General features: G+C 39.3%; 1 protein-coding gene and 1 pseudogene across 1 annotated transcript; one reads left to right on the top strand and one right to left on the bottom strand.

Moving 5' to 3' along the window:
* Positions 1-32,088: 32,088 nt before the first annotated feature.
* RAB38 (RAB38, member RAS oncogene family) lies at positions 32,089-90,241 on the bottom strand. The gene is made up of 3 exons (XM_058687534.1): positions 89,248-90,241; positions 66,485-66,765; positions 32,089-32,977 (listed from the first exon to the last, which is right to left on the bottom strand). Exons 1-3 carry the CDS (start codon positions 89,447-89,449, stop codon positions 32,825-32,827), a joined length of 636 nt encoding a protein of 211 aa, XP_058543517.1. The 5' UTR covers positions 89,450-90,241; the 3' UTR covers positions 32,089-32,824.
* A 13,736-nt stretch (positions 90,242-103,977) lies between these two features.
* On the top strand, positions 103,978-104,699 carry LOC131487168 (transcription factor BTF3-like; annotated as a pseudogene).
* The last annotated feature ends 39,480 nt before the right edge of the window (positions 104,700-144,179 follow it).

Genomic DNA, 144,179 nt, shown 5'->3' with positions numbered 1-144,179 from the left:
GCTGGCACCCAGCTGCAGCCTCTGGGCATCAACAGCAGTAAGGTCCCACAAACATTCCTGGGTACAGCCAGCATGCAGGCATTGTTCAGTGAGACTCTCCTGCAGAAGAGCAGAACAGGTCAAACCTGCAGTCCCTCAGAAATAAGGGGTCGGGAAAAACAGCCGCATCTGAGATAAAACCCAGGAGGGAGGTGGTTCCTGGGGCTTGGCAACAGTGTAAAAGCAGGGAGTAGATGGAAGCTGAAGACAAAGGATGGATGTGCCATTGCTGATAGGAGAGAATAGAGTTCCCATACTAGAGACTGGGTAGCTGGGTGATGCCATTTTCACGGCTCCCACACATGCACATACACACCTACAAGCACCACAACAATCCACGCCAGTAAGCTAAGCAGCGCCATCTAGTGGAGAATGGAGCTGTTACATTAAGCCCCACCCAACTGGGCCAACCTTTGCTCTTCAGGAACACAAATCTTTCTGCCTGCTTAGTTTATGGACTATAAAGTGCTTCATAGTTTGAGTTGTAGGGGAAAACGAAATAATTTCAATTGTATTTCAGTTTGTTCACTGGTCCATCTATTCAATTTTCTTTTTTTTTTTCTTGAATACAGAAAGAGAAAAAATTTATCTTTATTTTCAATTTTTATTAAAAATATTTTTAATTTTTTCCCTACTATATTTTTACTTTTGTGTAAATTTTTTCAAACTCTATTTTACTTCCATAATTTCATTTTCTTCTATTTTAGTGTATTCAGTTTTTCAAACTTTCAAGCGATTTCCTCTTTTTTTGTTTCCCCTTATTTCTCTCTCAAGCCTCTTTCAACACCCAGACCAAAACACACCTAGGATCTAGCATCATTTATTTGATTTGTGTGTGTGTGTGTGTGTGTGTGTGTGTGTGTGTGTCGTTTTTAATTTTTAATTTTTCTTTGATTTGAATTTTTTTTAATTTTATTTTTTTTACATCATTAATTCCTTTTCTCCCTTCAAAATGACAAAACGAAGGAATTCACCCCAAAAGAAAGAGTAGGAAGAAAAGACAGCCAGGGACTTAACCAACACAGATACAAGCAAGATGTCTGAACCAGAATTTAGAATCATGATAATAAGAATACTAGAGGGGGTGAAAAGATTAGAATCCCTTTCTGTGGAGATAAAAGAAGTAAATCTAGCCAGGATGAAATAAAAATTGTTGTAATTGAGCTGCAATCTCAAATGGATGCCAAGGCGGCAAGGATGAGTGAGGCAGAGCAGAGGATCAGCGATATAGAGGACAAACTTATGGAGAATAATGAAGCAGAAAAAAGAGGGAGACTAAGGCAAAAGAGCATGCTTTAAGAATTAGAGAAATCAGTGACTCATTAAAAAGGAACAACAGCAGAATCATAGGGGTCCCAGAAGATGAAGAGAGAGAGAAAAGGGTAGAAGGGTTATGTGAGCAAATCATAGTGGAAATTTTTCCTAACCTGGGGAAAGACACAGACATAAAAATCCAGGAAGCACAGAGGACTCCCATTAGATTCAACAAAAAATGACCATCACCAATGCATATCATAGTCAAATTCACAAAATACTCAGACAAGGAACGAATCATGAAAGCACAAAGGGGGAAAAATCCTTAACCTACAAGGGAAGACAGATCCACAAACCTATCCATAGAAACTTGGCAGGCCAGAATTCTAAGAGTGACAGGATATATTCAATGTGCTGAATTGGGAAAATATGCAGCCAAGAATTCTTTACCCAGCAAGGCTGTCATTCAAAATAGGAGAGAAAAAAAGTTTCCCAGAAAAACAAAAAGCAAAGGAGTTCATGACCACTAAACCAGGCCTGCAAAAAAATTTTAAGGGGGACTGTCTGACGGGAGAAAAGATTTAAAAAAAAAAAACCAAAAGCAACAAAGACTAGAATGGACCAAAGAACATCACCAGAAACTCCAACTCTCCAAGAAACATAATGGCAATAAACTCATATCTTTCAGTACTCACTCTAAAATGTCAATGGACTAAATGCTCCAAACAAAAGACACAGGGTAACAGAATGGATAAGAAAACAAGAGCCATCTATCTGTTCTTTACAACAGACCCATGTTGGACCTAAAGACACCTTCAGATTGAAAGAAAGGGGATGGAGAACCATCTATCATGCTAATAGTCAACAAAACAAAGCTGGAGTAGCCATACTTTTACCAGACAATCTAGACTTTAAAATAAAGACTGTAACAAGAGATGAAGAAGGGTTTATATCATAATGAAGTGGTCTATCCACCAAGAAGACCTAACAATTATATACATTTATGCTCCAAATGTGAGAGCACCCAAATATATAAATCAATTAATCACAAACATAAAGAAACTCATTGGTAATAATACCATAATAGTAGGGGACTTCAACACACTACTTAAAACAATGGAAAGATCATCTAAACAGAAAATCAACAAGGAAACAATGGCTTTGAATGACACACTGGACCAGATGGACTTAACAGATATATTCAGAACATTTCATCCTAAAGCAGTGGAATATACATTCTTCTCCAGTGCACATGGAACATTCTCCAGAATAGAACACATACTGGGACACCAATCAGCCCTCAACAAGTACAAAAAGATTGAGATCATACCGTGCATATTTTCAGACCACAACGCTATGAAACTTGAAATCAACCACAAGAAAAAAATTTGGAAAGGTAACTAATACTTGGAGATTAAAGAACATCCTACTAAAGAATGAATGGACTAACCAAGAAGTTAAAGAGGAAATTAAAAGGTACATGGAAGCCAATGGAAATAATACCACAGCCTAAAACCTCTGTTTTAGGGATGCAGCAAAGGCGGTCATAAGAGGAAAGTATATAGCAATCCAGGCCTACCTAAAGAAGAAAGAAAAGTCTCAGATACACAACCTAACCTTACACCTTAAAGAAGTGGAAAAAGAGCAGCAAACAAAACACAAAATGACCAGATAGCACTCATGTCTCAGGGAGGAGAGGCCTCAGATACCAACATGGAATGCAATGAGACCTAGACATAGTTATGTAGTATTTGAAGAGATTTTCACAGTTATGTCTAGGAGGAAAGAGTATCACCTACAAAAACTTCCTAGGGGCACCTGGCTGGCTCAGCTGGTTTCATGTCCAACTCTTGATTTTGTCTCAGGTCATAATCTCACAGTTCATGGGATCAAGCCCTGTTTTGGTCTCCACACGGAGCCTGATTGGGATTCTTTTCTCCTTCTGTCTCTTCCCCTCCCTCACTCATTCTCTCTACCTGACCCGTCTCAAAATAAATAAACTTCTAAAAAAAAAAGCCTTATAGAAAAAGAACATCTAATAACAATCTTATAAAATAAGACATTTAGTAATGTCCTTTTCCACAAATGCAGCTTAGTGAGGTATACCCACTTGCATTAATGGCTAGAAAAGCAGTAGGTTATAGTAGAAAGGCAACATCTTGCAATTTATATATACTCTTAACTGATTATAGGTTCAAACACTTACTAGTTCTGAGACCTTAGACAAATTGCCTAATTTATTTGGGACTCTGGTGTCTTACAAAATGGAGCTATATTTATCTCATGGATTTTCATAGGATTAAATGCCTACTTCTTCCCTGGAATATCCTGCTTATTCTTATTCAGAGAACTGTCTCTTCTCTCTTTCATAACCTTGGTTAAGCTGTCCATTAGAGAAGTTTTTCTTGCATCCTAAAAGAACCCTATGCTTAAGTCTATCTGGCTAGTAGTTTAGCAGTAGGATTTTCATAGGCTGCAAATTCAGATCTTAAAAAAAGTGACTTTTTCTATATTGAACATACTTTCTCTACCAAATCTTAATTCATCTTTTAACAGAATCCTAATCTGTTAATCCTAATCCTAACACTGAGAGTGTTCAGAGTCTTTTCCATAAAATCAGCATTTGTCACCCACCATCTCCCTGGCTTTATCTAATGGCACCATTGTCTGTGCAGGTGGGGGTGCAGAGATTTTTCTGAAACCCTGGTATAAGCATGTATCCATGAGGTGATTCAAAATATGTTTTATTACCACATGTGATGGTCAGTCTGTGCAAGACACACCATTCCTGGCCACAGTGGTAAAACTGTTGGCCCCTCTCAGCTCTGAGGCTGTCTATGGACCTCTGCCTGGCCTATACCATGGCTGTTTCTACTCTCCTGATCTCATAACACAAGAGGTTCAGAAAAGCCTAAGAATTCACCTACACTGCTTTCTAATGGAAACATAGGGCCCTGTGAACTAGAAACTTCCATTGGGCAATCTACATGCAGAACCTTCTTCCTGGAACTGCCCATCTTTGATGAATGAATTCCAGGAAAATGTGATCAACAGCTCCTCACTACAGCCATGTGTATTGAATTTCATAATGGAGCTTTAATCAATGTTACCAATTAATGCAAAGGCCCTGAGGACTGTAACTTCTGAAATTCTTTCCTGTCTTCCAATTCAAGAGATTATTTTATATTACAACTGTGAATGAGTCTTAGGAAGTTTACTCAGTCATTGGTAGAGTAATTGTGACTCACACAACAGGCAGTTAATTGTAAAACTGGTTTTCATGTGAGTAGTGATCTAGTGGTAGAGAAAGAAAATTCATTCTCAAATCTCTGCTTTCCCTCTAAGTGTGTGACCTCCCTGTGTCTCAATAACCTCATTTGTAAATGGGAATAGTTGACCTACATCATGCATGGTATTGATGCAAGGATTTAACGAGATTATGTATATAAAGTTCTAGGAACAGTACTTGGTGTATAATAAATGTCAACAAAAGTGGTAATATTCTTGTTAAAATAGATGAAAACAAATTGTTGATTTTTGAAAAAATGGAAAGTCACAGATTTATTTTCTAAATCCTGCACCCCAGTCTTTGTTTTCTCCAAGTTTATTTAAAGTACTTAAATTGTAGACATTTTACCTACTGACATTTACTTCATTGGGTTAGATTTGCATTTCAGGTACGATAGACTAGCTAATGATGCGTCAATGCTCCCGACAAGAGAAATTAGAAAAAAAAATTACACAATTTAGAAAATATGTTAGAAAGTAGCAGAAAGATGCAGCCAGAACTAAAGGGACTGAACTTTCAGAAAGGAGGAGCCTTATCATGTGGCCTGACCTTCTCCACTTCCTTTACCCTGGGGGCATTTGTTGGTTCTTGTTTGGACAGGAGTCTGACAGTTAAGACTTTGAATGTGTAGAGGACACAAAAAACCTGGCAGAGTATTTGGAAGAAACTTGATGGGCTTCAAAGCCCTGCCAGCTTTCCCCTTGGGACTTGTGCTCAATACTAGGCTACATGAGGCAGGAGGCTAAACCCAAGTGAAAAGCCTCTAAAGAGCTCAGCAGGTTTGGGAATCTTGGGAATCGAAGATGACATTTCTGTACTCACAAGGAGGAGGAGTTAGGAATACATTAGGCTCTCTGTTGAAAAGGGGATAAGGAGAACCGAGGTAAACTAACCTTTGATAGGGCTGTACCTCAGCCTTGACTCAGAACTGCCTGTGATTGGATTCAGGCCCCTACTCTACCTAGAAAGAAAAGGGTGAAAGATACCATCTCGAGTCTATTTTTAATAGATAATCAAACATTTAAAAAAATTAATAAGGCCAACAAAGTACAGACTGAATAACTAAAAACAAAAATAGAATATTAAATCAGATAGCAAAAACAGACTCACAAGTAATTCAGCTGCTGGAGTTAGGTAATTGAGACTTCATGACTATTGTGACTAAGGCAGGGGTAGGGGCTGACAAAAAGATTAAAAAGTTAGCTAAAAATTTATCTTATAAAAGACCATCAAATTCAAATTGTAGAATTAAAATATGTAACACCTGAAACATCTGAAATTAAATTGATGGCATTAAACTGAAATTTTAAAAATAAGATACCTTCCTTTTCATCTGTATGCAGTGAAATTGAGGTAATAGGTACATAATGAATGATGCTCTATCCTTTTCCCCTTTTTGTGTCCCTTCTCCTTGCCTCTCTCTCAGATTCTGATATTAAATCAACAATATACACAGCACTGAGTGACATCTACAAAAGGCCCCAGCTGGATGACTGTAGGTAGAAAGGGCAGCTGAGAATTAAAGAGAAAAAATTGATACAACATGGTCAGTATCCTCAGAGGAGACTACTGTATAATGAAGAACCTCAGAATACACACTAGAAATTCAGGACAGTGGCTTCTAGTCCAAGTTTCTTATTAACTAACTGTGGCCTTGGGAAAGACTTTCTCTCTAAACCTCAATTTCATCCTGTTGAAAACAAGAGGGTGACCCAGATATCTATGTCTAAGATTCCTTCCAATTCTGAGATTTAAAGCAAATGGAGACAATAAGACACAGCTCAGAAATCCCCAATTTAATTATAGAAGAATTTATTCATGGTTTTCCTGAGTTTTAAAATCAGTTTAATTTACATAACATTTACATAAAATACATTTCACTCATTTTAGGTGTGTAGTCCAATACTTTTTGACAAATACACATATGGTTATGTAACCACTACTATAATCAAGGTACAGAACATCTTCAATGACCCCAAAGTTGCTATGTGTCTTTGCAGTCAATCCTAGCCTCAGTAACCACTAATTTTTTTCCCTGTTTCAATAAGCATCTCCTTTGCCTGATATTTTATTTTTCAACTTAAAATCATATTCATTTTTATACCTCTCAGATAGGTAGCCATCCAACATTCTTTTATACACAAACACACGCACGCACACACACACACATAATCCAGTAAAGCAGCAAATCATTTAAACAAGTTCATCTCACCAGGATTTTATCTTTTCTCGACTGCCTTCTGAGCCCTTATTGATAAGATAATGTTAAAATATATCATTATTTTATTCAAATGGTGCATTATAAAATTTTTTTTTCTTGGAATTAGCATTTTTTGTTTCAAATTTTTATCTAAATTCTAGTTAGTTAACATATAGTGTAATATTATTTTCAGGAGTAGAATTTAGTGAATCATCACTTACATATAACACCCAGGGCTCATCACAAATGCCCTCCTTAATACCCATCACCCATTTAGCCCATCCCCACCCACCTCTTTCTGTCAACCTTCAGTTTGTTCTCTACAGTTAAGAGTCTCATGGTTTGCCTCCCTCTTTTTTTCCCCTGTCCCCTATGTTCATCTGTTTTGTGTCTTAAATTCTACATACGAGTGAAATCATACGATATTTGTCTTTTTCTTATTTCACTTAGCATTATACACTCTAGCTGCACCCATGTCATTGCAAATGGCAAGATTTCATTCTTTTTGATGTGTGAGTAATATTCTTGTGTGTATGTGTGTGTGTGTGTGTGTGTGTGTGTGTGTGTATTCCCCAATATTATTATCCATTCATGATGGATGTTTGGGCTCCTTCCATAATTTTGGTAACCACTAATCTGATTTAAGTCAATACTATTTTCTATTTTTTTTAATGTCCCATAAATAAAATCATTAGTCTTTTGTGTCTGGCTTTTTCCATTTAACATAATGATTTTTCAGTCCATGTTAATGCATTTATCATCACTTCATTCATTTTGAATACTGATGAATAGTATTCCATCCTACATATATAACATGCTTTATTTATCAATTCATCAGTAGATAGATAATTGGATTATTTCCAATGTGGGGCTACTATACTTAAAGAAGCTATGAACATTTTCTGTACTAGTTTTTGTCTAGGCATGTTTTCATTCATTTTGGATAAATACATAGCAGTAAGATACCTGGTTCATATGACAGCTCTATGTTTGACTTTTATTTTAAAAATCTACCTTACTGTTTTCCAAGTATCTGTACCATTTTTCATTTCAAATAGCAATAAATGAGAGTTCCAGTTGTGCCATATCCTCTCCAAAACATTCATGGGTTTTAATTAGTATTTTCCTAATAACTAATGATGTTAATTATCTTTGCATGTATTTTCATATGACCTAGGTGTATTTTTGGTTAAATAAAAGCATGTCAAAATCCTTGGCTAAATTTTCTTACTTTTTAAATGACATTTTTACTGAGATAATTATAGATTTATATACAGTTGTTAGAAATAATATGTAGGGATCCCTTGTAAAATCTGCTCATTTTCCAACAATGTTAACAGCTTGCAAAACTGTAGTATAATATCACTATCAGCAAAATGACACAGATATGGTTCATTAGTCTTATTCAGATTTCCTATTTTATTTGTGTATGTGTGTGTGTTAAATTTTATACAATTTCATCATCTGTATAGGTTTGTGTATCCATCACTTGAGTTAAGAGACTGAACAGTTTCTTTTTTTTTTTTAATTTTTTTTTCAACATTTTTTATTTATTTTTGGGACAGAGAGAGACAGAGCATGAACGGGGGAGGGGCAGAGAGAGAGGGAGACACAGAATCGGAAACAGGCTCCAGGCTCCGAGCCATCAGCCCAGAGCCTGACGCGGGGCTCGAACTCACGGACCGCGAGATCGTGACCTGGCTGAAGTCGGACGCTTAACCGACTGCGCCACCCAGGCGCCCCGAGACTGAACAGTTTCAATACCACAAGGATCACACCTGTTGCCCTCTTAAAATCACTCCTACCTCCCTTACCTCCATCTCCCCCTAACCCCTAGCAATCACTAATCTGTCCCCCATTTCTAAAATTTTGTCATTTAAAAAAGTTATATAATTGAAATCATACAGTATGTCACCTGTTGCGATTTACTTTTTTTACTCACCATATTCCATTGTTGTGTGTCCCAAAAGTTTGTTTTCATTGCTAAATAGCATGCCATAGTATGGCTATACCACAGATTGGTTAAACACTCATTCAGAGGACATCCAGATTGATTCTAGGTTCCAGCTATTACAAATAAGGCTGCTATGGGGACGCAAGGGTGGCTTGGTAGGTTAAACATGTGACTTTAACTCAGGTCAGGATCTCATGGTTTGTGAGGTCAAGCCCCACATTGGGCTCTGTGCTGACAGCTCAGACCTGGCATGCTTTGGATTCTGTGTCTCCCTCTCTCTCTCTCTGCCCTTCCCCCACTCACACTCTGTCTGTCTCTCTCTCTCTCTCAAAAATAAATAAATGTTGAAAAACAAAATTTTTAATTCAAATAAGACTTCTATGAATATTCATGGATTTAAAGTGCACTGGGAGAGGCATTCCACTGCAATCCTTCCCCACAAACAGACACCACATGTCCCAGCCTGGTGAAAATCCTTCCACTTCCTCAGATAGCATCAGCAGGGTTTCTGTCACCTATGTACATCACTACAAGTCCTAGAGTGTTTTAATTGCCTATTGTAGCAAAGATTTCTTTTGTCATGGATTCCTTTTGCTTCTTCTCTACTCTTACCTCATACTTTTTGCTAAATTATCCTGAAATAGACCATATTCTAAAAATAAAAGCTAAGACTAAATAGACCTAGAAGAAAATCTTTATGAACTTGGGTTATGTAAATATTTCTCACAACACAAAATATATGAAACTAAAGAAAAAAGTAATAAATTGCTCTTCAACTAAGCTTAAAACTTTAGCTTTTCCAGAACACTAAAAAAAATGTGAAAATGCAAGCCATGTATTAGGAGAAAATACTTGCCACCTATAAAAATGATAAAGGACTATGTTCAGAATATTTAAGCATCCTTTAATATTTATAACTCCAGAGTCAAAATGCAAACAACACAATTAAAAATTGGGCCAAATCAGGCAGGCAAGTGGAACAGGAAAAAGGAAACCAGTTACAGCAAGTACCTAATCCAGGAAGTCTCTTTTACCCCCTCTACCAAAGACTAACCCCTCCTACTTAGAGGAAACTTCTCCTTCTTTATGAAGGGATGGGTGATTGCTAGAGCTTAGGTTTTCTCCATTAGCTCCACTGATGTATCCAAGTGGTAGATGGTCATTGTGGTATCCATTTTCTCCCATACTCGTCTATCTTCTAGGCTAGTGCTCTCTACACCCATCCCCAATCTAGAAGGAGGAGGAGGGAGGTATAGATAGGGTTACCCTGAATGTGCTCCCTTTTCTATTTTACCACCTCCTGTTTTCTATTCTTCCAATATTTCCCTGTAGGAGCAGCATCCTCTTGGGCCACAAGAGGGAGTGAAATTTTAGAATATGGAGGCTGGCTACTTAATGGGTCCCAGCTCTGGGAGTCAGGCCTAGGTCAAAACTTAGTCTCTCAGGAAAAATCAGGTACAGGCATCCTCTTTTCAATTGCTTGGACAAAAGGATATTCACATACAAAAGAATGAAGTTGGACCCCTTCCTCACATCATACACAAAAATTAAGTAAAAATGGATCATAGAGTTAACCTAAATAAAAGAGTTAAAAGTATTTTAAAACACTCTTAGGAAAAAAAATAGGAATAAATCTTTACAACTGAGTTACATAAAACCTTCTTAGATAGGACAACAACTGTATTAGAGACAAAAAATGTAATTGATAAATCAAATGTCATCAAAATAAAAACCTTTTATGGTTCAAAATATGCCATTAAGAAAGTGAACAGATAATGCATAGAAATTAAGAGAACATTTACAAATCATCTATCTGACAAAACATTTCTATATAGAATTGTATAAAGAACTCTTTACAGTTCAAAAACAAAAAGACCAGAGACCCAATTAAAATGGGCAAATGATCTGAATAGATTTTTTTCAAGGAAGTTATACAAATGACTAATAAACACATGCAAAGATACTCAACATTCTTAGAAAGGAGTTAAATGTAAATCAGAAAAACAATGATTTACCACTTTACATCCACTAGGATAGTTATAATTGAAAAGAGAGACAATAACAAGTGTTGGTGAAGATATGGAGAAATTGGAAGGCACACGCATTGCTGATGGGAATGCAAAATGATACAGCAATGTTGCAAAGAACTTGACAGTACTTCAAAAAGGTGAACATAAAGTTACCGTATGAGCCAGAAATTCCACTTCTAGGTATATATCCAAGAGAATTGAAAACATGAGTCCACAAAAAATGTTTATATATGAATGCTAAGTGAAAGAAGCCAGTCACAAAAGATCACACCTTATATCATCCAATTGACATAAAGTGTCCAGAATAGGCAAATCCATAGAGACAGAGCATAGATTAGTGATTGCCAGGGGCTGGGGTGGGGTGGCAATTGGGAGTAACTGCTAATGGTTATGGGGTTTCTTCCAGGAGTAATGGCAATATTCTAAAACAGATTGTAGTCATCATCAGGCAACTTTGTGGACATACTGAAAAAACATTTTTATTACACACTTTAAAAAAAATATCTGCTGCAATTTTATGCCTCTTAATTATTCCTTTTGTTAATTGAGGACCTTGATAATTCTTATTTTTACTATGCTAACGTCTTCTACCTCCATTGCTGCTTTCAATCCATCTGCCATACTAGAGCCAGAAAAAGTTTTCTGAAATCTAGATCTGACAGTCACTCCCATTTAAACCCAATGGTGACTCCAACTGCTTACAATAGAAGACATTCTAATCATGTTTTCAACTTGTGTTTCAGCCCCAGTTTGGCAGCTTCTCTGCTACCTACAGAGGAATTGCCCTACCATATCTGCCTATTTGCTCTCTCCTCACCTTCCACTTCATTGTCATACTCTGTCTCTGCCAGATGTCCTGCCCTCTTTATGGATCTTGAAATATGTACTTATCCATCCAAGCATTCCTTTCTACCTTACCTGAGAAAGTTTCTCCATCCCCTAAATACAATAAGCCATTCCCACATTATAGGGGCTTCCATAACTAGTGGATTGCACAGGATGTGGCTTTAATGATCTGTTTTCTGCCTCTTGCACTGGCCAGAAACCCGGGGGAAGCAGAATTTTTATTTTATGCATGTTGACATTTCCACTCCCTGACGTGCTGAAGGACTCAATAAGAGAGTAAATGAATGAAGCCAGGTTTAGTGCTTTTTCCAACAAACTACCATTTCCCCCACTTCCTGGATAGACCAGAACTTCCAAATTTACTCTCTTCCTCTTTATTTGAAGATTTTTATGTTACTCACCATCACTGTCCAATTCCACCTGTTGTGATTTCAACGTGCACATGGATAAATTTTCTAGTATCATGGACCTGTTCTTAATATCCTTATTCCTCTACCTACCTCAGCAACTCACCTCTGAAGTCTGCCCTGGATCCACCATTATCAATGAGGAGTCTCACTTTCCTTCAACTCCATCTGTACTCCCAATGGAGTGATCCTACCACCTTCTCACTGTCTCTCAACTCCTCATGTCTTTACTTTTCTCTTATCCACTTCAATTCCATTGTCAATTATTATATCAACTCTCTTACATGCATTTACATATCCATTGCTCTTCTTTTTCTCTATTGCACTTTCTTATTAAATTACCAACTGAGGCAGAATCTAAATCTCTTCCTACTTTAACCTAAGCCTACCTAGTAGAATGTGACTGGGAAAAAAAGGCACAACATACTTGCTAATCTCATTTTAAATTCATAACAATCAACCTTAAGTGAGTTCTTCGTGCTGGCAGGAAATTATATACTTTTTTAGTCAAATCATTTTCCTTCTTTCCTAGATTATCTCATGCCTTTTAATTTCCCCCTCAAAACTTTTCCATTGCCCTCTGATTCAGCAGCAGCATCATCACCTCCTTGGATTATCACAGTAATCTCCTATCCAGACTCTCTGCTTCCCTCTGACCCCTATAAACTCTTCTCCATAAAGTACCCAGAGGGGTTTTCTTAAAATGCCAATTAGATCATGCCACTCTCCTCCTCAATGTCCTATAACCATTCCCCATTTTATTCCTATGGAAAGTCAAGATAAAAACTATCACATCATCTTCTCCCTACCCAACACATTTCTTACTTATTCCCTACTATTCTTCTTGCTCAGTGTCTTCAAGCCACACTGGTCTTAGAAAACTCCACATATGTTCCCACACTGAGGCCTTTGAATTTCCTATTCTTTCTGTCTGGAATTTTATTCTCTCAGACATTTCATGGCTTAGTTCCTCATTTTCCTAAGATCTCTGCTCAATTGTTGCACCATAGAAGACTTATTTGACTAATGTAATATAAACAGTAACCCCAACAAACATTCTCTCTTCCTCTTACGTGTCCTTATTTTTCTCCATGAAACTCATTAGCACCTAACATAACATATATTAATGTGCGCACTGCTCACTGCAGTTGAATGCAACTCCCCATGAAAGCAGGGACTTTGATCTACTCACTGCTTTATTCACAGCACCCTCAACAATGTTGACAGCCTGTTGAATAAATGCATTTCACTTGAAGAAAGGATTCCATTACAACAAAAATAATAAATTAAAGAAATGAATGAAGAGAAGTAGGAAATAAGTATTTTGTGTTTTTAAAAAGGTTCTGTACATAGAAAAGATTCTCCTTTTATTTGAAGTAACAGGATATACATAATTTGATGCAATATTTTTAAAAATTAAAAAAATAAAAACACATATATATACATAGAAAATTGTCTGTCTGTCTCTCTCTCTCTCTCTCACACACACACACATACACACACACCCCAAAATGTCAACAGAGTATATTTTTCGATACTGTGATTATGATGAAAGGATTTTGGGGGTGGGGGATCTATTTGGTCTATCTTCTATTTTTGTGTGTTTTAAATAAGGAACAGAATTTATAAGTGGAAATTTTTAGAGAAAAATTGAGAAGACGACATGAGAAGGAAAATAGATTTGGGTCTTCATATTTTAAAAATGCATTTCCTACACAGAAATCTCAAATACTGGACTAACTAAAAACAGACTTGGTCTTACACACAAAGAGGAACTTTCCTTTCTGTTCCCATTCTCAGATTTCCAGGCTGTCCCTCAATACCTCCATGAAGTACCAGTCACTCTGTAGGGAACAGAGTGTTTCAGGTCCAATTTCATATGCATGGGTCGAACAAACTCAATAAGACAATCAGCATGCACTTAGCACTTATCTGATTGTGAACTAAGTACAGAAGCAACACAGCCCTCCATCTGTGCCCCAAAGAGCTTATAAACTGTTGGGAATAAAACACTGAGTTTGTGTTTAGAAAGTAAAGCAATATTTGATTGTGAGTAATACGTGTGCCTGTTCTACAGGAACACAGAGAAGAGGTTCACAAAGACTAAAGAATGAAACCCTCCTTAGGGCACAGTCAGGATGCCTCAGGGCTGCTCCGTGGGGCCTCAGCCTTGTGACTCACAAACATGTGTGGGGATATGATTAGTACACCAGGATCTAATCCATTATCTGCTTCACAGAGGGCTTGAGTTCCTTCATCCTATAACACTGTTGCCTCTGCATATTCATATCCAATCTGTACCACCTTCAAATTTAAAAGAACTCCTATAAAAATCAAAGCCCTGGAAAATTAGAAAAGGACAAGATGGGGCTTCTGAGGGAGAAGGATAAGCTCTGACTATGTTTCTGAATAACTGAAGTTGTAAGTATATTGAAATCACAGAGACTCAGTTTTCTTATCAGTGAAGTAAGTTGTCATATGATCCAGAAGTTTCATTTCTGGGAACACATCAAAGGAAACAAAAATCATAAACTCAAAAGGGTATCTGTACCCCCATGTTCATTTAACATTATATACAATAGTCAAGATATAGAAACAACCTAGGTGTCCATCAATGGGCAAAGAAGATGTGGTATCTATATACAATGGGATATTATTCAGCCATAAGAAGAGGAAATCCTACCATTTGCAACACATGGATGGACTTTGAATGCATTCTGGTCAGCAAAATAAGTCAGACAGGGAAAGACAAATACTGTATGACCTCACTCATATGTGGAATCTAAACAACAAACCAACCCACCAAACTTGTAGAAAAGAGATCAGATTTGTGGTTGCCAGAGATGGGATTGAGGGGAAATTGAAGGAAGGTGGTTAATGGTATAAACTTCCAGTTCCAAGATAAGTAAGTACTAGGGACGTAATGCACAGCATTCTGACTATAGTTAATATTGCTGTATGATAGACAGGAATGTTGGTAAGAAAGTAGGTCCTAAGAGTTCTCATCACAAGAAGAAAGTTTTCTTTTCTTTTTATTGTATCTATATGAGATGATGAATATTAACTAAACCTATTATGGCCATCACTTCACAATGTATGTAAATCAAAATGTCATGCTGTACACCTCAAAACTTACACAGTGTGGTGTGTCAATTACTTCCCATTAAGACTGGGGAAAAAAAGATATGAGTAAAAATACCCTTAATATGTTAGAGCATTTTAAGACTTCTAAACTATAATACATAGGATTGTTAACTTTAAGATGTTGAGATTTAGGCACTTGGAATACTGTTATGCTGAAATTTGGTTATACTATTATTATAGATGAATAAATGTATTATTTATATTAAAAGAAATAAGTGGCTGGAGAGGGCTGAATATAATAGAGACATAAAAACATTTTAAAAAATAGTATCACTCTACCATATGGTTTCACTCTTATGTGGATCCTGAGAAACGTAACAGAAACCCATGGGGGAGGGGAAGGGAAAAAAAAAAAAAAAGAGGTTAGAGTGGGAGAGAGCCAAAGCATAAGAGACTGTTAAAAACTGAGAACAAACTGAGGGTTGATGGGGGGTGGGAGGGAGGGCAGGGTGGGTGATGGGTATTGAGGAGGGCACCTTTTGGGATGAGCACTGGGTGTTGTATGGAAACCAATTTGACAGTAAATTTCATATATTAAAAAATAAATTAATTAATTAATTAAAAAATAAATAAATAAATAAATAAAAATAAATAAATAAATAAAAAATAAAAAATAGTATCACTCTATCAACACTCTACTGGGCAGGCTTCTCTTTTGTGAAGTCAAACCCTCCAGGCATCCATTAACTTGCATTTTGATTTGATTTATCAAGAACAATTAGGTGCCTTTGGAATTTGTCCTAGAGCGCCTTCTGAACCAGTGCAGACCAGCTATGTTAGAGCGCTAGATATAGATACAGCACATAGTGTGTGTGTGTGTGTGTGTGTGTGTGTGTGTGTATGGTCTTATTTGATGGTGCCCACCTGTTTCTTACCAGAAACTTGGTGTACAGGGCACAGGACAGAACACACTGAGAGCTTTCAGTACTAGAGAGTAGGATGAAATAGCCTGATATGAAGGAGACAGAGTGGTGTACCAGAACGATCCTGTGCTAAGAGTCATAACTGGATTTGAACCCATCTTTACTTTTGTATGACCTTGTGCAAGTTATTTAATCCCTCTAAGCCTCTGTTTCTTTATTTGCCAAGTGTAAATTTAAATCCATGTTGCAAATTTGTTATGCCAGTTAAATAAATTAATGTAAGTAGAGTCCCTGGTACCCAATAGACTCTCAGTGACAGGAAATACTGGAGGAAGTGTAGAGATGTGGCTTTTAGCCACTATTCTAAATCTTAGCTAGTTGCATGACTTCATATAGGACCCTGAACCTCCTTGGACTTTAGTGTCATCTGTAAAACAAGGGGCTGGGGAAAAAAATCTGAAAATAATATGTTTTTAAAGTAACCTTGGTTTGGGGGAGGATGTGTAAAGGAGGTTTATTTTCTTTTTACTAATATCTCACAAAAGCGCCTCTGGGACTTAGCAAGAGAATCAATCCTGAGGCCAGTGTTGTTAAGTATACTTTTCTGCTGACCTCAGTTTATTGCTATTAGAATTCTGACTCGGTTAATGGCTAAGGGCATCCTATATATTGTATTTACTTCTGGCATCTCCATCATTACCTAGACAACAGAACAAACCCCCACATTATTTAAAAATAGTCCGTCTTCATTTTGGGTCTTAACAGGAATACTAAAAATTTTTTTAAGAAAACCAGCAAAAACAGATGTTGGCAAGAATGTGGAGAAAGGGGAACCCCCTGCACTGTTGATAGGAAAGCAAACTGGTATTTCCACTGTGGAAAACACTATGGAGCTGCCTCAAAAAATTAAAAATAGAACTACTCTACAATCCAGCAATCACGCTACTAGGTATTTGCCCAAGGAATACAAAAATACTAACTCAAAGACATACATCTGCCCCAATGTCTGTAGCAACATTATTTACAAGAAGCAAATTATGGAAACAGCCCAAGTGTACATCGATTGATGAATGAATCAAAATGTGGTATATATATGTACAATGGAATGTTACTCAGCCATAAAAAAGAATGAAATCTTGCTATTGGCAACAACATGGATGGCAGTAGAGAGTTTTATGCTAAGAGAAATAAGTCAGTCAAAGAAAGCCAAATGCCATATGATTTCCCTCCTATGTGGAATTTAAGAAACTATTGAGCAAAGGGATAAAAAAATAAAAGAGAAAGGCAAACCAAGAAACAGACCCTTAACTATAGAGAACTGATTGTTACCGGGGTGGGGGGAGTGGGAATGAGTTAAATAGGTGATAGGGATCAAGGAGGGCACTTGCTGTGATGAGCACCAGGTGATGTATGGAATTGTTGAATCACTATATTGTATACCTGAAACTAATATAACACTGCTAACTGGAATTTAAATAAAAATTTTAAGAAAATAATTATTTTCAAACTAATTCCACTCTAAATCATTTTTTATTTTGAATTGAGCATAGACTGGACCAATGGAAATGAAAATGCTTTCCTATGTATTTTGTTTCAAATAAAGCTTTTAAATCATTTCTATGTTTTAGTAATTATTAAAACACAAATAGAATTATAACTGATATAAAAATCAAACACAATTTCGGTAGAATAAGAAATTTGTCTATGCAATTTTTTCTCATGCAAACTGATTATATGTAATATATTTTAAATACAATAAAATTATGAAAAATAGACTCTGGGATTAAAATCAAGCCTGGTATGTTATTAAATATTCAGTGATGTTTATGCTCTAGAGCTCAAGAAAATCTCTCTCCTTGTTATATTATTTTATTTTTCAATTTTCACAAAATCCATTACCTCTTCTTGAATCTCTCAGGCTTTCTTTGTGTGACATTCCAAAAATCAAAAGGAGGCAGGGAGGAAGAGAACTTAAAATGGACACAGGTGGAAATTCTACTTAACTCATATTAACATTTCATTGCTAGCAATTAGAATCCCCTGAGGAGAGTAAAGTAACCCAAAGTGTGAGCATAGTCGAATTGAAACACATTACGGGGTGCATGTATGCATACGCATACATACATACACATATACTGGGAGCTTAATAAATGGGAACATATGTTAAAATATGCCAGATGAGCATCCTCCAACAGTTACAGTGCTTGACATTCTCTCAGGACCAGAGTGTAGGTTCTAATATCTCTAAATTGAAATCTATGGTTGCTACAAAACAGACCTTTGGCACATAGGATAATTGTCTTCCCTTGTGATAATTTGAGTTTTAATTCATATCAGAATAATAATACTTAGTATTTACTCGGTTCAAGATTCTAGGGACATTCCTAAATGCTTCAAATAGATTATAGTATTTCCTCCTTATCTGCCAGAATAGGTTCCAAAACCCACAGTGGATACCTGCAATGGCGGATAATACCAAAATCCATATGCACAATGTTTTTTCCTATGCATACATTCCAATGATAAACTTTAATTTATAAGTTAGGCACAGGGAGAAATTAAAAACCATAACTAACCTGAGAAACTTAACAGAAGACCATGGGGGAGGGGGAAGGGGGAAAAAAAGTTACAGAGAGGGAAGGAGGCAAACCATAAGAGACTCTTAAAAACTGAATAAACTGAGGGTTGATGGGAGGTGGGAGGGAGGGGAAAGTGGGTGATGGGCATTGAGGAGGGCACCTGTTGGGATGAGCACTGGGTGTTGTATGGAAACCAATCTGACAATAAATTTCATATTAAAAAAATAATAACTAACAATAAAATAGAAATATTACAACAATACTATAATAAAGTTATGTGAATGCAGTTTCTCTCTCTCAAAATACCTGATTGTACGGTACTCACCCTTCTTGTGATGATGTGAGATGATAAAATTCCCGAGTGATGAAGTGAAGGGAAGTGAGGGGTGTAAGCACTGTGAAGCTAGGTGAGACTAGTCTTGACCCCACCATCGGTCACAAGGAGGATCATCTGCTTCCAAACCAGGGAGTACTGGGAGTAACTGAAACCGTGGATAAGGCAGGGACTACTCTATATCCCTAACAAGGATTTATAGCAGTGGTTCTCAACCTCCCCTAACCCATACCCTTTGTAATCAATACTAAATCATCACTCTCTTCTCGTCCCACCCTCTTTTACTCTCACAAACACACACCAGATTCTGATATGTCATTTCACCTGACTTTCTACCTTCTACATTTTATTACCATCTGCCATTCCCTTCCATTGCAAATCCATCTTGTGAAGTTAACTTCTCCATATCTCACCCACGGAAGATGTTTAAATCTTCTGAGATTTGTATCACAAAAACAGTAGATTTTTTTTTTTACTTTTCCACATATAAAACTATAAGATCGACTATTTTTCCTATTATTACTGCCTCTGTGAGATTTTAATACATATCACATGCCCTCTTTAACTCTTGATAATTATTGATTTAAGGAATCTCATATCACTGAATGTCTAAGTATGTATTGTCTAGTGCTTTATATAATATTTCTTTAAGTCCCACAGCATTATTTTGAGCTAAATGTTACTATTTTTAAAGATGAGCTATTTAAGACTCAGAGGTACAACTTGCTTAAACTCACTGCTAATAACAGACCATGCACTTGAAATCTAGTGTGACAGAAGCAAGACTGCATGTCCACTGTCCATTTTATTTTCCTGTAGCACATTTCCCAGCCACTCTTACAGCTGGGTGGGAGGTTCTAAGTTCTGGCAAATGTTACATATACCACTTAGAGGATTGGCTTTAAAGTCTGTTCCTCAACCATCTATGTTCTCCCTCTCCTCCATTGCACATCCCAGAAACAAAGGACTCCTCAGTGATGGAGCAACACAAAGGAAGAAGCTAAAATAGCTGAATTTCTGCTTGTAGAAGGGTAGCTTTGTCGAGTTACCTGACTGGGACCAGATCATGAGTAGAAGTAGACCATTTAAGTAGAAGCGAACCTTCGTTATGTTATTATTGACAGTTTGTAGTTATTTGTTTTCACAGTTATCATGACTTAGCCTAGTTAACACACTGCCTGTTATCAACTTACTGCCTCTGTGTTCCAAATCCACCGTCTTTTCCTTGCATTATGATTCTAGAACTGGACACTACAAATATTTCTCCTTTGCCAGCAGGCGCAGTGTAAAGGCTTTGCCAGTGCATGGTGCTGTGGAGAAGTACTGTAGGAAGGAGGGGATTGTTTTCTCGGAACCAATGCTGCCAGCAGACAGGTTTTTTGCCAGACGGTCCTGGCAATGATGGAGACCTACAGGTGCACACCTCCCAGTGAGTGTCAGTGGCACACCAGCAAGCAACCTCCCAGCAAGTGGTTTTCTACTCATCAGCCTAAGTGAACTCCTCCACCATCCAATGGACCTCAGCCATACCATCTCCAACAAGGTCTGATGTCAGCCTCAGGCAAGAGGTGGGAAGCAGCCAGGCTCTGCCAAGTCTTTTCCTTCTTTGGATGCTCTCCTTCAGCCACAAAAGTGGTGGCTTTTCCCTATACCCGACATTCCTGTAGAGTTCTTTTTAACTGTCCATAATTAACCTCCTTTTATTGGCTAATAATTCCTTATGTTAAATGTTCCCTTTCAACTGACTGTATCATGTCTGTTTCTTTACTGAACCTTAACTGATACATCTACGAAATAAATATATGTTTTAAAAATCAGTGCCATCTAAACATATGGTCATATAAAATATAGTCATATGGAGGCATATTGAAAATAAAGTCTTTGAGTCAGCCAGTCTTGAGTCTGAAGAGTGGCTCTGTCACTTGCTAGCTGTGTGACCTTCAGTGAGTCTCTAAATATCTCTGATTAGGAATTTCTAAATATCTCTGTTGCTATGGAGATTAAGTAGCATATGTATTTCGTTGGCACAAAGTAGGTGTCAAACAAATGTTATTTTTTTAAATTTTTTTGATGTTTATTTATTTCTGAGACAGAGAGAGACAGAGCATAAGAGGGGGAGGAAAAGAGAGAGAGGGAGACACAGAATCTGAAGCAGGCTCCAGGCTCTGAGCTGTCAGCCCAACGCGGGGCTCAAACTCACAAACTGTGAGATCATGACCTGAGGGGAAGTCGGACACTCAATGGACTGAGCCACCCAGGCGCCCCCAAAAAATGGCATTTTAAATAATAATTTACTACGAGTATTTTTCAGCACCTGTGATTGAGCATTATTGCCTTTCTTTGTCCTATTCAAGCGATCGTGTCTCCCACCTCCTCACTGTAGTTCTTTGTGTACTTATGTCTAAACAAAGCATTTCTGAATGCAGCTTAAATTTTGTCCTCTCATTTTCTTTTGCCAAAGATTATAGTTGAATGTCACTTTTGTTAAAAGTAATCAGTATTTCAGGCATTTATCAAATTCCTTCTCATGCTTCTTTTGGGAAACTCTATGACCCCACATTACTTTACACTTTCACAAGTTTTTTTTCCATCCTTCTTTGATCCCTCTCCATATTCTCTCTCTCTTTAAAAGAGAGATTCCCAGATCATACTTTATAGACTTTTAAGAATAACTACCTCCTGATTTATGTAGGCAAACACCATCTGCTTAAAACATTTTTATATTAATTTTTAAATGTTAATTTAAATACAACATGTGGTATGATATGTCTATTAGAACTTCCTCTACAGTAATTTCATGATATCATCTAGTCCAAAAAAGTATTTATGTGCTTTATTTTTATTCTGTAAGCCACTTGTCACTATTTATATATTTATTTTGGGGATACTGACTGTTTAGTTATTATTAGCATGAAGCACCTGTTCTTCCATTGACTATGTCTTCATATATTTCCCTTCTAGAAGAATATTTGAAGTTAAACTTCCAATGCCTATAAAAGTCTTCCATTTAAGTGGGAGCTGTTATTTTAAATAAACATTATGGTCAAGAACATGGACCGTGAGGACCATGTACATAGACACACTGGGTACAAGACTTAACTCCCCTTTTTCTGACTCAAATATAATTAACATATAGTGTTACATTGGTTTCAGGTCTACAGTTTGATTTAACGATTCTGTACTTTTCTCAGGGCTTATCATCAGGAATGTACTCTTAATCTCTTCTATTTCACCTATCCCACCCACCCACCTCCACTCTAACAACCTCTACTTTGTTCTCTGGATTTAAGATTATGGTTTTTGTGTTTGTTTGTTTGTTTGTTTGTCTCTTCCTTTGTTTGTTCAGTTGTTTTGTTTCTTAAATTCCACATCTAAGTGAGATCATATGGCATTTATCTTTCTCTGACTTATTTTATTTAGCATTATATTCTCTAGTTCCATCTATGTTGTTGCACATGGAGAGATTTCATTAATTTTTATGGATGAATAATATTCCATTATATATATTATATATATAATATAAAATATATATAATATCACATCTTCTTTGTTCTTCTTTGTTCACTCATCTACCAGTGGACAGTTAGACTACTTCCATAACTTGGTTATTGTACATAATATTGCAATAAACAGAGAAGCGTAAAATTTTCAAATTAGTGTTTCCATATTCTTTGAAGAAACATCCAGTAGTGGAATTACTGAATTACATGGTAATTCTTTTTTAATTTTTGGAGGAACATCATACTGTTTTCCCCCGTGGCTGCACCAGTTTGCATTCCTACCAGTAGTGTACAAGGATTCCTTTTTCCCTACAACCATGCCAACACTTGTGTTTCTTGTGAGTGTGTGGTTTTTTAACGTTTATTTATTTTTGAGAGAGAAAGAGTGTGAGCAGGGGAGGGGCAGATAGAGAGAGAGAGAGGATCCAAAGCAGGTTCTGTGCTGACACTACAGAGCCTCACGTGAGGCTTGAACTCACGAACTGTGAGATCATGACCTTAGCCGAAGTTGGAAGCTTAACCAACTGAGCTACCCAGGCATCCCTGTTTCTTGTGCTTTTTATTTTAGCCATTCTGACAGGTATAAAGTTATATCTCATTGTGGTTTTAACTTGCATTTCCTTGGTAAGTAGTGATGAACAGCCAAACCAACCTTAAGAAAGAAAAACAAAGCTGAGGGTATCACAATTCTAGATTTCAAGATATACTACAAATCTGTGGTAATTGAAACAATATAGTATTGGCACAAAGACAGACACATGTACCAGTGGAACAGAATAGAGAGTCCAGAATTAAACCATGATTATATGGTCAATTAATCTACAACAAAGGAGGCAAAAATATACAATGGAAAAAAGTCTCTTCAACAAATGATGTTGGAACCACAAGGGATCTTAATGATAGAGAACAAACTATGGGTTGAAAGAGGGAGGTGTGTGGAAGATGGGCTAGATGAGGAATAGATACTAAGGAGGGTAGTTGTGATGAGCACTATTACATGTAAGTGATTAATCACTGAATTCTACTCCTGAAACCAATATTGCACTGTATGTTAACTAAGTAAAATTTAAATTTTAAAAAAAGGAAAAAAAGAAAAAAAATGATCCTGGGAAAACTAGACAGCTTCATGCAAATAACGAAACTGTACCACTTTCTTACATCATACACAGAAATAAACTCAAAATAAGTTAAAGACCTAAATGTGAGATCTGAAACCATAAAATTCCTGGAAGACACAGGCAATATCTTTGTCATCAGCCACAGAAACATTTTTCTACATTTTTTTTCCTCTGGGAAACAAAAGCAAAATTAAGCTATTGGAACTACATCAAAATAAAAAGCTTTTGTACAGTAAGGGAAGCCATCAATGAAACAAAATGGCAACCTATTGATTGGGAGAAGACGTTTGCAAATGATATATTCAATAAGGGGTTAATATCCAAAATATAAGAAGAATTTATACAACTCAACACAGAGAAAAATCCACAAATAATCCAATCTAAAAATGAGCAGAGGACCTGAATGGACATTGTTCTAAAGAAGACATGCAGATGGCCAACAGACACATGAAAAGATGCTCAACATCACTAGCTCCACTTTTAATGGCCATGTGGCCATGTTAGTTAGGGGCATCTGAGTTACAAGTGGCAGAAAATCAAATCAATCTGCCCTGAAAAAATGAACAAAGAACCAAAGAGGAATTTATTGCATTGTACAACTGCAAAGTTAAAGGTTAAATTAGGATTCAAGTACAGCTGGACTAAGGGACTCAGATGGGGTTTTCATTTCTCCCCGCCCTCCTTTCTCTCATTCTTGATTCTTCATCTATGTATTGGCATGTGCTCACCTAATTGTCACATGTCCCATGGGGTGAGAAAATGATGGCCATTTCCTGTGGTCCTCTTTCGTAAAGCTTTGTGGGGGCGCCTGGGTGGCTCAGTCGGTTGAGCATCAGACTTCAGCTCAGGTCATGATCTCACAGTCTGTGAGTTTGAGCCCCGCATCGGGCTCTGTGCTGACAGCTCAGCCTGGAGCCAACTTCGGATTCTGTGTCTGCCTCTCTCTTTGCCCCTCCCCTGCTCACACTCTGTCTCTCTCTGTCTCTCAAAAATAAGTAAACATTAAAAAAAAAAAAAAGTTTTGTGGGGTGGGGGGGTACATTAGGCACAAAAAAGACCTTTGAATGGTTCAGCTGAATCACTAACATACCCCTAGATCTGTCACTTCAGCCAGGAAGAATGAAGTACTCTGATTAGCCCACTATGCCAAAAGGGTAGATACACTGACTAGAAATCCTGCCAGAATGATATGATATACATGAACATTGGTCTCTATCATCCGGTTTTTTTATCTACAAATTGTGAAATCACCCCCGCCCCCATAGGGTGGTCATGATGATAAAACGACATTATGTTTAGAAAAGATATAAGACCTGAGCAATAACTATTAACATTTATTATAATGATCAAATAAAAATGAAGAATGTCATGTAGTAGAAACAGAAATAACTTTTTTTTTTGATCCATAAATGTATCTTTTGTCTGTCTTGTTAACCCATCCCTATCTCCCCAAGGAAATAGCAAACTTAAAGATCAGGGACCCATGACTTTTAGTCCTCAGGTTTCCATGACAACAACTATCACAGAGAAAGGAAAGAAACTAACATATATTAAGCAGAGACCTTGACACGCGATCTTCTTGAACACACTAAATACAGCAACTTGTTCAGAGCAGTCACTTCATAGCTGTTTGATTAAGGACTTCAATGAATACAAAGTGACTGATGTTATACATCTGGCATAAGGTATTCTTAAAAGCAGTTCAAGAAAAAACAGAAAACATTGTATTGTATTATAAGTAATAGAATGCTTTGATATTTCACATTTGGGGAAAAAAACACTTTAATAAGGTTTTTTAAGTCCTTTTTTAAAGAAAATTCTGTCCTAATAGAAAGCATAATTAGGGCCATTTGGAATTTTGAATTCCAGAGTCTTATGTCTACCATTAATTACGAGTACATTGCACTTAGGAATATACCAAGGCCTGGATCTGGAGATTAATAGTCTGAAAATCAATACAATTGAACAAAATAAGTTGGTTTGTTGAAATGGAAATTTTTAATCATCAAGGCAGTGAGATAGTGTATATACACTTCCCAGATTCATTTTGCCCTCATCTTTGAGAATTAAGCTAAGTCCATCAGCACCTCTGACCTTTCTGTTGAGATTTCTCCTACTCTTTTTTAATGTTGGAGAATTGTATGTGCCTGGGGCCCAGAAAACAAAAGGATATTTTCAGATGGAAACAGCTCAGATGCAGCTGATCTAAATCCACGTATAACACTGGTTCCAACATCTGAGAGCAAGTCATGAATTCAGAAGTGATGACTAACCAGGCAGATGTCAGCAGTGGTAAAGGGCAGCTCATGAGATTCTGCCCTGTGGAATAAAAGCAGGACTATTCTCCGTGGTGAGGTAAGGTTATGTACTAGGGGAGTCAATAACTGTGTACTGCTTTCTCCTATGGCCCCACTTTTTTTTCTTATCACAACTTTATTATTTATTTGCATATCATACATTCCATCCAATTAAAGTGTACCATTCACTGCATTTCCGTAAATTCACAATGTTGTGCAAGCATCACCACAATCAATTTTAGAACATTACCATTACCCCCAAAAAGAAAACGTATACCTTTCAGCAGTCATGCCTAATCCTTTAAGCCTAGGGGACAAGTAATCTTTCTATCTCTATAGATTTGTTGTGGTCCTAATTTTGATACCTCCAAAAATATCTGCCATTTTTATCTGACAGCTTTGTTCTTACTACTTCTATTTAATAAATAAATAGCAGACAGGCTAGTATCATAATAACCAAATGTATCAATTACTTACTATGGTTTAGGCACCATGCTAAGTGTTTTTCATGTATTAGCACAGGACAAGATGACACGATCTCTCCAGTGCCAGCATATGGTAAACTCTGCTAGCATTTCCTGGGCTGACTATTGTGCTCTGCATTCAGAACATTGCCCCCTCCAGAAATGTCAGACTGTCTACGATTTACTAGCCTAACAGTTAAGAGTGGGGACATTGTAATTAGGCTGCCTGGGTTGGAATCCTTGCCTTGCCAGTCTGCAGTGGTGTGAGTTTTGGCAAGTTGCTCAGTGTCTCTGTGTTTCAATGTCTTCATATATAAAATAGGAAAATGAGTAGTTCTATGAAGGGTTGTTGTGGGGATTAAATGACATAATAGGGATGCCTGGGTAGCTGAGTCGGTTAAGCATCTGACTTCGGCTCAGGTCATGATCTCACAGTTTGTGGGTTCTAGTCCTGCATCGGGCTCTGTGCTGACAGCTCAGAGCCTGGAGCCTGTTTCAGATTCTGTGTCTCCCTCTCTCTCTCTGCCCCTGTTTCAGATTCTGTGTCTCCCTCTCTCTCTCTGCCCCTCTCCCATTCACGCTCTGTCTCTGTCTCAAGAATAAATAAACATTAAAAACAAATTTTTTTAATGACATAATAACAGTGAGCTTACATATCAATGACTGTCCCATAGTACATGTTCTATAAATAACAGATAATATATCACTATAATGTGGCATGTGAGTGACAAAAGAGTCGAGTTGAGCAAGTATAGGAAGAAATTTGAATTACAGAGACCTACAAGTCTACAAAGTCTGTGTCATTATGCCGATCCTTGAAGAATGGGTAGGATTTCCAGGCCAAAAAAAAAAAAAAAAAAAAAAAAGCAAAGAATATTGTAAACATTAGGAAGCCCTAGCTGAACAAAATAGTCTAGTGTGGCTAGATCCTGGTGTTTTAGCAAGAGAATGGTAGGAACATATATTCTATTTCCTTAAACACAATTGGAGCTGAAGTCCCTGCATTTAAAAACAACTTATGTTTTCAGAAGAAATATCTCAGTTTGGACATTTGACTTCTCTCTTGATACATTGCAGATTACTTACATATTTGAGTTTCCTACCTGATCATAACACCTTAAGATCTGAGACCATGACTTAGTCATTTGTGTCTTCGGAAAAGTGCCTAGCCAAGTGCTGGGAATATACTAATTGTTCAATAAATATTTGTTGAGGGAGTAAAGGAATCAATATATCAATGAATACTCATTTTGATGGCTGTAAATAACAATTTTCTATGCTGGGTGAGGGTTAGAAGACATCTAACCATGCTTATTTTAAACACCACATTTCAGAGGATATTTAGAAAGAAAAACAGTGAATTAGAGATTCCATGGTAATGAAAATTATTGCCTGGATGCTCTGATGTTTTAAGAACTATTAGCAGTTGGGGGAGCCTAGGGGGCACAATCGGTTAAGCCTCTGACTCTTGATTTCGGCTCAGGTCATGATCTGACAGTGAGTTTGAAGCCCATGTCAGGATCTGGGCTGACAGTGAGGAGCCTGCATGGGATTCTCTCTCCCTCCCAATCTACCCCTCCTCCCCTCAAAATAAGTAAATAAACATTAAAAAAGGAATTATTAGCATTTGAAGGTCAATCAAAAATGGAAATCTCCTCACTGGGAGATGATCCTTGGAAGCACTGGCAGAGGAGTAGAGAACCAGGACAGGCAAGGAAGGGAAACCAAAACAGTTGTGGTAATGAGCAGGTCACCACTGTGTGAAATTCTGCCTCAATCCCATCTGGGACCTCTGAGGGTTCATAGAGTTAGCCTCAGATTTATCCCACCTGAGCCGGGGACAATACTGAAGTACTTATCTGCCTGTTTGTCAGTCTCAGATGAGACTGCTCCGAGAGGTGATAACTAACTCTGTAGCACTCTGGCCTGTCCAGCATGCAAAACAAATACACTCCATGCACCTGGGGAATGCTTTTAGGCAGAGTTTCAGAGGACTGCAATTGGAAGCCATGTGCTGGGTGGACACAGGTATTTCCTCCGCTGTTGACTACTGTAGCCCATACCTTGCATTTCTCAGATTCACTTAGGCTAAGTTCAGTCTGTCCTTTCACTGATGTTTTTAAGGAAGTCATTGGTCATAATTCCCAAAGACAGAGGGAGAGCACTAGAGAACTCACAATAAAGGGTTGGTGGGATACGCTCCCATCTCCACTGCTGTAGTTAATTTTGAGACCATCATTGACATGCAGCATTTCCCTCCTCTACCACTTCTGTCCCTTGACCAACCTGCTCCTAGCTGAGGGTCATGATGTGGTGCATGCAGAGCTTTGCTCCTGAGGGTGTGAGTCCCTGGTTATTTGTACTCTTCCAGATGTTATCACTGCAATTGCCCTTTTAGTTCTCACTAGGCATGGAAGCATCAAGAGGCACTCCAATGAGCCCCAGGATTTCCAGACATACTCTTCCCTGTTTCATTATTTAGCAGCAACCCTCTCCTCTTGGTAATAAGGATGACCTTCCCCTGCCTGTATAGTAACAACCTTCTCTAACAACAGGCCCGTAGGCATGAGGAGCCAAAAACATCAGGCAGCAGCTGAAGAAGCTATAGATTTGGCGGAATCTTTACTATGTCCCCTGGTAGAATGATCAAGACCTCTAACTTTGCAGAGCCTGAAGTACAAAGGAGAAGCTCACTTTCTTAAGTTGATTTTTTAAAGAGATAGTAGGAGGCTTTACTTCCACTTCCACCTTGTGATGCTCAAGATCCAGGACCCAGCACTAAATATGCTAATACCACATATTGAACCTTAACCATGTTGGTGTCATTCCCAGTGAACACAGCAACATACTTACAGTCTCAAATCTGGCACAGAGAACAACCACCAGTGAGCTTCTCATTGATGCTGGTATCCCTGTTTGGGGGACACTCCTTATTGTTTTAGTGAAGGGAGTGTCTTCTGGGCTCTCCTGAGGAACATAATCAGCTGGTAGTTTCTCTGATATTACAAAATAAATACATTATAATATGCCCACCTCTTTGAGACCTTAGAGCTCTTCTCTAATACTTTGCCAAGGTAGTTCTGGCATCTCCACATCATTTATTTTAGGCCAACATTGTTTCCAAGCTTCAAAGAGCTATTCTAGTAGCACATTGGGATCAGCTCCAGGTTTCCTTGCCAGAATGTTAAAAATTAACTCATTAAAGAGTGCTCTCATAGAAATAGATTATCCATCATCTGGTGCTACATTCTGTCCTCCCTGATGCAGCATCTTAAGACCAATTCAAGAACGTTCTCCAGCTTCCTACCCATACTTATTAGTCAGGCTTTATAGTTCATTTGATTAATAATCCTTTTCACCCTGCAACATAGAGCATAGTTTTCTTCTCTGAGACTGTTCACACTGAGACTTGATTCTAGTTATTTGTCTGGAAGCAATGAGGGAAGATGGGAGCAGAACTTGAGAAGGAAAAGCATCACCTTCTAAAACATCCTACTCAGGTGGAGCTTTTATGTTACAAGTGGCTATTCTCCCCCCAGGAAAGGGTAAAGGTCTTTTTTCTGGCCCACAGTTTCAGAACAATCTTTGGGTTCAAGATTCTTAAGAGCATCCATCCAAATTATCTCCTTCTATATTTCAGTGTATGATTTCTTTCCTATAAAAATTCTGATTTTAGTGGAGGAAATTTGCTAGCTCTGTGGGGTCAGCCTCTTTTAAAAGTCTGCTTCTCAGGGAGCCTGGGTGTCTTAGCTGGTTACGCGTCTGACTTGATTTCGGCTCTGGTCATGATCTCACAGTTTGTGAGTTTGAGCCCCATATCAGGCTCTGTGCTGTCAGCTCAGAGCCTGCTTGGGATTCTCTATCTCTCAACCCCACTCTTTTTGTGGGTGTGCTCTCTCTCTCTCAAAATAAATAAATAAGCATTAAAAAAAAATAAAAATAAAAGTCTGCTTCTCCTAAAATCTTAGGCCTGATTTTCAGCATCCATCCTGTCTATCCTGTAGCTAAGGGAAATGAGGATTATTTTGATTGCTGTTTGGAGGTCTTCAAGATTATACACCAAATCCTGAGTTGAGCGTTAGCTGAATCAACTCTATAATGTGTTCTCCTACAGAGTTTCTGGAAGTTAACTCCATAATCTCATGTCTTTGAAACCCAAGAGCAATAGACTTTCCTTCCATCTAGATTCTATCCCTACAGAGTTTCTGGAAGTTAACTCCATAATCTCATGTCTTTGAAACCCAAGAGCAATAGACTTTCCTTCCATCTAGATTCTATCCCAATCCACGTGATGACAATTTTAGTAATTATGGTGCTACAGCTTGCTAGGGATTAGCTCCACCACATTGTCTACCAGCAAGGGGGTCCTTGCTACCACCTGGGTGATGAATCAGTTCAAGAAGCTGGTGTTGAGAATCTGCTTCTTAGGCCACCTATGTCCCAACTAATGTAGACTGGGTTTGGGTTTCCCCATAAGACCCTGAAACAAGGATTTCAGTGAAAGTTTATTTAGGAAGTGAACCCAGGAATGACCAGTAAAGGAGGGAGGAAGTGAGGAAAAAAGGAAAGGAAGCCCATACAGGATGAGTCAGATGGCAGGTTTCCCCTGTGAGAGCCAGGGCTTAATCCCACTTGGACCCCTGTGAGACTGTATAAAGTATGCCTCAGGATGAATCAGTTGAGTGTCCAGCTTTGGCTCAGGTCATGGTCTCACAGTTCATGGGTGTGAGCCCACATGGGGCTCTATGTTGACAGCTCGGAGCCTAGAGCCTGCATTGGATTCTGTGTCTCCCTCTCTCTCTCTGCCCCTCCCCTGCTCATGCTCTGTCTCTCAAAAATAAATAAATATTTTAAAAAAATAAAACAACAATAACAAAAAGAATGTGGTTCCCAGGAACCCAGGATACTCATCTCCCACTTCTTGCTATCCTTGGTTGAGATCTACTCCTGTAGACATTAACTCCTGGAACTTCTCATCTGTCTGCCTCACATGTCAAGTGCTCCAAAGGTCAGAGAATGGCCTCGGGGAATAGGTCACAAACAACAATAAGAAGCTGAGTGGTTGGTACTTACAGAAACAGTGAATGCCAAGATAATATGGGTAGGACACACAAAAATATCTGCTACAAAAGACAAAGCTCCCGTGAGTATAATATGAATACCAACGCCATTAAATGCTATTAAAAAGCAGTACCTGGGGCGCCTGGGTGGCTCAGTCGCTTAGGCCTCTGACTTCTGCTCAGGTCATGATCTCGCAGTGCGTGAGTTCGAGCCCCGCATTGGGCTCTGTGCTGACAGCTCAGAGTCTGGGGCCTGCTTTGGATTCTGTGTCCCCGCCTCTCTCTGCCCTTCCCCGCTTATGCTTTGTCTTGCTCTGTCTCTCAAAAGTAAATAAATGGAAAAAAAAAAAAAAAGCAGTACCTATCTTCAGCATATCAGCACCATAGCCATTGGGTAAACCAAAATATTATCATGCATATTTTAGTTGTTTCTTTGCATGTTGATTGGTCTGCTTTTAGACCATATTCTTGATTAGAACATATGAAAATATATTCCTCTGCTTAACCAAGAAAATGTAGATACACTGCTTGGCCTAAATGCTGAAATGAAAAATAGATAGACTCATCTAAGTATAATAGTGCCCAGAAGTTCCTTTAAGTGTATTTTTCTCATCGCGTTTTGAAAAAAATTTTAGAAATGGGTCTTGAGAACCATGGCTACACAGTCAAAAAAAGTCACAATACTAAGACACTTAAAGCATTTTCAGAAATAGGGAAACAGCATCTTGTAATGTTTTATTTTCCACTTGTGAAAATATATATAATATATATTACATGAACAGAAGAGCCCCACGGCTTAAGTCAGAGAAAGTGAACAGAAAGGCACATATGGAGGCAGGTCTTTTCATACAGTTTTCACTTAAACCAACATTCAGGGCATGGCAAGGGACAATAAAAGCAAGAAAAGCACAGGAAGCCTGTGTACTCGACTCTGAAGGGCTAAATCAGAGACAACTCTTAGGGCTGTTGGAAATGGAGGTCATCTCTGGAGAAAAAAAACATTTCTACTTAATAGGCCTGTCAGCCCAGCAGAGAGTGTATTGAAATCTGGACAAAGGCACCAGGGGCAAAGTGAAAGCCAGTGCTGAACTTGACAGCTAGTCTGCTCTTCTCCCCTTTCTAAGACTAGAGGCCGTGGCCGAATCCAAGAAGAAAATAACAGGGCAGACGCTGGCCCTCCAGAACTGTGGCCCTCCAGAACTGTGGTCGGCTACAAGACAGAATTTTGTAACAGACTAAATATTTAACAAGCTCGTAAACACTGTGCTGATGCTGGGAAAAACATGAAAAGAACATTTGCTATTTTTCTCTCTTATAGGAAATATACAGGCATAGATCTTTGGCTTGCTGCATGTGTATCCCTATCCTGACATTTACTCAAATTGATAAGAACTGAGACATGAGATAAATGGGATTATTTCCATCATATGCCAGCAAAGAAGCCTACTAGGATTTGGCACAGCTGGAGCAGCTGACAATCTTGGGTGATGTGAGATGGGGCTTCACGACGTCCGGCTCAATGGACTCCATCAGGTCACACTCATTTGCAAGTATATGTTTCACCAGGCATCTGGAGGCTTCATCAATGTTTATATTCTCCTACAGAGGGGGTAAAAATAAATAAATAAATAAATAAATAAAAAGATTTTCTTGGGGCGCCTGGGTGGCTCAGTCAGTTAAGTGGCCGACTTCAGCTCAGGTCATGATCTCACGGTCTGTGAGTTCGAGCCCCGCGTCGGGCTCTGTGCTGACGGCTCGGAGCCTGGAGCCTGTTTCAGATTCTGTGTCTCCCTCTCTCTGACCCTCCCCCATTCATGCTCTGTCTCTCTCTGTCTCAAAAATAAATAAACGTTAAAAAAAAAATTTTTAAAAACTTTTTCTTTTGTTTTTCTTTAACATTTATTCATTTTTTGAGAGACAGAGCATGAGCGGGGGAGGGGCATAGAGACAAGGAGACACAGAATCTGAAGCAGGCTCCAGGCTCCGAACCGACAGCACAGAGCCCGACGCAGGGCTCGAACCCACAAACTGTGAGATCATGACCTGGGCCAAAAAGTCAGATGTTTAATTGACTAAGCCACCCAGGCACCGCCCCCCCCAAAAAAGTTTTTCTTATCAATATTTTAAAATAATGCTGGAACAGAGACCTATATATGACAAAAGAGAAATATTTTTGGCAACTCATTTAAGTATCTCTTGGATGCCCTATCCACGCATCTTCTTTCTCCTCCCCTCCCTCACATTCCTGTGAGAAGCTTTACTTTTCATTCCTTCACAAAAGCAGATATATTTATTTTGTTACTTCAGAGAAATAGTGTTTGTTAGTCTCACTTACTTTTAGTAGGCTGAAATGAAGGTAGAGGGCAACTTTCTCATTTTTACGTACTCTTACAGTACAGCACAATATTATATAAGATACATAAGTCTTCAGTCTAACTTAGGTTCATAATTGCCCTCTTCCACATACTACTTTCGTGACATTGATATGAAATAGGAATAATAAGACACCTCTTACAGCGGTCATTAGTGATTTTATAAGTATTTTCTGGCTGTCTGCCTTTCGGTCAAATGGGAGAAGTGGACTGCTCTGACCTCTTTGAAGTTAATCACAGATATGTGACTTTCATTGGACAATGACATGTGAGAAGTGATGTGTCTCCCTTTTGTATAGAAGCAATAAAAGGCAATGCTTAATTTGCCATGTTTATTTCTCCCTGCTTCTGAAATCGTGGAAGCACAAAGATGGAAATTCTCTTGTCCTGGGTCTATGAATGGGAATCAAGAGGAGCCAAGTGGCCCGTGATGATGCATGTAGCACCAAGTGAGAATTATGACCCTATTGTTTGACGTCACTACATTTAAGGTTATTACTGTGATATTACCTAGACAATCCAGATGGATATAACTCTTCAAAGAAAAATATGACATCAGAAATTTGAATCTGTGTTCAAGAATAAAATAAGCTTTAATTTGGGGAAAATGTGGAGCAAACATTTAAATCTCAAATATGCTCTTTATTAGGTTAATCTAGATTAAATAGCTTTTTTTCCCCCTGCTAATAGAAAGCAGAGAAATACAGAATATTTACTACTGGCATCCTAAACAAAAAACCTTGATCTCTGGTAAAGTCAAATTTGTTAAACTTCTCTGACATGTTTCATCATAGTCGATATAAAGAGATAAGGACTTTCTTGTCAACTTGTTTCACTGCAAGACCTTGTCCAATCTGAAGTATAACTTCTGATCTCTGAGCTTTTTATGTATGTCAGTTGTTGATACATTTTGAGATCACTGCATGAAGTCATACTACGTGGAAAACGTAAGAAGTAGTGATGGTTTCCAAATGGCACCTGTGGCTAATGACATTGGATGCAAATATTCATTAGCATGTTCCCCATCCTTCAAGTCCACTTCCGAGCTCACCTCCTATGAAAGCTTAAAGTAACTTTTGGAGTTCCAGGACATTTCCTCTGATTATTTTCTTTCATGTCCAGACCCTTAACAAAAAAAAAAAAAAAATGCTTCCAAGGGTTCCCAAATCTAAAACAAGGTAAAATTATGTTTTGCTTGTTTGTGATGTTCTTGTTGTTGTTACTGGTTTTTATACCATACCAGAATTCATGTCTCTGAGCCTTCCATTCCTCTATGCATTCCATTCCATCTATGCAATGGTCTTGATGACACTACTTACCTGATGAACAACTGCTTCTCTTTAAAGGTTATAGTGGTCATTGGTGCTTGCCCAGTGTGTTCATGCTGGGCACTTTATACACATAATTTACTTAATCCCATTTAAAGCCCTATGAAGTAAGGGTTTGGTTTGTGTTCTCACTGATTTTGCTGTTATTGTTAGGCTGGGCCTGAGGATGGCCTTGCTACTTTTTGCTCCTATATGTGCCCATTCCCTGAAAGCCATTCCACAGAGAACAGCTTCCTCTGCCCTGTTCCCTGCTGGGTGGGTTACTGCGCCTTCACATCTTTACCCAGGCTTGGCATGCCTTCTGCCCCTCTTCCTCTGCCAGTTATTATGCTCAGGGGTCACAATTGAACTATCTGCTCTCGGGCAGCAATCTGACCTAGAAAGAGCCTGGCTCTTTGGGAGAGACTCAGCTCCATGTTTGCTCTTGAGCCCAGCCACTTATTTATGTGACCAATTAGAAGGTCCAGGTCCTCTACTGTCTCCAGTTCCAGGAAAGTGGAAATGAGTAGCTTCACTCAGCCTTCTGAGCCCTGGCCTCATGGGCCAGTACATCTCTCTGCAGAAGCCCTACATTTGGTTGGTTTTAACCAAGCAACTTTGGTTGCTTATCTAGCCATTAATAAACCAACACTTTTGTTACCATTTGGCGATTGTTTGTGTGTAGGGAAGAAAGCAATAAAATCTCACCTCAAATACCAAATGGATGTCATTATATCTATTTATAGATAAGAAAACTTAAGTTTAGGTAGATTCCTGAGACAGGGAAACTGAAGGACTCCATAAAAATCTGCTTTCTTCTCCCTTTCCTGCTTCTATTTCTGCCAACATCTGCACCCCCCTACTCTGCTTTACACACACCTCACAATGCATATAGCTCATGCCCTCCTTGTAAGGGACAAGGAGTTAATGATTTCTCTAGAAGAGATAACATCTAAGGAAGGACCAGATGAGACATCCTGGCTTTTACCAACTGGCTTTTACTAGGTGTGTTAAACTATATGCATATTCCAGACCACCAGCACTAGACATCTTTTTACCAAGGACCCTTGGTTCCCATGAATGACACCTGGGTCTTTGTCTTTGTCTCACCAGTTCCTGGATTCTTGAGAGAGTACATACACCACTGGACCACCTATCCTTAATCAAAACCCCCAGACCTGAAACAAAGACAAGACTCATGCTCCTTTCCTTTCTGAGTCTCCTGGACCCTCCATCTGTATCTGCTCTCTCTACATCATCAGTAAGTTCTGCTTTCACCTCCTGCTGGCCTGCATTTGATTTCCATCCTAAGCTCAGCCAGAGATCCTCTTGGCTCATCCTGTAGGACCTCTTCTGGGTCACTAGACCTGACCTGCCAAGATCATTAAGAGGTCACTAGACCTGACCATGCCAAGATCATGCAGTGGGTGGGTTGGGGGCCACACCTAGGTCTTTCTGACATCAAAGCCTGGTTCTTATCATGCTATATTCCTTTCCAGGATTGTTTTGAAGATCAAGTGCAATAACAAACAGAAGTTCTTACTGCAGTGTTAGGCCTCATAGGTGCTAAATAAATCTTAGCTCCTTTCTCTTTCATACATTAGAAGAAAAACATGTTTATGTAATAGGAAAAACACATCTTAAGCATTAAAAAGGCCCCCCTTCACCTACAATGTAAAGTTAGACTAGTCAGTAGTATTTTTTAAACTTCCACTCATATATTAACATGCCCTTTATTTTTTTTTTATTTTTTATTTAAAAAAAATTTTTTTTAACGTTTATTTATTTTTGAGACAGAGAGACACAGAGCACGAACAGGGGAGGGCCAGAGAAAGAGGGAGACACAGAATCCGAAACAGGCTCCAGGCTCCGAGCTGTCAGCACAGACCCCGACGCGGGGCTCGAACTCACGGACTGCGAGATCATGACCTGAGACGAAGTCGGACGCCTAACCGACCAAGCCACCCAGGCGCCCCTTAACATGCCCTTTAAATAGGGTTTACTTTCATTAATGTGCAAATTGGCAAAATCCAGTAATGAGGTGAGTGAAATGCAAGTGTGGACAAATCTATGAAAACTCATCATCATTATAAGAAAGACAAGAAAAACCTAAGCCCAATTAGTGGCAGCCTAGCAGGATCATTTTCACAAAAGATAGGATGATGTTGGTAAAACTGTTGGAAAGTTTAACACCTGGTAAAAGCTAGTTGGGGTCAGGACTAGGACATGGGATCATGGAGGATGGGGCTGGACAAAGGGATCCATCAGAGCCAAAAAGTGCTAGTACCTGCTTTTTTGCACATAGGAACAATGTGGCAGCTCATGATGGCTGAGACACATTCAGTCATTCATTCCGTCAATATTATTCAGATTCCCCCAAGTAGCAGACATACAAAGAAAAAGATGACCAAATAAGTCCCATCCTTAACTGAGCTTAAACCCCAGCAAGGTTTGTATAAATAGCAGAGGTATAATGAGGTTGGAAAGGGCAGATCACTCCAGATCACTGAAGAGCCTTGAATGCTAAGGGGCCACGTAGAGTCACCGAGGGTTTTCTGCAGGTCAAGTGTCAATAAACACAATATGATACAAATCCATTACTAGGCAAAACTGTACACAACCTGAGCACTGTTTTATCAATTAATCTATCAATAAGTATTTAGTAAATGGCTATCAGGCGAACCGTGGTGCTGTTGCCATGCCATACCTATTTCAGATCAGAAATTGTCAGAGGAAGCTCAGAAGAGGAGCAAACACTATTATTTACCACATGCCCTCTATGAAAAGGCCTGGTATGCAGTGTTTTGAGCACAGGCATGAAGCCAAACTCATCTCAGCTCCTCCACTTTCTGGCTGTGTGACCTTGAAAAAATTACTTTAACCACTCCATACCTCAGTGTCCTTATCTGTAAAAAAGGGAATTAAGGGATCTACTTTACAGGTGGTTATAAGTTAATATATATTTATAGTGAGAACACGTGAAATACTCAACTACTCAGAAATACACATTCAACAAATGTTATCACTATATTCTCATTTTATCATTGGCAGAACACAATAATATGTGTATTCGATTCCTTCATTTTGCAGCTGAGGAAACAGATTGAGAAGGGGTAATTGGCTGACCTCAAGACACACACTAGTAAGTGGTGGGGACAGGTACAAGTCCAAGGAGAAGAGTAAACACTAATACGTACCACAATATTTACCATATGCTTACAATAAAAAGTAAGGGATAAAATGCTGAAAGCACAGGCTTAGCGCCAGACCCTCATCTCAGCTCCGCCAAAATAGTCCCACAAACAAATAAAGGAACACTATGGCCAGGACACATGTTTCCAGCATAAAAAAGGTGGGAGCTGAGGTGCCTGGGTGGCTCAGTCAGTTAAGCGCCTGACTCTTGATTTTGGCTCAGGTCATGATCTCACAGTTTGTGGGATCAAGCCCTATGTCAGGCTCTGAGCTGACAGTTTGGAGCCTACATGGGAGTCTCTCTCTCCCTCTATCTCTGCCTCTCCCCCATGCTTGCTTGCTTTCTCTCTACAAAACAAATAAATACATTTAAAAAATAAAATAAAATAAAATAAACCCCTCTCTTAAAAAAAAAAAAAAAGGTAGGAACATGTATTCAGGGCCTCCAGCAAGGTTCATTTGTATTGCTGGTCCTACTGTCTGTCTATATACCACTGAGGTCACAGCCAAGGGCCTAGGCTCAGATAAGGAATGGCAAAACAGCAAACTTCCCTCTCTCCTTATGTCCATGGCTAGCGTGGATAATCAAAATGCACCTGATAGAACTACAGGTTCAGACCCTTTGGGCAATTATATTGCAATATAATTGATTGAGCTACTTGGCACCCAAGTTGTCACAGCTAAGTCCACATTTTCCAGATGATTGTAAAGAAACACAGCTGCTGGCTTAAGTGCAAAATGCTACCTGGGAATGTTTATTGGCATTCATTCTAGAGAGCAGTAACATCTCTAGGAGGAAATTTATACGCTCTATGACTTTGATGATATGTACACTCAGGCTGAATCTGACTATGATGTATTTACAAACTGCAGTGTGACAAGATGCTCTATTGTGCAGACTGTGTTAGGTTTATGTATGCTCATCTTTGTGTCTCTACTCAAAATCTTTTCATTCATATTAATAAGCATACCTAAGAAAAAGGCTTAAAATTCCCAGCAAAGCATTTTAGTAAAAATAAGTGGTAGTGATGGGGCACCTGGGTGGCTCAGTCAGTTAAGAGTCCAACTTCGGCTCAGGTCATGATCTCACGGTTTGTAAGTTCAAGCCCTGCATCTGGCTCTGTACTGACAGCTCAGAGCCTGGAGCCTGTTTCCGATTCTGTGTGTGTGTGTGTGTGTGTGTGTGTGTGTGTGTGTGTGTGTCTACCCACCGCCCCACCCCCACTCATGCTCTGTCTCTCTCTCTCTCTCAAAAATAAATAAATGTTAAAAAAAAAAAAAACCAAAAAAACAAAAACAAAAAAAAATAAATAAATGGTAGTGACCACCAGGGTGACTACTGAGTGTCTACTCCATGCTGGGCGTATAGCAGGTCCTTTACTTATGACATAATGTTCACATCCAATCCTCATAAAAATCTATTAAAAAGCTAATAGCCATATTTTAAAGGTAACAAAACTTTGACCTTTAACAAGGTTAAGTAATTTACCCAGGGGAGTATGTGATTGTGATCAACCTGTCTTTTTGGCTAAAACTGACTTCACTCCAATTCCTATTCTGTTCACATATATTACATTGTAGTGTCTCCCAGGATTAATACAGAGATTAAAATAGTTTTATTTCTAGATCAGTAGTTCTCAATCCTGGCTGCATATTCAAATCATTTAAAGAGTTCAAAAAAATCTGTTACTGAGACCCTCCTCCCAGACGTTGATATGATTGGTCTGGGATGGGGCCCAGCGTAAGTATTTTTAAAAAGGTTCTCCATTTCTTTAAAATATGCATCCAGATTTGAGACATACTTCTATAATTAAGAATGTCTTTAATGCCATTTTTTTTAAATTTCAAAATGAACTTTCTGGAAGTATCATTTAATATAGGGATTTTAAGCTGTAGTGATTGTGATCTTCCTGTAGAGGATGGAATATAAATCTAACTATATGAGGTCTTGGGTACTTGTCAGTTTTTTAATTAGCTCTTCAGAACATCTGTCTGGTGGCAAATTATTTAATCTCTGACCCCCCAGTGCCAGAGAGCAAAAATATTCTAGCAGAAAACCTTCACTTCTGCCTAGTTAAAAACTGGCAAAGAATTCTTCCTTCTCTAATCTTTCCAAATACATCAACCTCAAACAAAACACCAAGTGTACCAGAGGCCCTGAGGTTAGGGCACTAAATTCCTCAGCCCCGTGAAATTTTAATTAGAGCAGATGGTCCGCAGGGTAACACTACCACTGTAAGAAGTCTTGCGCAGAACAGGGCTTTTCAAATACTTTCTTTCTCTAAGATTCAGTACTTGTTTATTGAGCACATAAGTGCTAAGCAGTTTGCTGGTTTTCATTTGCCTTAGTTCATATCTAATATGGGGCAGGCACAATGGACACCTGTGTTTTTGTCTGCTTTGTACTTCTTTCCTCCCTCATCTGTAATATCACCCCCCATCCTTCCGGTAACGGCTTCCTCTCAATCTTGAGCTTCTACTGGGGCTCCTCTAAACTGAGCCCTCTATCTCCAACACTGTTCTCAGAAGTTGGCATTTCATTTAATTTTCACAAGAAAGCCGAGGTGGGAGGCTCTGACCTCATTTTACCAATGAGAAAAGTGAGGTACAGGGAGGCTAAATGGCATACACCAGGTCTCAGGGACAGGAAGGGGCAGAATCTGGTTTCCAGCTCCAACCCTTGGAGCTTCTGTATTTTCTTTTTCTTCTCCCTGTTGACTTCTCAAGGTCTATGGCCAAAAGGTTGTAAGTGCCCAAGCAAAGGTCTGCTTGCATCCAAACCCCATGATTTTACACTGAAGAGTGTGCTTCAGAAAAACCACGTCCTAATGATGCCCTGTTGTCTGAAAGTTACTTTGCATCTACCTAACAGGCACTGGGAAGGACAGATGGAGATATATTGTCATTGATTTCAACATAGGACAGAGTCACATTGTCAGCATGTAGATACTGGTGAAGAAGAGGAAAGTCTACAGATAAAATCAGCTCCAAAGACTGTGTCCCTCTGACAAGATCTCTCCACTCTACTGTAGCCCTGCCTCAGCCCCTGTCCTCCATGTTAGATGTCCAAGTTCATGTTATACCCCATTTCTCCCCTGTCTTCTGTAGCACTCGGTCTTCATACTTTAAAGCTCTCTTCTCTGATGCCCTTGCCATCAATCTAGCAGCCTCAGAAACCCCACCTCAGCCGTGAAACATCTCCAAACTTGCCACTTACCAGGGAAATCAGATACCACTAATTCAAATTGATCTCTTTGACACATGCAGAAATTAACGCAACAGAGAAGGAAAGTGACTTGCCTGGCATCACACAGGCTGCCTCTTAGCTCTTGCTGCTTGCATACTTCTTTGTTTCTGTAAATATCTCTGCTAAGTAGCCTTCTCTCAGCATTATGAAATGTATCGTCAGGACTGCTTGGCACTTTGTACACACCTGGCACTTACCAGTGACTCATAACCACTTATCGCCTGTGTTCTTAAAAATGGATTTTATCTTATTATGTTTGTGTTCCTGGCTCCCAGCACAGTGTTTGGTGCATAAGAAGCCTCTAAACAAAACTGCCAAAGTTAGTTGAAACCTGTTGAAACTTACTGTCTGCGAGGTACCATTTATCTACTTTACCTTTACGAACTAAGCTAATCCTCACAAAAACTCAGGCGAGGAAATGGAAGGATAGAGAAGTTAAAATTTTTCCCAGGGTCACGCAGCCAGCAAGTCAAACTTTCATCAGCTAGTTCCCCAGCCCATGCTCAGATCCTTCTCCTCTGACCCCTGAAAGTTCTGCGCTGTTAGATGGCAAAGCCAGACTGAAGCCCAGAGCCCTTGCTCTTAACCTACTGAGCCATACTCTTCTCTATAAATGTCCATGGAAAGAATGAAGACTCAAGTCTCCTACCTTGGTGGCCAGGGCTTTCTTTCCAAATTTCAAAAATTATGAATGAGCAATTGCAGTGTGGTATGTTTGGCCCACAGGCATTTATTTACTTATTCTTTTTTATTTTAAATGTCTTTATTATTTTTTTTTTATTTTTATTTTTTTAAATTTTTTTCAACGTTTTTTATTTATTTTTGGGACAGAGAGAGACAGAGCATGAACGGGGAAGGGGCAGAGAGAGAGGGAGACACAGAATCGGAAACAGGCTCCAGGCTCTGAGCCATCAGCCCAGAGCCTGACGCGGGGCTCGAACTCACGGACCGCGAGATCGTGACCTGGCTGAAGTCGGACGCTTAACCGACTGCGCCACCCAGGCGCCCCTATTTTAAATGTCTTTAAATGGCACATATTCACTCTCCAGTTTGCCACCTACCTCTCTCATACCCTTAACTTCATGGCTCCTGGAGGAATGTGAGTTCACCATCCCCGTCTCTTTTCCCACATCAGGCTAACTAGGGACACACAGTTCCCAAGATCTTTTTTAGAGTTTACCATTCCTGAGATACACTGCCAACTTCAATATGTAATGTATGACTTACCACTAATGGCTATGAAGAATCAAAACATTCATAGATTTTGTCTCTATTAACATTTGGCTTTCAATACAGTGTTTTTTTAATGTCCCTCACTATGAGTAGTATACTGAAACAGTGTTTGCCTACCCAATAATCAGTTTTGAAAAGACAATAAAGAATAAATATAAGCATAAAAACTACCATTAAGCCAGATTTTATAAACCTTATTAATGAAGACAGCAGCCTTCAGTAAAAATACTTGCTCATACATCAGTTTGACAAGATAAATGGCCCACCAGACCCAAAATATTAACAGTAATACTTGCTGGGTGGCTCAGTCAGTTAAACATCTGACTCTTGATTTTGGTTCAGGTCATGACCTCACGGTTCATGAGATTGAGCCCTGCATCAGGCTCTACACTGACAGCGTGGAGCCTGCTTGGAATTCTTTCTCTTCCTCTCTTTCTCTGTCCCTCCCTCCCTCATACATGTATGCTTTCTCTCTCTCTCTCTCTCTCTCTCAAAATAAATAAATATATATTTTTAATAGTAATACTTGCTAGTATTTACTGAACACTTACTATTGAACATTTACTCGGGTACTATGCTATATATGCTTCATGAAAAACCACATTTCACCCTTAGTACATGCCTCGAGAGGTGGATATATTGTTAATCTATTTTACAGGTTAGAAGACTGAGGAGTGATACACTTACAGAATAAACTGTGTGTCCACAGTATTTGCTGGACTTACTCAATTCAAAGTCATATTTTTTGAGTGTTAACTATGAGTAGAAATTATCTGTTTAATAATTCATTTCTATCATAATTAAATGCTTGCACTCTGGAACCTCTGTGTGCCAAGTCTGAGGATTAAGACTGGAACATTGTTGTCCCAGGAAGCAGCAGGATATAATGGAAAGAGAATGAGCTTTGGAATCAAGCTTTAAAACTTGCTACTGTCCCTGACTGTGGGACCAAGGGCAAATCCAAACCCTGAGCCTTCCTGCTTAAACTGTAAAATGAGGCTAATGATAACCACATGTCATAGGGTTCTTGTTAGAATATAAGAATTAAATGATACACACGGATGAAGCACCTACACATTACGTATCAGTCCTCGGATAAATACAATCCTCTTGTGAGAAGTTGCCTCTGACTCTGGACAAACATCCCTCTATTCTAGCACCTTCCACTGGTCAGTACATAATGGCTTGTTAGTCTGTGTCCTCCACTGCACTGGGAGCTCCTGGGGGGCTTCGTGGCTGCATCCCAGTGTCTAGCACAGTGCCTGCTGACAGTAGGCACCTGGAACACATTAAGTAAATGAATGAACGGATGAATGAATGCATGAACAAATGAATGAGCTTGTTAACAAGGGCCCTCGAGAGTAACAAGTCCAGGTTTCAACCCGAAAATAATTTTACATGGGGGTGATCTCTGCAGGGAGTGAAAAGGAAAACTTATTCACAACAGAATTTATTTCACAAGTCAAACTGCCTTTCCTTATCTTGTTTTTCAGTTATGATCTGACACCATTATTTTTGGGTGAAATGGAAGGAAGACTGAAACATTTTATAAAAATCAAGTTGAACTACTAAAGGCTTTGCAACTGAGCAGACCTGCATTAGATACTTCTTTTGCTCTTTTAAAAATAATTATTTATGCCCTGATATTTCAAAAGCTATTTCAGGTGACTTCCACTATTTAATAACTAGATGATAAACTTAGGCAAAATATTCACCTTTATTGGGCATCACCTAGAATATAAAGATAATAGCACCCTCCTGACAGAATTATGAGAATTAGAAATAATTATATTAGGGGCAAAAGTAGAAATTGGGTAACATCATATATATTTATGACTATATATTATATATGAATATTTTATTATCATCTTTTCTTAAGAATTTTTATGAAACTGAATGAATGGTCAATTCGAGCTTTACAACTACTTCTCAGGCCTGTAGTTTATATTTTCTTAATATACGGCCCTCTTGTCCAGCCCTCAACTAACTCTAGCAGAGAGTTTGAAACCTTTGCTTTTCCTGATAGCATAAGTGAAATGCTTTCTACCACCATTGTTAGAATAACGTCAGCGTGGGGGAAAACACAAGCAACAAAAAGTATGCATAAAAGATGTACTGACAAAATAAACAAATGCATCTTTTAGCACTCCCTTTATGTTTGGAATGCCATGGTACTAGCCAACTACCAGAGCCCTGGCTTCAATGGTAGAACCAAAGTCTACACTTCCGTGTCTCTGAGGTCTAACTCCTAAATTCCACACTCGGATAACAAGTCATTCTTGGACTGGGCAACCTCCTTAAGGCAGTGCTTAGCATGGGCTATATATTTTTTTTTCTTTTTTTTTTTAATTTTATTTTTTCTGTGGAATAACACTACCCTTTTCTTCATTCTACAAGCTTGTAGTAGCAAAGAAGAGATGCTTAATTTCATAGTTCCTACCATGTAATATTGATGTATCATGTAACTAAATGAAATAACTTATTATTCAGCAAATAATCATTGATCTCTTTCCATGGACCAGGCACTATTCATCAAACTCTCTACAATCTTCACTTTAATAAACCATGGTGCCAGTCATTATGTGATTATTTTATTAGCCCTGGCGTCTCCTGCCTCTGCTCAGACATAACGATAATGATGAGCTCCATCTCACAATTGTTGTGACATTTTGCCCTAAGCCAGGCCCTATGTAGTCTCGTCTATGGTCACATCCCTCTGTTTTCTTCCCATGGTCACTGTTTTCCATACTCCTTTCAAACTATCCCCTGACTACTTTAACTAAAGTGTAGTGACCATGATACCTCACCCTAATTCCCAGCTCGAAAAACGTTGCTGTCTCACCTTGCCTAATCAGAATTAGTCCAAACCACTACACTGAGCCAACCAACAGGGTTCCCCCTTAATTCTCTTGGCTCACCTGCTGGCTCCCCTCACTTAGCTGAACTCCAACTGAACTAAACCACAGGCCATTCTCTCAATGTGCCTTGCTTGGATTATCCTTACTCCATCTCTATCTGTAGGCCTACAGAGTGGATATATCTCACTTGGAAGTAATTAGCTACTGACATCTAATTGATTCACAAGGATTTCATTTTACTCTGCTTTGAACTTTTAGGTGAAATTTGGGTACATTTTCCAGTTTCATAATCGTTGGGTATCTTGAATTTTTATTGCTTACAAATTGGTTTATTTAAAAGGAAAGGTACAGTAAAAGGACTCAGAACTATCCTAGCCCTGCCAATTGCTAACTATGTAACCTCAGGGAAATCGCCAAAAGTCACCAAGCATGCAATCATGCATGACTGGTGCCTCAGTTTCTTTACCTATAATTGTGAGAAAAAATGTCAGCTTCACAAGTTTGTTTAAGATGTTATTAAAAAAAAATGAGCTACGTGAAAGAACTCAGCAATAAGGCCAGAATATAATAAGCCCTGAAAAAAAAGAAAACACTTGATTAAATACTAAGTTGTCTATGAGAAAGTTTGCAGGCACAAACATAATATACTTCTTTGTTAGAGCAAGGTATGTCAAAGTGGGTTCTGAAGTTTCATAACAAGGTAGGAAAAAAAAAAAGGCATCTTATGGCCAAATAATTTTATGAAAAGCTAAGTTAAAAAAAATTCCAAAATGTTTCTTTATAAAAAAAATAATGTTTATTTGTTTTTTAGAGAGAGACAGAGACAGAGCATGAGTGGCGGAGGGGCAGAGAGAGGGAGACACAGGATCTGAGGCAGACTCCAGGCTCTGAGCTGTCAGCACAAAGCCGGGCTGGAACCTATGAACCCTGAGATCATGACCTGAGTCGAAGTCGGACGGTTAATTGAGCCATTTAGGCGCCCCTCAAGATGATTCTTTACCACTGGATTGCTCGAGTCCTAGAAGCTTATGCAATGTAGCATGTGATTGAACTTCTTGCATTAGATGGAAAAGGGTTTTAGCATCTGGGGTGGGGGGACATGTGAGCAACCAAAGAAACACAGCAGAACTGGGAGCAGAGGGTAAGGATCCGCAACAACAACATGAATCGAGGAAAAGCAGATTTGGGTTGGGATGGGAGGGTCAGAGAGAATTAAGCAGCTCCACTTTCCTCTCCCATCTCCCAGTAGAGAACAAGTATACAGTATTCCATTACCTCATCTGATCACAGAACTCTTATCTCACAGAACGCTATCTCATATAACTAGTGTTCCTCTCTGCACAAGTTGGCAATTACTGCTGAGGAGTAGTGCAGCGCCTCTAGAAGTGGCTATGGATGGTGAAGGGATGGATGCAGAGAGACATCTGTTAACTGACTTTGTGTTATACTTGTGGTCTTCCACCCTTACCTAAGCAGCGCTAGATATTTTTGCCTTTCTCCATTTTTCTGATGCTAGCCCCAAAGGAAGTTTATGTATGTTTTTAATAGGAGAGTAGCGAGAGACAATGTTAATAATAAAGCTGGAAACAATGGGCCTGACTGGTGATGACAAGGTCCTGACATCATCCCCTTTGGGGAGCCTTCCCTGGCCAATGCCCCACGTCCCAACCTGAGCTGGGTCGGGTTGGGTATGTCTCTCAGGTGCTTCCATCACAGTCCCTAAAGTAGCTTTAATGGCTGCAATGTCTTTTAGAAATTTACCTTCGCACTAGGTAGTAAACTTCTTGAGAGCAGAAGTGGCACTTTTATGCACTTGGACTGTTACCAGCAGCTTATATAGGGCCTGTTGGCACATACATGCCTAACAAGTAATTTATGAATGAACTGAGCTGTGAAAGGGAGAGAAGAATGGACTAATACCAATTAAAATTACAACAAAATATTGTGAGCTCTTTTATATTGTAGTCTATTATACTGAACTTTCTTTAAACTCAGGATAGCTTTAGACAGTTCATTAATTAAGAGAGCTGGGTCCTAGCCCTGATGTTACTACAACTAGCTTAGTCACTATGAACAGGTCAAGTCTTCTCTCAGGCATTAGTTTTATCAGCTGTGAAAGGAGAGAATTTATATTCTGCCTTTTTTCCAATGCAGTTAAACTGGTGCAAGTCCTAAGAATAACGTTTCTTTAATGGGAAAGATTTCTCAAGTTGAGAATTTAAGAACAAGACGTTTATTTAAGCTATCATTTACTACAGCAAGTGCACTCTATCAACATGATTAGCCATAAGTTCTTGGTTGCAAAAATCAGAAATCCATTGAATTGCCTAGGTCATTTGAAGGGTAGCTCCCAGGGGTTACAGAATTGCTGAATGACCCAGGCCACTCCAAAAACCTTAGGAAATAAAATTAGGCTCTCAAACACCATCAGGTCAGCTTCATTCTTCCCTATCTGTTCAGCAGCTTTCTGCATGTAAAGAGGGAGAGAGCTGCCAGCAGTCTCTGGGCTTACATCCTCATAGCTTTACCACCCAAGAGAAAGGTCCCTTAGCCCCAAACTCAGCTGGAGAAGTGCTGGGGAAGAACTCAGATGAGTCTGGCTTCAGTCACATCTTCACACTGAAGATTAAAGCAACTAAGGGTCCAGGAGAGAATGGTCCCAGGAGAGGCCCCACTCAGGTCATATAGACACTATTGGCCAATTATGATGACTTCAGGGACAGAGTATGCAGGAAATGGTAACTTTCATTTGGAAAACCTGTGGGGGAAACTGAAAGGGAATGTTTGGGAGTAGAAGCACAAAAATGGCCACGAAAGAATCACCACAAAATCAGGAAACCCTCAGTTGTATCTACAATAAAGCTTTATGCACATTTGTAATTATCTACACTGATGTATTCATGTTTTATTTTATTTATTTTATTTTTATATGTTTATTTTTTATTTATTTTGAGAGCGAAAGAGCAAGCAGGGGAGGGGTAGAGAGAGGGAAAGAGAATCCCAAGCAGGCTCTGAGATGTCAGCACAGAGCCCAATGTGGAGCTCGATCTCATGAACCATGAGATCATGACTGAGCCTAAATCGAGTCAGATGCTTAACAAACTGAACCACCCAGGCAACCCAACACTAGTATATTCATATTTTAGACAGACATAGCAAGGTATGATTTTTTTAAAAAATAGGAAAATATTTTTCCATAAAGTTGTGCACTATTAAGCAGATACATATCTAGTGGTGTCTGATAACTTTAACATATGCAGAATAAGTGGACATTGAAGCTCTTATATTGGACATGCAAAAAGAGGTAAGTAGAGTGAGACAGAAATGACCTGAAAAGATGTACCTCATCAGAAAGGTATGAAGTAGTTGCTTAATAACTTTTTAAAGGAATAAATGAGGCTCCTGGAAGTTAAGACTTGACCTTAGTTCAGATTTCTGGTTATTTTTACAGATTTTCACTGAATTAAGTCTTTTCAAAAGGACAGTAACTTTGCCAGATAAAGAACATTTCTGCTTCAATTATAAACTTTAAAAATCTTAACTTTGGGGACTCCTGGGTGGTTCAGTTGGTTAAGTGACCAACCCTTGATTTCAGCTCAGGTCAGGATCTCACAATTCATGAGATCAAGACCACACTGGGCTCTGCACTGACGGCAAGGAGACTGCTTGGGATTCTCTCTCTCCCTCTCTCTATGCTCCTCCCCCACTCACTCTCTCTCCCTCAAAATAAATATATAAGCATATTTTTTTAATTTAAAAAAAATTTTAACTTTGTTCTGGAGAACTATTCAAGGTGTATTATATACTTTCTTGCATTGTAAAATATGATTCAGAGGACCTAGCTTTTCTTGCTGACCCTGGGTGCCTTTTGCTTTTCCTCTCTTCCTTCTTCTGATGATATTGTGTATATGCAGCTTTAGGTCTACAGCTACTAAGCCAACTTTATGCACTGACACCCTAAGTGTAAATATAGCCTAAAAGGGCTATAAAGGAGTTCTTTTTAATAGACACCTAGCCTTGATTAGAAGGAACAGACTAAAATGATAGCAGTGAAATCAATTGGTGGTTTGATTACAGATAATTTCAACACTCAATTTTATAAATCTGGTTATTTTATAAGTTATTTATAAGGTGCACATACTACGTTAACATTCACATTCAAAGGTGTGGAACAGAGGAGTAATTAATTTTGAAGCATGAATAGTGTAGGTCCCCATATCTTCATTTATCAAAGTCCAGACAATAGGAAGGAGACAGCACATCTAGAAATATTTCATACACTGGAAAATAAAATTATAGAGAATAAATGGAAACATATATGTAGGTTTTTTTCACAGATGGAAAACAACCCATAAGATTGAGTCTGGAGAAAAATAAAGACAATAAACTCAGGAACAGAAATTCTAACTATACAGTCATGAGTAGCCCAGTGAAGAAGAAAGAGGAAGGAGATCTAAAAGAAACGAGTTAGACTACAGGAACATCTCAGTTAAGATTAGTTTTAAAAATAACATGTACACAAGTAGAAGGGAAGTAAACTCAGAAAAGATTCAAGGGTGGTCTGAACTCATCCAAATAGGCTCAGGATGCTCAAACCAAGTCTAAAGACATGCCTGGAGAAAATGATAAGAGCAGAAGACAGTACTGGGATTTATTCAGAGCAAAAGTATTGTCATGAAGGGAAAGCCGAATGCTTAAATAATGTAGCACAAGGTTAACAGATGACACAGAAAAGGCAAACCTAACACAAGAAACTAACTTCCTTTTCTTTTATAATAAATATTTCAGTTTGAGCAATCAAGAGACTGCCTTTCAAACCTTTTCTTTAGTATAATGCCCCCCATCACATCCTGTGAACAAGGTGCATTTGGACAGGCTCCGTGGTAAAATGAGTAGATCGTAGCACAGAGCTCAAGATTCTGCTGGGAACTAACCTCATTTTATCAGAAGTTTGGATGAAGTCATAAAAGGCATGCTGAGCAAATTTTTGTTAGACATACAAGAGGCAGAAGTGACATGATGAAATTTGGATTTTTAGAGTGTTCTTATAGAGGTATAAACACTTCTGTTCATTGTTGGCAAGTATAAATTAGCTCATCATTTTTGAAAATCTATATGGAAATATATAATAAGAACTGTACAAATGTCTATTCCCTTTGATCTAGTAATTCTATTAAGAATAAAGTCCAATAAAAAAGAATAAAGCCCAATTAAGGAATCTTAAATATATAAAATAATTTACATATAAAGATACTTATCATGACATTATAATAGTGAAAAGTAAAAATTGCCTAAATGTATAATAAGAAAAGGAGGGCCAATTATAGAGGATATTATGGTACAGACTTATGATGCAGTATGATTCAGTTACTAAAAATTATATTTACAGAGTATGCCATGGAAAATGCCCATGATAAATGTTAAGGTTGCATATAATATGATGCAATTAGGAAATACAATGTTAACAGTGATTAATCCTGGGTAGGAGTTTATGTGTGAGTTTGTTTTTCATTATTTTTTTAAGTTTATTTATTTTGAGAGAGAGAGAGACAAAGAGAGAGAGAGAGCACGCAGTGCAGAGACAGAGGGAGAGAAAGAGAATCCCAAGCGGGCTTTGCACCATCAGCGCAGAGCCCGACGCAGGGCTTGAACACATGAACTGTGAGATTATGATCTGCACTGAAATCAAGAGTTGGATGCTTAACTGACTGAGCCACCCAGGCACCCCTTGTTTTTCATTATTAAGTCCTATTTTTCCTAAACTAGATAACATTTACTTTCTGCACTTTGGCATTTCCATTCATGCCCTGGCTATCTACACAATACATGATATCTCCTCTTCCTTTCCAACAGAATCCCAATATATGTAGGTAGCAAAAACTTGATTTCCCTGGCTTCCTTGTGCTAAGCGTAGCTATGACTAATGAAATATAAGCAGACGTCTATTGGGTAAGCTTCTAGTAAAGCTATTGTTTTCTAAACTTTAAAAAAGAGGAGTTGGCGTGGGCAAACCCAGCTGCTACATGTCTTTTACCCTTAACCTTTCCAGAATACTTATTCTTGTCTAAAAACAAGTATAGTGGGCAGAAGTCTATGCCATCCCCAAGATTTCTACCTCCTGGAATACATGACCATTGACTATAGCCAGGACCTATGCATATGATGGGATACTCACTCCCTTAATTAGGTTACCTTACATAAGACTTCATTGTAGATGACTGGGGACAGATTCTCCTTCTGACCTTGAAGAGGTAAATCACCAGGTTGTGAAAGGCCACGTGGCTAGAAAGTGACGTCAGCCTCTAGAACCTGAAAGCAACCCCTCATCAACAGCCATCTGTCGTTGTTTTTAGGGTCTCTTCCAAACTTGTATGCACATAACCCTAACTGAAACTGACACTCTACTTTTATAAGCAAATAGATTAAAAATGAAACTGGAACCATAGATTAAAGCTTTAGAAGAAAATTTAATGGACATTAGTGTAAAATCCTATACTTGGGCTCAAATTATCAGCAGCTCATATCAGTAGCATAAAGATCTTATTTGATAGCATACTATTTGCAAAAATAAGGAGGCTTTTAGATGACCATGAGTGTACACATGTCAACAGCCTGATACAGCTGTTAAGATAAATTAATGCAGTAAAATACTATATAAAATTTAAAATGTGATGTAACCAAGGTAAGTTAAAGCCTCATTATACCATGCTCTGTCCAGTCTGTTGGTATGTAATCAACAGACCTGGCTGCTACGAAAGAAAGAAAGAAAGAAAGAAAGAAAGAAAGAAAGAAAGAAAGAAGAAAGGAAGGAAGGAAGGAAGGAAGGAAGGAAGGAAGGAAGGAAGGAAGGAAGAAAGAAAGAAAGAAAGAAAGAAAGAAAGAAAGAAAGAAAGAAAGAAAGAAAGAAAGAAAGAAAGAAAGAAAGAAAGAAAGAAAGAAAGAAAGGGAAGGCGATCGACAAATTACCGAGTATCCAGGGGAAGGAATCAGAATGATTAGGGTTCTTAAAGCCATTTCACGTGAACAACAAGCAGGAGTTCTTAACAAAGAGTTTCACAAAAGAGTGAGAAAAATCAGAGGATTTGTGAAAGCCAAATAAGAAAGTAAATGTTAGAAACTTTCTACATTTGAAAGTACTATTCCAATGTTAATTATCATCATTTTGAACATTCTTGGCAAATAAAAGCTGACTTTCAATCTACATGATGAACTTAGTTTACAAATTTTTTCATAGACCTGAAACTTAAGTTTACATAATTGCTCTCAGAGTTAGATTTAAACATCTCCCACCTCCCCAAAACCTAGTGAAAGCCATCTCCAATCATATCAGGGACACTCTGGCCTAGGTTAGAACTCCCAGTGACTTGAAAGAAAGTGCACTGTTGATAGCATAGAGGGAGACAACCATTTAATCACTTTCCTACTTTGCAAAGTGACTCACCAACTAGCAGACATACAGTGAGTAAACCCAAGTTTTGATGCTTTCAAGAGAGAGCCTATAATGTGTACTCTTCTCTAGTTCATCATTTTCCCACCTCACTACTGAAAATAGCAGAAGAAAAGAAATTTCAGGCTAATTACATGTAATCTTATTAGGGTTATACACTGAGAAGAGATCACTGAGTTCCAATCTCAGCTTTTTTGGAAAATGCCTTTGCCCTCTACTACTTTTCCTCTGTGTAGCCTCATTTTCTCATCCAAATGTGGGAGTGCCCAGGGATCAGTACTAGGTCCTCTGACCTGCTGCCTGGACTTTCCTCCTGAACTCCAGAATCATGCACAGCTATCTACTTGGCATCTGCTCTTAGAGGTCTTCTAGATTTTAACATATACAAAACTAGGTCTTGACACCTCCTCCACATCTCAGGGCTCCTACCTCAGAAAATGGCAACTCCGTTCTTCTAGATGCTACAACCAAACACTGCGGAGCCATCCCAGAATCCTTTTTCTCTTATAACCTCCATTCAAATTGTCAGGAAATCCTATCTGCTGCCTGTTCAAAAAAGCATGTCGTCTTTGACTACTTCCCACAATTTCTCTCTCAGATGCTGCAAATAGAGTCCTCGCTAATCTCCTGCTTCCAGTTTTTCCCACTAAAATCCAGGCTCAACATAACCACCAGAATGATTGTTTACATCAAATCCTATCACATCTCTGATCAAACCCCGTGTCTTCCCATCTCACTCAAGGCAAAACTTAAAGTTATTACAGTGCTCTAACGACTCAGCATGACCCCTGTCATCTTCCTGACCTCATCTCTATTATTCCCACCAGAGTGCCTCTGCACATGCCACACCTTCTTCCTGGATCATTGCCCTCAGCAATCTCTACAGCTCAGTATTGTCCTCTTTCAAATCTTGAACTCAAAAGATAAAAAATAAAAAAATACAACACCACACTTTCTAGTGAAACCCATCTTAGGTAGGTAGCACCTACCCAAGAGTGCTTTCCTTCTTTGAACTCTTTCCTATATCCTGAGCTTACATGCCACACTAGCTGTACACTCCTTCCCCGCTTAAATTTTCTCAGCATTTAGCTCTACTGACAAACTACACATTGCACTTATTCATCTCTTTATTACCTGCCTCCATCATTACAATGCAAGCTTCAAGAAGGCAGGGATTTTATCTGTCGTGTCTGCTGGTATAGCTCTGGTGCTTACAACTGTGCCTGTCACATAGAGGAGAGGTGCTCAATGATTATTTGAAAAATGGCTGAATGAAACTACAAAATAAGTAGTTAGACCATAAGATGATTATGAAGTGCTCTCCAGATCTACTTGTCCTAGGTTTCCACAGAATGGTAGAGGAAGATATAATGACATGATGATTTGGGGGTTCAGCATGAGTTTCTGTTACTGTGGAACAGTTGAGCTCTTTAGACCTTGGTCATTTGAAATTACTGCTCATGTCTGTCCTTTATGAAATCTGAAACATAAGAACTAAACTTATAACCAGATGAACCAGAGGATGATAATTCTCCTTCCAAAGGAACTTTTCCTTGTCAAAGGGAGAGCTGTCATAATGAGCTTCTTGAGGTAGCACTAAAAAATGGGACTTATATACAATGTTTCAGAAACATATTGTATGGACAATTCTAGGCACCCCAACTCTGACCCTCTTTTTCATTTTGGGAATCCTGGGAAACATAAAAACTGGAGGACTTGCTTTATGGTACACAAAGATTATGCCTACACTAGAAAATTCAAAGGGACCAAGAATTAGAAAAGCTTTCTACAGAGAAATTCCTTCCCTGAAGCAACCTTTGACAGGCAAATGATTCTCAAAAGATGATTCAACCTCATTTAGTTCATGGAAACAGATTTACAACCCTTGATTTTACCATCACTGACTTTTCTACCTTATACCTAGGACAAATTTAATCACTTCGGAATACCCCTGGACACGTCTGGCTAACCTAGTCTTTGAACAGTGTCCTAGCATGTTAGGTCAATGAATAGGCTTCTGAGAAGCTGCTGCTGCTTCTCATTTCTATCTAATGGGATATTGGTTTTTCCTCCAATCCCAGCAGGCCCTCCCAAGAAATCAATACCTCACTAGTCAGTGAAGCAGACAGAGATGAAACAGAAGGCCTTGGGAGAGCAGGGCTGCTGCCCGCAAATCTAAGACCACTTGTGTCAAAGATGGCAAACAAGACACATCAAAGAAGGTAAATGACCACAAAACAGGAACAAACAAAATCAATACCGAAAAATAATGAAGTAACACAGGGAGGGAGAAGACAAACATGTCTTAGTAACAAAACCTCTACAGACACAAGGAAGCAACACTTCCCAGAACATTCTGACAGTGGTTCTGACAGAAGAGACACAGCTTTTGCCTGTTGGTTGTCTTTTTCAAAGTAGAAAGCTGGTATGGAAAGCACCAGGCATATCCAGAATCAATCAGACCTGAGTTTAAGTCCCAGCTCTGAGACTCACTAGTTGTGTGACTTTGGGTAAGTTACTTAAATCCCGTTGTGCTGTAGTTTCCACATAATAAAATGAGGATAAAATAACCCTAATTTTAAAAGAAACTATAATGAGTTAAATTATATAATGACTAAACTTGAGTCAGAAATGAAGTAGATAATCAGCAAAAAGGTCAAAGAGCACGGGTACCTTCCAGTTAAACATGGCAGACTGAGGGAATAGGTTTATTCCCTATCCTTGCCAAAACACTGAAAACAAATGATTTGAAAGAAATAAAACATTTCAATTAGCATCTCAAGAACTAAAAGAATGAGAAAATATGCAGCAGCATTCAAGAGATTTCAACACATGTTTAGAAATCAGAACACAATGGAGAATAGTAGTGGATTTATAAAAACTATTCAAAGATCCCTTTGAATAGAGGGATCTGGGTTCTAATTCTGACTCTGCCACTTGCTAACCATATGATCATGGGTAAATCATTTGACGTCTCTAAGCCTCAGCTCCTTAATTTGTAAAACATGCATAACACTATGTGGTTCATGAGGGTTTGTGAGAAGTAAATGAAACAAATAAAGCACTTAGGACAAGGCCTGGGAATAAGAGTATGAGTGTGTTTCATAAATATAAACTAACTATGATTCTTAATAATAAGATTCTTTGTGGTTTCGTATTGACAAGTTTCTGATTACTGTAAAGCTACTAACTGCAGTAGTGACATATTCTCACTTAAGATATCTTAAGAGTAAAGATGAAAAGCTTGTCTTTGCTTTTAAGAACACCCAGAATCTCCTAACAGTGGCTTCTAAAGACCCTCTGCGTGGCACCCCTTAAAAAGGAGTTCCTCTCACGAGTCCCCTTTCGATCTTCCTTTGGGGACTCTCTCATCCTTGGTGACACACAACAAACATCAAGGAAGCTGTCTCACTCTCAGGCACAGATAACAGCCTTTCCTTCAAGTGTTCCTACACCTCGCATAGAAGCCACCAATTTTTACAGAAATTCATACTGCATTATAATTATTTGTTTATATGAGTTTGCCTCTAGGAGACTGGGAAGTTCTTAATGGGAAGAATCTATGCCGTTTATGATCAGTGCCCCAGTGGTTGGCAAAGTGCCTACCTGAACACACACATAGTAGCTATTCAAGGAATACTTCAGGAATGAATGAATGAATGAATGAGTGAACGAACAAAGTATAACACAATGCATCTCAACCAAGGTGCATACCAACATCACCAAAGACCGTTTTCTAAAAACATACATCTATGCACCTCCAGACACCTCAGAGCAGGGCTGAGCCATGTGGAATCTTAGCAAGCTCTTCAGGAGTTCCTGATGTACAACTTTTCAAGAATCATTGTCACTGGATAGAGTTCTGGACTAGATCTGAAGTCTGGGCCTGGTTTCTCCCAAGCCTCTCTGGAACTCCATTTTATGAATAGTAAGAAAAGGCCAATATGCTAGCCATTGTGCATGGCTCAAATGACAGGAGCTGAACAAAAGGAGAGATGCATGTAAACAAGATGATGGGAATTTCAATGAGGAAAAGATACTAAATTCTGGTCCTGGAGTGTGAAGGAGGAATAAGCCAGATAATAAGATCCACAGGCTAATGGGAGATTCTTGCGGGATGCTGTGCGGTGTTACCAAGAAAAGAATTCTGCAGTTCCCAGTTTAGGGCCCAAGGCATTAGGGGGGATATTTCCCTCATCTTCATTTCTTTCTCTGCTCCCCCCTCCACACTGCAGGGCACTGAAACCTCCCTGCTGTGCAAAGGATCTATAAAGGTTTCTGGATGAAAGCAGTTATGTAATGTGGAGTCCTCCTGGGAAATATAGTAGTAAATTAATTTTTCTCCTTCTGCACAGTTCTCTAAGGACAGAAATACCCCCATAAAGGGTAGGAAAAAGAATAATAGGGTAAAAGAATCTTCTGAAAGAGTCCTTGAGAAGCAGTGTAGCAAACAATTCTGTTCCATCCAATAACCACTGACCAAATGACCACTATGGATGTGCAAGCCACTGAGCTGGTGGCTGCCCAGGAAGATTTCACAGTGCAGTACAGAGGGCAGGCTCACAAAGAAAGAATCTTGACACAATTGTGATAAGAAACAGGAGAGACTACCTGAGGGTTGGTAACCAATAGCACTTGAGTCAAGTTCTGAAGGAAGAATGGGAGGGAGGTGAATAACTGTAAGAAGCATGTCCCAGACAAAGGGAAAAGCAAGATGTGAACAGGGGATGTGAAGCAGTTCAGTAACATTAGGGATAAATGGAAGGACAAAAAAGGGGCAAGAAAGAATCTCACTGTGGGTTTTCTATGCTCAGGAACAAGGGATTTCTGAAGGGTGAGTAACCTAGTTATAAGGGTGCATGGCTTAGATGTCCAGGTGGATGTGAGGTCTCCACATCAGATGATCTGACTGGCAGAAAAGCCAATGAATTCAGTTTCAGATGTGTTGGGTTTGAAGAGTTGTCTGGGTGAAATCCAGGTAGAGACCCAGAAGGATATGGAAGTCTGAAGTTTGGGAAAGAAGTCATGGTTAGAGATCAAGATCCAGGAGGAAAGCTGACTCCAGAAACTTAAATCAATGAGCATGGCTGTGCTCCAATAAAACTTTATTTACAAAATAGGTAGGCTATATACTTGGGCTGCAGGCTATAGTTCGCTGATCCCTGTTCCAAGGTGTTTAAATTTGAATAAAAAAGTAGGGCCTACAGAAGATTCTTGAATTATCAAAGTGATCCCTTGGGTAGATTGAGTTTTTAGCACCATGCAGTACAGACTATCATAAGCAAAGTCTGGAAATAGACTATTAAAACTGTCCAAATGTCAGACAGGAAGGACCTAAGCTTTATGAAATGAAAATTTAAAACATGCAGGAGAGAAGGACATATGGAACACCTTGCCCCCTGCACACCAAGCTATGACTATATCCTCTGAGGATCCACATCTACTTTCCTACGACATTTTAGTCATAGTTGGATCTCAGATTCTCTAGAAAATTTTAAGCACAGACTAGAAAACCTCTAGAGAACCAATTTGGCTAAAGATAAAAATCAAAACATTATTATTAATTTACATTGATTCACAAGCAGGTGAGTAGCTTGAGTTTCAGGCTCTGGCACTTAAGCTCTTCTCAACTTCAAGAAACAAGTCGCTTTTTTTTGTTGTTGTTGTAGGGCATTAAGAATCTGTCAGAAGCAGTGATTCCAATGGTTGTGCTACAGACTATTAAACATTGCCACCATTTCCTTTAAATAACATCTTCTAACTTGGCTCTGATTATAGATTCCAGATTGGGCCCTTCCTTTTATGTCACTAACTACAAACAGCTCTAATCAGACCAGCTGAAAATACAGGGTTAAATGTGCTAGGACAAAGTAAGTGAGTGAACGCTCATCCTACAACCTCATCTAAATTCTTTGGAGACAGATGCTTAAAATCTGTAAGATCTATTTCCTATAGGAAATTCTAACATTTTAAGAATAAGAACTGGCCCCTCATAACATGCTCTGAACTCAGAAAGACCTTAATATACATCATTCACAGCACAGACCTGGACAGTCACTCAATACAAATTGTATTGAATCAGTGATTGCACCAGTGACTGTCAAGAATTTTTTCATGGTTTGACATTTGAAAAATGAGAATAATCAGAGATGGCCTACTACCCAATTTAAAAATAAAAGGTTTTTTTTTTAAATGGTGTTCTCTACTCAATCTGCTAAAAGTGAATTAGAATAGCCATCTACCCATACCCAGATGGCGTTATCTATGCATTTTCAGTTTGTATGAATGCATTATGTTTCTAAGTGTATATTTTCTAGAAGCCTATGAAATAAATCATATGTGATACTACTCTTCAGGCAGCTTCCAGAAAAACTAGCCACTTCTTAACTGCTGCATATTTTAGCTTGCAGAATAATAATAATAATAATAATAATAATAATAATAATAAGAGCTCAGTAAGCAACAAAACACAGAAAACTTTCCTTTTAAATGAAAATTCTAGGCCAGCATTTCCTAAGCTTGTTCCACTATTTTGTTAAGTGTTCCACATGACCAAACACATTTAGGTACTGCTGCATGGTGCAGACCCCTCTTTTTTTTTTTTTAATGCTTATTTATTTATTTTGAGAGAAAGAGAGAGAGAGTATGAGCGCACATACATGAGTGGGGGAGGGGCAGAGAGAGGGAGAGAGAGAATCCCAAGTAGGCTCTGCACTCTCAGGGCAGAGTTGGACGTGAGGCTCAATGTCACAAACCCACGAGATCACGAACTGAGTCGAAATCAAGAGTCAGACACTTATCGACTGGGCCACCCAGGTGCTCCTCTTCTTGAAGGAGACAGCAGAAAAAGCCATCATTTTTATTTTTAGAAATCACACTGGCTATGGGGCACACTTTGATTTTGAAATGTTAACATATGAAAGAACAAAAAGAGTATGTTAGAATTAAAAAAAAAAAAAAGGCAGTAGTGGGGCACCTGGGTGGCTCAGTTGGTTGAGCGTCCTACGTGGGCTTAGGTCATGATCTCACAGCTTGTGAGTTCAAGCCCCGCATCAGGCTCTGTGCTGACAGCTCAGAGCCTAGACCCTGCTTCAGATTCTGTGTCTCCCTCTCTCTCTCTGCCCTTCTCCACTTGTGCTCTGTCTCTCTCTCTCTCTCTAAAAAATAAACATTGAAAAAAATTTTTAAAGGCCGTAGTTATACAGTTTTAGGAAAGTCACTCAAGTCTCAACTTTTTTTTTTTCTTTAAAATGGTAATAATAATAATGCCTACTCTGTAGGCTCATGAGAAGGATTGAATGAGTGCATTTGCATGAAAATCTCCACATGAAGCTCACATATAGAAAACAGCAAGAGATAGGGCCACAGTTCTTCCTGGAGATTCAGAATGCACATTAGAATATCAAAGTCCTAAGAAGTCCTGCAGCAAGGGAAGCAGTTATTCAGGTTGGATTTCTCAAACATATTCAACCATGTATATTAATCCAGGTTCTCAGTTGTAAGACACAGAATCTGAAGTGCCAAATACGGAATAGTGTATTCAAGAGATATTGTGTAGCTTGTACATTTATTCAGCAGTCTTATGAAATAGGCTCAAGCCTAAGCTTCCAGAAACTCAAGCCCTACATAAAAAAGGCCTGATAAGGACACAATGCCAGCCACCAATGAGCACTGCGTCCCATAATCTGTAAAGCTTCGAGGAACTGAACTTGAATGCAACTGTCCCTCGGGCCAGCAGTGATTATCTTTCTGGGTCAAACATAGGACCCTGAAAATTCTGCTGTCTCCCAAGGATGGAGTCCTGCTCTGCCTCCACCCCCCTCTCCACCACCAAAAAATGGATTTTACATTGTACCTTCTTCCTCTAGTTGCCCACTTCTCCATCAGTATGATTGGTGGAGGGGCTCCTGGGTGGCTCAGTTGGTTAAGCGTCTGACTCTTGGTTTTGGCACAGGTCATGCTCTCATGGTTTGCCTCTGTGTTGACAGTGCAGAGCCTGCTTGGGATCCTCTCCCTCCTCTCTCTCTCTCTGCCCCAACCCTGCTCATGCTCTCTCTCTTTCTCTCTCAAAATAAGTATTATTGGTGGAATCTAGGTCACATGCCTGTGGTCTGGCTGCAAAGAAAGCAAAAGAAGAAAGTTCTATGGGTTCTTCCTGAGAAGGTAAGCCTGCTATGGCTGGGGGTTCCCCTAAAGATAGCAAACATGTGTAATAACTGCTAGAAATCCAAAATACATGAAAAACATCCATTACACTGAGGAAAACCTACTCCTCCCTGTAAGAAATTAATATGTTCTTATAGAGAACACTTCTGAGTATACTCCCTCTCCCAGAAGGACAAACATCAACATTTTTCTTTTTAACTGCAGGGAAGAGACCAAAATTGAGTGGAGTTTAATGTAAGAAAATTTCTTCCTGGGGAACCCAGTGATTTTAGAACATTCTAAGAAAGAGAGTGGGCCTAAAATGGAGCTATACATAGGATAGGAACAGCCATGGAAATCTGCCAGGAGTAGGGCATGAGGTGGAGGGGAGCATGAGTCAGGAGCACTGAAGTTCTTTCTGTGACTTTGGTTCCTGTCACCACCATTGGATAGATATTACTTGCTCCACTATTTCCCATCTACCCAAGCATTTTCCTGGTCTCCTGTTTCTAAACACAGCCATGTGTGAACCACTGCACCATAAAAGCAGGATGGGACAGCCTGTAAAGAGCTAAGATATAGAAGCATACCCTTCCACCAAGTGCAGCTGTTGTGTGCATCAGAGCTAAGTACAGATGGTGACATCCAGACCAGAGGATGGGTTGTGCAAACAGATAACAGAGATGTTATGTTTGAGGGGTAGGTGTGGTGTGTATATGTGATCAGACATAACATATACATTATGTCACTTAATGTTCTTGACAACCCTAGAAGGTAAGTGGGTGTGGCCAGAAAGTGAATCCAAAAGAAGCAACTGGTGGAGATTCAGGTAATGGGCACCAAGAATAGACGAGGTAAATGGCGCAACAGGTAGCAGGGCCCCATCAGCCAATGAGAAGGGCCCAGAAGTTAGGACTGCCAACTCTGGGGATGCTCCAACAAGAACAGACCAAGGCTCTCATCGTAAAGAGACAAATCTACCAAAACATATTATAGAGACTGGGCTTAGGCACAAGGGTGCATAAAATAGACATTAGTAGAGTTAAGATCTGATGTGGACAGTGAGATGTACTAGAGCTCCTGATCTATATGGTGACCATGTAAATTCAAATTACAAACCAAGAATGGGTTGTTCCAATAATCATGCCAGGACAGCAGTATAAACCAGGAACGCCCTTGGAAAATGGGACATGTAATCACCCCCAATTATATACTATCTGGTCCTAGTGAATCCACAGGTAGAATTCAAGTAAACATGGCTGAGAAAAAAAAAAAAGAATATAAAGGTTGAAAACTAAAGAAAACTCAACTTATTCACAACAGTTTTTCTTTTTATTCCTCTGGTTTTAATATTTGAAGAAATGGTGTAAAAAGATCATAGATGCTAGCATACACCTAATTTTTTCTCTCTTAAATCACAGCCAGAGGCTACCATGAGTGTTCCAGCAATAGCAGTGAGACATAAAAACTCTTATGGAAAATTATTCTACAAGACTGAAGAGCAAAAGGGCAAATTTCCCTCAGCAACAAGGTCAGCATCAAGATGGAGGCTAGTCCCAGTGACTTTTCAAACAACCTGTTAGTTTCAGCTTTAGAAATGGCCAAGCTGCAGGACTGCTACAAGATGTGGCCATGGCGACAAAGCCAAAGGTCATGGCCTTTGGTCCATCAGAAGTTTTAGAGTCATAAAAAAGGAAATCAGTTGTTTATCACCAGACAGATCATGACATCCCACAAAAGGATTCTAATTGTTAGTAGATTCACTTCCTAAGACAAAGATCTCTATAGGAAATGTTCCCTGCCCCCAAATGTTGTAATCAAAGAATAAATGGATCGCAGTTCCACATGCTGCCATCTTGTCTTTGGGTAGACAGTTTGATCTGGGCCTCTATTTTGTAAATGCTGTAATACTATCCTCAGAAATTAAGCAGAGCTTTATCAGAGATCATTTAAAAACGACTTTTTGAGCAGTTTGACACTCCAGCATCAATGCTGCAGTATTGTTCCTGAGATGCTAGATATTAACTTTGAATACTAACCTGGCACTGGGAAGACATTTTCATTATTAAGACATTTGGGACAATTTCAATAGCAGTATGTTTGGAAGGAAGAAGGCATTGAGTGCAATACAATGAGGCCTTGTACCCTCTCTAGCATTTCAGCACACTTTAGGCTTGTGAAATCCCTCCACCCTCTCTCTGTACAAAGCTTCTCTTCAAAGTTTACACTGGCAGGGATTTGGAGGATTAAAAATCCAGTATCTAAGTACAGTGGGTCAGTCAGGCCTTAAGTTAATGAACCTCATGCTCTTAAGCAGAGTTTGACTGCCATGGTGGAACAAGAAATGTCAAAGTGAGGTTAAAGAAAATGTCCAGAAGGTCCTTTGGTCTACAAGCAATTTCAGCCCTCCTCACAAACTCATAGGTCTTTTCCTTTCCTTTCTTTTCTTTTCTTCTTTTTCTATTTTATTTATTTATTTATTTATTTGTTTTGCTAACACTTTTCCCCATATACCATCTTATGTGTTTAATTTATATTTTATTGTTATCCATGAGGTCAGGATTCTGTCTTTTTTATGCATTTCTGTATTCCCAGTGTCTGGTACATAACAGGTGTTCAATAATATTTGTTAAATGAATGAATGAATGAATGAATGAATGATGGAAGACTCCCTCATCATATATATGAGTCATTCATTCTAGTTTGCCCTTCAAATGGAAAGCAACCTATTGGGAAAAGGAGTTCTCTAAAATCTTACTCTTCTACCCCTGTACCTGGAGTTTTGAGCAGGAAAGCAATTATTTTGAAAGAAAGGAATCTGAAGGAAAATGCAGAAGTTGTAGAGTGAAACTGAGGATAGGGCTAAGGAATAAAGAGAATAGGTGAATTCACACACATTTTGGAATTTAAAAAGAAAACAGCAATATCAACATCCAAAAATAAAACTATAAAAAATGTCATATTTCTTTAATTTGTGTAATTTAATCAGACCTGTGAGTTTTGCTCTGCATCTCTCTCTTTACAATAATTCATCAAACAAACCAACCAAAAAGGTTCACTGACAAGTAGAGTAGAAAGGCAGTAGAAAATGATGGATACTGTGGCCTGAATTAAAAGATAATCCCAAGAAATAAGGGAAACAAAAGGTTTTGGAAGAAAAGACAAAATAGCACACCGTGGCTCCAAGGAAGGCAAAAATGCCAGGCACTGAGAAGTAGCAACTTCCCAAAACAGGCCAGCTCAGAGACACCACTCTCATTGAGACTCTCCAGGACATGAGGGGAACAAAGGAACATCCCAACTAGGACAGAAAAAGTGGCACCACCACCCTCTTCTCCATCTCTACCATCCCCCAACCCACTCAGTTGCTTAACAACTGCTGGTATTCAGATTTCAGTGAGGGGCACCTGGGTGACTCAGTTGGTTAAACATGTGACTCTTGGTTTCAGCTCAGGTCATGATCTCTCGATTCATGGGATCAAGCCCAACATTGGGCTCTGTGCTGACAGCGTGGAGCCTTCTTGGGCTTTTCTCTCTCCCTCTCTCTCTGTCCTTCCCCCGCCCTCTCCCTCTCTCTCTCTCAAAATGAATAAATAAAGTTTTAAAAATAAATAAATGAATTTCAGTGATAGTCTCAACTCAGGTTTTTCTTTCCAATCCCTATAGCCTTCACCTTCGTTCAAAGCCTTGCCATTTTCCCACAGGAATTCAATCACTACTACGTTACTCTGTCTCCAGGTTGACCTGCCTCCAGTCTGTCTTGCCTTAGTCCCCGAGGAAAATCTGACCATTCTTATCTCCAGCATGAAACAGGTCTCAGACTCCTCCTCAGCCTATTTGAATGATGTCCACTAAAGTTATATTTTCAAACCATTCTCTAGTGATTGCACAAATGTTCACAATAAGGCCTTACTGTGATTTCCATAAGTACAGAGACAATGCCTATCTTATTCATAGTTGAATCCCAAACAACCAGCACAGTGCCTGTGCTCCACTCCCTAAGTATTTATTTTGTGTTTTTCACAAATAAATAAAATGGGAAAATTATGATATAAAACTAAGCAGAATGCAATCCTAATAATGTAAAATGTATGTATACATTTATATATAAAATATATAAATATTATACAAATATATATTATAAAATATAATTTATAAATATAAAATATATAAAATGTTTCATATATTTTATACTTACATTTTTAACATATATGTAAACTTACAATATGTTATGTTAATTTATGTATTTTTTCACTTTCAAAATTTACCATAAAAGCTTTTTTTTTTTCTCTCTCTGATACTGAGATACAAAAATATAAGCAAAAACAAACGGGAGTAAAGCAAAAACCATGCATCTGACAGATGAGATGGCAGCATGGGGCATTATGGGAACAATAATATCCTTATCACACCACATTGGGTTCTTCATCTTCCAGCCCTGACTCTGCCCCACTCCCTGCTACTCCTCCACCACCTGAAGAGTGAGCAGTGCCAAACCACACGATGTTCTTCACAGCGATACTTGCTAACTACTTTCTCACTCCACTCTTCCAGTATTCCCAATGTGGTAGTTCTGTGTTCCTGCCATCTTTTCATTTCTAGGGCAAAGCACCATGCCTGGCATACAGAAGAACATATTAAATATTGATGGAATAAATTAATTAATACATGGATAAGGCAGTGACACTGAATGCAAGGCCCATTTCTTTCATTCACTCTAAAATCATACTTACCTAACAGGGTTGTTATTGAGGACTAAATGAGAAAATGCACGTAAAACACGCCTGACATATAATAAGCACTCACTAAACAAACACAGTTATTAACTATTATTACTGTGACCATGTACAAGTTGCTTTTTGCTCTCTTAGCCAAAATCATCTTTTTAAAAAATTTTTTAAGGTTTATTTATTTTTGAGGGAGACAGAATGAGAGCGGGGAGTGAGGGAGGGGCAGAGAGAGAGGGAGACACAGAATCTGAAGCAGGCTCCAGGTTCTGAGCTGTCAGCACAGAGTCCGATGTGGGGCTTGAACTCAAGAACCACAAGATCATGACCTGAACTGAAGTCGGACACTTAACCGACTGAGCCACCCAGGTGCCCCTGCCAAAATCATCTTAAATTGTGGATAGTAATTTCTGCCCTGCCAACTCATCCTCTTGAGATGAGAAAGAGCTTAAAACAATCTGGGAAATACAAATCACTAAACAAACACATATTATCATCATAATGATGATGATAATGATTATATGATTATTGTCTTTGTGAATCTTGCCTAATAGGTTTCCCCTTTAAGGTCACATTACCTTGGCTGATGTTTCAAACCATCCTACGAAACCATGCTCCTTGCAGAACTGGTCCATCTTGAGGCCATTGTTCGTGAGCACATCCTTCCCCTGGTCACATTTGTTGGCCAACAAAACCACTGAAACTGGTTTGCCATTAGGAAGACTTAACTTTGAGTCCAAATCATTTTTCCACTTTGTCACTGCTTCAAATGTAGCTGGCCTGGTGACATCGAAGACAATAAATGCGCCCATAGCTTCTCTGTAATAGACCCTTGTCATATTTCCAAATCTTTCTTGACCTATCACCAAAAAGAAAGAGAAATCAAAAACTCATTACAATTGTAAACTGAATCATATACTGGAACCTCTCAAGGTGTCCAGTGTGAGCAGATCCCTCACTAAAGTGCTTCAGTACTTATCTTTAAAGAGTGAGCTAAGTACACAATCAGTATGATGTAGGTAGTGAAACCAGAGTACCAGAGCAGAATTTATGACCAAAATTGACTGGGATTTCAGCTAATTAACAAAATGGAATGAATCTTATTGGTTGTAACTCTATCCACTAGCAGTAGCTGAAGACAGGAGCTAATGAAGGGTGGGTTTATATTTTTTGAACCCAAAACTCCAGAAGTGTATGGCCAAAGGCCTTTTATTCTGATTTGGTCATTTATTCATGTGAAGAGTCTTATAAAGTTATAAAAATTAAAATAAAGCGAGGTGTGTATTTAATAAGCCAACTTCTCTCAAAAAGAATAAAACGCCGGAACTGGCCTATATCTAAGGACATATAGGTCAACAATTTTAAAAACACTTTACATTTAACTCTGAGTACAAGATGTTGTGATGGTGAGTTTTAATTCAAGTTAAAAACCTCTTTTGTAGGTTGTGATATTCACATGGGCATTAGCATTGCAGATTTGAAGAGGAAATGATCCATAGCACTAGTGAAAATGGATGCAGGTCAAGGGTTCCGCCCTAATGGTCCTATAGTGTGTGAGCCTGTGTGCTCACGCATGTATCACTGGAAAGAAGAGCATTCGGTAGGGGCCAGCACATGATGATCCTAAAACATTCCTTATATGGGTTTCACCACAGAAGCTTTGTTTTCTTCCCCATAGTTGTCTAGTCAATCAAAGAAAGAGGTATAATACTCTTCATATGACACACAACCCACAGATGAACTTTCATTTCTCCCAAATGAGTTTTAAATTTCTTTTATTTTCTTTCTTTTTTTAGTTCCTAATGCAAACAGTGATCTCCTTTGATACTGCTCAGGGTGGCCATGACATTTCAGGAAGAGAGGGGAAAAAAAGGCTTCTGTGATCATTTGGGACTCTGAAGGCCTCTAGGCTTTACACAGTTGTCTTATGATCCCTTTCAGGGAACTAATCAGATGAAAAGCAAAGTCATGGGTTATTCAATAATCTGCTTGTCCAGAGATTTTCATAATAGAGTAAGGAGGTCCTGAAGAAGAAAGATTTTTACATTTAAAATTTATGGCAAAGGGTCACTTTTAAGACTAATGCAAAAAAACAATGTATAGGCTTAACACCTTTATAGGAATTCAAAAAGGAAAATCTGTATGTATGTGTGTGTGTGTTTGAGTTCATGAGGGTATGTGTGCCAGATCAGAAACAAAGAGAAAAAAGTGATCTTTGTACACTGAGGTCACTGGGCTGGTGGACTTGAAAAGTTTATATTTCCGGTGATCTGATAAGAGGTCACATTCAGAAAAGGGCATTTCTAGCACTCACATTTTATCCTTCCTTTGTCAGCTGATAGCTCTCTCTCTGCTGTTTTTTATTAAAAGAATGAGAACCATGTGACTTTTCATGAATCCCTACGAATGGCCAATATTGAGACCTGAGGAGAGTATCATAGGTAACTTACTTAAAAAAAAAAAAAAAAAGACGATAGTTCAAAAACTCCCTGTGGGGTTAGATCACTCATTGAACATACATTTACTGAATAGCTAATACAGTCCAGGCTCTGTACTTTGTGCTGGAAATACATAATTTTTTGCCCTTGAACTGCTAAACTAAGAAGTGTCATACTGGATGCTTGCACTAAAAATGATCCAATTCAGCAGGTAGGTTCTCTTTTCTCTTAGATTCTACACACACATCCATAGCCCTGTCGATGTGACTCATGATTCAATGTTCAGCTTCCAGGAAAGTTAAATGACAAAGCAATCAACTGAACCACAAAAGTTAATACGATGGCTGCAGTAATAATTTGGAAAACCTTGCTGCAGAAGGCAGTAAATTAAATGGTCAGAAGACACCAGTCTTCATTTTAATCACTGGTTACCAGTGCAGCCTTAGACAAATGTATTCCTCTTCGTAAGACTACGTTTTCTCACCTGTGCTTATTATTGTATGTCAGGCATGTTTTACGTGCATGAATTTGTTTTGGCTGACCTCCTAGGTCCCTCGCTGCTTTCCTGCTTCTAGAGTTAAAATATTCCTAGTAAATTAATGCGTGGCCCTCTGTCCCAATGGCCTTAAGTGGTCCATTTGGTGTCACAGACTCATCTAAAAATATACACAAGCAATACAGTCATAATGTTTATTTAATGGATTTTCACTTGGTAATTAATACTCTATAGATGTTCTCAGTGCACATAATCAAGCTGTGAATCTTCTACACAGGCATAGAAACAAGAGGAGGAAGTGTGTTGGGTTTTCTGTTAAACTGGGCACATCCATTTACCACTCCACTACTAACCAACCAGCTCTGTGACCTCAGATTAGTCACCGTACCATTCTGAGCCTCAGCTTTCCTCATTGGTAAAATAGGGAAATGGGATTGGATACCGGAAACTAAATTCGTTATTGCCTCTGGCAACCCCTCTAATCAACCTCCTCAGATGTAAGCAACCAGCTCTCCACCTCCTACTCCCTCTGTGTTCCCTCCAGTTCTCAGCATCACTAGTAATATTGTGCCCCAGAGCGGTACCTTCAAGTCATCTGACTCTTTCTTCGCCTCTCTGTCCAAAGGGTCTCCAACATTCTACCAATGCTTCTGTTTCAGAAGCAGCCCCTGATCAGTCCTCTTCCCCATCAGCACTGCTACTGATCTTAAAATAAATATAAATATAAACATAGGTCTTCAGACATTCTGGCAGCATAAGGGATCACCAGACGGGCATACACAGGAAGGAAATGAAGTCATTATCTTAAAGAGCTATCTGCACCCCCCTGTTCATTGCAGCATTGTCCACAAGGAATGAGACATGGCAACCTCTTAAGTGTCTACCAGTGAATGAATGAATGAATGAATGAAGAAAACGTGGTATATGCATACAGTGAAATGTTATTCAGCCACAAAAAAGAAGGAAATTCTTCCTTTTGCAACAACATGGCAAATGCTATGAGAACATTATGGTAAGTGAAATAAGTCAGACAGAGGAAAAAAATACTATATCATCTCATTTATATGTGGAATCCAAAAAAGTCAAACTTGTAGAAACAGAGAGTAGAAAGGTGGTTGCTGAAGTCTGAGAGTGGGAGAAACGGGGAGATGTTGGCCAAAGGATATAGACCTCCAGTTATAAGATAAATAAGTGGTGGGATCTAATATATAGTATGATGATTATAATTAATAATACTGTATTATGTGTATAAAGTTGCTAAAAGAGTAGTTCTTACATGTTCCCACCACAGACAAAAAAAAAAGGGAATTATGTAAGGTGATGGAGGTGTTCATCTTATCGTAGTAATCATTTTGAAATATATAAATATATCAAGCCATCATGCTGTACAGCTTAAATTTACACGTTATATGCCAATTATATTTCAATAAAGCAGGAAAGAAAATGCATCTTAGGTATTTATAGAACACCCATTCCTGGGCCATGTTCTTCAGAGATTCTTACATGGTAGTTTTATATGGGGCCCAGGAATCTATCTTTTTAAGCAGTCCCTAGGTGAAATCTTAAAACCATTTCTGTATTAATCCACTTTCAAAATGTAAACATTACCATTATGCTCTATTGCTTTAGCCCTTCAGTGCCTCTTACATGCTTAAAAACAGACACCTTTATTAAAACTGCAGATAAGGAGACTTTGGCTCCAACCACCTTTCCAAACTCTCCTCCTGTCACTTTCTTCAAGTGCTCCATGGCGAAGCCACACTAGAGTACTTACTCTTTCTAAAACACATCCTCCATTACTCCCTGGATTTTTCTTTCCTTTTTATATCTCTATTCCCAAAACCTGAATTCCTTCCCCATCTTTCTTCCTCTCACTCTGTCCAATGAAATCCTGTACATCCTATAATTGTGCCCTGAAATGCCATTACAGTTCTGCAACCTTCCCTGGCCTCCCAACATTTTCACGACCCTGTAGCATTTTCTTTATCTGACATCATTTACATTTATTATGCTATATATTCATGCTTCAGTCTCTACTACAGCACTGTAAAATCTTGAAGAGCAAGTTGATCATATTTTGATCTTATAAATCTGAGGCCTATTTTCCACCTATTTGATATAGTAAAAACTCAAGATACTCTTGCAGAAATAAGCTAAAATTAAAGTTCTTTCTTCCTCTAAAATACAACATCATCGTATATTCATGAACGAGTGCTGTGTACTAACACACTTGCTCTATATTATACTTTCATTTCCAGTAAATAATCGAAAGATGTTCATTGATGGAGAAAATTAACATTATTCTAACAGGGCTAGGTGCATATCTGTTGCAACAAGTTTTAGACTGGAATGTTATGCTTTTGTAATCATTTTCATATTCTTAAGAAATTTGGAATCAATTTACTCTATTCAAAATAACATATGTTTTGGGTCATGGCACAATCCATAGAGCTAAAATTTCCTCCAAGATACAGATATGCTCTTTATTTCTAGGGAATAATAGAATGAAAAGCAGGAAGATAAAAATGAGAGTAAATATGGACCTTGCACAAGGATCTAGAGGAAAAAAAATCTATCTAATTACTGAATTTACAATAGCTTAAGCTGGTTTTGAAAAGTGAGTCAAGGAAATCTAGACTAGGATCAGAGTCTGGCTGACATCCTCGTGAGCAGGTTTTGTCCACTTTTTAAGGGCCCATCTTACCTTCTGTCCAACATTTTGAAACCGTCTCATCTTCTCTCTTCCCTACTTTGCCCCATCAAGCCAGTGACAGAAATGTATCAATCAATCACTTTTTTTCCAAGTCACCTAGGCTGATATACTGGCATTAACCATGTGTAATCTTCCCTCACAAAATTGTAAGTTCCCCCTAGCCAGAACCAGGTTTAAGCACCCCCATGACAAGTGTATTGAACATTCAGTATACAGTGAGTGCTCAGTAAGGTCTCCTCACCGAGTGAAGGAATAACCCTTAATTCTTTACCTCCCCTCACCCCAGCAGATACTTGCAGGCTTAACTGGACTTTAAGGCTCACCCTCTGCCATGTCTCTTGTATTCATCATTTTCTTTCCATTCCCATCGAAACCACTCTAGTTAGGATTGCCTCACCTCCTTCATTCACTGAACAACAAAGTTTTGAATGCTTATTAATTTTCAGGCACTGTTCTAGCAACTAGAAAAGATAATTAAAGGTCTGTGTCCTAATGAATCTTACATTCTAGTGGAAAGAGATAAACAGTGGTAAGGTACACATAAAACTGCATTAGCTGGTGAAGTGTTACAGAGAAAAATAAAGTAGGAAAGGAGAAAATGGTATGTGGGAGGGAAGGCAAAGTTAAGCAGGATGGATAGTGGAGGCCCACAAAGAAGGTGTTATTTAAGTAAAGGCCAAAAAGAGGTAAAGGAGAAAGCCATATGGATATTTAGAAGAGGGTTTTAGACAGAACAACACAAAGACTCTGAAGCAAGTATTCAGAGAAGAACAAGGAGTCTGCATTGGAGAGGACTGAGCAAGGGGAAGAGTAGTGTGCAGTGAGATGGGCAGATCTCAAGGTCCAAACTGGAAACAATTTCAGGCCATTATAAGAAGGTTGCCTTTTACCCTGCATGAGAGAGGGAAGCACTGAAGGATTGTGAGCAGTTGAGAAACATCAACGAGCAGGAGTAAATGGATAGTATGGCTGCTGCATTAAGGAACGACCTATGGGTGTCAAGGTTGGAAGTGAGGAGACAGGCAAGAGACAATAATTTGGACCAACATGGTGATGGTGAAGGGTGGTAAAGATTGCTGGCTTCCTGGGTATATCTGGAAATTGAAATGGTAGAGGAGATGTATAGTATGAGATGATGCGAGCAGGACTCCAGAACTTTTGGCTGAAAAAAATGGAAAGTATGGAGTTGCCATTAACTGGAATGGAGAAGACTTTTGGAAGTGTAGCTTTTGTGGAAACAGGTCAGGATCTGATATGTTAGGTTTGAGATGTCTGTTAGGCAGATACGTTGAGTCGGCAGTTGTATATATAAGGCTGAAGTTTCAGGCTGTGGTCAGGGCTAGATATTGAACTTGTACTTTAATTTCTATACACCTCTTCCAAATTCACCTTCCAAGGCTCTGTTTTCACCCTATCATTTTCCTAATTAAACACTTTCAGGGATCCCCTACTGCCTACAGCAGATGCCACAAACTGGATGTTGGGCTGCTAACATGTTCTGTGACCTACACAAGATTTAAGGCAATTTGGACGACTTGCCAACAGTTATAAATTGGAAGATCTCTAATAAGACAGATATTGGAATGTCTTGAAAACTCAGAATATTTAGAAATACAAGGTCTACATCATATGAGTAATGTTTAGGAGTTAGTTCATTTGAGCTGACTAGTACCAAACACCCAATTTTAAAGGGAAAATAACTTTCTGAGATGCTATGCATGTCATATTGTCATATACCACAAAACTCCACCTTACATTTAAGTGTGGGTAATTATATCAATTTTATAAAAACTAACTCTAACGAAATATTTAGAATTTAATGAAATTTATGTAATTTTATTTTAAAGAAATTGTTGCTACTGATCCTTTTTTCTTATTGCAAGCCTCTTATAAATGATTACTTAGGATCCCATGTTTGCTTATTTTTGCATCAAAATACTCTTTAATGCACTTGGGCTTGTTCCAGGATATCCACCTACTGTAAATGGAATTTTGTAGAGAAACAAAATGTGATCCAGGATTACAAGGAAACTGTGTTCCTATTTCCTACAGAAACAGGGAGCAGTAGCTTGAGTGATCCTGAACTGGCAACAAACACTTCAGATAGGCCCTCGAAAGATGAGTAAGAGTTTGCCAGGTAGAAAAAAGAGTTCATTTACTCTTATCCTCTGGGCTCCTGTGGGATTTTCAAAGTTGCACACCTTGATCAAGTTAAAGGCTGATCCTCAGACTGAGCTCAAGGTCCTGCTACATCTCTGACTTGCACAGCTCTCCTAAATTCTGCTTCTTGTTTTCATTCACATTCACTCCCTGGCACCCTCCACTCCCACTGGAACATATCCATTCCCTTACTCTCTATCTAAGTCCTAACTATTCTTCGAATCTGTACAAAACCCTACCTTCTTGGAGCATTCTACTTGGCCCATACTCAACTCTTTCCTCCATTATACTCACATGGCACTGACTCTATCACTTGCTTGCCCACTTATGCAGGCCCTGCCTTGTACTGCTTTTGATGGGCTGCAAATTTCTGCAGTTTACGTCCCTAACTACACTGAGCTTCTTGAGCTCATTGTTGAATTACTCAAGTACTGTTCTCTACGTCTCCATAGCACACACACACTCTGAGAGGCTCCTAGGCTATGCTCACAGCAGACTCATGTGATAGAACAGAACTGTAATACAAGTACTCTTTATGTAATGAAATAACAGCTAACATCAATTTCTTATTTGTGAGCAGGAACTGCAGCAGGGAGAGGAGTGAACTAAATAAAGCAAGATCTCTGATCCAACTAATTTATTTTCTATGCCTACCAAACTCCTGTTCATTCTTTTTTTTTTTAATTTTTTTAATGTTTATTTATTTTTGAGAGAGACAGAGACAGAGACAGAGACAGAGACAGAGCATGAGTGGGGGAGGAGCAGAGAGAGAGGAAGACACAGAATCGGAAGCAGGCTCCAGGCTCTGAGCTGTCAGCAGAGAGACCAACAAGGGTCTCAAACCCACGAACTGTGAGATCGTGACCTGAGCTGAAGTTGGACACTTAACCGACTGAGGCACCCAGGCACCCCTAAACTCCTGCTCATTCTTAAGATTCACTTTGAAAAAACTTGTCCCCAATTCAGAACCATTGAAGCTCCTTCTGCAATTTCTTTAGTTTCCCCATAAATGATGGCTCTCCTTTCATCCTATTACTGGTTGTCATCTCTTACAGGCAAATCCTACCTCTATTCAATAAGAAAGTAAAGTTAGATGCAGTGTACTGAATTAATAAGCTAAAGCGTGAAAGAGTAAGATGACATAAAAAATAACAATTGGTTTCTCAGGTGTCCATAAACAATAACATTATAGAAAAGAAAGATGAATGAATTAGAGTGATCTGTTTTTAAATTAAATTTCAAAATATTCTCATTCAATTCTATATTTATATTTAAATTTCAGGCTGTGTATGTGGGAGAGAGAGAGAGAAACAGAGAGAGAGTCAAAGAGAGAGAGACAATTAGTGCCTTGGTATCTCAAAAAAAAATTTTTTTTGTCAGAATTTATTTTGACTGAGGTCTTAAACTACTCAGTTTAGATAAAATAACTCACTTGGATGGAGAAATAAGATCATATAGTGATAGAATGGCCAATACTGGATAGAGGGAGGGAATGAAACCAAATCACAGAAGAGAAGTTGGCATGAATGGATATAAAACAATCAGCATGCCATGTTTTTAATTAAACTAATTACAACTGAAACAAATACCTAACAAACAACCTAAAAATATCTCCACTGAATATAAGCTCAAACACATTAAGTAAAAAGGTATGTTTTGGATTACTTAGCATTTGAGATATCGCCTCTAAGTAACATTTATAGATATTTTTATAAATAATTCACAAGACAGTAAAAAAACAAAAACAAAAACCTCACAAGTCTTAGCACTTTCACAAATAACTCACAAGTCTAGGACTCTAAGGGTTTTGTTTTTAAAGAATTTCCAGATTCCTCCAGAGCTGTAATTCCCAAGATGTATACCAGGGTGTTCTGGGGTGTCTCAGTGAACTCACAGGGGTACAATAGGATATTTTAAAATTTCAAGGCAAACACAATGGTACTCAAGATCAATCAAACACCTCAGGAACTACTAGCTTGAGGTAGATCACAATTTTAACCTTAGATAACACTACATTCCTGCTGATGTGATCCTATCTTTTTGAAACTGGATTTTTCAGTTTGTGTAATAAAAAGCAAGAGGGGCACCTAGATGCCTCCATCAGTTAAGTGTCAACTCTTGATTTTGGCTCAGGTCATGATTTCACAGTCCTGAGATCAGGAGATCAAGTCGCCCTTTGGGCTCCATGCTGGGCAAGCAGCCTGCTTGGGATTCTCCCTCTTCCTCTCCCTCTGCCCCTCCCCTGTTCATATGCACATGTGCGCGCTCTCTCTCTCTCTCTCTCTAAAACAAAAACAAATACAAGAGTCATGTGAAAATCAATGTGAAACAGGAAATGAGAGTGGTGATGTCTACTCTGACTCAAATTTTGAGGTGTTCCATGTCCCAAATATATAGAACTTGGCCTGTTATCCTACTGACCTAGAGGCACCATGAAAACATGACTTAACACTTAAGAATGCTGTGAACTAAAAGTTTGAGCACTTATGCTATAGCCTCTACATTCTCTAAATTACTGTTTTAAGTTTAAAAGGCACACATATGCACATGCACATGTATCCCTCTGTCCTACATAAGACTTATTTTTTATTCCAATACCATCAAGCATCACAATTCTTTCTATCTTTAGTCACTATGGTTATCCTGCCTAGAAGTAGTATATTAAGATGGTTGTTTTTAAGCCAAGCAAACTCCATGATCTCAGCAATAATGTGTGCATTTAATTTTTAGCTCTATTCAAAAGTATAAACGTTCAAAAAATAAAAAAAATTCTTCCTTTAAAATAAATAAGGTGTGTTTCCTTTTTTTAAAATTTTTTAAAATTTACATCCAAGTTAGTTAGCATATAGTGCAACAATGATTTCGGGAGTAGATTCCTTAGTGCCCCTTACCCATTTAGCCCATCTCCCCTCCCACAACCCCTCCAGCAAACCTCTGTTTGTTCTCTATATTTAAGAGTCTCTTATGTTTTGTCCCCCTTCCTGTTTTTATATTATTTTTGTTTCCCTTCCCTTATGTTCATCTGTTTTGTATCTTAAATTCCTCATATAGGTGAAATCATATGATATTTGTCTTTCTCTAATTTCAGTTAGCATAATACCCTCCAGTTCCATCCACATAGATGCAAATGGCAAGATTTCATTCTTTTTGATTGCCAACTAATACTCCATTGTACATATATGCCACACCTTCCTTATCCATTCATCATCCATCGATGGACATTTGGGCTCTTTCCATACTTTGGCTATTGTTGATAGTGCTGCTATAAACATTGGAGTGCATATATCCCTTCAAAACAGCACACCTGTATCCCTTGGATAAATGCCTAGTAGTGCAATTGCTGGGTTGTAGGGTAGTCCTATTTTTAATTTTTTGAAGAACCTCCATCCTGTTTTCCAGAGTGGCTGCACCAGTTTGCATTCCCACCAGCAGTGCAAAAGAGATCCTCTTTCTCCACACCCTTGCCAGCATCTGCTGTTGCCTGAGTTGTTAATGCTAGCCATTCTGATAGGTGTGAGGTGAATAAGGTGTGTTTTCTAACTGCAACTTAATCTACGGCACGTGAAAGTGATTGCACTGTTGTATGACACTTAGGAAACAGCAGAACAGAGTAGTTAGAAAACAGTAAACACATCTCAGTTCCTAGCCACCACCATCCCTTACGATTTGTATGGCTTTTGAAAAGTTTTATGTACTTTTTTTCCTTGCTGATCTGTTTTCTAGCTTGTCTAAGCACAGTTCTCTCAGTGCTGTGATGGGATTAGTAAATAGTACCTACCAGATACTCTCACTGAGAGCAATGAATAAAATGATACATAAAAATGCATAGCACTAGGGGCGCCTGGGTGGCGCAGTCGGTTAAGCGTCCGACTTCAGCCAGGTCACGATCTCGCCGTCCGTGAGTTTGAGCCCCGCGTCGGGCTCTGGGCTGATGGCTCGGAGCCTGGAGCCTGTTTCCGGTTCTGTGTCTCCCTCTCTCTCTGCCCCTCCCCCGTTCATGCTCTGTCTCTCTCTGTCCCAAAAATAAATAAAAAACGTTGAAAAAAAAATTTAAAAAAAAATTATAAAAAAAAATAAAAATAAAAAAAATGCATAGCACTATGCCTGACACCCAATAAATGGTAGCTGTTAATAATACATTATATCATAGAGAAAAATAGTCCTCCCAACAAAAAATTTGTCGATTAGCTTTAAATTTTTCCCTAGAAATTAGACTGAAAATTGTCTGAATCCTTCCCACTACAGATATTTTCCTTGTCTCCATTAGGCTGAGGAGCTCATACAAGAAGCCAAGTTTTTCATCACTTTTTTTGAGAGAACAGTTTAATGCAAGGCTGATGAGAAAGAAGGGTTAAATACTGTATCAGGATAAAAGAGACTACAAAAAGTAGAGACTCCAAGCAGAAAGAAATAATTCTGATCTCTCTCAGACATTTGAAACTATTGACTATCCTCTCCTAAAATCCTTTCTCCTTTGCTTCCAAAATCCTGTCCTTGCTTGTTTCTCCTCCTATATAGTGCTTTCTCCTTCTCTACCTGTTTGCTGACTCCACAGTCATTTCAGGAAATTATGCAACAATCTGTGGCAATGCCTGCTAAAACACATGAGGGCTATCTGGAGAGGTATGAATAACTCTAAAACAAGGTTAAAAGAAGAAGTGCTACACTGGCATAAAAACAATTGCATGAGGTTCAAGGGAAGAGGAAGTTACTGCTGGAAAGAGAGAATTAGGGAAGTCTTTGTAAAGGAGTTGCCCTTTTGGATGGGTCTTAAACATGATATAGGATTTGGATATGTGGGAATAAAGGGAAGGGCATGTGAACCAACAGGAAGAGCAGGAACAAGGGCATAGAGGCAATGACCATGGGGTGTGAACAAGGAAGCAAAGCTTCATCATGGAGAAGAGAGGAAAATAATACTAGGAATGCTATTTGAAGCCAGACTATGGATGTCTCTGGGTACCCCCGGGACCATCACCCTCTCTTCTTCACTGCATGAATTTCCATAGGGCTGGTGCCCACCAAATTCAATTATTTTGGTGTCTCAGTGCTTAAGACTATACCAAAAAATTTAAAAAAAAATAAGCTTCTTCAAATCTCATCATTAATAAACTAGAGATGCCTACATTCTGGTTCCAGTTCTACCATTAACTCGTTCTAAAATTCTGAGAAACTAATACAAACCCCCTTTCAGGGCACAGCTTTCTCTTCTGTAAAATGAAGGATTTGGTTTGATGAGCTGTCAAGGTCTTACCTCTGTGAAAATTACCCTTCAAAATAATGACTTCATTTAATGTATCCAAAAATCATAAGGATGCAGTTTTGCCATGTGACCTCCAAATAAATGACACTTCATTCCAAATTATAAAGACTCGGTTAAATGATGAAGTGCGGTTTTAAGAATGGTCTTTAGGGGCGCCTGGGTGGTTCACTCGGTTAAGCGTCCGACTTCAACTCAGGTCACGATCTCGTGGTCCATGAGTTCGAGCCCCACGTCGGGCTCTGGGCTGATGGCTCTGGGCTGATGGCTTGGAGCTTGGAGCCTGCTTCCAATTCTGTGTCTCCCTCTCTCTCTGCCCTCCCCCGTTCATGCTCTGTCTCTCTCTGTCTCAAAAATAAATAAACGTTAAAAAAAATTAAAAAAAAAAAAAAGAATGGTCTTTAAGCTCACTCTCCAATTTTTATGGTAAATAATAAAATAGAATGCCATCTTCAGGAAAGTGACTACCATATTTGTCATTTATAAAATGTATGCATTTTTAATTGTTAATATTCATAAAACTAGAAGTCTTTCAAGCATAAACAAATTCATTATTTTCTGTTTTATTGGAGAAATGTTTAGATCAACAGTATATCTTAGAATTAAAGCAATGCTGAAATAGTTGGCTGAAAAACTTTTTAATGAACAAACACTCATTGAGGACCTACTAAATACCAAGGACTATGCTGGGACCTAGGGTCATAAATTGGAAGAAAAAGACATTGTAATGCAGAAGTGAAGAGCTTCTAATCTAAAATGATAAGCATGGCTATTATGGGAGCAAAGAAACACTGCCTCCCAGGGACACATGGGCTCAAGCAGACACTTCATAAAGGGGGTGAGATGGGTTTTGTGACAAAGAATCCATAGACATCATCTAAGTAAAAAGGAGGAAAGTGTATTTAGCCAGTGGCAATCATATGAGCCACAGCACAGAGGGGAAGGTGGGTGAATTGAAGCCACTGTAAGATATCTGGAATGGTCAAGAGTCAGAGGTATAAGATATGAAACTGGAATGGGTGAGCTCAAATTTCATGGTAAAAAGTGTAGCCTCTAATTCTGAAAGTGATGGAGATCCACCGAAGAATGCCAAACTGGAGAATATCTGACTGGAGAATGAAGCCATGCTGCAAAGTCTCATGCCTATGGATGACAAACCGATGGGGCGTGGGAGCAGGGAGAGGAGCCTGATGAAGGTATGGGTATAAGGAAGCTGCTATAGTAGTCCAGATGAGTTGTGAAGAAGACATGGCTACTCATAAGGGGATAAGACAGTTATTTTTCAAGATAGAAGAGATGAGGGCAGTGAGCCTGGGTGGCTCAGTTGGTTGAGCATCCGACTCTTGATGTAGGCTCAGGTCATGATCTCAGGGTTCATGAGTTTGAGCCCCTTATCATCAGGCTGGGCATCATGCTGGCAGTGCAGAGGATGATTGGGATTCTCTCTCTATCCTTCTCTCTCTCTCTGCCCCTCCCCCACTTGTGCAGACACTCTCACTCTCTCTCCAAACAAATAAACTTAGAGAGAGAGAGAGAGAGAGAGAAGAGATAGGATTTAATTAATACCTGTGCATGAGAAACCAAAAGGAGTGGGGAATGGTGGAAGTTAAAACCTGAGGTTTTTTTTCAAAGAGTAAATTAAGATCATATACTTTTTAATTGAATTCTCAAACAGTTGGAAAAAAAATAGCAGAACTCAATAATTTGAAACCCAGGCTGCAGTCACAGTCTTGACCTTGCCAAGTTGGAGACTACTCTAGTACACCAGCCTAGAAGATGAGGATCTTCCTTTGAGGGAATAAACGTGATTTCCAGCCCAGGAGTAGTAGGGTCAGCATATCCGTCTGGAAATTTCCATCTCAGAATCTAAGAAAGTGAAAGAAAAAAAAAGGGCATGGGGGCTCTCAACGACTTGAAAGCTTTGCAGGATTCCCTAGAGTGAATCATCAGAAGAGGGAAAGGGCTCTAAGCCTTACTACAAAGGAGCTCTTCTCAAAAACTTTTCAGGTGAGCGAGGACTCCAGTATTAATGCCAGTGACTGCTTAACACCAAACCACTTTCACTGAACAACCACTACATACCGGACACCATGCTCCACTTTTGCTGGGCCCAGTTTCCTCACCTACAACATTGGAAATAATAAGACCTATTTGACAGAATCACTGTGGTGTTTAAACTGCAAAGACTGACTTGACAAATTGATAAATATAAGGAACCATCACTCTTAACCTTTAGCTTAGCATATGCATCCTTTCATGGGCCCACATGTTGTAACCTATAGCCATGCCAGATCACCACTGTCCACACCGTGTCCTCACCCCTACACTATAGCTAGGGTAGGTGGCCTGTTTTGACTTTCTTTTAGCACCCCTTCAGAGCACTTATCAGAGCAGTGATTAAATAATTATCCCACCAGACTATCAGATTCCATAAGCGTGAAAATTGATCCATTTTGTTTACCCCTAAATCCCTCTGCTTATCAAGTGAATGAATAAATTCTCCCAGGAAAAATCTTATACCTCTCAAATCCTCAAATTTTAAAATGACTTTTTAAATAAAATTCAGTAAAATAAAACAAAAAAAATTTAAGTACCATTTCAACCCTCAATGAGAATAACTGTATTCATGACAAGAAGCCACCATGAAATGGATCCTGGGTTTCCTCTAGACCTGGTCAGGCCTCAAGGACTCCAGTCACTTCTTACTTGCTAGGACCCCACCAATTCTGCCCCCAATGGCTCTATGGCCTGAAATCCATCCTCGTTCTAGCCATCAACCTTCCATCACCTCATCCCTACTGCTTTAATTCTTCTTTTCATGATATGCACAATCTATAGACAATGTGGAGCCACCAAGGTGATGTTCTGGGAAGATGAACTTGACCTTGGTACACATAACAACTGCAGGAAGAAGAGACTAGAGCTATACAGGTGGCTATTATATAGGTAAGTAATAATAGTGCTGCCCTTGATCTAAAGCAGTGACAGGAGAAGCATAATCACTATCTGACTTGGAGGGTCAAAGAAGAAAAGATGGCACAAGTTTCAAGTCCAAGTGAGTGGGGGAAAGGTGTATAGCAAGTCCAGTGAGTGGTGAAAGATATCTAGTATAGACAGACAAATAGCACCCTGTGCTACTTATCATTAAAAGGGGTGATTGTGGATATTCTTTGTAGTCCTTTGTTGTTGCTATTGTTGTTTTCTTTTGGGCTTTCCAATTTTTGCTACACTGAGCATACATTACTTTATTAAAAGAGAAAAAAACAACAATCTTTGTTTTTTATGCCACTTTGCTATGACATACTAATCTTGCAATATGCGTGAGATATCATAACGGAGATGCCCAGCATGAAGACAGAACTGTACGTCTGAAGGTCATGAGAAGTCAAGGTTATACGCACATTTTTGGAGTTGTCTGCATGGAATTTAAAGCCATGGGAATGCCTAAGATTCTCAAGAGAAGGAGACAGAATTGACGAGAGCCAGAAAATGAACTTCTGCTTCAAGCTGTACAGCCCTGAAATCACTCACAAGGAGTAGCTGGTGGTAGGTAAGGGTACAGGAAACATCCCACTAGTTAGAGGCTTTATCCAGCCTGCTTGAATTTAAGCTCAGAGAGTGGATGGATGTGGTGCAGGTAGGACCCCATCTGCACCCCCAAAATATTTTGGAGTAGCCTATATTGGTACAGTTCACTCGCTGTTACTGTGATTTGCCTTGGTGCCATCATGCCCACTGAACTGTGAACTTCTTAAGGTCAGGAATCGGGTCTTGTTCAATACTTTATCCCTCTTTGTTTTCCCCTCACCCAGAACAGTACCTAACACATACCAGGCATTTCATAAACATTTGTGCTGAAGCCACACACATTAGAACTGCTCCTCCCCATCCCTTCCTTCTTTCAGATGACTTGGCTTTCCTTGGTCAGACTGCTATGTGCTCTCCTGTCAGAACCAGTCCTCTAAAACCTAGATGAGTGGACATGTCCCACATGCCTAATGCTCATGTGTCTGTGACAGATGGAGATTCTAGTGAGTGCCCTGTAAAAAAACCCTGAGGTGCTTTCCCCACACATCATTCACCCTACTTAGAAAGTTCACCATCTTGCTCAGTGCACATACCGCTTACCTGTAAGCACACACCATGTTAGTCCACATGGTATTTAGAAAATTTATAATTAGCCAGGCTAGAAACAAAGCAATAAACTGCCCAGCAGAATGTGGCCCAGACTCGACATGCATTTTTATTTTTTGCTTTTTGCTTGACATGATGGTTGCCAAATTTAGCTCTTTCTACATTTCTAGATCTATTATGTTGATATTTAAGACCTTTCTTCTAAACTTCTTTGGAGAATTACAGGTTTTTTTTTAGAAAATTGACACTGAAGAGATAGTAAAGTCCAAAACCTTCCCCCAATTGACTGTCACAATGTGGAAGCATTTTATAAATTCTGAAACAACACAGCACTGTAATCCAGATGAATCTCATGGCCACTGGAGTGGGGATTCAGTGTCCTGGGGCTCCTGATTCTAGGCCCATGCTGCCTCCTTTCATCGCTCTGCCTGTTGGATAGTTAATGTCCTCCAGTGCTTCCTTGTCACACAGCATAGGCACGGAAAGTTAGCAGAGATGTGCCCTGATGGAAATGTTTTTCCTCGGCTACTTTTCCTCCTCTGCCCCTTGCTAACTCCTGTGACCCTGGACCAGTCCCTTAACTCTCTGATTCTTCATCTTGTCTGATATAAAATAGATTTAGTTTAGTACCACCTGATCTGTCTATACCCTCAGCAATGCTGGGAAGATCAAGCAGGAAAATGTTGTGAAGGTATTTTGTAATAACAATTAAAAGCAAGAGTAGGGGGGCGCCTGGGTGGCTCAGTCGGTTGAGCGTCCGACTTCAGCTCAGGTCACGATCTCACGGTTTGTGAGTTCGAGCCCCGCGTCAGGCTCTGGGCTGATGGCTCAGAGCCTGGAGCCTGCTTCCAATTCTGTGTCTCCCTCTCTCTCTGCCCCTCCCCCATTCATGCTCTGTCTCTCTCTGTCTCAAAAATAAATAAACATCAAAAAAAAAATTTAAAAAAAAAAACATTTAAAAAAGCAAGAGTAGGGGCACCTTGGGTGGCTCACTCTGTTGAGTGTCCGACTGGATTTCAGCTCAGGTCATGATCCCTGGGTCGTGGGATTGAGCCCCGCGCTGAGCTCCGCACTGAGTGTGAAAGCTGCTTAAGATTCTCTCTCTCTAAAATAAATACAATGAAAAAAAATAGAAAAAAGCAAGAGCAATAGCTAACATTTATTTAGCATTGATTTTGTGTCAGATAGGCACAACTTTACACAAATTAACGCATTTCATTCTTTTACCAACTCTAAGGTACGGGCTCTGTTATTGTCCCCAGTTACAGACAGGAAACCGAGGCACAGAAGCTAAGTGACCTGCCCAGGTCACAAACCTAGCAAGGAAAGAAGCTGGAATATGCTGCCACATACAACCTGGGAAGAGTGAAAACCTACTAGAGCTGACAGGAACTGCAGGATATAACATAATACAAATACGTGATGTCATAGGAAAATGGAACAATGGCCATTTACAGACAGGGCAACTGACGTCCAGCCAGGTTTCATTGCTTACTCAATGTCAGGTATATTTTTAAAATATATTTGTAGTATGTTGAAAGTGTTTTATGTTTAAATTGTGGGAAATTGAGCAAAACTGTTAGGAGACTGGGTACTAGATTCCACGACCAAATATTTTTTAATAATTTTTTTAAATTTATTTGTTTATTTTGAGAGAGAGAGAGAGAGACAGAGAGAGAGAGAGAGAGAGAGAGAGAGAGAGAGTGTGTGTGCATGAGCAGGGGAGGGGCAGAGAGAGAGAGGGAGAATCCCAAGCAGGCTCTGTGCTGTCAGTGCAGAGCTCAATGTGAGGTTCGATCCCACGAACCATTAGATGGTGAACTGAGCATGGCCACATTTTAAATTCTAGCACTTCCACTTAATCAGCTATTTTACTGGGGAATTAAAAATTAAAATGTGTGGACAACTGCAAGAATAAATGCATATGAAATGTGAGCTACTATTACTATGGCTATCTCAATTCCTGAAGCTGGGTCCCAAAGCACGTTAAGAGTTTTAGATAAAATTGTACAGTTCTCTTTGAAAATGCTAATGGAGTAATTATAGTATCAGATTTGAAGAGAAATAGAAGAGTCTCAAGTGTGAACCTTTTATTTACTTTTTTCTTGATAAATCTATTTTAAAAACCTTACAACCAAGAATTAAATTTTCGGAAATAGATTTTCATTGCATTTCCTCTTTCTATCTGCACAGTGGTTCTGATTAATATCCAAAAATATGTTAGAAATAGGAAGTAGAAGGGGCATCTGGGTGGCTCAGTCAGTTAAGTGTCTGACTTCAGCTCAGGTCATGGTCTCATGGTTCATGGGTTCGAGCCCCGCGTTGGGCTCTGTGCTGGCAGCTCAGAGCCTGGAACCTGCTTCAGATTCTGTGTCTCCCTCTCTCTCTGCCCCTCCCTCACTCCTACCCTATCTCTCTCTACCTCTCAAAAATGAATAAAAACGTTAATAAAAAAAAAGAAAAGAAAAGAAAAAGAAATAGGAAGGAGAAAGCAAGGATAACCTATTTACTAAGGAAGCAATACCTGTAAAGGAAAGGAAGGTATAACCCCAATGGGCCAGCAATGTCCCAGGGACTCATGGGCTTTAGTCATGAAGAACATGGCTTGATTCCAAGTCAAACAAAACTGTATCAAATCCAGCTCTCCCACTTATTAGGCAGGTGGCCTTGGGCAAAATGACTTAATTTCTCTTGATGCTATCAAGAGCTTTGGAACCCAGAGTTGACCCACTTGCTCCTCTATGTAGAATCTTTGGGATACGGGGTGATTGCTATTCCCTACAAGGTTTGTGGAATTTACCATGTTGGTGTCAAGACCTACTTCACAAGCCCTGAGAGACATTTTTTTTTTTAAATTAAGTAATCTCTAGGCCCAACATGGGGCTCCAACTCATGACCTCATGCCCCGGAGATCAAGAGTGGCATGCTCTACCAACTGAGCCAGCCAGGTGCCTCCTGAGAAGTATTTTTGGAGTCTTTCAGGAACAGACTGGCCAGCTGAAGTGGCTATAAGAGATATATGATGGAAATTAGTTGGACAAATAAATAGGGCCCAACTTGGCATTGAATCAAATGAATATCAAAGGTCTAATGAGCAAAGATCCCCTCTATAGCAGATGGATCTGATATTCTATCAAGACAGGGCCATCCCCTCTATCTCATCCACACTCCTAACTAGCTCAAAGTGAGGCTCACTGTTCACTTTTTAGTCTCACCTCTTCTTTCCACACACATAGCAGAGTTGAGAATAAAGAGGAAAGGGAATCATTCCTGTGTTTGGACAAACAGGCTGATCTGAAGGTGCCGTAAGGTACAGTTAGTTGACTGGAATCTGGGTGGGCAACTGAGGCTGGACTTCATATGAATTCAGTCCTCACAGGGCTATTGATGTAGCATGAAACATGTCACCACGATGCTCCTATTGTCCTTTCCCACAGGGCACAGGTTCCCCACAACCAGCTGTGCCTGATGCCCAGCTTCTAACTCAGCTCACAGGGTCTCTGGGCTGGAGGCTGACACAGACAGGTTCCCACTGAACATCAGAGCTCTGGGAAGAAGTTCCCCTACTGACCTGCTACACACCACTATACGTACACAGACCTCTTACGTTTCTTAAGTACACAGACCTCTGTCACTAGAGCCTCCACAGCCATGTTAGTCCAGAACCATGGCTCGGGGGCATTTCTAAACTTGGGATTTCAGCTGCTCATGTCAGCATGTTGTAATACTGATAAAGCTAAAAGATGGTGCTGGGCATTTTGGAACAGATTCTATGTTCCAAATTTATTAAGATTTACTTTTTTATAATTTTTTAAAGTTTACTTATTTATTTTTTTGAGAGACAGAGAAAAAAGAGACGACATGAGTCAGGGAGGGGCAGAGAGAGAGAGAGAGAGACAAAAATCTCAAGCAGGCTCCAGACTGTCAGCACAGAGCTGGACGCTGGGCTGAGACCCATGAACCCTGAGATCATGACCTGAGCCAAAATCAAGAGTCTGATGCTTAACGAACTGAGCATCTGGGGGGCCCCCTCATTTATTAAGATTTAGTCCACATATTTATATCATGTCCTTCTTCCTAGCATTTATACATGGTCAAAAAAATGGTAGTATAACAGTAATCCTTGTAGCTCTCCTAGATAGTGGGGACTTTAGTCACCTTTAGCTAGCATCTGTTTGCTCATTTGCCATTTATTGGGAGAAAGCATTCTGCCTAATTTCACAGATAAGTCGGCTGAAATCAGGAGGTTAGGAAACTTAACCTAAAATCGCCCAGGACATGGGGGGGTAAAACAGGGATTCAGTCAAAAGCGGTTCAACTCTGGAATTTAGGCTCTTAATCACTATACCTTTCTCTCCTCTTTGTTAGGTGGGGACACTGAGATTCATGGACATTATTTAACACACCTGAGGTCACATCCTTATTTGCATTTGACACAAAAGTCTAAATTATAGCTACATCCCCTTTGAAACAGTAAGCTAATTCTAAACTTGAGTCCTGGACACTCCAGTACAGCCAGGAGAGTTTTCAGACACCAAAAAATGCAGCAACCAAGTGCAGAGACACAGTGTGGCTTTTCTAGATGAAAAACCCAATCAGATAGTGGCTGGTAACATCTTCCGGTCTCTGATAACCCCTATGCTACTGGAGCTGCTGAAGATGACTTCAAATGCATGAATCTGTTCACATGCCAAAAGGTTTATCATAAGACTTGGCAGCTCATGATTAAAGAGGCACCGCAGTCCCCAGAACTTGAAGTGCCCTTTCAAAAATTTTCCACATTTGTTCTTGCTTCGAGTCATGATAAAGTGTTTCCAGTCAAATACACCAGCTAAAAATGAAGCTATTTTCTGAAGGACAAGTGCCGGGTTTGGGTCCAGCACTTACAAAGACTCCTGGTACCACAGACCATGGAACAGTCAGAGGTGAGGTGGGACTGTTCACAACGAATCCCAGAGGACCTTAAAACTGAGCAGGAAGATTCCTGAGCTGCCATGTCCAACCCCTTTGCACTTAACAAGGATGCAACTGAGCTGAAGGGACTTGTCTGAAGCCACTGAGCAGGTTAGTGAGTGGCAGAGCCAGGATCTATAATGAGGGGTTGGACATGCCCAGGTTGCAAACAGCTTCAGTCCGAGAACTCACGCTTGGGGCGGACATACATTTGCCTAATGCCCTGCCCAGCTCTGGGTACAAACCCTCAGAATCAAATTCTGGTTTCAAACATTGTAATGAAGCTTCACAGTTTGCAGATTTCTCACTGAAAACTTTAAGGCCAAATCAAGAAATCGTACGGCCAGGGTGCCTGGGCGGCCCCTGGATGGGCTCCGTACTGACAGACTGGAACCTGCTTGGGATTTTCTCTCTCCCTCTCTCTCTGCTCCTCACCTGTTTGCACTTTCTCTCTCAAAATAAATAAACTTAAAAAATGAAAGAAAGAAATGACTAATGTCATAGACTCTTTGACAAAAGTGACCTCAAGGTATGTGCACAGGCTCCTTTTCATAGACCACAGAGAGTCAGAGAAAGAGAGAAATAATACTTTGCCCCCAGTACATACACACAAAGATCCTTGGCTTCACCAAAGCGGAGAACCTCAAACTCTCTTGACTGAAGGGTAAAGAGGGAGGCAAGAGCAAGGAGCAATTAAAAACAGCAGTGAGTAAACCCCTCTAGCCTGGAACTCTCCTAGTTCCCGCTGTTAACAGGTCTGAAGACTCCCCCGTTGGTGGCTGGCATGACACTAAGGGCCTCGTCACCCGCAGCGTTGCCCACGCCCGGAAAAAGAGCTGGAGAGGGAGAACTGAATGCAACTCCAGATAGTCTCTCTGGGTCCCTTCGGGGGCCCGCGCTGGGTAGAGTGATCCCAGGGGAGGGTGTGAGAGGGTGTTCAAGCAACAATCCCAAAGCGCCAGGGAATGCACTTGAAGTTTCAGCCAGAGAGAAAGAGAGAGAAAGAAAAAAAAAACAAAAACAAAAACAAAAACTTTTTTGTTTTCTTTGGAAACAAGTTTTCAACCCACCAGAAAAAGTCTCTTGCGGCTCAGCGCCCCGAACTACACTAGACCTCAACCCGCTGCCTGGGGCCTGCAGACCCGCTTCGAGGCCCTCCGGCCCTCGCCTCCTCCCCGGGTGCTCACCTGCGATGTCCCAGAGCTGCAGGCGCACTACTGTCTCAGGGTCCCAGTGGAGCACCTTGAGCGCGAAGTCCACGCCGATGGTGGCCCGGTAGTGCGAGGAGAAGTTCTGGTGCACATAGCGCTTGATGATGCTGGTCTTGCCCACGCCCAGGTCGCCGATCACCAGCAGCTTGTACAGGTGCTCCTTGTGCGCGGCCTGCATCCTGGCGGGCCGCCCGCGTGCCGTGCCGGACCGAGGGAGCGCAGCCAGCAGGGGCCTGGGCGGGAGAGGGACTCCGAGAGCGCGAGTGCGGGCGCCAGGGAGCCCAGCGGCGGGGCGGGGGCGAGAGGCGGAACTCCTCCCCGGCCGCCTGGAGAAACGCCCAGACAGGCGCCCAGGGGTTAATCCTCCTTCCTACCCCGCGCCGCGCCGCCTAGGAGGTGGGCGGAGACGGGAGCGTTTCCCGGGACTGGGAAGTGGGGGAGCTCGAGTGTGAATGCCTGTTGCGGAGGTTATTCGTAGGGCGCTTTGCAGTTTCCGAAGAGCTTTCCTCGCCTGTGATCCTGAACGCAAAGCTGTGAGGTGTGGGCTTTATTTCCCACGTTCTGCGTGCGGGAAAACTGAGTTAGAAAAGTTCAGTGTATTGCGGGAGATGAAAGTGACAAGCCTGGTGAACACAGGGCTCCTGAGCTCACAGCCGTGTCTCCAACCCACACTGCAGAGAGAGCTTGGAAGAGAGGCAGCGGTTAATACAATTGTAGGAGACCCAACATGGGGGGTTGGGTTCAGCATGCCCTGGTTTTAGAGGTGAGTGATCTTGGGCAAGTCCTTTGATCTTGGGCAAGCCTCAGTTTGCTGTCTTCCTCAGTGAGTGGTAGGGGTAATCCAGACATGTGAGCAGCCTTGCAGTGAGAACACTGAGCATTTTGACTCTTTGTCAGTGGTCTACCAAGGGGGATCACTGGGCTGAAAACGCAGAGGGTATCCTTGGCTTTTAGCTTCCTCTTCTATCCTAAAAGCTCTGGGCGACATTGAAAGACGATTTAAATAACTGGTCAGAATACTTCAAGTGATAATAATAGCAAGCATTTACCCAGCACTTGCTATGTGCCAGTTTTTATATGCATGTCGCTTAATTATCCTAGCAGTCTTAAAAGTGATACCATCATTCTTCCCCCTTTACAGAAGAGGAAACTGAGGCCTAGACATTTTAAGTAATGTACCCAGGGTCAAATAGGAAAAAGTCAAATTAAAAGCCAATTTTCTAAGCCAAAGAGAGAGTTTTTGTTTGGTTTTTAATTTATTCTTTTAACCAATATATATTTGTGCTTGGGATGATACAGAAATAACACAAAGATTCCTGGTCTCAAAAACTTTACCTTCTTGTAGGTGGAGGCAGACGGAAAAAAAACAAAAATAAATAAGTACAATTTGTAACATATTAGTTGGTGATAAATAAGGTAGGGCTACAGGTATGAAGAGTTGGAATGGGGCTGGCCTTTTAGATAGGGTGGCCAGGGAAGGCCTCCCTGAGAAGGCAACAATTTAGTAAAAACATAAATTTCTGAGGAAGTGGCATGCAGATCCATGTGATGAGCATTTTGTACCAAAGTGAATCATTTTGTACCCGAAAGTGCCAGGAACTGAGCCATGTCCACATTATCTCATTTCATCTTTCCAACTATATTATGAAGTATTTTGTCCAGTTTATCGAGGAGGAAAGCAAGACAGAGAGCAGTTCTCCCAAACCCACGTAGAGTGTTACAGCTGGGACTTCAATACAGGCTTGTGTGAAACAGAGAATAGAAGGTGAGGCACGCCCATCATCTTTCTGCCTTCATCTGACATTACACATGCTCTCCTTCAGCCTCCATGAGCCCCTAACAAGAAGAGCGATGCCCCAGCTGCCTAACCTAGAGAAGTCACATAACCTCTCTGCACCTCAGTTTCCACATGCACAAAGTGAGAATAATGGTATCTACCTTCTAGAGTTGTCGGTCAAAGTAGAGACAATATGTATAATAAAACGTCCCGCTGAATAGCAGGTGCTGACTAAATGGCAGCTATAAATAGCAAACGAGGGGCAAACTTTTCACACCCTGTTCTCTGATATAAATACTGAGGACCAGCATCATATCTTGTCAGCTTTCTGTCCCTTCAGGGAGTAGCTTGGCTCACAATGGGCACTAAGTGAAGGTGTGCAGAATTGCACTGGTTTGTGTTTTATTGACTGCCTAGACAGGTGGACACATTCTTTGGTTTCCACCGATGCAGGGACACAGCAGGCAGATTATATCTAACAAGTGAACCAACTAGTCTTCCTGCTTAAAGTATTGGCCAACGCTGTGGCTTCACTTTGCAGGGAGGGGAGTTCACAAACCTCAAGGGGTCAGGCCCTTCTGAGAGCCTGCAGAATGAGGGATGATGACAAAGGCCTTCCCTAGGTCTAAAATCCTGGGTCTGTAGACCTGAAGACAAGTTTGGTCTGGGCAAGGAACTGGGGGTGGAAACAAGGAGCGGGTAGAGGGTTGAGACATTACATGAGCCAGCAGCCCTCAGTGTTATGCCTGCCCCAGCTGCTTTACAGGCCCCAGCCTGTTTCCCAGCCTAGTCCAAGCTGAGCCATCCCCAGCCTTACCTGGTCTCCTCTTCTGATTGTGAGCATGTTGGAGCACCAGATAGTTAGATTTACCATGTAGGACAGGCAGACCAAGATTCAGGTTTTCTGAGATCTAAAGCTTATAAAATTGGGTGGAGAGTTGTATTTAAGCAAAAGAATACAAAATTAAGGAACAGATCCTAAAGCTTCAGCCTCACTGCCTCTAACAGGGCCTCTCTGTTAGAGGCAGTGGGCAACTGTGGAGAGCAAGCTCCCTGGCCAGACAGGAAGTACTGCAATTTGTTTCCAGAGTCATTCATTTAGGTCTCATGACAGTTCTTCACAGTGGGGAGAAATAACTCCTGGTTTATGTTTTTTTAAATCTTTTAGACTAAAGCGGCTTGGTGATCCTGCCAGGCTAGCAGTTCAGTGACATCCTGAAAGATCCGACGTAAAATGAGGGAGTTGGGTTACAAGATCTGTGGAGTGTGCTTGTGACTGACCTGTCAGAGTTCTGGGTCTTTTAGCCACACCTTCCGGCAGGAGTGACACTCAGCTGATTCTAATCACTCCCACAATGGCACCATTACCAAAGCTGTGGCATTTTCTATCCTGTACTCCATTTGCTCCCTCCTCCTCCCACCCCCCAATTAGGACATTTGGGTGAAAGACTGTGGAAAAGCCATTTCAAAACAAGCATCATGACATGGTTCTCTTCCGGTTTCATGGCTCTGTTCTCTCCTTAGCTGCTGTGCATTTACCCCCAAGATAAGAGCTCTCCAAGCACATTTTTTGGATGGCAAGCCATTCCTGTGCTCCTTTGCTTTGCTTTGAACTTTTCTTCCCTCAGAACTAGGCTGCAAATAGCAAACCAGGTAGCTGAGGAAAGACCATAAGCTAGATTCAGGCTAGAGTACCTTCAGATGAAAAGAATATTAGCAAATAGGTAGATCATCCTTGCCTACTGTCCTTCCTATCCCCCCAAATTATGAGACTCCATAAGAACCCATCTGGCCCAACCTGATAACCCATCTGTCTCAGATACCTTGAGTCTATCCAGAAGGAAGCCTGGCTTTATCCTGACAAGCTGGCTCTCCTTCCCTCCAGAGAGAATGGCTGGGGTTGTGCTATGTGGCTCCTCCCAGCAGCCACACTGCACCATGGAAACCTGTTTTCCGCAGTAACCCTCAAAGCATCTCTGGTGATGCTTTGATAATCTTACTGCCCTCAAGTTGCTACACTACAGAACACCTTCTCCTGAAGAACAGGAAGGGAGGTGACTCAAGTCTGTAAAAGCTGTATGTGACCACAGAGTTCTCAGAATTCAGGAACGGAATGGCATTCCAGAAAGCATAGAGTTAGATTTCTCTAGTCTCCATTCCCTTGCTATTCAATGTAGGTGCATACTCTGCTCATATTAAGTGGCAAAACTAATTAAATTGATTGGGAAATGGGGCACCTGGGTGACTCAGTCGGTTAAGTGTCCAACTCTTGATTCCAGCTCAGGTCACGATCTCCCATTTGTGAGATCCAGCTCTGCAGTGGGCTCTGTGCTGACAGCCTGGAGCCAGCTTGGGATTCTCTCTCCCTCTCTCTCTACTCCTCCCCCTGCTCATGCTCTCTCTCTCAAACTAAATCAATAAACTTTAAAAAATAAATAAATAAAATAATTGGGAATTGCTTTTGCAAACATAAACACGAAGTCCACATATTTCCCTCCTAGGGCTGTTCTATTAGATGAGTCCTTATAAAGTTACCTTATTTGCTTTCACCAATAAGAGAGCAGTAGGGAGTTATTCATTAGTTTATATGGCTCTTAATTATTGCTCTGAAGAAATACTTCAATGACTTCAAGATAGGGTACCAAAGACTCTGCTGGAGGAAAGGTATGGTAATTTTTCTTAGATTAATGCAAATAATATATCTTCGAAAAAGCCCTGTAAGAGATAACAATAGAATTTATCATCCAAAAAGGGACCCTTGAGAGTGAAAGGGGGGGGAGGGCTATTAATAATTACACCAAGCCCCAGGAACAAGCCAGGGTTGTCCAAAAGAATGTTTATTCCTGAAGCAGAGGATGAGATCCACAAGAAAGAGGGACATTTGAAAATTCTCCTAAATCACCATTTTAATATATAGTTCTGCCAAGTGAAGGCTGTGCTAATTTCTTGTTGAATGCAAAGAGCCCCCCTTTTATCTACTAGGCTTGTCTGAAGCCTGTGCTAACTTGCTATGTGAGTTATATCCAGTATTGACTCAGGACAGAGCAGGTGTCTGGAAGCAGGCAACCATTTTCAAACTATGTGGAGAGAGGCCAGGATGGATTCTGTATGGAAAGTGCTTCAAATGAATACACTTCAGTCCATGAGAATTTTGATGTCGGACTTTTTACCCAGAAAGAAAAACTATGATAGGATATTTACTGATTATCATCAGAAATTGATTGCAGGTGAGTTTTTGAACCCACCACTTAGTTTGGACCAAAACAAGCAGATCATGACCTAAATCATTTTCAGCAGATTTATTACCATCTAAACTTCTATACTTTCGCTGAACACATTTGACTTGCATTAGACAGATAGGGAAGGCTGAGTTAGGATTTATTTTCCTCCTAACCCACCCAACATGGATGAGTATAAATGAGCTTTGGGATAGCCAAAAGGTAAGCATCGGAGAACACTGAGGGAAATAATTCAGTATGACTCAGAGTTTTAACTTCCTTGTACTGAGTGCCTACAATGCACCAAGCCCTTTATCTTAGTTAATTTATTTAACCTTCACGACCACCCTGTTAGTGGGTATCTCCATATTATCATGAGGGAAATGGGACTCAGAGAATCTTTTTAATGTTGATTTATGTTTGAGAGGGTGGAAGCAGGGTAGGGGCAGAGAGAGAGGGAGACAGAGGATCGGAAGCAGGCTGTGCACTGTCAGCACAGAGCCCAAAGCGGGGCTCAAACTCACAAACCATGAGATCATGACCAGAGCCCAAGTCAGATGCTCAAATGACTGAGCCACCCAGGCACCCCATGGGCTCAGAGAATTTAAATAATTTACCCAAAGTGACAGAATGAAAATTGTAACTCATTAATTCCTAAATCCCTGCTTTTCCTACTCTTCACACTCCTGTAGCATGTGGTAAAATCCAGATCCAGACTTCTTGGCCTTGTTTCTGCTATAAAACAAGGAGTCTGCTTCTGTTGCTCTCAGAGGAGGCAATAGTTTGATAATACTAAGGCTCTTCTGGGAGTGAGCCCCCAACCCACAACAAGTGGGGACACGGGGACTGGTATGGTCTAGCTCAGAGGATAACCCAAGAAAATTTCTGATGGAGTGTCAGTCAAGGAGTATTTATGTGCAAAGCACCGTGACAGAATTTGTTTTCAGGGGCAGGGGCAGGAGTGGGGTCTCAGATTTATCGACAAGAATGTCCCCACCATCAATATGTTTGGCCTCTGGTTAGAGCATCAGTCAGCAGGTATATATGTCAGCCTCTACCTTCCCCCAGATCCCTTCACTGGCTCCTTCCTTCTTTGCTGCCCACTACCCAAGTGTGCTAGTCCCTACCAATGGGACTATGCCTTTCCTTGCTTGAGCTCATCCACCTCTCTGGCAATGGAGCAAACAAGACTATTGCTTCAACTCTGGAATCAGGCCAACTTAACTTGGTTTCACACTCAAATTTCACCACCAACCAGTTATAGGACTTCAGTAAAGAAATGTAGCTTTTGTAAACCTGTCCCTTGGTGTTTATAACCTGATAAGGATAATAATTTCTACCTCCTGAAGTGTTTAGGAACCCTAAATGAAATGAGGCAGTGAAGTACCTTAGCCTAGTGTTTGGCCCAGGATGTTCACTGAAAAGCAAATGTTGGTTGAACTATCAAATGTCTGCTGATGGCTTCTAGATCTGTGTTTAAAACCCCAACCTCACTCGTGCATTCCATTCGCTGTTCCAACTGCCTTTTGGGCATTTCTACCAGGATCCCTGGCAGACATTTCAAGAGCAGCCTGTGCAAAACCGAACACATTATCTACCCTAACAGACTTGTTCCTTTTCCTGTATTCCTGGTTTTAGTCAGTGGTTCCACCCTCACCAAAGTCTACCAAGCCTGAAAACTCAGTCACACTTGACTCCTCCCTCTGAATTACCCACACATCGCATCATCTGAGTCCTCTGATTCTATCTCAGACAAATTCCTGCGTGCATTTCCTATACTCTGTGAAAGTACTATGAGGACATAGAGGTGAATATCTATTTCAGCATTACTGCGGGCAAAGGATTTTTATGCATTCTGCAAAGGGCAGAAATCATAAAAGGAAAAACATTTTAAATGTAGACATATTAAAAATTACCAGAGGCAAGACAAATGGTAAATGCAAACTGAGGAAAAAATTGCAACATTTACAACAGGCAAAAAGGGAATATATTTTATATATAAAAAGCTCTTATAAATTATTTTAATACATCCAAGTAGATAAAGGGACAGAGCTATAAATAAGCAACCACCACACAAGAAAAATAGAAAGGCCAGTAATAATGCAAAAAAAAAAAAAAAAATTTTTTTTCACTAGCAATAGAAGTAGGAAAATTAAACAATGAGATACCATTTTTCACTCTTCAGACAGACAAATATGTTTTAATACTAAAAATACCAGTCTTCATGAAGATGCAAAGAAATGGACACTATCATGTGATCGTGGTGGTACTATAAGAAAAAGCTGTTGGAGGGAAATTTGGTTACATGTATCAAAAACCTTAAAAACGTATGTGCCTTTTGCCCTAATGATTCCATTTGTATGAATTTATGATAACAAAATCACTAGAGATTTGTACATATTTAACTTCATGAATGCATATTATACTGTTGTTTGTCACAGAAAAAAATGAGAACTTCCTAAATATGCATCAGGTTAAATATCACAATGGTAGGGGTCCCTGGCTGGCTCAGTGGGGGAAGCATGTGATTCTCAATGTCAGGGTTATGAATTTGGGCGTAGAGATTACTTAAATAAGTAAAACTTTAAAACTTTATCATAAAGGTATAAATATATAATGGCACATTATACAATCTTTATAAATGAGGTGAAAGAAAAAATACTGAATGACTTAGAAAGATGTTCATAATATTTTTCACAAAATCTGAAATTGGAAAAAAATTATAAAATATTATAATACCCCATTTGGCATAATACACATACAAAAACTATGGAAAGGTATAGATCTCTGGATCATGAGGTTACTGCTTTGCTATATTATATTTTTCTACTTTTGTATATTTTCTATTTTATTTTTACTGGGAACATTATTGATTTCAAAGCGAGAAAACAAATTTTAAAAGAAATGACTATACACTGAACGGGTCTTGGCGAAAGACTCCCAGCTCCAGTTCCAGGTTTCAGCAGCAATCTTTGTGTAATAACTTTTTCTAGGCCTCTCCACCAGATGCTCTGAATCAGTGTTTTACGTTTCAGTATTTTTGCAGCCAACCTTTCTCATCCTGATGCCACTGATCTTATCAGTGCCAAGATGTTTGCCCTTCCAAAGTAACCTATGCACCGTTTCGCGGGTGGCTGACACTCGAGGTCCCCATGCTATCCTGGAGCAGCAGCCACACCCCACACACCACCACAGCAGCCCAGGCTCGGCTCACAAGGCCCTGATGGAAGGCAGCCCCACAAGCTCCAAGTGCCTGCAAGGAAACATCATCTTTCCCCTAAAGAGATGGCCTTGATGCCGTCTTCGTCTCCTTCCTGCTGGTGTCCTGCTTTTCCACTCAGACACCTTTGCTGATTCTTCCCTCCAAAATCCCTCCCATTCACCCTGTGCTTTTCATTTCAGTGTCTCATGACAGCTCATCAGCAGCTGCTTCCTAAGGAAATCTCCCTGGCTCTGTTTCCCCTACTTAGACCTATCTTACCACTCTGAGATGGATCGCCTTCAAAACTACATTTTTTCAGTAGGACACTCTATTCACAACCTCTGAAATTATTTTATGTTTGAGAGGAATAAATTCTGTCTTATTTAATCTTTCTTGAGTTGTTTTCTGTTTCATGCAACCAAACCACATCTTAAGTGATAAACCTCCTAGAGTCCAACAAGGTAATTTCCCTCTGTAGCACACCCACATAACAGCGGTTTATACGTAGGTCATTTCACTGCTCTGTGTCTAACTGAATTATTTTCGTAGATTTCCTCCCAATCTATTGTACCAATCAGCACCTGGCACAGTACTTGCCATGTCACACCTGAAGGCTCCAATGGATTTGTGTCCTCTTTCAGACCGGCTGCATTTTGTGTCCTGACTTAAGCAGACAGTAAATGTTTTAATGACAATGGAAAATATGAACCACGTGAGACCATGTCTTATGCCCGTGCCAACCACTCTGAGCCCTGGATGCAGTAAGCTGCTTGTTTTTCCTACAAGGAACTTGAGCATTGCGGCTGGCTTCCACAGAAAACAAAGGAAAGGGAGGCATCCCCGCACCATGAGACTATAAGTTTTAAGAGCTGTGTTCCATTTTTGACTCTCCCACGAACTCCCAGGTCAGCCTGGTTGTTTTACCCCACACCATCAGACCCCTCTTAAATACCTTCTCTAAATTGATAAGACCTTTTCAAAGATAATCTGGCCATATGCATTAAAAGTGAGTCCTGAAAATAGGCATAATTATCTAACAAATAGTAAATGCCCTTTTATCAATTGTTCCTTTTTTAGGAATCCATCCTAAAAAATAATCAGTGTTTCAAAGATTTATGCAAAAGATTTTTAGTAGCAACCCAAGTACCAATCAATAGAAAATTGGTTAAAAAGACAATGTCATATCCAAAAATTTTAATTGAATTTAGTATTTTATAGCCATTAAATACCACATTTGTAAAAATATTAAGTGCCATGTGATGTTTAGGATATAATCTGGAAAAAAGCAAACATGAAATTACACATGAAACACATCTATGCTGTCAGTATTATCATCTGTTTGCCTACAAACCTCTGGAGAACTTCGCAGGTATAATCTGAAACCAGCCCTATACGTGGAGGACAGGAAGAGAGGAACAGAGGTAGGCCACTCCAGGTTGACAGGTAGCATTTTTAATAAGCAAAGGGAACTTAAGTATGACGCTTGCCTTGGGTGGCAGCAAGACGAGTAGATTCCCACACCTGTCCTCCAAATCTTAGAAGTTTATGAAGAGGTCCTAACTGGGCTCAGTCAGATATACTGTGCAGTTCTCAACACAGTAAAACTATCTCAGGGTTATGTCCTTGGAGTACCCTCTGAGAGCAGGAAAGGCAAGTAGGACCCACATTCCCAGGCTGGGGTGGGGAAGATGGGGCTCCGAGTGCCCAGTGACGTTCCCATCATCCCAATTTTGCAAACATATGTGCATAATTATATGTATAGCTGGCAGGAACCTTGCCAAAATATAGACTTAATGGTGATTTTTCTTCTTTATACCTTCTCTAAATTCTCTACAATATACGTGTATTGACTTTAAAATCAGTGAAAATTAATGTATAATTATTTTGCAAATCTTTTAGGATTTACCACTTATTTTCGTTTACTCTTGGTATTTTGAAATTTTATAGTATTACCCGTTAAGTCACTAAGTAATCTCATGCCCTTCATTTTGCAGAAGCATTCTTGCATTATTTCTTTGATAACTTGATTTGCCTTTTTATTTGTGTTCAGTATCTTGAAGTTTTTTTAAAATCTAACCACCATTATGAATACTTTTTTTTTAGGGTTTCATCCTTTTTGTATCTTTACCTGACTTTCTAGAAAATTTGCTCAACTTGCTTCCCAAGTATTCCACTGAAAGTTTTTTATTAGCCATTCCTTTTTTTTTTAATGTGACATCTTTCAAAAACAAATATACATCTTGATCAATAAGCTCTTTTTTGTTGATTTTTGCCGACAATATCATAGCAGCTCACCTTGGGGACAAAACTGACAAGTTTTTGCTGTTTTCTCCCCAGTTACCCAAGGGCCCTCTTTATTTCAGAAATTTTGGTTAGGAAGCAGTCAAAGAAAAGAAAATATGGGCAAAAAAGAAGGATGGGAGTAATAAAACCTCTTAGCTCTGGTCCATTTAGTCTCTACTGTAACCCATTAAAGAGGTTTGGAAATATCTTTCTTTTGATCAGGGTTTAGATCCCAGATCTTTGTCAGTTGCTAGCGACCTGGGTTAGAAGCCAGCCTCCCTCAGCCAGTTCACTTTGGAAAAGAGATATTTGGCTAGACAGTTGGGATCACCTTCCCCAGGGAAGGCATTCTGTTACACAAACTGGCCCATGTTACAGGAATAGAGCCACAAGGATGACCAGAGGCCTCCCAGACGTGTCTGTTGGGCTTCTTAAGGCTGGTAATTCCATGATTTAAAAAAAAAAAAAAAAAAAAAAAGGGGGGAGGGGAGCATCCTTAGGTTGTTGGGTACCAGAAGGATCAGGAAGATCAGAGCTACAGAAATTCAAAATTCCAGGCTCCAGGCTCATGGAACAAGTGTTTACAGCTATAGGTAGAAGGGTCTTCTCCTCCACTGAAACAGTCTTGTTTAGTATTCCTGGTGACAGCCATTGCTGAGTGTTTTTTGCTACTGCTTCCTTCCTTCAATGAAATGATTATTTAATGAAGCCTTTGCTACTGACTCATTAAAGTTAAGGACTCCGAGGTAATCAAATGCAGGCATTTGACCTTGATGAACACATACTCCAACACTCTTAGCCGTTCTGGAATAAAGTCTGTGCATCTCCAGTGAGCACTTCTTGGCTGTGCTGACCCAAGATCCTTTGGAGTGCAATAGTTCAATCAGCTGAATCATTCCTGAGTCACTCCATAGTACTTCAGTTTACTCTATGTTATATATTGTTGTTTTGTTTTGTTTTAATAAAAGGTTTTACAGTTCATTCATTCTCTTCCACTTAGGAACACTTTACACTGCTAGGAAGTTTTCTTGAGCCACTTTTAGAGCAGTTTCCTTGGAGAATAACCATCCGAAAGCAAGCTCCTGATGCTCCCCCATCTTCACCCCCACCAGGGTCATGGCCTTTCCAATACATGGCCAGGTCTTCCAGCTCCTGGTATGCAAGGCTGGCATTCTTTCCTGCTAATACAGACTCCTGAGGCTCAGCCTGGGGGATTAGACAGCCCCTTGCCCTCCAGAGAAAAGGGCCAAATAAATAATAATTGAAGATGAAAGGGATTTTCACAGTTTCAACTAAGGCTAAGAAGATTACATGTATTCTAACCCTAATCACAGTGGTAGCTTTATTGCCACCAGGGTTCACAGTGAGGTCACAAGTCACTGGCAGTAAATAGGGGCCTTGGAAGAATAAGTTATGTATCAACACGCATTGTCTGCTGTTTGCTAATTAGTCAGTGCTGCCTGGCATTTATTATACAGAGAAGTTAGCAAAACTAGGAAAAACAAGATTTGGAACACTGGGCCCACAAGCATTACTGAAAAGCCTGTAATTATGGGTCCCAACAAGAGAAGTGACAGCCATCTTGGCTAAGAGAAGGAAATGTATATAGCAGACCCCTAGGACATACAAGCAGGGAAGCCAATGGGAACTCTTCACTTTGCATTCATGGCTCTTCAGACTCCACTGAAAAAGACAAATTATTTGGTCTAGTCTCAGCTCTACAACTCATTTGCAGTGTGATGTTGGGCAGTCCTTGGATCTCTCTGAGCCTCAGATATTTTAGCAGTAATAGTGATATTATCTGCCCTCTGTAGTTATAAAAATCAAACTGGATAAATGGGTGAGCAATTATTTAGGAAATTAAAGAGATTACTATACAAAAGTGAGTCATGATTTCTCAGTACTCCTGTTGCCCCCACTATAAGACCAAAGGAAATCTTCTATAAGACTAAATACCAATACTCTACTATAAGACCTTTATTTGGAGCTAAAAGAACTTTATTGCCCATTCAATAAAACTGAAAGACCAAAAGAATTCAACCTCCTCTAAGAAAGCATCACTGAACATTGCCAACTAGAGTGATTCTCTAGCCACTCTAAGAGTCTATAACACATGCTACTGTTGCATTAAGCAGGCCTGAGTTCAAATTGTGACTCTCCCACTCAGTATCCATATGATCTTTGGAAAGCTACTTAGCAATGTATCTTGGAGTTTTTGTGTCTGTATCCAGTATGTAATGCAACCCCATTTTTTCTTATAGCTGAATCGTACCATTATCCCCTTTTATTGAAGGAACTCAGGCTGAGAGGCTAAGTTCCTCCTCCAAAGACACACTACATGTAAATACTGGAATTGGGATTTAAACGCGGAACCATCCAGGTCTGAGGTATTCATGCTTACCGTAAAGCAATGATGCATCATCAAAAGTTCAGAACACATAGTAGATATTTGTTAAGTGCAGGCATAGGATACTGGTTAAGAGGTGGACCCTGGAGCCAAACTGCCTGGGTTCATTCTGGCAAGAAACAGTCTCTTTGTGCCTCGGTTTCTTCCCCTGTAAAATGGAGATATAGTGCAACTTTGTTAGGTTATTCTGTGTACTGAGTTAATGCATATAAATGTTTAGAGTAAGTGTTTAACAGCAATAATTTTCTGAACTTGTGCTCACCAATCTGTACTATACATATATTACTGTCTCCTTTATGAAGGAGAAAAATGTAGTCACTAAAAGGAAATAATTCTTTCTTTAACCACACTGAGACAAATAGAGATTCTTTTTAAGTTTTTAAAATTATACATTCATTCAAGTATATTTTCAAGAAGTGTGGCAAATACAGAAAGTAGAAAAAAGAAATCATTCATAATTTCATCAGCTAACAACAATCACTGCCAACATTTTACCGCATTGTATCTTATTACTTATTTCTATATTTGTTTCTCTGGAATGTATTTGTGTATGTGTAGATATGTAAATACAATTACAGTGATATCATATAGGTGCCTTGATTTCTTAATTTTAATCATTTACATAATTGGGATTTCCTTTGTTTCAAACATGAAACATATTTCTTCCAAATAGTCATCGTCCATTGTCCCTTAAGAGCGTACTTAAGATAAAGCCCAGAAAATTATCAGTTGTGAACTCAAATAGAGCTTTTTAGACATAACATCACTAGACTTAATGAGTTTTTTCCTATTTTTAACACATTATGTATGAAGTGATATATCCCAGGAAGTGGCATGTTAAGAAAATATCATTTCCTTTTTCAAAAGATAATAAAACATCTGTGTTTCTTTTTTTTTTCCATAGTGAAATAGAGGGTAATAAAAATAGTCTTCTTGAGCTATATAAATTATCTTTCATATATTTTGGGAGTTCATCCAAAATGCAAATTTCACAAAAAATCAATGTGGTCTTTGAACATAATTTCTAGCATGTGCAAATTTTCTATATCTAATTATACTTAGCACTTAACACTTCTTATCTTAAGAGCATCAAAGCATTTCACACATCTCAATAAAGACTCAAAGTTTTTTTTCAGTTTAATTAAAGATTTAATCTGGAGTGATATTCAACAAAGAAATTCTATAAAAATATCCTTTATATGATGCTACATGTAATACATGGTTAGACTCAATTTCTAGAGCACTAAAATGAATACTCTATTTCAAGATGAATATTATAGCAAATGGAACCAAACAAACCCATTTATTCTCATTTTTTTACCTGTGATAATTTCTATTAAAATGAAATAGATTCAAATAGCTTTATCAAGTATAGTCAATTAGATAAATAAATAGGTTTAAAAACTTTACTAAATCCTCATGCTTTTCTGTCTTCCATTTAAAATACATTCCTCTGAGGCATCTGGGTGGCTCAGTTGGTTAAGCTTCCAACTTCGACTCAGGTCATGATCTCATGGTTTGTGATCTCTGTGATCTCAGAGCCCTGTGTTGGGCTCTGTGCTGACAGCTCAGAGCCTGGAGCCTGCTTCAGAGTCTTTGTCTTCCCCTCTCTCTGCCCTCCCCCACTCATGCTGTGTCTCTCTCTGTCTCTCAAAGATGAATAAATGTTAAAAAAAATAATAATAAAATAAAAATACATTTCCCCTGTTGAGCTGCCATCTTGTGTCCTGGCTCATGTGCACCTAATCGTGGCTAGTCTGCCCTAGGCCCCCTAAGCGCCAACTCTAGTCCCCTGTGGTCCTATTTCTGCTCCAACCAGATGAACAAAACTATCATGAACCAAGAGAAATTCATCAAATTCAAGCACTAGTGTGCATCGGTGGAAAAGGAACCGCTCACCAAAAGAACAAAGTGGCTCATAGAACGGCTACAGAAGATGATAAAAAACTTCAGTTCTCCTTAAAGTTAGAGGTAAACAGTATCTCTCGTATTGAAGAAACAAATACATTCACAAACCAAGTAACAGTGATCCACTTCAGCAAGCCTAAAGTTCAGGCATCCCTGGCAGCGAACACTTTGACCATTCTAGGTCATGCTGAGAGGAAATGGCTGACAGAAATGCTACCCAGGATCTTAAATCAACTCGGCGCAGACAGTCTGACTAGTTTAAGAAGACTGGCTGAAGCTCTGCCCACACAATCCGTTGATGGAAAAGGACCACTTGCCACCTGAGAGAAGGAGGAGGAGGAAATTCCAGATCTTGTGAAGAATTTTGATGAAGCTTCCAAAATTGAAGCAAACTGAATGGAGTCAAATTCTGAAGAAGACAGAACTTGAAGAAGTTCTGGGGAGCTGCTATTTTATACTAAGACTGCTTTTTAAAATTTTGTTCATGGATCTCTAATACTTTTAAGCCAAGCCCCTGGGACACTGCAGCTCTTTTCAGTTTTTGCTTAGACACAATTCATTCTTTGTAGCTAATTAAGCTGAAGAGGCCTGGGAATAAAGTTTGAAACAAGATTAATAAAGTTCTTTGCCTAGTGAAAATAATAATAAATAAATAAATAAATAAATAAATAAATAAATAAATAAATTTTCCCCCTGTCATTTTTTAAAAATAGTTTTCAGCCCTCTGTGGTTACTATTTTGGATATCTAATTGCTCTTTCTCAGCCAACATCTCTAAGATATGCCTGGAAAGTGGCAGTGGACATCATCCCAATTGGACAGTGATATGTACTTCTAGAGTCAGAAAGAGAAACTACCTATGCAGCCATCTAGGAAGGGAAGAATGTACAGATCTCATAAAGAGTATTAGTATTTATATTCTTTCTTAGGTCATTCAAAGAGCATCTAATCTGGAGTGTTTATGCTAAGGAGTATCTGTTAGAATTTCAATATAATCTTGGAAAATGAAAATGTAGCCATTAGCATGTTTACCTGGAAAGGAAGTTAGGAACTTAGAAAGCTGGAACAGAAAGAAGGAAAATAGAAAATGAGGTAGGGAAGGAAAGAAGGTGAAAGAATAGAGGGCAGGTAAGAAAGAGGAAAGAAAGAAAAAAAGTGGAAAAGAGGAAGCATTCGCTATACTACTCTGTGCCAAGACTTTTGCTAGCCTTGTATCATTTAATTATTATTCTAACCTTGAATAATGGTATTACCCACATTTTTATAAAGGAGAAATTGAGGCTCACAGGATAGCTTCATTTCATAATTAACACAACCTGTAAGTAATTGAGTTGGAGATTAAACCCAATAGTATCTGACCTCAAAGCCTCTATTTTTTTCCAATATATCACATTACCATTCTAGAAATTGCCTGAATGCTATATGAGCTTATGTCCGATTTATGGAAGTAGCTCAATCTGGCTTTTTTCTAGCACACTGAAGAGTGTCTGATACACAGCAGACATTCAGAAAACATTTGTTGACTGAATCAGTGAATGAATAAATGATTCCTGAAAGCAGAAAAAAGAAATAGGAAAATGAGCTTCTGTTGTTATGAAGGAAATGAAAGGAGGCAGACACCAGAAGATGAGAACAATGCTTAGCTCTATTTTGACCTTGGAAAGAAAGTACGACTGTTTGAATTTAGCTGAAGACGTGAATTCAGAATGAGTATCGCCAAGAAGAATAGTTTGGGCTCAGATGATCTGTAAGATAGAAAAAGCAAACAAACAAAAAACAGGAGTCAAGTTTAAAACAGAGACTAATCTGTTGATTTTCTTTTGTTCTAGGGAAATTCAAAGGTGTGGTCATAGGTTCTGAGGCCTTAGGGGATCATCACAGACCACATTCCTACTACAAGATTAACCCTCAAAGAAACATGAATTGCAAGGGCTTCTTCAGACCTTAGCCTGCCTCCAAACTCCTATCTGACATATGTTGAGGCCTTACCACTTGGGCAGAGCTGAATCTCCCAGTATGCAGCCTGATACATCAAATGCTTTACTGGAAACTCAAGCATTCAACATTAAGACTTGCTTTACTCAAAGAGATAACAGGAAGGTAGCAGGAGGTGATGCTGTGTTAAAGACTGTTTGTTGATGTTAATGGAAAATCCATTTGGCAACTCTACTGATTACAATGTTTGACATAGCAAGTAGCAGAAAATCCAACTAAAACAACCTTTGACAATAAAAGGAATGTTAGCTAACATAGTTGAAAAGTCGAGTCATGTGGTGAAACTTGATCATGAAACTTGAAGAAGGATGTCAAGAATTCCATTTTGTTGGTTTTCCTACTCTGTCTTCCACAGTATTGGCTTCTATGCAGAAATTAGTTACCTATTCACCAAAGTTTTCAGCCCCTTCTCCTTTAGACACAACTACCCTGTATGTATTCCCTACCTTCCTTACAGTTAGGTCTGGCCATGTGACTGAGTTCTGGCTAAGAAGAGGTGGGCAAAACTGACATGTCTACTTCTATGCACAGCCCATGCATGATTCTCCATGCTTTCTCCTCCCACAAGCTAATGGAGAAAAGCTTCAAAATCTTAGGAGCCTTCTGTGGAAGATGGAAAGCCTGGGTTGGTGCAATCTGAAGGAAAGATACCTGCTAATGAAGAATACTCATTTTGGACTTCATGGGAAAGGGAAATAAATTCTAATGTTCAAGCCATTGTATTACTTTATTGATTTACTCTAAAATATTGATACCAGAAGCAGAAGGAGGCCCCAAGGATGACCTAAACTTTATAAAGTTGGTTTAGCTGTTTAGTTTTAGTTAAGTTAGTTGTTGATAGAACACACTTGAAAACTGGTGATCCATATTATGTGATAAAAAACATTTGATGAAACAAATGCTTCAGTAATTTGAAAGGTATGTTATGAGCCTATAGCACTCAGAGAAGTGGTTGAAAAGATCCTTAATCTTAGTATGTGTTGCAACTGTTTGTTGCTTTTCACAAGTTACTGCAAGAAAGAGATCAGCTTAAATACTTATTTCTCAATTAGAAATCAAAGGTAATTTATTGATTCCAGAATTTAGGGCCCCAAAAGACTGAAAAAGATACTTATTATAGACCTCAAATAGCAAAAAGTAAGATTGAAAGCAGCTTAACACAACAGTAGCCTAGTAATGGGTGACATTCCTACAGATTGCTTCAGATGGTTTCCAGGCTTTGTTAAGTTGAGAATAAGAGATACATAGATGAGAAAGCACAAAACTGAATCAGGTTTTAGACTGGTGTCTAGAAAAGAATGTTGGTATATCTACAGTCAGATGAAACTGACTGGATGCAAGTAGATCTACTTATTTTTGAGGAAATTGAATTGCTGAAGAGGCCATGAACCGATACTAAAAATGTCTTGAACACACTCATGTCTCAAACATATACAGGCCCCCAAGTCTCATGAACAGAAGTATGAAAGTTGTGCAACCTTGAAGAAAGGACTTTTCCCCCAAACGAACTTGCTGAAAGATAGTGGAGGATAATTAATAGGAAGGTAACCCCCAGGAGAGGAGTCAGGACATGCGAAAAACAAAAGATGAAATGTTTTCAGAAAGTAGAATAAACATCAAATCAAGGAATCTCCTCCATTTGTTAGCAAGGAGGGACTGCACAATGCCTGCCTGACAGAATGTACTTCATTGGCAAGGACCACACACACTACAGTAGAATCCCACTCTTTTCTTTGTCAGAATGGAAGTTTTAATTGCAATTATCCTATCCCTGCTCCAATTCCTTCTACTGGGTGGGCATGGGAGAGCAAAAATATTTTTTTTTACTTTATATGCTGCAAAATTATTAGAGGTGGAATTCAGATTTCATAGTGAGAAAAAAGCGTCACCTGAAGATCATAAATACCTGGATGGCTGTGTCTCTCGACATGGAATAAATGTCTTTTTTTAATGTGAGAGGAAGAGTAAATGGGTATTTGGTGCCCATAAATGTACAACGTGGTAGAAGTTGGTGAGCCATTCACCAAAATCATTTCCTGTTTTTCCCTGAGATTACAGCTTGACTATTATTTTCCACTGGGCTTTCAGTCAGATATAACCATGTGACCTACAAACATAGGGTAATGTTACAGATGTGAGCAACAACTTCCAGAGTTGACTCATAAAATTACCTACACATAATCCTTCATATTCTTTCTCTTTCCACAGCTTGATGGAAAAAAGCACAGAGATTTTGCAAGCTATATGTTGAAAATGGAAGAGCCACCAGATGTAAGGAGCTCAGGCACTTCAACTTCTGACTGGAATGGAGTAAAGGGATCAGATTTACTCTCCTTCCTGAAACTATCAATACACGACAAAATACTTAAAACAATGCTTTATAAGGCATATAAAAACTATATGTGTGTATGTGTGTGTATGTGTGTGTGTATAATCATTATGTTGTACACCTTAAACTAACATAGTGTTACATGTCAATTGTATCTCAATAAAACTGGAGAAAGGGATAATAAAAAGATCAGAGCTTCTAGGTGAAAACTACACTAGATGACATTAAAAAAAATAAGTTTATTTTGAGAGAGAGAGTGAGGAGGGGATGGGCAGAAAGAGAGGAAGAGAGAGAATCCCAAGCAGTTCCACGCTGTCAGCACAGAGCCCAACATGGGCCTCAATCTCACGAACTGTGAGATCATGAGCTGAGCTGAAATCAAGAGTAAGATGTTTAACCAGCTGAACCACCTAGGTACCCCCACACTAGATGATATTAACAACCAATTTCAGGAGAATGTATTAGTGAATTTGAGTCCATAGCAACAGAAACTAACCTAAATAAAAACAGAGAGACAAAAATTGAAATAAATAGGAATGTAAAATACAGCAAATGCTGTGGACAATAATTTAGCAGTTTCTTAAAACTTTAAACATACACCACCCACACGATCCAACTGCTCCTAGATCTTTACCCATGAGAAATGAAAGCATATGTCCATCAAAGACCTATATGTGGATGTACATACCAGCTTTATTTGTAATAGCTCAAAACAGGGAACAACCCAAATGTCCATCAACCACTGAATAGGTAAACTGTGGCATATATCCCTACAATGGTATATTACTCAGCAATAAGAAGGAATTAAATATGGATACATGCAATAACATGTGTGTGCCATATATATATGCCATATATATATATATTATGCCATATATATATATATACTATATACATATATAACATATATATACATACACATATGTATATATATTACATATACATATACATATATATTACATATATATGTATATAAATTCTAGAAAATACAAACTAATGCATAGTAACCAAAAGCAGAATAGTGGTTGCCTAGGGAAAGGAGGAGAGAATGAGAATGGCTTGACAGGAAGAATTACAAAAGAGCACAAGGAATCTTTTAGGGGTGATGAATATGTTAATTTTCTTGATGTGGTGATAGTTTTACAAGTATATACATATATCAAACTTATCTACTTCTGAGGAACCTGGGTGACAGTCGGTTAAGTGTCCCAACTCTTGATTTCGGCTCAGCTCATGATCTCACGGACATGAGATCGAGCCCCAAATTAGGCTCTGTGCAGGATGTGAAGCCTGCTTAAGATTCTCTCTCTCTCCCTCCCTCTCCCTCTCTCTCTCTCTCTCTCTCTTCTCTGTGTCTCTCCCCTACTCATGCTCTCTCTTGCCCTTTCTCTCTCCAAACAAAACAAGACAAAACAAAACAAAACAAAACAAAACAAAAACAAAACAAAAGAACTTAAATAATTGTATACTTCAAATGCAGTTTATGGTGATGTATATTAAATGATGTAAATAATGTAAATTTTTAAAAATGTTAAGGATCCTAATCTGTGAAAATATGGAAAGCAATTAAAACACTTAGTCTTTATGTAAGTTATAAACAAACCTGTATTGTATTGTATTTGAGCCATTTCTGCCTGTTTGTATGTTATATCCTAACCAATATTGCCTCTAATTAGTGTTTGTCCCAAGACCTCATAGTCGCATGATATTAACTTGGAGTCAATAAGACTATATGCTTTCTTATCCATGTCTGATGGGACAGAGTATCTTTTTTTTAGTAGCTTCCATTGAAGAAAGAAATTATATTTCTGAGAGCCTCCATTGTATTTTATGAGTTTAAATTGATTCATGCTATGCTACTCTTCATCTCAGGGTTTTGAGTTTGAGCCCCATGTTAGGTATAGAGATTACTTAAAATAAAATAAAATCTTTAAAAAATTGATTTATGCTACAAGATCTAAGTGAATGATGGTCAACACCATCATAGACAATTGTGTAGATTATGCCTTGAACAGGGACACCCAATCAAAGGAAATAAAAATGAGAACTCAAACCCAGCATATTCCCTGCTTACCAAATTATGCAATCTGATGGTGGGCTACATTCACCTGGAGAAAGGGGCACCTTCTTCTAATTGCCCAGAGCTGACACACAACCTTGTGTAGACTCTGATGTTGGTGGTCAGGCAGATAGACTCTAATAGGAGAAGGGAAGGGAACTGAATGCTAGCTAGGGGCAAAGTGAACCAGAAAAATGGAGTTATAATTGTTGGGATGGCTATCATTCATTTATTACATTTCTATATATCTTTTCCAACACCTTAGATGAAAGCAATCCCACTTAATTGAAATCTTACACAATTTTATCTTATAAAAAATCTTACATTGATTACAACTTTCTACATTGAATTATAATTAATTACATGCATGTAACAAATTAGGAATACAACCACAGAGAGAGCCAAGGTTGAAGGACTGTGAATCAAAACTCCTGTGGGACTGAATGAAGACAGCATTTTTTGGCCAACACAGGAAAAGCTGGTATAATTAGAAAGAGTTCCAGCAATATTTATATTTTGAGTGGAAAGTACTTAGGTGGCAAATGGTACTATGCCACCTCCTTTTCTCTCAAAACAAGAAATGAAATGAATTCTTCTTTTTTTTTTTTTTTTTTTTTTTATTTTTATTTTTGGGACAGAGAGAGACAGAGCATGAACGGGGGAGGGGCAGAGAGAGAGGGAGACACAGAATCGGAAACAGGCTCCAGGCTCCGAGCCATCGGCCCAGAGCCTGACGCGGGGCTCGAACTCACGGACCGCGAGATCGTGACCTGGCTGAAGTCGGACGCTTAACCGACTGCGCCACCCAGGCGCCCCTGAAATGAATTCTTGAGCATGCGGTGTGTTATATCCCACAATGACCAATAGTGAGAAAATGTTTTGATGGGTGCAGTGCCCCAGGAGGTTTCCTAGACACTTTTGAGATGCAGCAGAGAAGTCCTGTTAAATCCAGGAGCTCAAACGTAAGAGTAAATGAATCATCTAGAGAACCAAATTAAAAATCAATGCTGCCACTCACTCCTGTGCCCTGGTTTGTGTTTTTGTTTCTATCAGTTTGGTGTTGTGTGATGGCTCAAAGCTATAATAGCATTATGTTAGTAGGTCTTGTTGAACTCAAGCTCAGCTGGTAGAAGAACAGTTAGTTCAGGATGCAAGCAAACATGCTGGGAAGCTCATGTGTTTGCACCTACCAGCTTTTATGAGTTCACTGGCAGTATGTATGTTAGTACATATAAAGTGAAGGAATTTTTATTATATTGTCTTTTAAATTTTTTAGTATTGCATTTTATAATGTACCATGAATCAAATTGGCCTACTAAAATGTTTTGGTAGTTACAAAAATATTTCTATTAAAAATGAAATTAAGGGAAGCCTGGTTGGCCCAGTCATTTGAGCATCTGAGTCTTGAGTTCAGCTCAGGTCATGATCTCAGGGTCATGAGATTGAGCTCTGCATCAGGCTCTGTGCTGAGTATGGAGCCTGTGTAAGATTCCACCCTCCCCCCAATCTCTGTCTGCCCCTCCCCTGCTCACACATAAGCGTGTGCTCTTTCTAAAAATTAATTAATTAATTAATTAATTAATTAATTAATTAAAATGAGAGTGATAGTGAAAAATAACCAAAGAATAGTCTGGGCAGTTCAAAAGAACAACCAAGTACACAAAACATAAAACATAAAACAAGCAAATGTAAGTTTGTACTATTAAATTCAAAACTGGCATTTAAATTTCAATCACATCCTTTATCACATTTAATTATTATTCTAATTCTACCTAAATAAGTTCTAGATTTATGTATCTAGTCTCTAAATGTATTTTGATATTTTAGTTCTAAAAGCACTAGCATATCAGTGTTTTTATCCAGATTTATCCTTACACATATTTTAGCAATGTCATAAATAAATGTAAGTTAAACCAGTACTAGGAATCCATAAAAATGTTTTCATTTTAAGGGAAGTCTACATTTTACTCAAGTTTGAGACAAAATCTTATATAAAACTTTTCCTTAATTAAATGTGTAGAGGGCATGCTCTACATATCTGAGATTCTCAAGCTTGATAGGAAAAGTACTGGAAGAAATGGGATCAAGAAGAAAGAGGCAGAAGAGGGTTATGGGATGGAAATATACTACCTAGAAATTTCTCACACCTCAGACAATTTTTAAAAACCTTCCATGAATGAAGATATTATGCCTCTTGTTCCATCTTAGACATTAAGTGCCTTAAGGAAGTTTTCATACCTGATTCATCATTATCTTATACTCTATCTTATTTAGTATGTGTATTTAAATAAGCGCATCCCAAAATCTGTCAAAATTAAGGAAGTGGAAAGTTAGTCCATGATCACACATATTCCAATTCAAAAAAACTTACTGATTATGTACTAAGAACAGTTACTAGGCTAGGTGCTATGGATATACAAATGAAAATGATATAATACAACTCCATGAATAATCACTGAGAGATAGACATAGAAACTATAAAACAGTATGGTAAAAATAAGACATATATATGTTGGGGCGCATTAGTGGCTCAGTTGGTTGAGCGTCTGTCTCTTGATTTTGGCTCAGGTCATGATCTGAGAGTCGAGGGATAGAGCGCCATATTTGGCCCCACCCTGAGTGTGGAATCTGCTTAAGACTCTGTCTCTCTCTCTCTCTTCCTCTGCCCCTCCCCTATACACACATGTGTGTGTATATATATATTCAGAAATATGTATATTCAGAAATTGTTCAGAGGATAGAATAATTCATTTCAGAATGGTAGCATTAGAGGGAGAAGGGTCAGGGAAACATGTACAGAGGAGATGGTTGGATTTAGTTTTTAAAAGCTGAAAGGACATTCTTAAATGGTATGGAGTATGAAGATCATTCTAGGCATAGGGAGAGTGCATGCCCTAGGAAAACAAGGGCCAGATTTTAAAAAAATCTAACTATATGGAGTGGTGAATTCTATGACAGAATAAACTACTTAGAAAAGTAATACATTATGTTTACTTAGACTAAGTAGCATATTTGAATTCACCTAGTTGAATGTACTACATTTATTTAACTAAACTTATTTCTTCCTTAAACTAAAGAAGAGAATATTATATTTTAAAATGTTTGCATATAAACTACAGACATTACGATTTTACACTTCATCTGGTGTATTAGGGTTCTCCAGAGAACCAGTAGGAGACAGACAGATGGATGATAGATGATAGATAGATAGATAGATAGATAGATAGATACATGGATACATGCATAGATAGATACATAGATAGATATTATAGGAATTGGCCCATTGATTATGGAGGCTAAGAAGTCCCACAGTCTGCTGTCTGCAAGCTGCCAACCCAGTAGAGCAAGTTGTATAATTCAGTATGAGTCTGAAGGCCTGAGAATAAGGGAAGCTAATGGTGTAAAACGCACCATTAGTAAATGGAGCCAAACTAACTTTCCACTCATCAAATCAGTGATTAAGTGCCCTTGAAGTTACTCAGCAAAGCTTTCAACTGACTGCATTGAAACTGAGATGAATATATTTTAATAGAAATCTAGTAAGAAAAATTATTCTTACTAAAAAGTAATACTTGGGAAATACTAGATTTACTTAATCATGACAATCAGTGATACTTTTAGCTCTAAAAACTGGAACTATGAGCCTGAAAATTTGCAACATCTTGCCAAATGTAAGGACTTGCAAGTGAATAATCAAAGGAGATCATGGCTGAAAAACTGAAGCATTTCTCATTCAGCTTTTTCCATGAGTCAACCTGAGTCCCTTGCCCTCACTGGGGCTGTCTTCCCACCCTTTTGTGGTTTGAGTATCACCCTCATGACTTCCCCAAAGGAAGACCCACTCTGTTTTTCTTCATTCTAGTTGTCACCTACTACTGACTCCTCTCTCTACCCAACATTACTGCCCCACTTGCGCTATCTCCCTCAAAAACCTTCAGCACTAATTCTATTCATTGTGTCTTTATTCCTGTTCCCATCAGCTACCTCCCGAAGTTCCAGACTCCCAGATCATTCGCTGTCTTCTAGACTCTCAACTGCTCTGTAGCTCTGTATCCCCTACTGTGATACTGCTTCTTATTGAGGACTCAGCATTTGAAATCTTTCCAGGATATCCTCAGGAACTGGTCTCCATTATGTCATCCCCAAAGTCCTCTACTTTGTAACAGTGTCTCTCCACCTTCTGGAAACTGACTTTTGAGAAGGATCCTGCCTTCCCCATGGCTGTCTAACATACCACCATAATTGTAAGATATTAATACATGGTTAGTAGTTGAGAGAAAGGATCATTTTACAGGGAGACTTCCAGGATGGTTTGCTTCAATGTCCAGGTAAATGAGCTTTGTGATCATGTAATTTTCATGGGAGACACTATTTAACTTTCTTATGTATTTTATCCTGTAACTGTAACAGGACAGACTGCAGAGAATCTTTGAATTATCTCATTTCTCATTTCTCTGTGATTAAGAAAGTGGTCTTTGGTATTGTCCAAAGAGTCTACCTAGGTTTGTAGTTACTTCCAGAGGTTTGAATGCTGGCCCTTTGATCTCCTACCTGTGTGACTCTGTGTAAGATTCCTAACCCTTTGCAGCCTGAATTGTCTTATTTTTATAATGTAGAAGATATCTTTGAGAGTCTGAAAATTCAATGAGATAATTTACATGAAAATAGCTCAATAAAAAATATATGCTCAAAAAGACATTTGCTCTCCTCTTTTGGACTTAAATGTCTGAGACGTTTTTGTTTAGGAGAAGAGTGTCTATAACTTTACTTTGGGTATAATATCTCTATAGCTCTTACAAAAATAAATAGTATAAAGGGAAGTCATCCTACTTTCAGATTGTTCTTTACCTCACCTTATAATAAAAGACCTTTCAGATCTGTATATTCTTTTTCATTACCCAAAGCCTTTTCATATATTTTATATTATTTTCACAACTCTGCAACTATTAATTCATGTGTCCAGACAGAGACTGAATTTCAAAGAAATCCTTTTACATTGCTCCTCAAGGAAAATAATTTATTTCAGGGGTGACTGGGTGGCTCAGTCTGTTTAGCCTCTGACTCTCAATTTTGGCTCAGTTCATGATCTAGCTATTGTGAGATCGAGCCCTGAGATTCTCTCCCTATGCTCCCACACCCCATGCACATACTCTCTCTCAAAACAAAAACAAAAACAAAATACAAACAAAAAACAGTGAAGAAAATAATCTATTTTGATAAACTGTGTTTGGTGATTATATCTCTATACACAGGAAATTCCCAAATTCAAGAGATGATTCATAAAATTAGGGAAGATTTAATATAATGAAAGATAGTTTAACTTTCAAAAATTACTAGAGCAAAGGATCTCTACTTTCAAATGTAGTAGGCTGGGTCACACCTAGATTCCACTGGATTTTTTTTTCAATATATGAAATTTATTGTCAAATTGGTTTCCATACAATGACTTCCACTGGATTTAAAAAATTAAGCCTAGAAAAAGTCAGATAAATTATATAAATCCTAATTTTGAAGACATCAAGATGCTGTGGGAACAAGGATTAGATTGAAATTTCAGAGAAGCTTGTGTCCTGGGTAAGTGAACTGATGATCTCCAGTCATTGTTCCCCACTAAGGCTATGGCCCATTCTTACCCCAAGCAGAGGATTGGGAGTGGCCCAGGCCTAGGACCTTTGCTGGAGAAAGAGAAATAGCAAGCTGTTACCAGCCACACATGGCTGGGATAAAACAAACTGGAAATTTGAGGGACCCTAAAGGCTATAATGATTCTGCTCCCAGTTTCTAGGGTGTGTGTGTGTGTGTGTGTGAGCACATGGGCAGGTGTGGGTGGTTTCCACATGACCACCAATTCTCCAGCACTGGCTGGGTGTCCTACAATTTAACTCAATTCTGACACTATCTACTAGGAGACAGCAGCAGATTCTGCAGGGTAAAGTTTCGATTGTATGAGACTCCCCACCCTATGTCAGATGTCAGTTGAAAGCCCCAGTTGTCATGTATGCCTCTGACCAACTGGCTATATAAAGACTAGAGGTTTCCACCATTACCTCCTTGGGTTCAATTCACTGCTAGAATGGCTCACAGAACTCTTGAGAAACATTTTACCTACCAGATCATTGGTCTATTATAAAAGGATGTAACTCAAGAAGAGCTAGATAGAATAGATGCACAGGACAAGGTCTGGAGAAAAGGCACAGAGCTTCCATGCCTTCTCCAAGCACACCACTCCCCACATCTCCACATGTTTGCCAACAGAAGCTCTCCTAACCCAGTCCTTTGGGTTTTCACAGAGACTTCATTACACAGGGATGATTAAACCATTGGCCATTTGTGACTGAATTCATTCTCCAGCCCCTTTCCTCTCAGGTGGAGGTTGGGTGGGACTGAAAATTTCAACCCTCAAATCACAAGGTTGGCTTCATAGGCAAGTAGCCCCTCCCTCCTGCTTCTTACCTTTAGGTGTTTTCTAAGTCACTTGATTAACATAACAAAAGACACCTTGATCTCTGTCAGCAGTTAGGAAATTCCAAGGATTCTAGGAGCTCTGTGCCAAAAACTGAGACAAAGACCAACTATATATCTCTTACTAAATTCCAATATCACAAAAGCCCTCATAAAATAGTTCCTAAATTCTGGGGCTACACAAAGGCTGGGAGTTATGCAAAAGATTCTAAAGGGAAAGTCAAAATTCCCTTAGTTTTGGGATGATGAGAATAGAAAGACCAGTGCAAGGAGGTCAGCCTCAAGCATAGGGCCAACCGCTCCCTAGAGACATTTACCAGATTTTGAAGTAGTATGAGGCAGGAGGCCCAAGAACTATGTGGAAACCTCTGAAAAACATAGTTGGATCTCCCCCAGTTTTTCAGTACCAAAGAGACTAAGACTTGCCAATCCCTCAGTCTAAACCCCAGGATTTAGGATTGTTTTGTGTTCTGGTTAAAGTGTCTTCTTTATTATTTTGTATTGACACTCTTTCTCTACAGTAATATTCCACATTCTAAAGTCTACTTTGTCTCACATTACTATAGTCACATAAGTGCTTTTGATTAGTTTTAGGTACAAATGTACACATCTCCTTCTCCCATGGCAGTTTCTCTCATAATTTGATAGTATGATAGGGTACCTTCAGCTTAATAAGTGATCAAAAAGGCTTCACATTACATGCTGAATATCCAGCATGGATATGTGTGAATGCCATGCCATGAAAGGCATGAAATAGGATGTGACTTTCATGTCCCTTCCTATATGCTTTCATGTCCCATACGCTCTCAACATCCACTTTGCAGAGACACATACAAGCAATGAGCTTCCCACACTCACAACAATCTCTTGAGCACACTCAAGATGATGTCCAGAAATTCTCAGTGCATTAAGTTCTAATTCTTTCTGTTTCTTTCCCAGTTCGAAAGCAAACGAGTATGACATGACATTTAGCCAATCCATTCTAATTTAATTTTTAAGTAAATCATTCCTTGGAAATTTTACTTACTATTAACCTAAAAGTATGTTAAATTGGTAATTTTCTCAGTATTGGTTGAGGGCAACCCTGTAGCTGAAACAAAACAATATATGCCAATACCCAGTCCCTCAAAATTCCACAAGGATGCTATACAGATTTTGCAAAGAACATGACTAAATAGCCACCTCCCGAGTTGAGGTTAAAGGAAACAGAAGTTTTGAAGGAAAGTAATTGAGGATGTGATGATATTTTCTCCCCATGACTTGTTCCCAGACAAAAGGTGTGTTTCTCCTTGTTTCCATCCTACTGAGAAGGGTTGTAAGAAGACCACTTAGACAACTTGATATACACCCCTTGGAGTTTGGGAACTAATATCTGAGAAATATTAAATGAATCTGTAACTACTGTCCCAGTGCCACAGTGAAAAGTGGTATCCACATCATGAAGCAACTTCACTTTCACTGATATGGGAGAAGATGTGTGTTTGTCAAAGAACCAACAAGGAACTGCATAGGAGGGAGTCAGCCTGGAGATGGCCTTAAAATAGACTCTGTCTAAGAGTCAGCCTCACTACAAATGTGTTTCTTAGATTCATAAAGAAAAGGGTAGAAGTCATGAGTGGATAGCCAAGAGGAAGACATTTCCAACATCAAGGGTGTAAAAATCCGATGTTTCCAACTGAGAAATCTCCAAGGAAGCCACAAATGTGCCTCATGACAGGGGAAAAAGAAAATCACTGACCATTCACCATGCCCAGAGGCCACTAGCTCCAGATCAAAAGCATACAATTGAAACATGGCATCTCCTGAATCTGACCTCTGTGTTGTTTCCCTACACCAATGCTAGAGTATTCAAGGATCTCATCCAGTGAAAAGAAGTTTCCTACCCCAAAACTGGCTTTCCAACATGATGTTCATACAAATTGATGAAAAGGAAAGCTTTAGTTTCACAGGAATTTCATACTTTTTTTTTTTTTTTCATACTGGACATTTCAATTACAACTGAGTTTTTTCTTAGAACTAAAGTGATGTTTAATTATCTGGGAATGACTGAAATTGTCTTAGTACCTGATCTATTTTTCAGGTGTAGCTGGGAAAGAACAGCTTCACAGTAGTTCTAGGATTTGGTATTGGTTATGGGGAGACAGTTGTATCTATCAGCCTCCTGTCATAGACTAGCCAGATGCAGATCGATTCCATTTCCTCTTCCAGGGAACACAGGAAAAGTAATTATCCAGCTTTCGTTGTATTTGGGTTGATGTCATGTGGCTAGAGTCTGAGCTATAAAAAATGACTGAAGATGTACCACTATATAGGCTTGGCTACTAACCACCCCAGTGATTCTTATCTAATTTTCTCTGACCTTATGCCTAGAAGTGAGGGGTCTGGGACCATGGATGATGGAAAACATGTTACATGATGGGAAATCAATACCCCCAAGTCACTGTTTGGAAGCCAGCACTACTCCCAAATCCCCTGAAAAGCACCTGACACTATGCAGACTGTAACACAAGCAATACATAAACCTTTTGAAAGAGCGGACCTATGCCGGCCGACTCCATCTTGTTCTGTGTCCTCCACCTTGAGTGACTATGTCCCCGACATGGCCCCCTTCCGGGAAAATTGCAGAAACCTCAGACCACGCCTCCTCTCCTTGAGTAACCTCACCCGTTCAAACTTCCGGATCAAAACACGCCTGGCAACCTGCCTAACAGGACTCGGACCCTTCCCCAGCCAATCTGCCCAGGCCACAGCCATTACCTCACCAACTGCCCCTAGACCCATATAAAACCTTTGTGCTTTTGAAACTCACTCTCTCTCTCAGGTATCTCACCGCTGCGTCTAGGCAGGTAGGAGATTGAGCTCGAGCTAGCTCGAATAAAGGCTCTTTTGCTTTTGCATTGGACTCGGCTCCCTGGTGGTCTTTGGGGATCACGAATTCTGGGCATAACACTTTATTGTTTAATCCAGTGTGATTTGTTTTCCTCAGCAGCTAGTGTTAATTATCCTGATGAATACACAGCCCAACTCTCTTTCTGACAATATTAGGAATTATATGTATCATACCCAAAACTGACTGTGATTAACCAGTGAGTGGTAACCTAAATAGAGGATTATTTCCTTGGAGAACCAAGTATCCAAAGGTCTCCCCCCTAAAGCCATATGAGAACACAGAATCACAGAAATCTGTCCTTCAGTGGACAGGGCACAAGGACTACATCACAAGGCTGTGGAGTGAAGAGTAGGGTCTGTCTATTTGAGGTCCACTGGAATGGTTAAGATGAGCTGATAATTTAAACCCTATCCAAACCTAAAACAAGGGCAACTCCTGGTTTCTTAGCAGGAAGAAATTATGACTTCTGGTTGGATTAGTCAGAGAAAAATTGGGTTAAGCACAAATGTGAGCTTGGCCTAGAGAGGTAGGTAGGATACAATCAGACAGAAACGAATGGAAAGGGTGTTTGTGGAGGAAAGTACAGCACAAAAAAGGGTGCAGATGCAGAGATAGGTGTGTTGCTAGGGCAGAAAACAGACCAGTCATTCAACATCATGGATTCCTTTTTTTTTTTTTTTAATGTTTATTTATTTTTGAAAGAGAGAGAGAGAAGCACGAGCAGGGGAGGGGCAGAGAGAGAGGGAGATACAGAATCTGAACTGGCTCTGAGCTGGCTCTGAGCTGTCAGCATGGAGCCCGACATAGGGCTCGAACTCCTGAGCTGAGAGATCGTGACCTGAGCCAAAGTCGGAACACTTACCCGACTGAGCCACCCAGGTGCCCCTTACATCATGGATTCCTGTACTGGACCATGAACATTAAGACTGACAAGATGTTATATGCTAACTAATTTGGATGTAAATTTAAAAAAATTAAATTAAAAAAAAAAAAGACTGACAAGATGAAAAGGGATATGGGAGAATTTTAAATAAAGGGTTGCTAATAGCATAACTACTACATGATTCCAGAGATAATATATTGAAAGCTTACCCTGTGCCAGTTACTGTACTTCATGCTTTATATTTCATTTAATTCTTATAATCCAGTGAGGTATGTATTTTATAGTCTCATTTTATAAACAAGAACATAGAGGCATGGGAAAGAACTTGACCTCAGGTTATAAACTCATTAAGTGTAACATCAGAATTCAGACTCAAGGAGTCTGACAGTAGTAAATGCTCTTAACCATTATATTGTGTTAATAAAAGGATGAAAGTTGGGGGCAGTGAGAAGAAGTGGAAAGAGCTTTAACTTTGAGATCTTAACAAACTTGGCTTGAATCCTCTCTCTGTCATATGAAGTCTGGGGCACATAACTTTCTGAGTCTAAATATCTTTTTTTTTTCTTTTTTCTTCATTCCTTTCTTTCCTTCATTCCTTTTCTTTCTTTCTTTCTTTCTTTCTTTCTTTCTTTCTTTCTTTCTTTCTTTCTTTCTTTCTTTCTTTCTTTCATTTTTAATTAAAGTGATCTCCATTGTGTAAGGGGTACCTTGCACAGTAGAGTACAGTTTAGTGGCTAAGTACATAGTATCTCTTCCAATAGTGCAACATTGTATGCAGTGGGGAGAAGATTATATATTTAAATTTTAGATATTTGTAGATGACAGAGATGGGCATGGCTAGAAAATGCCCAGGAGGTAGTTGTCATTCAAGTGGCACTGTCTGATGACGTTTATGGATATAGGACTGGGGCTCCGGATGAGTGTTGAATGTGAGTGTTGAAACAATAGCCACGTGTATCATGTGCTAATTGAGTTCTTAACCAGGAATGAGATTTGCCAGAAAGAAGTGTAAAGTGGGAACAGTAGCTGTTAAGTTGTGGGAGATGAAATGAATCCCGAATGATTAGAGAAATAGTAACTGTATTTTGTTGAGCTTAACTAAAAAAGAGCTTGCAGGTCTTAAAGATAAATGGGCTAATAGAATTCTCTCTTACTTGGTATACCTAGTGTTATGGATGAAAAGATGTAAGTTTTAAAATGATCAACTGTCTTTAAGGACTATATATTTCAGACAGGAAAGAAGATATTTATATGGAAACTACAGGTAAAAATCACCACAAGGTGTGTGTGGGTGGCTTGGTTGGTTAAGCCTCCAACTCTTGATTTCAGTTTAGATCATGATCCCATGGTTTGTGAGATTAAGTCTCCCATCAGGCTCTGTGCTCACACTGTGGAGTCTCTTTGAGATTCTCTCTCTCCCTCTCTCTCTGCCCCTCCCCAACTCTTTCTCTCTCTCAAAATAAATAAATAAATAGACCAAAAAAATTACCACAAAACAGGGCTTAATATTCATGCCATGGGGGGGCGGGGGGGAAATCTTCACAGGGTTAAGGCCACAGAGCTAAAGAGTATTCAGACACAAGATCAGGGCCAATAGAAATGAGGAGTGAAGAAAGGGAACACTCCCTGAAAATCTGAGTAATTGTAAAGTATTACATTTCAAGGTTATACTTTTTTTGCTTATACAAAGCTAATATATAATTTTGATGTGTTGTATTAACAAACCTCAAACAACATATGTACTTCCTCTTCCTTTTGATTTAGAACATTTTTTATTTAGCCATATTGAGAATGCTAGCTTATATAAAAATTTTAAAACAACTCGTAATTTTCCATAATCATCTGACTGTTTGGAGTATACCTACTCAGGTGTAATTCTAAAGTTCACACAAATACGAAAAGGAAATTATCTTTGATCTGCCCAATCTGCCACCCAATCAGAAGGCAGGACTCCATGGATCTAACCCAATCAAGATGGAAGAACTAATTTAGTTCCTAGCAGTATATTTATGATGCTTTCAGGATTGCTATCTATTAAATAAAATAAGCCTTCATCAAATGACAAATACACTGCAAGAATAAAACAGTCCTCGGAGTTTTGCAGCAAAACTTCCTTCTCTTTGAAGTATCAGGGATTTTTAAGAGTTTATTAGCAAGGAAATGTCATAGAGGGAAAATAGCCCACCATACAGTATATGCTAAATCCTAGCTGAAGTTTCCTTGATGAGGTATCCACTTACTATCTGTCACTTCGTAAGAGAAAAGTTTACAGAAATTTATCTCTACCACGTTTTGCATTACCATTCCTATACTTTTTTTCATCATATGTGCTGTGAACAAAAAACAATCACTTATTGGATAAGAGATTCAGGCTCAACATCACTGGGGAAAAAACCCAGTAACTTCCCCTTGAAGCTCAGTCAATATTTAAATAATAATAAAAGAACTTGTGATGTATCAGATACTAAACTAAATGGTTATTTTTACAAACCTCAAGCTTGTAGGCATCAAGGCATAATGAAAAGAGTTAATGTTTTAGAGTCAGGTAAATTGACTCTTAACCATTGGGGTGCCTTGAATAAGCGGCAAATCCTTATCTGAGTGTCATTCCCTTGTCTCTAAGAAAGGGACAATAATATTTAACAGACATTACACATGTAAAACTTCTTCTACAACATTTGATACAGAATAGGTACTCAATAAATTCACAAGCCCAACCGTAGGGACAGGAAATTTGTTCATGCTTTGAAGAACATTGTCCTGATGTTTCTCACTATGTGTCCTTAGTGTTTTACCAATAAATCCAGTTAGACAGAGGGGTAACTATAAATGACTTTTAGTATACAAAAAAGCTAGATGTGGGTACACTTTAGTGCTGAATCAAAAGGCAGAGATTATTGCTAATCCTACGCCTTGGTTAGAGCTGAAAATCAAGTCAGGTGACTTACTCTTTGTCCTCAGATCCTGAAGATAGTTTATGTGCATACCCCACCAGCTCTGTCCATTTTCCTGACCTTCCCTCATCCGTAGTTTGAAGGTCACTATTAACATCTTCTTTAGCTCCTCTGATGTTCCAGACATTCATAAGACATACCACAACCTTTTCTGCCAGACATGATCAAAGCTTTGAAGTCAATGACACTTTTCACGATAGTTTTTTGACAGCTGTTCTATGATGAGCAGTTAATAGGTTGTCTCTTCCTTATTGGGAGTTGGTGCAATTAGTGCCAACATTTGAGGGGTATCTCTGAATGTGCTTGCTTTTGATCTGGATTCTATCTGACGGAATGTTTTAAATCTCTCAACAAAGTGTTCTGTGTAGAGGGAGACTTTGCACATCATTATTAGCTATACAGCTTTCAATTTTTCTCTAATTATTTTTTGCTGGTATATAAAATGCAAATTGATATTTATATACTCAATTTATTAAACTCACTTGCTAATTCTTATAGTTTATCTGGAGATTCTTTTGGATTTTCCACATCTATAATCATGTCATCCACAAATAAGGGCAGTTATTCCTTCCTTTCCAAAACTCGTCCCATTTTCTTCTAACTAGGAGCTCCAGTACAATGTTAAACAGAAAAGGTGAAAGCAGGCATCTTACTCTCACTCCCAATTGCATGGTGCAAACAAAGATTTTGCCATTAATTAGGAGGGGTTTGTAGATTTTGCCATTAATCATGAGGGGTTTGTAGATGTTCTTTACAAGATTGAGGAGGTTTTTTTCTAGTACGCTAGCAAAGATTTTATAACGTGAATTCATGCTGAGTGGTATCAAATGCATTTTTTCTGCAACTACCGAGATAATCATATGATTTTCTACTTTATTTTCTTAATATAGTAGATTATATTGATTTTAAATATTGAAACAATCTGAAGTAAGCCCACCTGGATCTCCCATCCAAGTACTAACCAGGCCTGACCCTGCTCAGCTTCCGAGATCAGACGAGATCGGGCGCATTCAGGGTGGTATGGCCATAGACTAAGCCCACCTCGATCTCACTTGATTCTGTTATCAGCCAATATAATTTGGGATTTTTTGCATCTACGTTTATGATGGATATTAACCTGTAATATTTCTTTCTTAATATGTCTTTATCAGGTTTTGTTATCAAGATTATACTGGCTTAATAAAATTAGAAGTGTTCCCTCTGTTTCTATTCTCTGACAGAGCCTAGATGAGATTAGTGTTTTTTTTCCCTTCAATGTTTGGAATAATTCACCTAAACTTATCTGTGCTTGGAGTTTACTTTGTGGGAAGGTTTTTATTTTCAGACACACTTCTTTACTAGATATAGGACCACTCAATTTTTTTAATGTTTATTTATTTATTTTAGAGAGAGAGAGAGAGAGCAGGGGAGGGGCAGAGAGAGAAAGAGAGACTCTCAAGCAGTCTCCACACTGTCAGTGCAGAGCTCGCTGTTACCCACAAGTTGTGAGATCATGACCTGAGCTGAAATCAAGAGTCAGACACGTAACCAAATGAGCCACCCAGGTGCTTCAGACCACTCAATTTGTATAGTATATTTTGTGTATGTTCTTAATAAATTGCATTTTAAAATAACTTGGCTCATTTTCTCAAAATTGTATAATGTGATGGCAAATGTTTTCATTATCTCTATTTTAATTTCCTTAGAATCTAATAATAATGCCCTCACTCTCATTCCTGATATTATTTAATCTTTATAATAACTCTATGGAGTAGATATTATAAATTTCTCACTTTTACAGAGGAGTAAATGAATCTCAAAGAGCTAAGAAGCTGTCCAAATTTACTTAGTAAGCACAGAGCTGGGATTCAAAGCAAGGTCTATTGTCAAAAGCCTACATTTTTACTACCACATCATACTCACTTCAAAAATATATGGTAATCATGGCTAGATGCTGATTTTAGTCCTCTCATGGGGTTAGGGGGGACAGAGGAAGCAAAAGGAAGCAGAACTTTTGTCCAAGAAAAAGAGAAAATAGAACAGGGAAAAGATAAACTTTCCTCATTCTCTAAACCCTAACACATTTGACACATTTGACATCAGTACTGTTTGAATCATTTTCCACTGAACATGTGCCTCTCTATGCTATTCAATTTCTCTGAAGAGCACTTCCTCATTCTATAAGAAAACTTTAAACTATCTTTAAGTGCCAGCTTCTGCTCTGTGAAGAATTCCTTCTGTTCTCTTCTTCTATTCTGTGTCGTAGATCCCAAGAATTCCTGAACTCTCCCAACACAATAGATCTGTTATGTTACGACTGTGTTTATTTTTTCAAAAAACCTTCATGGCACCTGGGTGGCTCAGTTGATGAAGTATCTGACTCTTGATTTAAGCTCAGGTCAGGATCTCACAGTTCATGGGTTTCAGACCCACATTGGGCTCTGTGCTGACAGTACGTAACCTGCTTGGGATTCTCTTTCTCCCTCTCTCTCTCTGCCCTTCCCCTGCTCATGCTCTCTCTCTCTCTCTCCTCTCTCAAAATAAACAAATAAACTTTAAAATAAAAAAAAGCCTCTATTCTAGCCCATGTATTTACATACAGCATTGTGAATATGTTTATAAACATCTCCTCTTCTACTGAATTATCAGTCTCTTGAAGGTAATAGGAAACAAGTCTGCATTTTTCTACCCCCAGTGTTTAACATATCATAAAGGAGGTGCACAGTGAAAACATGATCACTATTTTATAGGGTTAATTATTTTTACACATACTTTTTACTTCCTTTTCCCTCAAGGAATCTACCATAACAAAACATTGCTTGGGGTATGCTCTCTAGATATGGACTTTCTTAAAAGAAAAAATGATCTAAACTGCTTTCATCATTTGAAGCTCCAAATTTCATTATTTTAAGTGAAGAAATGTTGACACATGGCTACAGGCATTGAAGCATATTTTAAGTGTTTTCATTTAACTAGTTAATGCTTAAACACACACAGACCCAATGATCTGCATTATCTCAATTAGAAATAACACCAAAGGCTAGATTTGTTGTAAATTTGAGGCTTTTACTGAATGTGAGCCTCAAAATAAATATTTGTCCTGCTCCCCACCTTCTTCCCACCCCATTCACTTCTCCTTTGGTTATTAACCATGAAGGTACTATGTGATAGATCAACCAAAATCTCTCCAGGGCAGCTCACAGAAGGCCCAAGAAAACCTTGTAGAACATATAGCTGCAATATGGGGCACAGCCACTAGGTGGAACCTCATAAAATCTATCCTTGCCTCTGGCCTGTTTATTATTTAGCCCACAGAATGCTGAGGCCATAAAGGACCAAGGAAAACAAACCAACCCCTTCATTTTCACAGAGAAGGAATGCAAGGGCCAGTCAAGAAAAGGACTAGCGTAGGCCACTCAATGAGTTAGCAGCAGACCCCAAATCAGCACCCAGAATCTGTGTTACTGGCAGGTCTTTACATTTGTCACAGTGATTATTTTGCCGCCAGGGTTATGAAGGGAAAAGGAGTACAGCTTAAATAAAAACAGGCGACATGGCTGATCAATCGCCTCTATGGCGAGACAAAGCAGTATTGGCATAACAGTAATGAGCTTGTGCTTCAGAATAGCAAGCACAAAGAGTTAGGATCCCCAGAAAAAGAAAAAGAAGATACACCTTTCAAGATATGGGAAAAGTTATTTTCAGCCCCCAGCTATTTTCCGTGATCTACATCCTACTTGCCCAAGACTTTTTGTAGAACTTGCCAGAAGGTGTTAGAATTACAAAGAAATACAAAAGCCTCAGTAGTTAAGGATTTTAAGGGAACAAAGGAAAGGCAAAAACTCACAGTTTCTAACAGGCCAAGAAATAGCCTCACCTGATCAGAGACAAAAAATCAGTGGTAAAAAGAGACAAAAAAATCAGTGATAAAAACTCCTAGTAACTGTTTCAAAAGTAAGCCAGACCCTGCCTTTCTTACCTGAGATGAGGAGCCCAGGACTCCATCCAGTTAATACCCTCTCTGGAAGCTCCCTCACAGACCTTCCCCTTGTCTGATAGTCACCTCTGCTTCACTATAATATTAAAGGCCCCTCCCAGGCTGGAGCACAAGCTTCGTTAACATAACATAGGGATGCGGGTTTAGGCAGGAGTGCCTGCGCAACCCTCTGCCTGCCTTTACCTGCAAAGACTAGAACTCCCCTTTCTGAATATTCATCCTAATCCTGAATAAAAGGAACCCACTCACACCTGCTCTTGGAGTCTTGGCTTTGAAACTTGTGCCTGGTGATCTCATTGCTGCAAATAAAGTTTCCTTTGTGTGACAACTCCACCTGGTGTAGTCTTTATCTGTGACTCACCCAGAAATGAACTCAAGTTTGTTCTGTTACAGAATTACATGCTTGAGCCAGAGGAAGTGGGCTTCAGGTCAGTCAGCATTAGTGTGCATTAGAATGAAGGTATCTAGACTTCTTACTGGAGAGTCAAAGAGACCTTGTATTCCGGGTGTGTTTCAACTGTAGGAAAGGTTTTGTGCAGACTGGGTGGAAAGAACTGTCCTTAGCTTTTCTACTGACAAGTTTCCTGCCCACTGTTTCTAAGGGGTAAAATGGTGCAGTCTGCCTTGCTAACGGGCATAACTGGAGCAAGGAGTTATCAGTATTTGGGATCAGATAATTGCAGGACAAAACTAACTGAGACAGGTTATCACTGGCAATTTCTCCACCCCTTCAATTCTATCAGGTTCCTTTTCCTAGTGTCCTCAATTCTGCCATGCCTCTGTCCTACAGAGGGAATATGGCAAACAAATACAATTATATACAGCAACCTGAGAAATGGAGGTAGTAATGATTGTGCTTTAGGAATAATATGTGTAAAATGTCTAGCACAATCTCTGGCATACACACAGCAATGTTCAAAGATGGTTGCTATTTCTCTGCTGCTTCATTCCTCCCAGATATATTTATATTTAAACAAAAACTAAAATGAGAATATGTCTTCATCTCCACAGCTGAAGAGTTCTGGTCCAACAGAGAGCCTTCGTGTCATTAATACATTTATACATAGTTGGCAGTAGCCACTCCAAATAGAGATGCTCCATATGTAAAGATCAAGTGGGCTGCTGGTGCCTTCATTTTTAAGGTTTTCTTTTTTAAAAAAATTATTTATTTATTTTGAGAGAGAGAGAGAGATAGCACAAGCAGGGGAGGGGCAGAGAGAGAGAGAGAGAGAGAGAGATAGCACAAGCAGGGGAGGGGCAGAGAGAGAGAGAGAGAGAGAGAATCCCAAGCAGGTCCTGCACTGTCAGCACAGAGCCCCATGTGGGTCTCTCATGAATGGCAAGATCAGGACCTGAGTCAAAATCAACAGTTAGACATTTAACCGACTGAGCCACTCAGGCACCTCTGATATCTTCATTTTTAAAATTTATAAATTGAAGGTAAAAACTAAAGCATTTAAAAGAAAATAAACTTTCTATAAAATGTACAGAAAGGATAATATCCGAAGGCAGTTGTGCTCTCGCACTTTGTTACTGTCATTCCATGTTGTTAAACCTTCGAGAAGCATTTCTGTAATCTAGTAAAATTAAAATATAGACAATCACAAAGCATTTACTTATTCTAGGCAGTGTTTAAATTGCCAGTACAAAGATTATTTTACTTACACATTACAACCAAATCTGTGTGTTAGGTAATATCATCACAACATTTCAGAAGAAAATGTCAAGAACAGCAACAAAATAAACAGTGTCACAGTTAACAGTCAAAGTTGAAATTTTGAATTTGGTCTATGGCCCTAAGACCTGTGCTCCTAACCACTACATACTTAGGTTCATTGTTTGCTTCCTTGGACTCAACGTTAAGAAAATAAACTATGGAAAAAGCTACTTGCAAATAGAGAAATATAATATATATATTATAATATGTATTTTATATTATATGTTATACTTATAATAGCAAAAAACTGGAAGCCAAGTAAAGATCATATGGTGGAGAACAATAAATGGAGTGAATTATAAAACAATATATAACCATCTGAAAGTGTATATATATGTGTGTGTCTATGTGTATGTATATATAATAAATAAAAACATAGAAAGGGTTTATAGTATAATAACTTTTTAAAATGTGACATAAGTCTATATTAATTATTTTTGAAATTCTTTTATATATGTATAAAAACTTCCCTTTGAGAGATAAAGAGAACAAATGTCAAGTTTTTCATGCATGGTATAGAATAAGAAAGCAAACCTAATAAGTTCACTGTGGTCAGCAGGTTCTAAATATGAGAATGTTTTAGTTCCTAGTGTTACTAAGCTTTGTCTTACCAAAGAAGAATAAGCTTTTGAGACGATACTCATTATGTCCCTGTTTTTGATAAGTAGATTTTAGAAGTAATGAAGCCAGTAAGAACAAAACCTCAGCTTCTGATGTCCCCGCCTGGGGACCTAAACTGGAGAAGAGCCTCCCTGCCTTTCCTGTGATGACAAGGTGGAAGGTGAGCCCATGAAAAGCAGTGTACAACCTGCTGATCACAAAGATGCACTGAAATCCAACCCCTTAGCTTCTTTAAGAACACCAAGTAAAGAAGGGACACTGATACCACATCCCTCACAAGTCATATCCATCCCACCAGGTAATCCCATGAGAAGACCTGCACTGAACTGGAGAGTGGACAAATACAGAGATGAGCAGTTGATGTCATGGATTTCTTTTAGGTCCCCTGTACCCTCCCTGTCTCCTTTCTACTTCCTTTAAGAAATAAGTGACAAATTGCTATCATAATAGATTATGGAGGACTCTTTTTTCTCTCACCTTTAATTTTCTATCAACAGATATAAAAACAAGGTAGGAAATAAATACACAGCCTGTTACCAGAACAGTGAATATTATATAAGAATAAGATTGTAGATGATATATGTGTATATTTATACTTCTTTCTCTTGTTTTGTTTTCCACATGTACTTACATTACTTGAAAACTTTCTTTAAAAGAAGATCACTGGGGCGCCTGGGTGGCGCAGTCGGTTAAGCGTCCGACTTCAGCCAGGTCACGATCTCGCGGTCCGTGAGTTCGAGCCCCGCGTCGGGCTCTGGGCTGATGGCTCGGAGCCTGGAGCCTGTTTCCGATTCTGTGTCTCCCTCTCTCTCTGTCCCTCCCCCGTTCATGCTCTGTCTCTCTCTGTCCCAAAAATAAATAAACGTTGAAAAAAAAAATTTTTTTTTAAAAATAAAAATAAAAATAAAAGAAGATCACTAAGGACACAGAAGAACAACTGATGTAAAAGGACCTAAGAATCTTGAAAAAGCCAGCAACTGGTTGTTCAATTTCCTGCTAGGTCTGAGACCCGTTTTTCCCCTCTATATTCATTCTCAGTATCTCAAGCCCCTGACACCACACACACATACACACACGCACACGCACACGCACACACATAAACTGCCACATATCCTACTTTCTATAAACGATGTACATTCAGGGGCACCTGGGTGGCTTAGTCGGTTGAGCATCTGACTCTTGATTTCAGCTCAGGTTCTTGAGATCAAGTCCTGGGTTATGTGCCACGTTGGTGGTGCAGAGCCTGCTTGGGATTCTCTTTCTCCTTTGCTCTCTGCCCCTCCCCTACTCCTGTGCACATGTACTCTCTCTCTTTCTCAAAATAAATAAACAACAACAAAAAAAGATGTACATTTAAACTCAGCTTTGTACATGTAGAATCAACTTTCTTCTTGGATTCCTTCTGGCTGGGAGATCTATTCTGGCCTGCACTATTTCTGTCTCTCAACTTCTACATTTCTTTCCTCACACTTTACAATCCAGTAATTTAGAAGCACATGTGTTTATCCAAACATATCAGAGTGTTCAGTAACTCTGTGCCTTAGTACAAACCTCACCTCTGCAAAGTTCCTTCTGCTTCTTCACCTAAAACTACTCATTCTTCAGGTGACTTCTCCTGCATGGAGCTTTCTCTACATCACATTCTCCCTTCCCATTAGTTTCTTGTTCCATCCTTAAGGCTCAGTAATCTTTCTACCACTGTTTTAGAGTCTCCATTTTAGAATAGAATTATTTTTTTAATATATCTATCTCTTACCTTGTACTGTGAGACCCTAAAAAGCACAGACCCGGTCTTATTTTACTTTATAACTTCATATTTGACCACATTATCTCCTCAACACAGGTTTTACTTTTAGTAGTGATGATAATGGTGATAATGATGGATGGATGAATGGATTAAGAAATGAAAGGCCAAGGGCGGCTGGGTGGCTCAGTAAGTTAAGTGTCTGACTCTTGGTTTTGGCTTAGGTCATGATCTCATGACCTCATGATCTCATGATCTCATGGTTTGTGAGATCGAGCCCTGAATTGGGCTCTGTGCTGAGCATGCAGCCTGTTTGGGATTCTCTTTCTCCCTCCCTCTCTGCCCCTTCCCTACTCATATGTTCTCTCTCAAGATAAATAAATAAACATTAAAAAATGAAAATACTTAAGAATAAACCTAACTGAAGAGGTAAAAGATCTACATACTGAAAACTGTAGGACACTTAATGAAAGAAATTGAAAAGGACACAGAGAAATGGAAAAGCATTCCATGTTCATGGATTGGAAGAACATAAATTGTTAAAATGTGTATACCACCCAAAGCAATGTACACATTTACTGCAATCCCTATCAAAATACCATCAGCATTTTTCACAGAGCTAGAAAAAAACAATCCTAAAATTTGTATGGAACCACAAAAGACCCCAAATAGACAAAGCAATCCTAAAAAAGCAAAACAAAACTGAAGGCATCACAATTCTGGGTTTCAAGCTATATTACAAAGCTGTAATCATCAAGATACTATGGTACTGGCACAATAACAGACACATAGATCAATAGAACAGAATAGAAAACCCAGAAATGGCCCCACAACTATATGTCAACTCATCTTTGACAAAGCAGGAAAGAATATCCAACGGAAAAAAGACAGTTGCTTCAAAAAATGGTGCTGGGAAAACCATATGGCAACATGCAGAAGAATGAAATTGGACCACTTTGTTAAGCCATATGCAAAAAACAAATTCAAGATGGATGAAAGACCTAAATGTGAGACAGGAAACCATCAAAATCCTAGAGGAGAACACAGGCAGCAACCTCTTTGACCTCAGCCAGAGCAACTTATTAGACATGTCACTGGAGGCAAGGGAAACAAAAGCAAACATGAACTATTGGGACTCCATCAAGATAAAAAGCTTCTGCAGAACAAAGGAAACAATCAACAAAATTAAGGCAGCCTATGGAATGGGAGAAGATATTTGCAAAAGATATATCTGTTAAAGGGTTAGTATCAAAATTTATAAAGAACTTACCATACTCAACACCCCAAAAACACATAACCCAGTTAAGAAATGGGCAGAAGTGGGGCACCTGGGTGGCTCAGTCAGTTGAGCATCCAACTTTGACTCAGGTCATGATCTCATGGTTTGTGAGTTCGAGCCCCACATTGGGCTCGCTGCTGTCAGCCTTTGCTACATGTGAGTATTATCTGCATTATTATTTTCTTAATTAACTAAGTTTTTTTTTTCTTATCCATATCATCCAAGAAATCACAAGTTTGATATGCTGGTTCAATTTATTCAAATATATATAAGTATGTGTATTTTGTCTAAAACACATAATAAAGAACCACCAAAAAATAAAATGTGTACCACCTAAATGGGTTAGAGAATATTGCATTGCAAACTTCTTTCTGTAAATGTCTGTGCCCTTAGGCACAGTTCCCTCATTAACTACATTTAAAATAACCACAGGGAGTGACACAACCTTATGGCTTTAAATGTTTAAAATAAGTTTGAAAATATAAATTACACCCAGAGTTTTTTGGGGTTTTTTGCTTGTTTAAATTTCAAAATTCTACTGCTAGTTATAGGTTGTTTCTAGTTCAAGCAAGGACCTGGCAGATAACTCAGATCTATAGGAATTTAATAGACTAGATGCCTGGAGGACAGAAATTTATCTTAACATAGATGTGCATTTAAAGCCACCAACACTCTTTGCATGTTAATTTAATCGCTAATTCATCTAAGAGTCAATTGAACCAAAAGTTTCAATTCAATCTCAGAAGCCAGCTAATAGACACTTATGCAGAGGAATATGAGGTACCAGGCAAAGGTATCCTACCCTTCTGGAAAGGGAGGAACATTTGATGAGAAAGAGGAAACTTATTTAACCTCCCTATAATCCATTCTATCTTTGCTATCTCCATTTCCAGAACCTTAGTTCTGGTCTCTAGTAATTTAGGAAGTCAGAGTCAGGCTTCTGTGCCTCGCCTTTAATTTACTGCCACCCAGCTTCAACAGACTGCCACTGAGTCTGCCATGTATTCACTCAATAAATATATACTGAACTCCTTCTGTGAGTCAGGCACTGTTCTAGAGCTCTGATCATGTCACTAGCCTGACCTTGAACCCCTCACCATGGTCTTTCTGTTATAGTCCACCTCCCTTAGCTTGGCATTTAGGGCTTACCTTCTGACCTTTTTCAGCATCTCGTGTTTCAGCCCCCCTGCACTGCTTGACTTTTCCCTGGTACACTGTGTTCATACTCCTCACAGCCTTTACACGCATGCTTGTCTCTTCCGCAGCTGGCCATGTCCTCCTGGCCTGTTTAAACTCACCTCATCTGGGAAACAGAGATGGAATCTTCAAAGGCCATCTCCACTGATATTTTTTAATGGATCTTTCCTATCTTTCTATTTGTGTTTTTGAAAACTTCCTTTGATGATCATCTATTTCATTTCATAACTGACTAAATAAACAATTTTTCAATTAAGAAGAATGGAGAAGAAAAAGGAAAGAAGGAAGAAAGATAAAAAGAAAGGTATAGAAGCTTGGAACAGATTTCAGAATGTTATATAAGTTACCCATCAGCTTATGAAGCTTGTTTTTCTTCATGGGTAATAAAAATCACCCACATGCTTCCCATTTATAGCTAGACTCAGTTAATTACAGCATTGTTTGTGGTTGCTTCTGGGCAGGGTCAATACAGGTAATTAGATCTTTTAAAATCTTTAGAAAGTTACTCTCATTCCCTGTGAAACATCAGTATCAGATGCAGTATGCATTAGCAAGGAGACATGGTGAGTAGCGTGAATGAATTACATGATCCTAAGGTCGGTGAAGTGAAAAACTGAGGCAATTAGAAAGATAACTCACACATGGTTTTTTGTCCCTGAATAACAACAAGCAATTAATTTTTCCCAGAAATATTTAGAAAAAGGTCTCAATTCTGAAATTTAAAAAATCAGGTGCATTCAAGAACCATACATTCTAGGGCCTCTGAGTGGCTCCGTCAGTTAAGTGTCTGACTTTGGCTCAGGTCATGATCTCGTGGTTCATGAGTTCAAGCCCTGTGTCAGGCTCTATGCTGACAGCAAGGAGCCTGCTTGGATTCTCTCTCCCTCTCTCTCTGCCTCTCCCCAGCTCATGCTCTCTGTCTCTCTCAAAATAAATAAATAAACTTAAAAAAAAAGAATTATACATTCTTAGGTTTAGATGGACCCTTAGGAGTCATCAAACTTTCTTCTAGAAATAAAAGCTTTTCATCAACTCAACCCTTAAATACAAGTGTTTCCATTATAACCTGTGAGTAGCATGACAAAACAAAAGGACAGGAGTTGCAAGCTTAGACAAACCAGGCTTGACTCCAGTTCCATTCCTGGCCAAGTTGCTTGGCCTACCTGAACCTCTGCTTTCTTGTGAGTAAAGACAGTAACATCTACCTCAAAGACTGGTTGTGAGGACAAATCAAATGCAGCCTGGATATGACAAGTGGTATTAGTAACTAGGCACTGAAGTTTATCAGCCCTCCTCAAACTAAATGCTAGGGAAATGAGTTTGCCCCTTGGAAATTAAAATTCAGGCTGACATATGCAAAAGCACTGAGCAAGTCTGAATAATTTACAGCCCAGCAGAATTGGTTTGTATCTGATTGAATTTATTAACATTTAAAGGAAGGTGCAGATCAGAAGGAGAGGTTGAAAATCTCAGAGGCATTCCATGTGTAAGCATTTTCTGGATGATTTTTCATGTTTAGCCAATAATCTGCAAGTCCTATTCATGAGGGGATCCCCAGTGTGGAATGGTTGGAGGGATCTTCTGCCAAGGAGCTTTAGATTCCTATTTTTCATAGGCACTATTGCCCTTACTCGCTGGCATGGGTATCAGGTGTCTGAGACTAATGTCTTTAGACCTTGGGTGCCACTGGCTTCCTTTGTCCTGATTCCATGCTTTTCATGCAAACTCTACTGCTTGTTTGGAAACCCACGTAAGTCAGCCTCTAGACACAGTACACAGTGGTCACTTGGAGATTGAGTATTCCACTCCCTGTGGCCATTACCTCTTATGGTAAATTCATAAACTGGTATTTGAATTTTGTATCTCAGTTCTGTAGGCTTGCTTAATATGACCTTGCCAAGAGACGGATCTACTCTATGTACTGACAACATCAGCAAGACCTCAGTACAGGAAAAATTCAACAAGGAAATAAATGTCCCCTGGTGAAGAAAGAAGAGCTAGAAGCCTCCTTTCATGGGACAGCCCAGTATCACTTTATGACTAGGTTAAATCTTCTTTAGTTTCCATCCTAGTCACCTGTGAAGTATTCGTTGCATCTCTTTTCTATCCCAAGGAGGAATCTTTGGGTAAATGCTCCCTAAAGCACTGTCCAAGACAAATATTTGTGTGCAATTAATATATCAGGGAGGTGATCCTGGGAAGCACCAATAGAAAAGTGAGAGTAGAAGGTATGACATGAAAGAAATCCAGTAATGTTTATAATATCAAGCAAGTTAATGTTGGGGGCAACTTGGGCTCAATCTCAATAGGAACTCAGGGAGACGATGTAGAACATGACACAGACTTATTCTCCTCCCAGCCCCCATGGGCAAGGAAGCTATACATTTATCCACTAATTTCCATCTCTTTTTGACTGAGGGCTATTTCCTGGTGCAGCAGTTCCTGGTACTTCTGGCCTGCTGGTGTTTGGGGCCTGAGGATGCCCTCAGGTGAGAATCACAGGGGCTTTTGGAAGAACTGCATAGGCATGTACTAGAAAGGGAGTGCCAGGGAGGTGTGGGGTAATGAGCGGGGTACCCAACAGCTGCTGCTATGGGAGGTCACTCATGAAAGAATAAAGCACATTTGCTTCTCTCAAGTGCTTCCAGTGACTGGATATAATTCTAAATCATAATCCAGTTCATTGACAGTAGTAAAAACAATGTAAAATTCTTTTCTGTGTTTTTGGATTTGGCTCCATAAAAGGCACAAAAGGAAGGAAGGCAAATCTGAGAATGATTCCACTTCTCCACATTCTCTTTGAGTGGAGAAGTGATGACTATAGGAGTGTATTCCCCAAAGACAATGCTGAAACTGAATTCTACAGCTTTACCTTCTATTTACATTCTGTTTCAATGTCTGGCAGAAATCTGCCAGCTAGCTCTGATGTAACTCAGGCATGTATGAGGAGATTAGAACGTAAGTTCAGATGTCTCCCTCTTCAACACTCAAAATGCAAGCAATGTCACATTTTGAAAAGTTTCTCAGTTTTAGGGGTCCCTGGGTGGCTCATTTGGTTGAATGTCTGACTCTTGGTTTGGGCTCAGGTCATGATCTCGTGGTTCATGGGATCAAGTCCCTTATCGATTCTCCTTGGGATTCTCTCTCCCTCTCTTTGCTCTCCCCTCACTGGTGTGTTCATGTTCTCTCTCTCTCTCAAAAAATAAATAAACTTAAAAATTTTTCTGTTTTATTTAAGGTTCACTGAGGACTCCCTCATCCACTCAACTTTTGGGGAAATCCAATGTCAGTTATTTGAAGGACTGTTGGTATGGGTTCCTTTCCCTCTTTCTTTGTATGATACAAGAACACTGTCAGGGCAAGAGGGAGGTGAGGCTTGTGTAGAGCTGGAACTGGTGCCTACCAGGCATCAAAACCTTGAGCAGGGGAGAAGCAAGATCAGTGTATGCATGTCTCTACTGTCCTTGTTCCCTGTGGCTGTGTGGTGGCTTGAAGAGTGGTGGCCCTTGTCTCGCTGCTCCAGGCTGTAGTAAAGTCTCTTTGCCTACCTCTGCCTCAGAAGTCAGCTCTTTGGGAGGACTGTAGACCCTCAAAGCTAAACTCAGCTCCAGTTCTTCTTTGTATCTTTGTACCTTGGACCACAATGCCTAGCCTTGACCTGTATCCACCCCCCGCCTTGCCCTTTTGTCCAGAATCTTATTGATTCAATCCACAAAACTAAAAGTCAAAAGTACTTTCTAATTGCCTCTTCTTGAACAAGAAAGCCTAATAGCTTCACTGGAACTAGAGTGAACCTTGGTTATTTACAACTTCCCTTTTTTGGTCTATAAATTCATAGGCATACGTAAACACACACTCAGAAAGAGAGGAGAAGTAGGGAAAAGTGATTTGGTGATAGGGGGGTTGGGAGGGTAACACATAGCTCCAAATTCGATCACCAGAACTAAGAAGAACCAGCAGGCATCGAAGGCATCTTTGTTGCTAAAAGCAACAAAAATAAAATTTCTGGCCTAGAATTCTACCAGAAAATTTCTGCATTACTGTTGTTTATTCATATGAGTTTCTGATCCTTGCCTTGACCTTCATTGGCTATCAAAAGGCATCTGATTGTAGCTAGTCTTCAAGTCCCAGACTGGCCTGCACCATTCTCATCAGCTAAGATCACCTTAGTCATGTGGTATTTAAAGACACAAAGAATTCACAAAGGTTTTTCTTTTAGATGCTATTGCTTTGGAGTATGTATTGAATTCCACAAAGTCCTCTCTTAAGTTTCCTTTGATGCATCTATAGTGCAGTGGGTGATACTCCTGTTGATGGTTCTGAGATCGTTGTAATAACCTCATTGAAGGCTTTTTGTCTGCTGAATCATATATGAATCTATATATGATAGAAATATTTAATGTTTGTTTAGCATAATAATTTTGAAATCCCAGTGAAGAATTGTTAAAGGAATTTGTTAAAAATGGAGATCACAGCCTAAGATTCTAATTCAATAGGTCTGGTATGGGCCTTAGGAATCTGTATTTTTAATAATGATTTTCAGATGCAGGAGGTGAGAGGACCACTTTCTGTAAAAGACTTATTTTTTTTCAACTTTTTTTTTTTTTTTTTTTTTTTCCGGGACAGAGAGAGACAGAGCATGAACGGGGGAGGGGCAGAGAGAGAGGGACACACAGAATCGGAAACAGGCTCCAGGCTCCGAGCCATCAGCCCAGAGCCTGACGCGGGGCTCGAACTCACTGACCGCGAGATCGTGACCTGGCTGAAGTCGGACGCTTAACCGACTGCGCCACCCAGGCGCCCCAAAAGACTTACTTTTTTAAAATTTTTTTGTTTTACATTTATTTATTTTTGAGAGACAGAGACAGAGCATGAGCAGGGGAGGGGCAGAGAGAGAGGGAGACACAGAATCCGAAGCAGGCTTCAGGCTCTGAGCTGTCACCACAGAGCCCGATGCGGGGCTCAAACCCACGAACTGTGAGATCATGACCTGATCCAAAGTCGGACGCTTAACCGACTGAGCCACCCAGGTGCCGCTGTAAAACACTTATTTGATATCCATGTGTCAGGCAATTGCCTAAAAGCTTTAAAGGCTTTATTTTATCAATTTTATCAAACCATCACATCAATGCTATAACACAAATATTATCGGCCTCATTTTATAGATGAGTAAATGGGAGCTGAGAAAGAAATCAAAACTCGAGGTCATTAAATAAGTATGGGTTAGATGAGATTCAAATTAAATTATATCTACATGATTGCAAAACCCAAACTCTTTCAATTATATTACATTATTAAATAGATTTTAGTATTAGGGACATTTCAATTTTAGCAAATATGGCAATTCTCTATTAATACATCTTAAATTTAAAAAAAAATAGCAGTAATAATCTGTTCAACCCTACTAGCAAGGGAGTCTGGGAAATAAAATTTCCAGGCTTCTAGCTACATCTGTACAGGGGTGAGCACAGGAGGAAAGTATGGGTGAACAATATTGCATACAGTGATGTCACATCTCACTGTTTGACATGGTTGGCAAATACACCTCCACTATCTCCAGGCTGCTCTATCTGATGTTATTTATGTGACACGTTTCTGTAACATCATGATGTGTGATGTTACTTAATTCATTCACAAAGCTAGACCTTTTTACAAATCTGTCATAATTGGAGAAGGAAGAATACAGAGAAAAAAGTTTAAGAGTCCTTGGTCACCAGTATATCCCCAGCACCTATCAAAGTGTTGTACAAATAATAGACAGTAAGTATTCAGTAAACAGATAGTCTCATTTTAGCCAGAATTTTGCCTTTAGTTACCTACTTCTACCCATCAAACATACCAATTTCCAAGCTGATGGGAATATAAATTATATGTTTCTTTTGGAGGATAATCTGGTAAAATATGGCAAAGCCCTAAGAAAGTACATACTCTGTGATCTAGCTCCTAAATCACTCTGTGATTCTAGGGCCTAAAGAAATAATAGAAACAGTGTATAAAAATGGCACATTTATAATATGAAAAATGGACAAAGTGTAAATGTTCCTTAGTAGGAAATTTGTTAAATTATGGCATATTCTAGAATGGAATATTATGCAGTAATTAAAAATGATAATGATAGATTTGGTTGACATAAAAAAAGGTAAACAATATTATCAACTGAAATATTTCAGAAGAGTACATATTTTTTCTCAATTTTGTAAAAGTAAAAAACTAAAGAAAATTAATTGTAGCTATACAAATGCATTAACATGTATAAGAAGAATGAACCCAAAATGTCAATAGTGGTTCTCTCTGGACAGTGGGATTGTGAGTTTATTGGTTAGAACAGAAAATCAGACTCACATAGAAGTCTGATATCTATAAGGTATCTGATATCATAAGGTATCTGGGGGGTGCCTGGGTGGCTCAGTCGGTTAAGCGTCCGACTTCAGCTCAGGTCACGATCTCGCGGTCAGTGAGTTCGAGCCCCGCATCGGGCTCTGGGCTGATGGCTCAGAGCCTGGAGCCTGCTTCCGATTCTGTGTCTCCCTCTCTCTCTGCCCCTCCCCCGTTCATGCTCTGTCTCTCTCTGTCTCAAAAATAAATAAACGTTAAAAAAAAAAAATTAAAAAAAAAAAAAAAGAACTAAGGTATCTGGGAACTTTCAAAACTTAAAGTCCAGAAGTAGTGCTCATTTTAAGTAAGGAATTATCCCTCTCCTCAGAGTTACAAAAATGTGGTTTCTTGCTCCCTTCCCCAGAGTCCACTTCATCTTCAGTCCACAGACGGGGACATCTTGGCCCCAAGGGATGCCCTCATGTAGCCACAGATTTCACCAACTTGTTCCCCATTCAGAGGGAGAGAAAGGGTCTCTTCCAATACCTCTTGCTTAAGTCCTGGGTTTTGCTCCTAGTGCTCAAGTTAGGAGTGTGCCCAATTCTGAACCATCATGGTAGCCAGGAAGTCACAACTGGCTTCAGCCAAACTGGGCTTGTCTCTGGAGCTGGACCATAAACCAGCAACCCTTGAATGGCTGAGAAGGTAAATATCCCAGTGAAAAATCAGGGCCTCATTATCAGAAGACGTGAACAGATTCTGAGGAAGCAACTCACAAATGTGTGTGGCAGTGGGTACTTCACTGTGCTATGCATTTTGTTCAATAAACATATGAAATTTGTAAAAAAAAAAAAATCTGTCCTTGAGTTATAATTCACATACTAATTATGCTAGTTTTTGCTGTGATAATAAATAATGCCCGAGAATAGTGACTTAAGACAACTCAGATTCCTTTTTACTCATGTTCTATGCCCATCTGGAGTTGTGCTAGGAGTTCTATTTCATGTTGTCTTTTCTCAGGGACACAAACTGGCAGGGCCATTACCACCTGAAATTTCACTGCTCTTTGTGCTCAGAGAGCAGAGAGCTGGAAATATGCGTGAACAGTACAAAGGTTCCCAGGTAAACTGGAAACCACTAGACTTGGGGAAAGAGAGCCCAGGTTCAAATTCTGAGTTCATACTATGCTAATGCTGGGACTTTAACAAACTGAATAAGTCTCAGTTTCTTCCTTTTTGGAGCAAGTATAATAATACTAATACCATATGGTTATAATAAGTTTACATTTGTCATTTCAAACAGTCAAGTGCCTGAAGCATAATGGATACTGTCACTCAAACTAGTTGAATTAGAAATCATCACTTTGCTAACTACAATTAACTATCCACATACCAATGTTTCAGATTCACATAATTGTTATTTTATTTTATTTTAATATTTTTTAATGTTTATTTACTTTTGAGAGAGAGAGAGAGACAGAGGGAGAGGGAGAGAGAGGGAGAGAGAAATGAGCAGACAGAAAGGGAGACACAGAATCCAAAGCAGGCTCCAGGCTCTGAGCTGTCAGCACAGAGCCTGATGCAGGGCTTGAACCCAAAAACTGTGAGATCATGACCTGAGCCGAAGTTGGACGCCCAGCTGACTGAGCCACCCAGGTGCCCCACATAATTGTTATTTTATTTTCACATTTAAATTCAGAGATGGTGTCTAATGAAACTTGGGAAATCACTGTGTAGGGAGAATTGGAGGAAGTCAACTCTAGATGAGAAGCTGTCATAAGCTGTGTTCCCCAGTAAACCGACTCTGGGGTCAACTTTTGTTTGCTGGAATAGCATCTGTAAAGGGATGAGGAAGGTAGGACTGGGTAAGAAGAAAAGTTGACTTGTGATGCGGCAATCACAGAACCAATCTGCCCGGGAGCTCTGGAGCTGGGGTGGCCCTTCGGGGATGTGCTGGATTGTGGCCAGGGATCCAGGCCTAACCTCGGACCAGGTGATGCCCTTAGAGGGCAATTTCTGGAGAGCGACTTAGCTGGGAGCTGTAGCCAGCAAACTACCACAGCTAAGGAAGGTGAGGGACTGAGGGCTTCAGGCCCAATGAAGGGATCTGAGCCAGGTACCATGGGATCCACTTTGAAAGTAAACCAGCAGGGATGGGGGTATATGCCTGGCTGGCTTAGTCCACAGAGCATGCAACTTTTGAGCCCCATGTTGGATGTAGAAATTACTTAAAAAAATTTTTTTTAAACAAATATAAACCAGGAAGTAGAATAGGCTGTGAAACTGGAAGGACCCAGACTATGACTTGTCATGATTTCTCATTACATTGTGCTTCCACTTGAATAGTGAGGTGTTTACATTTATAAACATTTACAAATGTGACATTTGTAAAAAATGCATAGTTGGCATAGAACCTACATTATTTTTCTCTTGCCTCTCTTTTGTCCTCATTAGGAATAATTTCCCTATGTTAGAGCAAATGCCAAAAAAGAACTTATTTTCATGGCAATCACCTCAGAAATAATTCCTGGAAGGCAAAAATCATTATTTGGCTTATTCCTACCTTGGTTGAAATACTTCATAAACCAGTAATTCTTAGGTTGGAATATGGAATTTCTCCAGGACTTCTTGGGTATATCTCAGTAAGGCATGAGGAGACATGGTTAAAGAAGGCATGTCGGGCGCCTGGGTGGCTCAGTCAGTTAAGCGTCCGACTTCAGCTCAGGTCATGATCTCACGGTCCATGAGTTCGAGCCCCGCATCAGGCTCTGTGACAGCTCAGAGCCTGGAGCCTGCTTCAGATTCTGTGTCTCCCTCTCTCTCTGACCCTCCCCCATTCATGCTCTGTCTCTCTCTGTCTCAAAAATAAATAAAACATTAAAAAAAAAATTAAAAAAAAAAAGAAGGCATGTCTTCTGGAGCATAGACATGATTAAATGACTTGAAAGGCAGGGAGGAAGAGAGTAGACTTAACAGTTTAATGATTTTCAATTAAAAAAGCGTATATATTAAGGAGCACAAAACTGCATTATTTTAAAGATAACACTATATCCTTTTAACAAATCTCATGCTTGCTGAAGAGCATTCAAACCACATAGGGACACAGGCTGGTTCTGCTGTGCCTTTAAGTGGACTTCACCAGAAAACTTTACAAAGCCCATTCTAAATAGTTACAGCTTTCTCATTACTGGCTGATCACTGCTACTTTCAAATTTCACATTTTTTAAGAAAGTTTATGTATTTATTTGGTGGGCAGAGGGGCACAGAGAGAGGGAGAGAGAGAATCCCAAGCAGGCTCCACACAGTCAGCATGGAACTCGATCCCATGAACTGTGAGATCATGACCTGAGCTGAAATCAAGACTCAGATGCTTAACCAACTGAGCCACCCAGGCACCCCTCAAATTTCACAATTTTTAAACTGAAGAGTAATACGTCTAGCAATTGTTTCCTTGGGAAACAGAACAAATAAAGCTTATATTTCTGTTAGAACACAAAGGGTGAGCATCAGTATATGCTTTATATTAAGCAAGCCAATGACATACCAAAGAGATTTGATGAACCGCCATCTCAGTGTCTTTCAAAATAGGGTCACAATGGAATGGTGAGAATAGAATAAGCAACAATGGTTATCAAGCATTTTCCACAGGCCAAAATCTTCTCACAAAGTTTATCTCAGATAATCCAACTTTCAT

This window comes from Neofelis nebulosa, chromosome 10 (assembly GCF_028018385.1).
Source record: "Neofelis nebulosa isolate mNeoNeb1 chromosome 10, mNeoNeb1.pri, whole genome shotgun sequence".
NCBI lineage: Eukaryota > Metazoa > Chordata > Mammalia > Carnivora > Felidae > Neofelis > Neofelis nebulosa.
The sequence above is the reverse complement of the archived record's forward strand: the minus strand, read 5'-3'. Positions and strand labels throughout refer to the sequence as shown.

Coding starts and splice junctions, on each gene's coding strand:
- RAB38 (XM_058687534.1), bottom strand. CDS start 89,449: ATGCAGGCCGCGCACAAGGAGCACCTGTACAAGCTGCTGGTGATCGGC. Junction 66,766..89,247: donor GCAGCTCTGGGACATCGCAG/GTGAGCACCCGG, acceptor TTTTGGTGATAG/GTCAAGAAAGATTTGGAAAT. Junction 32,978..66,484: donor GGTTTGAAACATCAGCCAAG/GTAATGTGACCT, acceptor CCCCCTCTGTAG/GAGAATATAAACATTGATGA.